General features: G+C 39.6%; 2 protein-coding genes across 9 annotated transcripts; one reads left to right on the top strand and one right to left on the bottom strand.

The window, feature by feature from the left end:
* Nucleotides 1-7,666: 7,666 nt before the first annotated feature.
* On the top strand, nt 7,667-77,220 carry LOC128704148 (NFU1 iron-sulfur cluster scaffold homolog, mitochondrial). Of its 3 annotated transcripts, XM_053799210.2 has the most exons (8): nt 7,667-7,790; nt 10,657-10,843; nt 10,989-11,120; nt 34,225-34,342; nt 36,633-36,769; nt 40,672-40,758; nt 42,405-42,536; nt 76,680-77,220. In XM_053799210.2, the coding sequence occupies exons 1-7, from the start codon at nt 7,735-7,737 to the stop codon at nt 42,507-42,509; spliced, it is 822 nt and encodes a 273-aa protein (XP_053655185.1). In that variant the 5' UTR covers nt 7,667-7,734; the 3' UTR covers nt 42,510-42,536; nt 76,680-77,220. The 3 variants fall into 3 exon arrangements, with proteins under 3 accessions (XP_053655185.1, XP_053655184.1, XP_053655186.1); XM_053799209.2 differs by lacking the exon at nt 76,680-77,220 and having other exon boundaries at nt 42,405-44,425; XM_053799211.2 differs by lacking the exon at nt 76,680-77,220 and having other exon boundaries at nt 7,700-7,763; nt 42,405-44,425.
* On the bottom strand, nt 50,990-103,293 carry mst (misato mitochondrial distribution and morphology regulator). 6 transcript variants are annotated; one of them, XM_053799206.2, is made up of 11 exons: nt 100,071-100,109; nt 99,154-99,234; nt 97,062-97,435; nt 86,216-86,462; nt 83,326-83,600; nt 71,946-72,122; nt 69,765-69,875; nt 68,650-68,781; nt 63,229-63,407; nt 56,008-56,219; nt 50,990-52,992 (listed from the first exon to the last, which is right to left on the bottom strand). In XM_053799206.2, the coding sequence occupies exons 3-11, from the start codon at nt 97,191-97,193 to the stop codon at nt 52,760-52,762; spliced, it is 1,698 nt and encodes a 565-aa protein (XP_053655181.1). In that variant the 5' UTR covers nt 97,194-97,435; nt 99,154-99,234; nt 100,071-100,109; the 3' UTR covers nt 50,990-52,759. The 6 variants fall into 6 exon arrangements, with proteins under 6 accessions (XP_053655181.1, XP_053655183.1, XP_069955121.1 ...); XM_053799208.2 differs by lacking the exon at nt 97,062-97,435 and adding an exon at nt 94,421-94,616 and having other exon boundaries at nt 100,071-100,088; XM_053799207.2 differs by lacking the exon at nt 97,062-97,435 and adding an exon at nt 103,013-103,293 and having other exon boundaries at nt 50,991-52,992; nt 86,216-86,376; nt 100,071-100,228.
* Nucleotides 103,294-110,457: the final 7,164 nt, after the last annotated feature.

Genomic DNA, 110,457 nt, shown 5'->3' with positions numbered 1-110,457 from the left:
GGTTATCTAGGTGGGTGGCGATCTTGCTTCTTAGAACCCTTTCAAAGATTTTTATGATATGGGATGTTAATGCTATCGGTCTGTAGTTCTTTGCAATTGCTTTACTGTCACCTTAGTAGAGTGGGGCTATGTCTGTTGTTTTAGTGAGTGTGGGATAACCTCTCTGTTCATGCTTCCTTTCCATGGAATGCTGAAGGCACGTGACAGGGGCTTCTCGCAGTTCTTGATGAACACGGAGTTCCACGAGTCTGGGCCTGGGGCATCGTGCATGGGCATGTCATTACCTTTTCAAAGTCTTGTGGTGTTAGAATAATATCCGAGATTTTTGGGATGACCAAATTTTGGGTCTCGTTAGTAAAGAATTCATTTGGATTGTCGACCCCCTTAGTCTGGGCAGCGGCTCGCTGAAGACTTAGTCATATTGGGACTTTGGTATCTCACTCAAAATAAAGATATTAAGCTAACTAGGCTTATGAGGCTCTCATATGCTGCAGCAGTTATTTGGTTGATTTGCGCCTCAGGAGATATGCTCGGTAGGATACTCACCCCAAAGGGATCCTCATCCGTCTGATTTCTCCGCATTAGCTTCACATCGTCTGAAAACAAGGATATCTCTGAATCTCTTTTCCGTCATGTCTTTCACATACACCAGAAACAGCACCGGCCCTAGGACTCACCATCGTGGAACCCCTCTCGTCACAGGTACCCACTCTAACAACCTCTTCACGTACCATCACTCGTTGTTTCCTTCCTGTCAGTTATTCTCTGATCCATTGTAGTGCCTTTTCTGTTATTCCTGCCTTGTTCTTTTAGCTTTTGCACTAATCTCTTGTGCAAGACTGTATCAAAAGCCTTCTTACAATACAAGAACATGGAATCTACCCACCCCTCTCCTATCTTATTTCTGTCACCGTATCATACAACTCCATGGGGTTTGTGACACAGTATTTCCCTTCACTGAAACTGTGCTGGTTATCGTATATAAGCTCACTCTTTTCTAGGTAATTCACCACTCTTCTGAAAAGCTTCTCAATGACTTTGCATACTATACATGTCAGTGAAACTGGTCTGTAGTTTCATGGTATCTGTCTGTCTCATTTCTTAAAAATTAGGACTACATTTGCTGCCTTCTACACCTTACCTGGAGTTTACCTGGAGAGAGTTTCGGGGGTCAACGCCCCGCGGCTCGGTCTGAGACCAGGCCTCATGGTGGATCAGGATCTGATCAGCCAGGCTGTTAGTGCCGGCCGCACACAAACTGACGTACGAACCACAGCCCGGTTGGTCAGGTACAGACATTAGGTGCCTGTCCAGTGCCTTCTTGAAGACAGCCAGGGGTCTATTGGCAATCCCCCTTATGTATGCTGGGAGACAGTTGAAGAGACTTGGGCCCCGGACACTTATTGTGTTGTCTCTGAGCACTCGTGGCGCCCCTGCTTTTCATCGGGGGAATGTTGCATCTCCTGCCGATCTTTTGCCTTCATAGGGAGTGATTTTCGTGTGGAGGTTTGGTACCAATCCCTTCAGGAGCTTCCAAGTGTATATTATCATGCATCTCTCTCGCCTGCATTCCAGAGAATACAGATCAAGGACCATCAACCGTTCCTAGTAATTTAGGTGCCTTATCGTACTTACGTGTGCTATGAAAGTTCTTTGTACGCTCCCGAGGTCTGCAATGTCGCCAGCCTTGAAGGGGGCCATTAGTGTACAGCAGTATTCCAGCCTAGAGAGAACAAGCGATTTGAAGAGTGTCATCATGGGCTTGGCGTCCCTAGTTTTGAAGGTTCTCATTATCCATCCTATCATTTTCCTAGCCGATGAGGCAGATACATTGTTGTGGTCTTTGAAGGCAAGATCCTCTGACATTGTCACTCCCAGGTCCTTCACATGGCTTTGTTGCTCTATTGTATAGTTAGAATTTGTCGTATACCTTGATACATTTTTAATTTCCTCAAGTTTTCTATATCTGAGTAGTTCAAATTTCTCCTCGTTGAACTTCATATTGCTTTGAGTGGCCTTTTGAAGATTTGGTTGATGTCCGCTTGGAGTCTTGCAGTGTCTTCAATGGAGGTCACTGCCATGGCAATCTGTGTGTCATCCGCAAAGGAAGACACGGAGCTATGACTGACATCTCTGTCTATGTCAGAAATGAGGATGAGGAATGGAATGAGAGCGAGTACTGTGCCTTGTGGAACCTTAAGTAGTTGCCCTGTTTCAATGAATGAAAACTGTTGTCAGTAGTACACACAGTGCCTCTGCTCCCTCCCTCAGGACTCATAGAGAGATGATGTCCGGTCCCACTATCTTTGAGGTATCTAGTTCACTTAGTAGCCTCTTCACCTCCTCCCCGGTTGTGTGTAGTTTATCCACCACTTGTTGGTATACCTTAGCATTACGGTTTGCTAGTCCTTCCTGTTTCCACTGAAAAAAAAAACTTTCCCAAATCTCGTGTTGAGCTCTTCACATACTTATTGGTCAGTTCTTCTGATCTCCCATCCTTCCTTCATCCTAATTACCTGGTCCTAGACTTGTTTTCCTTTTGATGTAGCTGTACAACAGTTACCTGGAGTTTACCTGGAGAGAGTTCCGGGGGTCAACGCCCCCGCGGCCCGGTCTGTGACCAGGCCTCCTGGTGAATCAGAGCCTGATCAACCAGGCTGCTACTGCTGGCTGCACGCAAACCAACGAACGAGCCACAGCCTGGCTGGTCAGGAACCGACTTCAGGTGCTTGTCCAGTGCCAGCTTGAAGACTGCCAGGGGTCTGTTGGTAATCCCCCTTATGTATGCTGGGAGGCAGTTGAACAGTCTCGGGCCCCTGACACTTATTGTATGGTCTCTTAACGTGCTAGTGACACCCCTGCTTTTCATTGGGGGGATGTTGCATCGTCTGCCAAGTCTTTTGCTTTCATAGTGAGTGATTTTCGTGTGCAAGTTCGGTACTAGTCCCTCTAGGATTTTCCAGGTGTATATAATCATGTATCTCTCCCGCCTGGGTTCCAGGGAACACAGGTTCAGGAACCTCAAGCGCTCCCAGTAATTGAGGTGTTTTATCTCCGTTATGCGTGCCGTGAAGGTTCTCTGTACATTTTCTAGGTCAGCAATTTCACCTGCCTTGAAAGGTGCTGTTAGTGTGCAGCAATATTCCAGCCTAGATAGAATAAGTGACCTGAAGAGTGTCATCATGGGCTTGGCATCCCTAGTTTTGAAGGTTCTCATTATCCATCCTGTCATTTTTCTAGCAGATGCGATTGATACAATGTTATGGTCCTTGAAGGTGAGATCCTCCGACATGATCACTCCCAGGTCTTTGACGTTGGTGTTTCGCTCTATTTTGTGGCCAGAATTTGTTTTGTACTCTGATGAAGATTTAATTTCCTCGTGTTTACCATATCTGAGTAATTGAAATTTCTCATCGTTGAACTTCATATTGTTTTCTGCAGCCCACTGAAAGATTTGGTTGATGTCCGCCTGGAGCCTTGCAGTGTCTGCAATGGAAGACACTGTCATGCAGATTCGGGTGTCGTCTGCAAAGGAAGACACGGGCTGTGGCTGACATCCTTGTCTATGTCAGATATGAGGATGAGGAACAAGATGGGAGCGAGTACTGTGCCTTGTGGAACAGAGCTTTTCACCGTAGCTGCCTCGGACTTTACTCTGTTGACTACTACTCTCTGTGTTCTGTTAGGAAATTATAGATCCATCGACCGACTTTTCCTGTTATTCCTTTAGCACGCATTTTGTGCGCTATTACACCATGGTCACACTTGTCGAAGGCTTTTGCAAAGTCTGTATATATTACATCTGCATTCTTTTTTGTCTTATAGTGCATCTAGGACCTTGTCGTAGTGATCCAATAGTTGAGACAGACAGGAGCGACCTGTTCTAAACCCATGTTGCTCTGGGTTGTGTAATTGATGGGTTTCTAGATGGGTGGTGATCTTGCTTCTTTGGACCCTTTCAAAGATTTTTATGATATGAGATGTTAGTGCTATCGGTCTGTAGTTCTTCGCTATTGCTTTACTGCCCCCTTTGTGGAGTGGGGCTATGTCTGTTGTTTTTAGTAACTGTGGGACGACCCCCGTGTCCATGCTCCCTCTCCATAGGATGGTAAAAGCTCGTGATAGGGGCTTCTTGCATTTCTTGATGAACACGGAGTTCCATGAGTCTGGCCCTGGGGCAGAGTGCATGGGCATGTCATTTATCGCCTGTTCGAAGTCATTTGGCGTCAGGATAACATCAGATAGGCTTGTGTTAACCAAATTCTGTGGCTCTCTCATAAAAAATTCATTTTGATCTTCGACTCTCAGACTGGTTAGTGGCTTGCTAAAAACTGAGTCATATTGGGACTTAAGTAGCTCATTCATTTCCTTGCTGTCATCTGTGTAGGACCCATCTTGTTTAAGTAGGGGCCCAATACTGGACGTTGTTCTCGACTTTGATTTGGCATAGGAGAAGAAATACTTTGGATTTCTTTCGATTTCATTTATGGCTTTTAGTTCTTCCCGCGATTCCTGACTCCTATAAGATTCCTTTAGCTTAAGTTCGATGCTTGCTATTTCTCTGACCAGTGTCTCCCTACGCATTTCAGATATATTGACCTCTTTTAGCTGTTCTGTTATTCTTTTCCGTCGCCTGTAAAGGGAGCGCCTGTCTCTTTCTATTTTACATCTACTCCTTTTTCTTAGAGGAATAAGTCTTGTGCATATATCGAGTGCCACCGAGTTAATCTTTTCTAGGCATAAGTTGGGGTCTGTGTTGCTTAGTATATCTTCCCAGCTTATATCGGTTAGGACTTGGTTTACTTGGTCCCACTTTGTTTTTGTTATTGAAGTCGAGTTTGGTGAATGCTCCCTCGTGACTAATCTCATTATGTCGGTCTGGGGCTCCGCGCATACATGTCTGAACCTCAATTATGTTGTGATCTGAGTATATTGTTTTTGATATGGTGACATTTCGTATCAGATCATCATTGTTAGTGAAGATGAGGTCTAGTGTATTCTCCAGTCTAGTAGGCTCTATTATTTGCTGGTTTAAATTGAATTTTGTGCAGAGATTTAAAAGCTCGTGTGACTGTGAGTTTTCATCAGGGCTGCCTCCTGGTGTTATTACTGCAACAATATTATTTGCTATATTCCTCCATTTTAGGTGCCTTAAGTTGAAATCCCCCAGGAGCAAGATATTGGGTGCAGGAGCTGGAAGATTTTCCAGTCAGTGGTCAATTTTTAACAGCTGCTCCTGGAATTGCTGGGATGTTGCATCTGGAGGCTTGTAGACTACCACAATGACTAGGTTTTGGTTCTCGATCTTTACTGCTAAAACTTCCACTGCATCATTTGAGGCATTTAGCAGTTCTGTGCAAACAAGTGACTCTGCAATGTACAGGCCAACCCCCTCCCCCCCTTTTGCCTGTTCACTCTGTCGCATCTGTATAGGTTGTAACCTGGGATCCATATTTCGTTGTCCAAGTGATCCTTTCTGTGGGTCTCAGTGAAAGCCGCGAACATTGCCTTTGCCTCTGCAAGTAGTCCACGGATGAAAGGTATTTTGTTTGTTGCTGGCTTTAGACCCTGTATATTTGCAAAGAAAAATGTCATCGGACTGGTGGTATTGTTGGTACTGGGGGAGGGGGTGATTTTTTTTCCAGCATTAGTATCTGTATCTGTTGGTTTGGAGTGGAGGCCATCGACTGTGGTTCCACTCCAGGAATGACTGGATTTGGTGTACGATTTCTGCCATTTCCTGCCAGGTTTTTCCTTCCTGACACTAAAAAACCTCTCCCTCTTGAGTGGATGTGGCTACCCAGGTTTTCCCATGGCCTGGATGCTTTGTATCTTTTTGTCCCCTTTAGATGGTGTGCCTGGCAATTTAAGTTATAGCACAGTCTTTCCTGTACTGAAGAGGTACACATTTCAGGGTGAAAAAGCTTACAGGTAGGGAGTTTGCATTTTCCTGTTGTCATATGGGCACGGCATTTTCTAGGGTGGTCATAGTTGCACGTCCCATCTGTTTTTCCAGATTTCCCATGCCTGCAGATACCAAGTGCATAGTATGTGCACAGGCATGGTTTCCGTTTGCCTTGGGTTTCTGTGACTGTATTCCCTGTTGGTGCATGTTTACCTGTCTTATTCCTATCCTCCCTAGCACCAACAATGGAGCTCCCACCAGAAAGCTTTCAATGCTATGTCATTTTCGTATTGACACTGGGCCTTCCTCCTTACCCATGCATATTCATTTCTGCCTATTTGATTAATCAACATATTTTCATGGGTTCTTTGTCTTCTATACTTTTTCCATTCTCTCGTGCACTTAGTTTTGGCCTCTCTACACCTTTGGGTGAACCAAGGACTCACTCTGGCCTTTCTGTTGTTTCTGCTGCCACGGGTGACCCCGTGCACTGGCTGGCATAGCTCTCGCTTCACACATGGAGTTTCCGGGTTCGATTCCCGGTGGGGTAGAAACATTACAACGCATTTCCTTACACCTGTTGTCCTGTTCACCTAGAAGCAAATAGGTACCTGGGTGTTAGTCGACTGGTATGGTTCGCATCTTGAACACTGTGTGCTTAATTGTACACCTATTGAGGAATACAGTATAATAACCTATGTGACATGTCAAGATATCTTATTAATGAAAATAAGATATCAGTTATGCTAAGCAAATTTCCTAAATTTGCTTAACATATTTGCTTGTAACAGTTAAGTGAACTGTAGATATGTAGATAAAAATCCATAAGTACACCTGTTAACCCTTTTGAGGCCTAGTTTCTAGGACTTTTGTGTATCCATATACTCTTGCGCTACCGTCCACAGGATGGATATGGGATGCAAAATAAACTAGCCACTTGGGTGACAAAATCTAAATCCCTGCATTTTGTGGACACGTATTCCATAATTTCATTTACTGTATTTCCTACCAGTTCTCTTTCCCACTGTACCTCCTGTAGGAAATTCCTCATGCCGTGTGATCACTAGCTTAGAAGGAGCTTTCATATGTTGATGCATGAGGTTTTCCGGTAACACCTCAATCATCAGTCCTCCACGTTTCTGGTCCCCCAAGTGGCTCCAGGTTTTCCACAGTCTATCTCCTTGTGGCTGAAATCACCCACAATTAGTAACTTTGCCTTGACCATGTGGTCCCATCTGGTAACCTCAGCTAGTGTATCAAGCATTGCTCTGTTGCTCTCATCGTACTCTTGTCTTGGCTTCCTGCTATTAAGTGGTGGGTTGTACATCACTGCAATCACTTGCTCATGTGTATGTATGTGTGACCTAATTAATATTTGCATTAATAGGCCATTACAGTCGTGGACGTGTGAATTGCTCATTACTTAATAATTTGTTCAAGATTGTAATCATGTATAAACGTGTAGATGATTCATTACCTCTCTAACTTCAGAGTTCATTACCTTTACACCTTGTTCAGCTATAACTTCGGGGCTCAGTCCCTGGACCCATTATGTACCTATGTAATCCTACACAACTATGGGGCTCAGTCCCTGGACCCATTATGTACCTGTGTAATCCTACATAACTTCGGGGCTCAGTCCCTGGACCCATTATGTACCTCTGTAATCCTACATAACTTAGGGCTCAGTCCCTGGACCCATTATGTACCTCATAATCCTTTGACTACCGCCCGCAGGATGGGTATGGGGTGCAACATAAAAATATTAAACTAATGCCTGGACACGTCGTGAGCCGTCAGTGTCCCTGATAAACCTAAACAGTGTCAACATGGCTGGTGTTGTGAGTGTGTCTTGTAGGTCTGTAGCTCGTCTAGCTTGCCTGAGGTAATTAACCTCCATTTTTTCAAGATTACTATTAACCACGTATGTTGAATTACATTTGTAATGCAACTAGACATAGTGACAGTGGTGTTTAGTAGGGCTCAGTGGTAGTACCTTCGGCTAGCAGCCAAGGCACCAGGTTCGAACCTCGGAGGTGCAGTTGCCCTTGATTACCTAGCAGGAAGTAGGTACCTGGGTGTTTGTCACCTTACCCCTGCTAACAGTTAGTAGGTACCTGGGTGTTAGTCGACTAGTGTGGGTGGCATCCTGGGGGACAAGATTGAAGGACCACAATGGTAATAAAACAGTTCCCAATAACACACTGACTTTCCTGGGTGGCTAACCTTCCCCCAGGTTAAAAATCTGAACAAATTTTAATCTTATCCTGGGCTACTACCCCTATTGGCTTTATAATCCAAATAAAGTCTTCGTATTATAAATTATAACATGATTGGGGCTTAAAGTAACTGGTTTATTTGCATTATAAATCTGGACGATTAGTGATCTACAACTGGCTTTTCAGTGTGAAGTTGGAGGTTGAGAAGCACTGTACATCAGCAGTTTTTCCCCACTTTGATGCCTGTTTATCGAACTTAATCCGTTCCAGGAGCTAGTTCTAAATTCAAAAAGTCTGAAAATCGAAGCAGTATTTCTCATAAGAAATAATGGAAATACAATTAATCCATTCCAGAAACCCAAAAATGTTCATAAAAAAATACATTTTATAGAGATTAATTAGTTTTACATACAACAAATACTGTAGTGTTCAATTATGTACATAAATATAAAATAACATTTTTTTACTTACCTTTATTGAAGATTGGTGATGGCATCTGGAAGATAGGGAGGAGGGGAGAGGGAGTTGGGGTTAGTGCTTGGAAGGAGAATCCCCCTCCATGAGGACTTCAGTCAAAGCCCTCTCTGGGGTTACTTCCCTTCTCTGTCTTTTAATGCTACTAGAGCCAGCTTGAGAGTCACTGGACCCCTGTCTCACAAAATAACTGTCCACAGTCCTCTGTTTCTGGTGCCTCTTTAACATTTCCCTAAAATGGAACATGGTCCTATCACTGAACTGATTCCAGGAGTTCTCTGTACCAGATCGACATGCAACTTCCTTTCCTTTTCACAAATAATCATCTCTGAAACACTATCACCTGCCATCTCTTTATCCTTGATCCACACCAGCAACAACTTCTCAACCTCTTCACCAATTTGTGGTCTTTTTTTGGTTAGCACATTAACACCTTTTGCAACATCAGCTTCCTTGATTTGTTCTTTCTTTGCCAGGATAGAACCGATGGTCAGTTTGTTTTTCCCATACATCCTGGTAAGCTCAGCAAATCTCGCACCACTCTTATACTTCTGTATTATTTCCTTCTTCACATCTATGGTGTTTCTCACTTTCTTTACCATAGGAGTACCACTAGCAAGTTCCTTTGGGCCCATGGTAGCTTATTTCACAGTCCCACAAGCACTAAACACAATGAAATAATCATAAAATGTTTGAATGAGAGCGCAGGTTAGTGTTCACTCAAGCATCAACAAAGCCAGACTGGCTCACGGCGCCTGCGCGGGGACGCGGACAGAGCGGGCTGGAGGACAGGTTCGGCACCCGGCGGTCTGAAAATAGGGGCGTGTTCGATAATAGGGACAAAGTTGGTTCGAGAAAAGGGTTCTATTTTTGAAACATTCGATAAGTGATAAGTTCGAAATTTGAGGTTCCACTTTATATATATATATGGGTGTATTATATATATTTATAGATTTATATTTATATATTTATGCATATATTTATATTTATTATGATACATTTTTTTTTTTTTTTGATCAAACTGGCCATATCCCATTTATGGTCCCTTATCTGAAAAGATTCTAGAGCTTAAACTAGACACATGAAATTGTTGAAATTGTTTCAGATCAAGTAACCTATCAGATAGCCCTAACTCCATCCCAAAGGAAGTGAGATGAGATGTGTAGCTGTGTAGTTCCCGACTTAGGAGCAGGTGGTTCCCATTCAGTCATAAGTTGGAATAATAACTATTTGAACTCATATTCAACAATTCATAAGAGTAAAAAGGTCTTAAAATGAGCCAATCTCTAACTTACTAGAAGCACATCCGAATCCTTTGTGTGTGTGTGTGTGTGTGTGTGTGTTTGCTCAATAAAGAATTAAAACAAACCATATTATGTCCATTTCACCAGTGGTATCAAAAAACTGCCAGTAAAACCATGAAAACCACCCTAGAAAACACCCGAAGTTGATATTTTAACCCAAATGCAGGTCCAAGGTTAGCTATTCCCTTCATGCACTGCATATCATTAGCCTAGAATTTTATACTGTTCACATCTACTGCACCAACTCATTTTTACATATCTAGGCCAAAATTTGCTGTTCAGGCCAAGTTTAAGGGCACTATGAATAGATCTACAACACTGACATAGATCAAAGTGATCATCAGTTTACTGGTTCAACATTGCTGCAAAATAAAGATGCTTACAATATTTTAAAGGCTTGATTCAGCATTGCAGTATTTTCATAAATTAATCATTTTGTATACATTATGTACATTACAGTATAAGACTGTAGTATAATGTCTGTGTATTAAATAAATATTGAAGCACATAGTCTTTTTTTTTTTTTTCTTCTAATCATTATTCAGAATAACTCTCATGAATATTACTTTTCATTTGTTCTGTATAACCAAAGAGGATCCCAGAAGGGGTTCGAAATATACAGACCATGTGGGTTATTATTAAACATATACCATAATTTCTGTTTTGCCAAGTATTGTTTTTTGCCAAGTATTATTTTAATAAAAGCACCTGTGATGTGTATCAACTTGCGTGTATTTTTTTTCCTCTGAAACAGCACTCCAGTCCGCCACACTAGCAAAAATATAACACTTATTAGGAAGGCTCTGCTCTTACAATGTGTACCCAGTCACCACCAACTGGAGACCAAAAGGACATTTTTTCAAACTTCTTTATGCTCAATGTTCATCAAAGTTCAAGAAACGCCTAATCCAAATTCTCTCAAGTTTTTGCCAGGAGTCCAGGTCTGTCTGTCCTTTTCATTTTGTCTGAGATATTTACATGAAACACTTCTTTTTTTTATCTTACTGTATTCAGTTACACTTAAGGCTTTGTATTGTACTGCCTTTTATGCCTCTCAGTGCTGACTGATTTATCATAATATTACAGGTCTTGGAGTCAGGTACAGCTAACTTTCCAAACATCACAGCAGCTCAGAAATCCCCATTAGCTAAGCTGCTGTTTAGAGTTGAAGGGATTCGTGGTGTTTTCCTGGCAACTGATTTTATTACAATAACAAAGGTAAGGTTTCCTGGAGGTGGGAAGTACAGTTCCTGCACTGGGATTTGGGATGTTTGCTGTTTGAATGGACATCTAAACCGTTATATCTGCACTCCTCTGGCAAGACTGATAGTGGTTGATGGTAAAAGTGTTTCTTTTTCTGGTCACCCTGCCTCGGTGGGAGACGGCCAGCATGTTTAAAAAAAAAAAAAAAAAAAAAAAAAAATATGTTTCTGTAAGTGCCTTCTTTAAAAATTATTTTTGTTTTTCACATTATTCAGCATTTTTCCAATGCAGAACCTCTTGTTGTGATTGCTGCACACATTAATCCCATGTCATGGGAGCAAGAAGGATTAGGTAGAAATATATGGGAACAAAATTAAAGGTGGAGAAAGTGAATATCACATTTCACACTAGTTTTACAATTTATTAATATTTAGTGTCTTAGTACAATTGATAGAGTTTAATACTTGGTTACTGAGAAATGGATCTGATTCTAGGATACCTAGAAAGATATCATACAAGATAATTGAAATATTCGAGACAGGGGAAAGCAATAAACTGAACCCAATAAATATTTTCTTGCATTACAACACAAATTCTTTGGCTCCACACACAGCTAATAATATACAGAATACAGCTTCATAGAGTCCAACTCCTCCAGGAGAAATGATCCTTTTCATCCATATAGAGCCCTGCTCTGCACCATAGCTTCCCACTCTTGCTTTTACATGAATATACAGTTTTTCCATTGATTTTTCATAACTGACAAGGGCTTCATCTGTAACTGTTTGACTCTATTTATCTGTACTCTTATAAAAATTTTCCCTACCTAATTTGTTTCGTGTTCCTTTCAACATAGCTTCCTATATTATTATTCTTCTTTCAGCCAACTGGCCAAATCCCACCAAGGTAGGATGGCCCAAAAAGAAAAAAGTTTTTTTTAACTTTAGTAATTTATGCAGGAAAAGGGGATACTAGCCCTTTGCTCCCGGCGTTTTAGCTGCCTCTTTCGATGCATGTTACGTAGGAAGAATTCTGTTCAATTTCCCCATGGAGATAAAAGGAAATAAACCAGAACAAGAACTAGTAAGAAAATAGAAGAAAACAGAAGGGTGTGTATACACAGCCTCTCCTCACTTAACGATGGAGTTCTGTTCCTAAGACCACGTCATTAAATGAATTCATTGTTAAGTGAGGAGCATACTATAATGTAGTGAGTTTGTGTCATCCATCTTTGATATTGTTTTATTGTCACCTTTCCACCATTTATAACATTTCTGGTATATTTTTAAATATTTATGCAGTAGTGTACTTATATTGAAATAAACAGAATAGAGGAAATGAGCTCTCATATACATTATTTAGGTATGAATACTAGTCAGAGAGCCCGTTGTAAGTCCGAGGCATCAGTAAACAAGTACAGTGGAACCTCTACTTGCGAGCGCATCCACGTGCGAGTTTTTCCAAATACGAGCAGTCGATGGGTCGATTTTTTGTTTCCATAAGCGAGCAGACCTCAAGGCAGGTTCCTTGACGCTGGCGAGGGGCTCTTGCTCTTGATCTAGTGAATTGTATCTCGTTTGTTGGACTATCTTATTGAAACTTGGGCAATGTATGATGGAAAGGTGCTTCTTAATGTACACCAAAAATGAAAGAAATCTAAGCATCAATAATGGAGTTCACTTCTCAGCAATTAGCCACCCCTTAGCGGTATTTTCGTATGGTTTTTATGGTTGTATTCTCATTTTTTTGGTCTCATTTGATGGAATGGAAGATATGTTACAGAAATAGATGTGATTTTGATTGCTTTCATGACGAAAAGTACCTTGAAATTAAGCTCAACACAGGAGAAATGTTCGATTGTTTTGGGTAAGTTCGAAAGTAAACAAATGACGTCACTGTCCATTTCAGTATGCAGTCGTGAATGGGTTGACGTTATTTATACAATTCTTGCAACAAGGCATAACAGTAAATCTTGTATTTTTTGTGTGAATAAAAATTACAAATTATTTATATTGTAATAATAATAATATGTATAATATGTAAAACCGTGAATGTTTGGTGCCCCAATATATTGTAGGGAAATATATTACAATACTGCTTCCTTAACTTGTTGAACCATGAATAATCATAAAATACATGAAAACGTCGTAAATTGTACTAAATATTTACATGTTATGCTTTAATAATGTATGTTATTTAATAACATGTATGTTATTAAATACCACAGACTCCACCACTGCGAGTCCCTACTACCCTCCCTCCGACCCCCACAACTGGCAGCCAGCCCTCCCACCACTCAGTGTGGTGAGTGTTTTGTTTGCTCATTATTTGCTATTAAACTACGGAATAAATAATGTAAACCCATTCATGACTGTATATTGGAACGGCTATTAGGAAAGGTATTAGACGATGACATCATGTGTTTACTCTTGAACACAGCAAAGAATCGAACATTTCTGCTATTGCTAATAATAACAATAGTAATAATAATAATAATAATAAATATGATATAATTGAAGAAGGAAATTGTACAAAAATACGAGGGAGTGGTTGACACATCGTCAGTGTGGCTTTGTTTATGCTGGAATGAGCATTAGTCTCCCTGCTCTTCCAAACATTTCACAATAATTCATTGTGTTTGGTGCTTGTAGATTGAGTGTGACTGGAGTGGTAGAGGCAGTGATTGAGGCAATGGTATTTAATAACATACATGTTAATAATAATACATGTTATTAATAATATGTACTATTATTATTTATAGCATGTATGTTATTAAATACCACTGCCTCAACCGCTGAATTATTGTGAAATGTTTGGAAGAGCAGGGAGACTAATGTTCACTCCAGCATAAACAAAGCCACACTGATGATGTGTCAACCACTTCCTCGTATTTTTGTACAATTTCCTTCTTCAATTATATCATATTTATTATTATTATTATTATTATTATTATTATTATTATTATTATTATTACTATTGTTATTATTAGCTGTAGCAGAAATGTTTAATTCTTTGCAGTGTTCAAGAGTAAACATATGATGTCACCGTCTAATACCTGTCCGAATAGCCATTCCAATATGCAGTCATGAATGGGTTTACATTATTTATACATGTACTGTAGTTTAATAGCAAATAATGAACAAACGAAACACTCGCCACACTGAGTGGTGGGAGGGCTGGCTGCCAGTTGTGGGGGTCGGTGGGAGGGTAGTAGGGACTCGCAGGTGGCGGGAAACTTGAATATGATTTGGCGGCTGGGAATTTGGTGGCTGGGAATTTGGCGGTTGGGAATTTGGCGGTTGGGAATTCGCGAATGTGTGAAGCCCGTGAAAGTTGAAAACGTGAATGTTGAGGGAGACCTGTATTCTCGTTTTCATGGTCTCAGGTGATAAAATGGAAAACATATTACATAAATAGAGATGATTTTGATTACTTTCACGATGAAAACAACCTTGAAATTGTGCTCAAAGTAGCGGAAATGTTCGATTTTTACTAATGTTCAGGAGTAAGGAAATCACACCACATGTCCAATACACTTCAACTGGGGAGTCTAACAGTCTTTCACTAGTGCACTGATATTATTTATACAATTTTTTCAATAATGAAGTAGTCTGCATGATAGTAAATTTTGTATTTTTTTTTTTTTTTGTATGAATAAAAATTCAAAATAGAAAGCAATAATAATAAAAGAGGGGCCTAGAGACGTGACTAATGAACAGAGGATATGTTATTTTAGTGCCAAGAATGTCTACATTGTTTATTCTGGACCCTATTTTGAAATTGGCATCTTTTTTAATTTGCGTGAAATTGGCCAAATTGCCAATTTCTGACCACTTTATTGGGTAGTTCAAATCGGTAAATGGGCAGTTTCTTGTACTCAACTGATAGAAAACATGGAGTTCTAGAGAAATAGCTATGAGTTTGGTCAACTGGAACAACGGAATTGGCCAAAAACAGGGCTCAAAGTCGGCGAAATCGCCGATGAGTAGATGTCGCCGAGACCAATAACTTCGCGGGAGCGGAATTCCGTGAGTTTTCGACCAAATTTCGTACTTTTGGTGTCATTACCATCGGGAAAAGATTCTCTATCATTTCATAAGGAAAAATAATTTTTTTCTAAAAATTTATCGACATAGAATGACAGTTTCAGATCCCCAGAACTTGGAATGACAGTTTCAGAACACACCATTTGAGCTGGGATGTTAAACCAAGGGTGAGCACCATCAGCTGAGCTGGGGTGTTAAGCCCCGGGTGAGCACCATCAGCAGAGCTGGGGGGGGGATTAAACCCCCTGGGTGAGCACCATCAGCAGAGCTGGGGGGGGGGGTTAAACCCCCTGGGTGAGCACTCCACTATACACTTCATTATCGCCACACCACTCCACTATACACTTCACTATCATCACACCACTCCACTATACACTTCACTATCATCACACCACTCCACTATACACTTCACTATCACCGCACCACTCCACTATACACTTCACTATCACCACACCACTCCACTATACACTTCACTATCACCACTCCACTATACACTTCACTATCATCACACCACTCCACTATACACTTCACTATCACCACACCACTCTACACTTCACTATCACCACACCACTCTACACTTCACTATCACCACACTCCACTATACACTTCACTGTCTCCACTCCACTATACACTTCACTATCACCACACCACTCCACTATACACTTCACTATCACCACACCACTCTACACTTCACTATCACCACACTCCACTATACACTTCACTGTCTCCACTCCACTATACACTTCACTATCACCACACCACTCCACTATACACTTCACTCACCACACCACTCCACTATACACTTCACTATGTCCACACCACTCCACTATACACTTCACTATCTCCACACCACTCCACTATACACTTCACTATCACCACTCCACTATACACTTCACTATCACCACACCACTCCACTATACACTTCACTCACCACACCACTCCACTATACACTTCACTGTCACCACACCACTCCACTATACACTTCACTATCACCACACCACTCCACTATACACTTCACTATCACCACACCACTCCACTATACACTTCACTATACACTTCACTATCACCACTCCACTATACACTTCACTATCTCCACACCACTCCACTATACACTTCACTATCACCACTCCACTATACACTTCACTATCTCCACACCACTCCACTATACACTTCACTATCACCACTCCACTATACACTTCACTATCACCACACCACTCCACTATGCACTTCACTGTCACCTGGGAAGCATTATATTTCCTGCCATCCTTGGAAGCATTATATTTCCTGCCATCCTGGGAAGCATTATATTTCCTGCCATCCTGGGAAGCATTATATTTCCTGCCATCCTGGGAAGCATTATATTTCCTGCCATCCTGGGAAGCATTATATTTCCTGCCATCCTGGGAAGCATTATATTTCCTGCCATCCTTTATATTTCCTGGGGAAGCATTATATTTCCTGCCATCCTGGGAAGCATTATATTTCCTGCCATCCTGGGAAGCATTATATTTCCTGCCATCCTTTATATTTCCTGGGGAAGCATTATATTTCCTGCCATCCTGGGAAGCATTATATTTCCTGCCATCCTGGGAAGCATTATATTTCCTGCCATATTATATGTCCTGCCATCCTGGGAAGCATTGTATTTCCTGCCATCCTGGGAAGCATTATATTTCCTGCCATCCTGGGAAGCATTATATTTCCTGCCATCCTGGGAAGCATTGTATTTCCTGCCATCCTGGGAAGCATTATATTTCCTGCCATCCTGGGAAGCATTATATTTCCTGCCATCCTGGGAAGCATTATATTTCCTGCCATCCTGGGAAGCATTATATTTCCTGCCATCCTGGGAAGCATTATATTTCCTGCCATCCTGGGAAGCATTATATTTCCTGCCATCCTGGGAAGCATTATATTTCCTGCCATCCTGGGAAGCATTATATTTCCTGCCATCCTGGGAAGCATTATATTTCCTGCCATCCTGGGAAGCATTATATTTCCTGCCATCCTGGGAAGCATTATATTTCCTGCCATCCTGGGAAGCATTATATTTCCTGCCATCCTGGAAAGCATTATATTTCCTGCCATCCTGGGAAGCATTATATTTCCTGCCATCCTGGGAAGCATTATATTTCCTGCCATCCTGGGAAGCATTATATTTCCTGCCATCCTGGAAAGCATTATATTTCCTGCCATCCTGGGAAGCATTATATTTCCTGCCATCCTGGGAAGCATTATATTTTCTGCCATCCTGGGAAGCAGGCGATAATTACCCTTCTGTAAATACCTTTCTCGGTCAAAGGAGGCCATTAAAATCACCTTAATAAATAACAAAAAGGCACAATACCGTGACTGGAACGATACACAAATAACCCGCACATAAAAGAGAGAAGCTTACGACGACGTTTCGGTCCGACTTGGACCATTGACAAAGTCACGGTGACTTTGTCAATGGTCCAAGTCGGACCGAAACGTCGTCATAAGCTTCTCTCTTTTATGTGCGGGTTATTTGTGAATCACCTTAATTATCTGCAGCTTTGACCAAGAAGCGTCTCATCTTATCATGGGGAAAAGGTAGAGAAAAATGGCGTCAAGATGGCCAGCTTCTCCTCTTGCGTGTGTGTGTGTGTGTGTGTGTGTGTGTGTGTGTGTGTGTGTGTGTGTGCGCGCGTGTGCACGTGTGTGCGTGTGCGCGTGTGGGCGTGTGGGCGTGTGTGCATGCGTGTGTGCGTGTGTGCGTGTGTGCGCGTGTGTGCGTGTGTGCGTGTGTGCGTGTGTGCGTGTGTGTGTGTGTGTGTGTGTGCGCGCGTGTGCACGTGTGTGCGTGCGCACGTGTGTGTGGGCGTGTGTGCATGCGTGTGTGCGTGTGTGCGTGTGTGCATGCGTGTGTGCGTGTGTGCGTGTGTGCGTGTGTGCGTGTGCGTGTGTGCGTGTGTGTGTGTGTGTGTGTGTGTGTGTGTGTGTGTACTCACCTAATTGTAGTTGCAGGGGTCGAGACTCAGCTCCTGGCCCCGCCTCTTCACTGAACGCTACTAGGTCCTCTTTCCCTGCTCCATGAGCTTTATCATACCTCGTCTTAAAGCTATGTATGGTACCTGCCTCCACTACATCGCTCGCTAGACTGTTCCACTTCCTGATCACTCTATATCTGAAGAACTCCTTCTTAGCTAACATCCCTGTGACTCCTCTGAGTCTTAAGATTCCAAGAGTGGCCCCTTGTTTCTGTGGCCCATCTCTGGAACATCTTGTCTCTGTCCACCTTGTCTATTTCACGCAGTATTTTGTATGTCGTTATCATGCCTCCCCTAACCCTCCTGTCCTCCAGTGTCGTCAGGCTGATTTCCCTTAACCTTTCTTCATAGGACATTCCCCTTAGCTCTGGAACTAACCTTGTTGCAAACCTTTGCACTTTCTCTAATTTCTTAACGTGCTTGACCCGGTGTGGGTTCCAAACTGGTGCTGCATACTCCAGTATGGGCTTGACGTACACGGTGTACAATGTCTTGAATGATTCCTTACTAAGGTATCGGAACGCTATTCTCAGGTTTGCCAGGCGCCCATATGCTGCAGCAGTTATCTGGTTGATGTGTGCTTCCGGAGACGTGTTCGGTGTTATAATCACGCCAAGATCTTTCTCCTTGAGTGACGTTTGCAGTCGTTGGCCACCTAGCCTATACTCCGTCTGCGGTCTTCTTTGCCCTTCTCCAATCTTCATGACTTTGCATTTGGCAGGGTTGAATTCGAGAAGCCAGTTGCTGGACCAGGTTTCCAGTTTGTCCAGGTCTCTTTGAAGGTCTGCCTGAGCCTCATCTGATTTAATTCTCCTCATTAACTTCACATCATCTCTGAGTCTATCCCTTCCATCATGTCATTCACGTATACCAAAAATAGCACTGGTCCTAGGACCGACCCCTGTGGGACCCCGCTTGTCACAGGTGCCCACTGTGATACCCCATCACGTACCATGACTCGTTGTTGCCTCCCTGTCAGGTATTCTCTGATCCACTGAAGTGCCCTTCCTGTTATACGTGCCTGATCCTCTAGTTTCTGCACTAATGTCTTGGGAGGAACTGTGTCGAAGGCCTTCTTGCAATCCAAGAAGATGCAATCAACCCACCCCTCCCTCTCGTCTCTTACTTCTGTTACTTTATCATAAAACTCCAGAAGGTTTGTGACACAGGATTTGCCTTCCATGAAACCGTGCTGGTTGACATTTGTACTTTTGTTCCGTTCCAGGTGCTCTACCACTCTACCCCTGATAATCTTCTCCATGACTTTGCATACTATACACGTCAGTGACACTGGTCTGTAGTTTAGCGCCTCTTTTCACCAGTTACCAGTAACCAGCTACCAGTAGATGACTCGCTACCACCGTCTGTGTGAATCACTGACTGTTATTCACGTTGCTGCTGACCATAGCATGTTTTTGAATGCCGTTCACCCGCTAGGCACTGGTGGGTCAGTCTGAGATAGAGAGCAGAGAGAGGCAGGTCGGCTGGTGGTGCTTCCCGTACTTTCCGTTATAATTATACGTACTAACCAGCCTATGTGAGTATTTTTACCCCATCCACGTTATCGAACCCACATGACAATTTCGATAATGTGGATAGGGTAAAAATACTCACGTAGGCTGGTTAGTACGTATAATTATAACGGAAAGTATGGGAAGCACCATCAACCGACCTGCCTCTCTCTGCTCTCTATCTCAAACTGACCCACCAGTGCCTAGCGGGTGAACGGCATTCAAAAACATGCTACGGTCAGCAACAACGTGAATAACAGTCAGTGATTCACACAGACGGTGGTAGTGAGTCATCTTCTGGTAACTGGTACTACTGAGATGTTTAGCGCCTCTTTTCTGTCTCCTTTTTTAAAAATGGGAACTACATTTGCCGTCTTCCATACCTCAGGTAGTTGTCCAGTTTTAAGGAATGTGTTGAAGATTGTGATTAATGGGACACACAGCATTTCTGGTCTCTCTCTAAGGACCCACAGGGAGATGTTGTCTGGCCCCATTGCCTTTGAGGTATCAAGGTCACTTAGCAGCTTCTTCACCTCCTCCTCAGTAGTGTGTATGTCATCCAGCACGTGTTGGTGTATTCCCTGTTGGTGTCCCCCTCTGTCCTGTCTTCCCAGAGTCCTTCCTGTCTCTACTGTAAATACTTCCTTAAATCTCATGTTGAGCTCCGAATCTGCATGACAGTGTCTTCCATTGCAGACACTGCAAGGCTCCAGGCAGACATCAACCAAATCTTTCAGTGGGCTGCAGAAAACAATATGAAGTTCAACGATGAGAAATTTCAATTACTCAGATATGGTAAACAAGAGGAAATTAAATCTTCATCAGAGTACAAAACAAATTCTGCCCACAAAATAGAGCGAAACACCAACGTCAAAGACCTGGGAGTGATCATGTTGGAAGATCTCACCTTCAAGGACCATAACATTGTATCAATTGCATCTGCTAGAAAAATGACAAGATGGATAATGAGAACCTTCAAAACTAGGGATGCCAAGCCCATGATGACACTTCAGGTCACTTGTTCTATCTAGGCTGTAATATTGCTGCACAGTAACAGCACCTTTCAAGGCAGGTGAAATTGCTGACCTAGAAAATGTACAGAGAACCTTCACGGCGCGCATAACGGAGATAAAACACCTCAATTACTGGGAGCGCTTGAGGTTCCTGAACCTGTATTCCCTGGAATGCAGGCGGGAGAGATACATGATTATATACACCTGGAAAATCCTAGAGGGACTAGTACCGAACTTGCACACGAAAATCACTCACTACGAAAGCAAAAGACTTGGCAGACGATGCAACCCCCCCCCCCAATGAAAAGCAGGGGTGTCACTAGCACGTTAAGAGACCATACAGTAAGTGTCAGGGGCCCGAGACTGTTCAACTGCCTCCCAGCATACATAAGGGGGATTACCAACAGACCCCTGGCAGTCTTCAAGCTGGCACTGGACAAGCACCTAAAGTCGGTTCCTGACCAGCCAGGCTGTGGCTCGTACGTTGGTTTACGTGCAGCCAGCAGTAACAGCCTGGTTGATCAGGCTCTGATCCACCAGGAGGCCTGGTCACAGACCGGGCCACGGGGGCGTTGACCCCCGGAACTCTCTCCAGGTAAACTCCAGGTAATACCTCTTGATCGTTTCTTGTGAGTTCCCCCACCTGTGTGTGTGTCTGTCTGTCTGTCTGTCTGTCTGTCTGTCTGTGTGTGTGTGTCTGTGTCTGTGCGTGTGCGTGTGTGGGAAGCTGCAGTGAAATTTGAGTTATGAGACAGGTGTGTGGGAGATTGTACTACAACCATCACCACTACTAGTACTACAACCATCACCACTACTAGTACTACAACTATCACCACTACTAGTACTACAACTATCACCACTACTAGTACTACAACTATCACCACTACTAGTATTATAACTATCACCACTACTAGTATTATAACTATCACCACTACTAGTATTCAACTATCACCACTACTAGTATTATAACTATCACCACTAGTAGTACTACTGCTAGTTATTATGGGGTACTGTAAAAAATAATATTTACATAAAATAACTCTCCATATATCATGTCATTTTCCGTGTAGTATACGGTAAGTAGACGTGTATTATATCGTGTAAGCGAACGCGTTTTATTGCTGTCAGTCAGGCAGTGGCCAGGACAGTAGCAGATGAGAGGTGTGTTTAGTTCGGTACCAGACGGGTGGTCACGGGAGTGAAGTCATCATGTTTTGGTGGTAGTTTGAGTGGGGAATTTTGGTAAGTTTATTTAGTGTATACTGTTTGTGTTTAAGTGATCTCATGTTTATTTGTAAAGCCCTAGTATTCAGGGGCCTGTGTTTTGGAGAGTATTTAACGTTTCCACTGTAAATTATTATTATTTTTATATTATATATAATTTTGTATAGGTGAGTTTGTGTGTCCTTCCTCATACAACGTTAATTTTTCGCACTCATGCTTAATTTCTATGAGTACATGCTGGCCCAAGGTTCGCTGTGCTTTCAGAGTAATTTTATAACCCCTAGATAGCAGTGTAAGCAGCCTTTAGGAGCCAGGAACATTTTATTTAAATTACGACATCAAAGTCGTAACACTAGTACTACAACTATCATCACTACTAGTACAACTATCATCACTACTAGTACTACAAGTATTATCACTAGTACTACAAGTATCATCACTACTAGTACTACAAGTATTGTCACTACTTGTACTACAAGTATTGTCACTACTAGTACTACAACTATCATCACTACTAGTACTACAACTATCATCACTACTAGTACTACAACTATCATCACTACTAGTACTACAACTATCATCACTACTAGTACTACAAGTATTATCACTACTAGTACTACAACTATCATCACTACTAGTACTACAAGTATTATCACTACTAGTACTACAAGTATTGTCACTACTAGTACTACACTATCATCACTACTAGTACTACAAGTATCATCACTACTAGTACTACAAGTATTATCACTACTAGTACTACAACTATCACTACTAGTACTACAAGTATTATCACTAGTACTACAAGTATTATCACTACTAGTACTACAAGTATTATCACTACTAGTACTACAAGTATTATCACTAGTACTACAAGTATTATCACTACTAGTACTACAACTATCACTACTAGTACTACAAGTATTATCACTACTAGTACTACAAGTATTATCACTACTAGTACTACAAGTATTATCACTACTAGTACTACAAGTATTATCACTACTAGTACTACAAGTATTACCACTACTAGTACTACAAGTATTACCACTACTAGTACTACAAGTATTATCACTACTAGTACAAGTATTATCACTAATAGTACTACAAGTATTATCACTACTAGTACTACAAGTATTATCACTACTAGTACTACAAGTATTATCACTACTAGTACTACAAGTATTATCACTACTAGTACTACAAGTATTATCACTACTTGTACTACAAGTATTATCACTACTTGTACTACAAGTATTATCACTAGTACTACAAGTATTATCACTACTAGTACTACAAGTATCACTACTAGTACTACAAGTATCACTACTAGTACTACAAGTATTATCACTAATAGTACTACAACTATCATCACTACTAGTACTACAACTTTCATCACTACTAGTACTACAACTATCATCACTACTAGTACTACAAGTATTATTACTACTAGTACTACAAGTATTATCACTACTAGTACTACAAGTATTATCACTACTAGTACTACAAGTATCACTACTAGTACTACAAGTATTATCACTAATAGTACTACAACTATCATCACTACTAGTACTACAACTTTCATCACTACTAGTACTACAACTATCATCACTACTAGTACTACAAGTATTATCACTACTACAAGTATTATCACTACTAGTACTACAAGTATTGTCACTACTAGTACTACAAGTATCATCACTACTAGTACTACAAGTATCATCACTACTAGTACTACAACTATCATCACTACTAGTACTACAAGTATTATCACTACTAGTACTACAAGTATTATCACTACTAGTACTACAACTATCATCACTACTAGTACTACAAGTTTTATCACTACTAGTACTACAACTATCATCACTACTAGTACTACAACTATCATCACTACTAGTACTACAAGTATTATGACTAGTACTACAAGTATTATCACTACTAGTACTACAAGTATTATCACTACTAGTACTACAAGTATTTTCACTACTAGTACTACAAGTATTATCACTACTAGTACTACAAGTATCATCACTACTAGTACTACAAGTATCATCACTACTAGTACTACAAGTATTATCACTACTAGTACTACAAGTATTATCACTACTAGTACTACAAGTATTATCACTACTAGTACTACAAGTATTATCACTACTAGTACTACAAGTATTATCACTACTAGTACTACAACTATCATCACTACAAGTATTATCACTACTAGTACTACAACCATCATCACTACTAGTACTACAGTTATCACTACTAACTAATACTGCAACTATCACCAATACTAGTACTACAACTACAACTATCACTACTAGTACTACAACTGTCACCAATACTAGTACAACTATCATCACTACTAGTACTACAACTCACCACTACTAGTACTACAACTATCATTACTAGTACTAAAACTATTACTACTACTAGTATTACAACTATCTCTTCTACTAGTACTACAACTGTCACCACTACTAGTACTACAACTGTACTAGTACTACAACTATCACTACTACTAGTACTACAACTATCACTACTAGTACTACACCCTTTGCTTGCCTCTTGTAGCACTAATACTAACAAAACTACTAACTAGTAATACACGTATCACAACCAGTATTACATGCATCACAACTAGTGTTAAATGTATCACCACAACCAGTGATAAACCTACCAAAAAAAAAATTTCAAGAGCTAAACCCATGTGGGGCATTCAGCACAATACATGGTGGTGGAGGCTCGATCCTCCGTCTCCTGAGCTACAGACACTCCATCTTCTTATTTATACTCACCATAATTACTATTACCACAACTATAAGATAAGCTGACATCAAGTAATAGCTGATAATTCGAATACGTATAACTATTTAAGTCTCGCATATTTTATTTCTCTTACATAATAAGCTAAGCCGACGTTAATAACTAATAATTTGAATATTGTATAAGTCTCATATTTTATTACTGTTACATAATAAGCTAAGCTGACATTAAGTAATAACTAATAATTCGAATATAACTATATAAGTCTCATATATTTTATTACTGTTACATAATAAGCAACTTGTTCATTGGTCTGGTATTCTGAGTTAAATAGCTAGAAGCAGATTATTGATCATAAACGTACACGTTTATATAGTAAATTGACTTGTTTCTCAAAAATGAGTTCTTGGTGGTGTGCTGTGAGGGCTCTCTTTGTTGCTGTAGCAATAGTTTCTTCATGGATGGTAATAAATAGGTGCCTGGGGTACCTGGTGGAGAACCTGGCACTGGAGAACGAGAACCTCCGCCTGGAGGTGTTGCGTGAGACCTAGGGCAGCAAGAGCTGGTGGAACCATCTTCACGACGTCCCATACGTGGGTGTGTTGATGAGTATGGTAGTTGGACCCACATCTGAGAGTAAATCGGAAGTGATCCCGAGGCTTCAGACATCCGAGTGGCCTGTAGTCGGTATTTTCATTGATGCTTATCAAGCCTACAGCGAGATACAAGTTCTCCGGGAAAAGCTGGATTATATGAGAGATTAGAACAGTTCGAATTCATATCTCTCATTGATGGTTCTGCTCGGACTGGCTGTCCTCACTGGTTTAACACTCTTGCTCTTCATGACCTGGTCTAACCCACAGGTCTCTCATGAGGCAGACGTCAAGGTCGGAGAAGACGACCCTGAGATCGGGAAATAAATTTCCTAAGTCGGGAAAAAAGTCCCTGAGGTAGGGGAAGGAGACTACCGAGACCTCATCAAAAACCTCGCCGAAGAGAAGGGCATGAGGGTAATAAATAAGCGTATGGTTGACGATCTACTGAAACAAGGACAGGTGAAGAATCTGAGTGAGGGTGGCTATGGTACATGTTTGAGAGCAATCTGCAAGAAACACGACCTTGTATTAAAGACATTTAAAGGTACTAAGCCATACCGTAACATGCATACCGAACTCCGGGCCCTCTCCCGAGTACAGGGACATCCTGGATTCCAGAAAATTTACGCTATCAACCTAGAACGATGTCTTTTAATTACGAAGTATTCTGGACAGACAATAAAAAGTTTTTTGAAGAAGAGTAAGGAGAAATTGAAAACATTTCTACGGCTTATGAATAGTGTGGCTGATACAGTCCAGTATCTGATGACTTGCCAAATCGCTCACAATGACATTAAGGAAGATAATGTATGTGTGTGTGATACCCTTGAAGGAATTAAATGCGTTGTGATAGATTTAGGAATCGCTACCAACATCAACTCCACTCCCCTGTATATGGAAGCCAAGACACCAGAGGCTAGTACAAGGCTGACATGGATGGCACCAGAGGTCAAGAAGGCTCTTCCGTCCACTTTCACCTCGGATATCTACAGTTTAGCTTTCATGTGTAACGAGCTAGCACTCATGTGCAAAGTTAAGCTTCCTGATGGCATGAGAGAATGGATAAAACAAGGCTTGAGAGAAAATCCCGACCACCGGCCCAAGTTACATTGCTTACATCAAATAATTAAACGTATCCTTCGTAAAATTGGAACTTGAAAACCAAAACAGTGAAGATTACGAAATAATAAATTAATGCGTGAACACATCGGAACTTGATACCTACAGGCAGATAGATCTTCCGGGGTCTTCTCGCACGTTTCCCTCATTTTCCGCCAGAGTTTCTCTCTTAGAGTTAGTACTTTTCGGTTATGGTTCTTCATGAATTTGCTGACCTCACTGAAGAAATGTTTTCAGCACTTCATGACCAGGTCTGACCCACAGGTCCCTGACGAGGCTGAGGTCGAGGTCGGGGAAGAAGACTGAGATGGTGGAAGACCCTGAAGGTGGGGAAGAAGATTGTGGAGATGGAGCCGATCCTGACAGTAGACGAAGAAGACTAAGAGGTCGGAGAAGAAGATCCTGAGATCAAGGAATAAATCCTAGAGGTCGTGAAAGACAATCCTTAGGTCTGAGAAGGTTCTCAGGCGAGGAAGTTCCTGAGGTCGAGGAAATAGAGCCTCAGGAAAGAGGACTCTTAGTTCAAGGAAGAAGACACCGAGTTCGGAAAAGAACCTCGGGTCGGGAAAGAGCTTGAAGTCGGAGAAGACCTGGAAAGAAGGTGGTCTCATTAGCGAACTTGCCGCCATATCAATGTAATATAATCACAGTAACTTCTTAAAATGATGTGAACATGAGACCAAAAATAGACTGACAAGGATTTTGGGAAAATATTTTGAAGAGATGAGAGTAGAGAACAACTTCTGGCAGGTGTTAAGTGACAGTAGACAGAGAATAGTTTCTTTCAGGTGTTGAGTAAATGTAGCTTAGAGTATTTGGCAGGTGTTAAGTGGTAGGTAGACAGAGAACAGTTTCTGGTAGGTTATAGTTAGTGTAGAGTAATACTGGATAGTTTCTGGCATTTTATAATTAGTGTAAAGTAATACTGAATAGTTTCTGGCAGGTTAAAGTTAGTGTAGACTAATACTGGATAGTATCTGGCAGGTTATAGTGGTTTAGACTGATAGTGGATAATCAAAGCTTAGAACCCGGTCATAAATAAAAAATGCCTGAGTATAGTTAGTTGCCTGTCTTGCAATTCAAACCAGTGTTCTAGGAAACTGGTGTTTCCTGTTGAATGTCATGGTTTGAGTGCAGCATTGGATGTGGTGTACCTGGCTGGTATCAGTCATAATACCAGATAATTATTATTATTATTATTATTGTTATTATTTATTTTATTTATTATTATAATTATTATTGATATTATTATTATAATTATTATTGCTATTATTATTATTATTTTTGCTATTATTATTATTATTGCTATTATTATTATTTTTTATTACTTTTTATTATTATTATTATGAAGTGTATAGTGGAGTGGTGTGGTGATAGTGAAGTGTATAGTGGAGTGGTGTGGTGATAGTGAAGTGTATAGTGGATTGGTGTGGTGATAGTGAAGTGTATAGTGGAGTGGTGTGGTGATAGTGAAGTGTATAGTGGAGTGGTGTGGTGATAGTGAAGTGTATAGTGGAGTGGTGTGGTGATAGTGAAGTGTATAGTGGAGTGGTGTGGTGATAGTAAAGTGTATAGTGGAGTGGTGTGGTGATAGTGAAGTGTATAGTGGAGTGGTGTGGTGATAGTGAAGTGTATAGGGGAGTGGTGTGGTGATAGTTTTCTATCAGTTGAGTACAAGAAACTGCCCATTTACCGATTTGAACTACCCAATAAAGTGGTCAGAAATTGGCAATTTGGCCAATTTCACGGAAATTAAAAAAGATGCCAATTTCAAAATAGGGTCCAGAATATACAATGTAGACATTCTTGGCCTGGTGGCTAAAGCTCCCGCTTCACACACGGAGGGCCAGGGTTCGATTCCCGGCGGGTGGAAACATTTCAACACGTTTCCTTACACCTATTGTCATGTTCACCTAGCAGCAAATAGGTACCTGGGTGTTAGTCGACTGGTGTGGGTCGCATCCTGGGGGACAAGATTAAGGACCCAATGGAAATAAGTTAGACAGTCCTCGATGATGCACTGACTTTCTTGGGTTATCCTGGGTGGCTAACCCTCCGGGGTTAAAAATCCGAACGAAATCTTATCTTATCTTATATCCTTTGTTCATTAGTCACGTCTCTAGGCCCCTCTTGTATTACTATTGCATTCTATTTTGAATTTTTATTCATAAAAAAAATACAAATACAGTCATAAAAAAATACAGTCGGCGTTTTAATCCCAAAAAACGGTCGTTTTTTTTTCTCATTATGCACTGCGTGCTGCAGAATTTTTTTATGTGGTGCACACTGATCACACAGACCCATTCTCTCACATGTGGGCCTACCAGCTTTCTCCCGCTTCATTTGAAGCCGCTAGAATTTACACGTATAAATACGTCAAAAACAGTGGCGCGTAAGACGTATATATACGACTGAAACAGTCAAAGGGTTAAATGTTGACGAAGAAAGGGAGGCAGTAATTTCATGCACTGGCCAGGGAGGTATATCATCTTTTAGGAGTGAAGAAGAGCAGGATGTGAGTGTGGGGGAGGTGCGTGAGGCATTACGTAGAATGAAAGGGGGTAAAGCAGCTGGAACTGACGGGATCATGACAGAAATGTTAAAAGCAGGGGGAGACAGTGTTGGAGTGGTTGGTATTTTTGTTTAATAAATGTATGGAAGAGGGGAAGGTACCTAGGGATTGGCGGAGAGCGTGTATTGTCCCTATACCACTCGCTTATTTATCCATACCTCACCTATGCTATTTGTGCTTGGGGATCAACTGCAGCAACACACCTAAAGCCAATAATAACCCAACAAAAAGCTGCAGTAAGAATAATCACTAAATCCCATTCCTGGCAACACCCCCCCCCCCACTCTTCATAGATCTAAACTTACTCCCTGTTCAGTACATCCACACTTACTACTGTGCAATCTACATCTACAGGACCTTAAATTCCAATATTAACATTGACCTAAAATGCTTTCTTGATAGTTGTGACAGAACCCACAGGCATAACACCAGACACAAACATCTCTATGACATTCCCTGTGTCCGACTAAACCTTTACAAAAATTCAATGTACATGTATGTCAAAGGCCCAAAAATCTGGAACACCCTACCTGAAATCTCTAGAACTGCAGACACATTCATCACCTTCAAAACTACCATTAGAAAACATCTTATCTCCCTGATACACCCTGTCAACTAATTACACGAATACCACCTGGTGGTTCACACTTACTCACTCACCCATTTGACCATAAAAAGAAATATCAATCTCAATCTTAAAATAATGAATCCTAACTAGTCATCAGTTGGCCTGTGATACTCCAATACTGAAACTATGTATTGTGCCAAAACAAAAGCATTCACATTGCTAAACTCACAAACTAGTATTTAGTCACTTAGCCATAATACCAACTTACCTCATACTTTGTATTATTTTAAATTTAAGATTTAAACTAAGTCTGCCCGAAATGCCTAGCCATGCTAGGTGTTCTAGTGGTACACTCTGTAATTATTATTTTATTACATGTAAACCACACAATACCCAAATTCTGTAAACTCAGCATTGTAATCCTTATAGAGAATAAACTTTGAATTTGAATTTATATAAAGGGAAGGGGGACAAAAGAGATTGTAAAAATTATAGAGGAGTCTGTGGAGACAAAGAACTTTGTCCTTGGAGGCAAAGAGGGGAATGTATGAGAGTATAGTTTTACCAACGCTCTTATATGGGTGTGAAGCATGGGTGATGAATGTTGCAGCGAGGAGAAGGCTGGAGGCAGTGGAGATGTCATGTCTGAGGGCAATGTGTGGTGTGAATATAATGCAGAGAATTCGTAGTTTGGAAGTTAGGAGGAGGTGCGGGATTACCAAAACTGTTGTCCAGAGGGCTAAGGAAGGGTTGTTGAGGTGGTTCGGACATGTAGAGAGAATGGAGCGAAACAGAATGACTTCAAGAGTGTATCAGTCTGTAGTGGAAGGAAGGCGGGGTAGGGGTCGGCCTAGGAAAGGTTGGAGGGAGGGGGTAAAGGAGGTTTTGTGTGCGAGGGGCTTGGACTTCCAGCAGGCATGCGTGAGCGTGTTTGATAGGAGTGAATGGAGACAAATGGTTTTTAATACTTGACATGCTGTTGGAGTGTGAGCAAAGTAACATTTATGAAGGGGTTCAGGGAAACCGGCAGGCCGGACTTGAGTCCTAGAGATGGGAAGTACAGTGCCTGCACTCTGAAGGAGGGGTGTTAATGTTGCAGTTTAAAAACTGTAGTGTAAAGCACCCTTCTGGCAAGACAGTGATGGAGTGAATGATGGTGAAAGTTTTTCTTTTTCGGGCCACCCTGCCTTGGTGGGAATCGGCCAGTGTGATAATAAAAAAAAATAAAAAGTTTACTGAGTATGACAGGAAAAGTGTACGGTAGGGTTATTATTGAAAGAATTAGAGGTAAGACAGGATGTAGAATTGCGGATGAGCAAGGAGGTTTTAGAGTGGGTAGGGGATGTGTAGATCAAGTGTTTACATTGAAGCATATATGTGAACAGTATTTAGATAAAGGTAGGGAAGTTTTTATTGCATTTATGGATTTAGAAAAGGCATATGATAGAGTGGATAGAGGAGCAATGTGGCAGATGTTGCAAGTGTATGGAATAGGTGGTAGGTTACTAAATGCTGTAAAGAGTTTTTATGAGGATAGTGAGGCTCAGGTTAGGGTGTGTAGAAGAGAGGGAGACTACTTCCCGATAAAAGTAGGTCTTAGACAGGGATGTGTAATGTCACCATGGTTGTTTAATGTATATATTTATAGATGGGGTTGTAAAAGAAGTAAATGCTAGGGTGCTCGGGAGAGGGGTTGGATTAAATTATGGGGAATTGAATACAAAATGGGAAGTGACAGTTACTTTTTGCTGATGATACTGTGCTTATGGGAAATTCTAAAGAAAAATTGCAAAGGTTAATGGACGAATTTGGGAATGTGTTTGAAGGTAAAAAGTTGAAAGTGAACATAGAGAAGAGTAAGGTGATGAGAGTATCAAATGATTTAGATAAAGAAAAATTGGATATCCATAAATATCCATAAATCCATCCGCTGACGTGTCAGCGGATGGATTTATGAAGGATGAGGTTAATCATAGAATTGATGAAGGAAAAAAGGTGAGTGGTGCATTGAGGTATATGTGAAGGCAAAAAATGTTATCTATGGAGTCAAAGAAGGGAATGTATGAAAGTATAGTAGTACAGTGGACCCCCGGTTAACGAACTTTTTTCATTCCAGTAGTATGTTCAGGTGCCAGTACTGACCGAATTTTTTCCCATAAGGAATATTGTGAAGTAGATTAGTCCATTTCAGACCCCCAAACATACACGTACAAACGCACTTACATAAATACACTTACATAATTGGTCGCATTTGGAGGTGATCGTTAAGCGGGGGTCCACTGTATATGGGTGTGAAGCTTGGGTTGTAAATGCTGCAGCAAGGAGGCGGTTGGAGGCAGTGGAGATGCCCTGTCTAAGGGCAATGTGTGGTGTAAATATGCAGAAAATTCAGTGTGTGGAAATTAGGAGAAGGTGTGGAGTTAATAAAAGTATTAGTCAGAGGGCTGAAGAGGGGTTGTTGAGGTGGTTTGGTCATTTAGAGAGAATGGATCAAAGTAGAATGACATGGAGAGCATATAAATCTGTAGGGGAAGGAAGGAGGGGTAGGGGTCGTCCTCGAAAAGGTTGGAGGGAGGGGGTAAAGGAGGTGTTGTGGGCAAGGGGTTTGGACTTCCAGCAAGCGTGCATGGGTGTGTTAAATAGAAGTGAATTGAGACAAATGGTATTTGGGACCTAACGATCTGTTGGAGTGTGAGCAGGTTAATATTTAGTGAAGGGATTCAGGGAAACCGGTTATTTTATATAACCAGACTTGAGTCCTGGAAATGGGAAGTACAATGCCTGCACTCTAAAGGAGGGGTTTGGGATATTGGCGGTTTGGAGAGATATATTGTGTATTTTTATACATATATACTTCTAAACTGTTGTATTCTGGGCACTTCTGCAAAAACAGTGATTATGTGTGAGTGAGGTGAAAGTGTTGAATGATGATGAAAGTATTTTCTTTTTGGGGATTTTCTTTCTCTTTGGGTCACCCTGCCTCGGTGGGAGACGGCCGACTTGTTGAAAAAGAAAAAAATATATAATAATAATACATGTATAATAATAATGTACTACATAATAATAATTATAATACAGTGGACCCCCGCATAACGATCACCTCCGAATGCGACCAATTATGTAAGCGTATTTATGTAAGTGCGTTTGTAATTGTATGTTTGGGGATCTGAAATGGACTAATCTACTTCACAATATTCCTTATGGGAACAAATTCGGTCAGTACTGGCACCTGAACATACTTCTGGAGTGAAAAAATATCGTTAACCGGGGGTCCACTGTAATGGCTTCAAAAGGCCGTCACTAGATGGCAGTGTTTACCACAACATAGAGGGAGCAGTTGTGGCCGCCTCCACCTGTTACATAATGGCATATTTTATTCATTCTAGAGTATATATCAGGTTTCTGTGTTATTTATATTGTTTATTATTTCATATTAGATGAACTGTGATAGACAAATAAGCCGTAGAGTTGATGATAGCGAAATATTCAAGAAATATTTTGTCCTGTCTCCAGACAAACTCTCATGGGCCGCCGCCGCCACATGTATAATGACATATTTTATTCATTCTAGAGTATATACAGTATCAGGTTTCTATGTTATTTATATTGTTTATTATGTCATATTAGATGAACTGTGATAGATAAATAAGCTGATAATATTAATATTAGCTAAATTATTCAAGAAGTATTTTGTCCGGTCTCCAGACAAACTCTTGTCCACCACCGACACCGCCCATACTACAACATGAATTACATATTTTATTCATTTCAGAGTATATATATCAGGTTTCTATGTTATTTATATTGTTTATTATGTCATATTAGATGAAGTTAGATAGATAAATAAGCCATAGAGTTTATATTAGCGAAATTATTGAAGCACAGAATTCTACTGGAACGGATTAATTGAATTTCAATTATGTAATTTAAATGAGGAAAATTAACTCTGCAAACATGTAAATCCAGTTGCGAGCAAGGTCATGGAACGGATTAAACTCGCAAGTAGTGGTTCCACTGTACGTCATTAAGTGAGGAGAGGCCGTATCACAAATACAGACTTGATAAAGCCTGTGGTGTGAGAAATGTGACCAATAAAAGTTTTACAATATTGCACACATATCTGCATAATACATTATAAATTCTACATCTACGTATTAGCAAAATAAATTAAATCTAGAAAATGTTACCACTTTGGATTTCTTTGTAAACAGTTGGAGTAGTATTACACTGTACTACTATACACTGGCATGATGTGTGCTATAGTCAAAGCCCTTGATCAGCTTTACCTGGCCACACTATCATGGATTGAATATCTTGAGCTTAAACTACTGCTCTTTTATTTTATTAACTATGGATTGTATTAAAACACTATAGGAATAATATGTTGTTTAAAAAATATATATACAGCGGACCCCCGGTTTACGATATTATTTCATTCCAGAAGTATATTCAGGTGCCAGTACTGAAGGAATTTGTTCCCATAAGGAATATTGTGAAGTAGATTAGTCCATTTCAGACCCCCAAACATACACGTACAAACGCACTTACATAAATACACTTAAATAATTGGTCGCATTGGGAGCTGATCGTAAAGCGGGGGTCCACTGTATTTTTATACTCAAGATGAGTATTTTTTTTTTTAATTTTGTATTGCTTCCCAATAGCAGGTGAGATATTTTATTTGTCACAACAGGAGGAGGATACAGCAGAATGGCGAACTATTAAGCCAGAGACTTTCGCTGTCATCATGGACTTTTTTGCTTCTGGCTTGCCAGTCATTCATGAAATTGATCAAGCAGAAAGTGAACATGGTAAGTGAGCAAGAGTGCAGTGGTGATCATACTGGACTACTAATCCAAAGGTCCCATTGAAAAATTTCTGAGGGATACAGTGCTTCTAATTAAGTTAAACTGGTTCTTGAAGCTTACAATTAAATGTTTATTTAGGTGTTTATCAGTAGATATCTTCTGATGTCAGGTAAAAGGACATGTGCAACTTACGAGACATTTTACTGTGGCAATGTTTTGCTGTCCAGGAGTTTTGTCAAGCCATAATAATGGCTTGACAAAGCTCCTGGAGAATGTAACGTTGCCACAAAATGTCGCATTAATTGCACTTGTCCTTTTACCTGACATTCTTCTTCCTTCAAAAAACCATCCGTATTCCACCGAGGTAGGTTTTCCCAAAAAAGAAAAAAGGAAGTTTCTCCTTTTAAATTTAGTATGTATACAGGAGAAAGGGTTCCAGCCCCTTGGCCCCGGCATTTTATTTCTCTTATGACACTCATGGCTTACTGAGGAAGAATTCTGTTCGACTTTTTCATGGAGATAAGCAGAAATAGACAAGAACAAGAACTAGTAAGAAAATAGAAGAAAACCCACAAAGGTGTGTATATATGCTTGTACATGCATGTGTAGTGTGATCTAAATGCAAGTAGAAGTAGCAAGACATTCCAGAAACCTTGCATGTTTGAGACAAAAAAGACACCAGCAGTCCTACTATTATGTAAAACAAAGGTTTCTGTTTCACACTCACTTGGCAGGACAGTAGTACCTCCCTGGGCAGTTGCTGTCTACCAACCTACTACCTTCTTTACCTAATATTGTTGATAATTCTACCAATATTACTACAAATACACTTAACTCGCATGCTTAAATATTTTAAGCATACTGTGGCAGCAAATGATAATAGTGGTTGGGGTGTAAGCAAGGTAACATTTATGAAGGAATTCAGAGAAAGCAGTTAGATGGACTTGAGTCCAGCTAACTGTCTCCACTCTGAAGAAGGGGTTGGGAAAGTTATAGTCTGAGGGTAATATCAGTTGTGATGTCAGTACATTTCTTGAAAGAAAGGGATATAATTAATGATGGTGACTTGTGTTTTCTCCCTTGGGTCACCCTTCTTTGGCATGAGATGGCCAGCAAGCATGCTCACGCATGCTTGCTGGAAGTCCAAGCCCCTCACACACACAACTTCCTTCACCCCCTTCCCTCCAACCTTTCCTAGGCCGACCCCCTACTCTGCCTTCCCTTCACTACAGATTTATACACTACAAGTCATTTTATTTTGTTCCATACTCTACATGTCTGAACCACCTCAACAACCCCTCCTCAGCCCTCTGGATAATAGTTTTGGTAATCCTACACCTCCTTCTAATATCCAAACTACGTGTCAGTGTATTTTGCTCATAGGAAGGATACACACACCCCTCTGGGTTTTCTGCTATTTTCTTTCTAGTTCTTGTTCTTGTTTATTTCCTCTTAACTCCATGGGGAAATGAAACAGAACTCTTCCTCCGTAAGCCATGTGTGTTGTAAGAGGCGACTAAAATGCCAGGAGCAAGGGGCTAGTAACCCCTTCTGTATAAATTGCTAAATTTAAAAAAAACTTTTGTTTTTCTTTTTGGGCCACCCTGCCTTGGTGGGATACGGCCGGTTTGTTGAAAGAAGAAAAGGAAGGATCAAGTGGTTATTGGACTTCGCAAGTTCTAATTTGCCAGCTTTATTTAACAGTTAGGGTTTTTGGATTCTTTTTAATAACTAGAGAATGTTTTTTCTGGTTAGCTTTAAACTTTCAACTTAGTGGAAAGTTTGGATTGGTTTTGGGCTGTGTAGGTGCCAATTGTCATTTTTACCGAAGAAATTATAATAACTTTTGACTGCATCTTCTGATTTGTTGCAAATCTTTATTGCCAATATTAAACCACATAACAAATTTGTGCAGCACTCTATGCTGTTCCTTTTGCATGTATTAAGGTACTGAAGACTGGGTTTTTGGGATACGGGGTAGACGTCACTGGGATTGTGCAGTGACTGAATCAAGTTTAGTATACTAGTGTTTGAAGTGATTTGTGTTCTGAAGAAAACTTGTATATATTTTATACATATGAAAAAATGTCAAGCTTAACATTTTCTCAAATCATTAGTCTCCATATTATTCATATGTAATTTTTATTTTACACGAGACTTGCTGATATGGTTATAAACTGGATGTATTTCAAGGAAATTTATATGTAGAAGGTTTTTTTGGATTATGATAAATTTAGAATTTATATGCAGTATTGTATGTTAGGATCTGCTTACAGCAATGTTACATTTACAGCTGGATGTGATGAGGATGATGATGAGACAGTAGCGATGATTAAGGAACTTCTTGACACTCGCATTCGTCCCACAGTACAGGAAGATGGTGGTGATATTCTTTTCCGGGGATTTGATGATGGAATAGTTTATCTTAAGGTAGTACAGAATATATTAGTAACCGGCGAATAAAAAAAAAAAAAGACTTCTTTGTGTTTAGGTCCTCTCCCACCAAGGAAGGGTGAAAAAAATAAGTCAACTTCATTCATTCAATAACCCTGCAGACTGCAACATTTTTATCTCTTCTGAATGCAGGTGCTATAACTTCCCATCTCCAAGACTCAGGTCTGGCTAAATGATTTTATTAAATTCCTTCATGTTAATAATAATAATCTTTACTTCTACAAGTACATTTACAAGGTATACAAGCCTAGCTGACATTAGTGACATATTACTATGTAGAAATCTCCTTGTTATGCAGAGCATTTCAGGCAGATTAGGTCAGTTTTGTCTCCAGGATGTGATGCACACCAGTTGACTACCACGCTTATCTCTACTTACTCGATCTTACAGGCCTGCTGGATGCTCCTTCACACCCTGCCTCCAGCTCTTCCTGAGATGACTTCCTACCCTTTCTTTTACCCTAGATTTGTACCATCTCTTGGTCATCCTGTTCTTTTCAGTAACTAGTCTATATTATCATTAATCTTCTGTTTAGCTTTGGTTCATCTGTACACTTGCTGCCTGCACAGGGCCCAAAACTCCAGTTGATATGCTGTAATCTTATGAGGAACAGCTGATATGGGGAGAATTTTGAAAAGGTGGATGGCTAGAAATCTCTGACAGTCAAAACAGTGACATCTTTATTAAGTGAATAAGAGCACCACTGTAGCAACATTTTCAACATAGATTATGTTTTGTGGTTTAGTATAGCATGAATTTCATCACAAGTATCCCTCACATTAATCATTTCTTGCTAAACTCAGCAGGTAGGGTAATAATTCAAAGTTAACATTAATAAGTGAATTCACAATACTTTGCAACTGCTTAGTGCTCTTTTAACAATACTATATATCCTTACAAAGCAATTATTCACATTAGAGCTAATACAGTGGAGCCTAGGTGTTTAAACTTAATTGGTTACTAGGTGGTGGTCGAACTACGAAAAGTTTGATGTCCGAAACAGTATTTCTCAGGCATAATTATCAGCCTCGCACACTGGAAGATGCTAAAATGACTTTTCCAAAAGTCTCTTGAGAGTTAGGTCAGTGTCAGAAATCTTTCATGTATAGTATTTTACAACTGAATTTTAAACAAGCCAGCATGTTTGGACTCCATAAAAGCATTCAAAGACTGGGTCAGTTTTTTCTGGAAAAAATTGTTCAGACTACGGTTCATTCAAGAGCCAGTATGTTTGAACACTGAGATTCCACTGTATTGGCACCTACCTCTCAGCTTCACTGTCTTCTTTGGCACAGTATGCTGTACTATGTACTGTGAGCCTTAACTGACAGTGAGTATCCATTACACAGTGCTGCACAGTTGTACACATCACTTGCTTTCACTGTACACACACTACTATAAATTACAAGAAGATTGATTGTTATGGTGCATCTCCATGTGCTTTATTACATTACTTCCTGGGGCATCATTATAAGGTCTAAATTAGATTTTCCTGATGCAGTAGTAACAACTGTATCTAGCAGTTTTATATTTCAAATAATTTTTGATATCTAGACAAGAAATAAGTGCCAACATATCTATTACAAATTTGTCAGTTAAAAACAGAGTAGGGGAGTTAGTAGATGGGGAGAGGAAGGTATTAGGTAGATGGCGAGAATATTTTGAGGAACTTTTAAATGTTGAGGAAGAAAGGGAGGCGGAAATTTCATGCACTGGCCAGGGAGGTATACCATCTTTTAGGAGTGAAGAAGAGCAGAATGTAAGTGTGATGGAGGTACGTGAGGCATTACGTAGAACGAAAGGGGGTAAAGCAGCTGGAACTGATGGGATCATGACAGAAATGTTAAAAGCAGGGGGGGGATATAGTGTTGGAGTGGTTGGTACTTTTGTTTAATAAATGTATGAAAGAGGGGAAGGTACCTAGGGATTGGCGGAGAGCATGTATAGTCCCTTTATATAAAGGGAAAGGGGACAAAAGAGATTGTAAAAATTATAGAGGAAAAAGTTTACTGAGTATACCAGGAAAACTATACGGTAGGGTTATAATTGAAAGAATTAGAGGTAAGACAGAATGTAGGATTGCGGATGAGCAGGTAGGCTTCAGAGTGGGTAGGGGATGTGTAGATCAAGTGTTTACATTGAAGCATATATGTGAACAGTATTTAGATAAAGGTAGGGAAGTTTTTATTGTATTTATGGATTTAGAAAAGGCATATGATAGAGTGGATAGAGGAGCAATGTGGCAGATGTTGCAAGTATATGGAATAGGTGGTAAGTTACTAAATGCTGTAAAGAGCTTTTATGAGGATAGTGAGGCTCAGGTTAGGGTATGTAGAAGAGAGGGAGAATACTTCCCGGTAAAAGTAGGTCTTAGACAGGGATGTGTAATGTCACCATGGTTGTTTAATATATTTATAGATGGGGTTGTAAAAGAAGTAAATGCTAGGGTGTTCGGGAGAGGGGTGGGATTAAATTATGGGGAATCAAATTCAAAATGGGAATTGACACAGTTACGTTTTGCTGATGATACTGTGCTGATGGGAGATTCTAAAGAAAAATTGCAAAGGTTAGTGGATGAGTTTGAGAATGTGTTTAAAGGTAGAAAGTTGAAAGTGAACATAGAAAAGAGTAAGGTGATGAGGGTATCAAATGATTTAGATAAAGAAAAATTGGATATCAAATTGGGGAGGAGGAGTATGGAAGAAGTGAATGTTTTCAGATACGTACTTGGGAGTTGACGTGTCGGCGGATGGGTTTATGCAGGAGGAGGTTAATCATAGAATTGATGAGGGAAAAAAGGTGAGTGGTGCGTTGAGGTATATGTGGAGTCAAAAAACGTTATCTATGGAGGCAAAGAAGGGAATGTATGAAAGTATAGTAGTACCAACACTCTTATATGGATGTGAAGCTTGGGTGGTAAATGCAGCAGCGAGGAGACGGTTGGAGGCAGTGGAGATGTCCTGTCTAAGGGCAATGTGTGGTGTAAATATTATGCAGAAAATTCGGAGTGTGGAAATTAGGAGAAGGTGTGGAGCTAATAAAAGCATTAGTCAGAGGGTAGAAGAGGGGTTGTTGAGGTGGTTTGGTCATTTAGAGAGAATGGATCAAAGTAGAATGACATGGAAAGCATATAAATCGATAGGGGAAGGAAGGAGGGGTAGGGGTCGTCCTCGAAAGGGTTTGAAAGAGGGGGTAAAGGAGGTTTTGTGGGCAAGGGGCTTGGAATTCCAGCAAGCGTGCATGAGCGTGTTAGGAGTGAATGGAGACGAATGGTACTTGGGACCTGACGATCTGTTGGAGTGTGAGCAGGGTAATATTTAGTGAAGGGATTCAGGGAAACCGGTTATTTTCATATAGTCGGACTTGAGTCCTGGAAATGGGAAGTACAATGCCTGCACTTTAAAGGAGGGGTTTGGGATATTGGCAGTTTGGAGGGATATGTTGTGTATCTTTATACGTATATGCTTCTAAACTGTTGTATTCTGAGCACCTCTGCAAAAGCAGTGATAATGTGTGAGTGTGGTGAAAGTGTTGAATGATGATGAAAGTATTTTCTTTTTGGGGATTTTCTTTCTTTTTTGGGTCACCCTGCCTCGGTGGGAGACGGCAGACTTGTTGGAAAAAAAAAAAATATCTATTACATGAAGCAAAAGAATAGAGAGAACAGATACAGCAGATGAGGAGGGCAGGAAAGTAAAGCTTTCATATACAGTACTAGTATACAAGAAGAGAGAAGAGACAAACAAATGAAAGAGAAAGGAGGGAGCCCTTGAATATCCTAAGTGAAATGTAAGAAAAGATTTGAAGGGGAAGTAAAGATTATGAGAAATGTATTACCTTTTATCATTGAATTTTATAGCATTAGTGTTTTGTTTCAGATGATGGGTTCATGCACTGGATGTCCTTCCTCTGTTGTTACACTCAAGAATGGTGTTCAGAATATGCTCCAGTTCTACATACCAGAGGTAGTCAGACAATAATTTTATGTTCATTTGCGCTTCGCTTTTGTACTCTAATTGTAATAGCTTTCTTACTTACAGGAGCGCCCCACTTATGCAGCAGGTTAGGTTCCAGTCTAACGCTGTAAACCGAAAATAACTGTAAAGTGAAACATAGCCTTTTCTCGCTTTCAAATGCGTATAAAGGCCTGATAATGTGTTTACACTAGCCAGGAATGTCTGTCTGGTTTATTTTGGGCCCTATTTGGAAATTGGCATCTTTTGAAATTTGTATGAAATTGGCAAAATTACCAATTTCTGACCACTTTATTGGATAGTTGAAATCGGTAAATGGGTGGTTTTTTGAACTCATTTGATAGAAAAAATGGAGTTCTGGCAAAATAATTACTATTTTTTTTCAACTGGAACATTGGAATTGGCCGAAAATAGGGCTCAAAGTGGGCGAAATCGCTGATGCGTAAACATCGTCGAGACCGCTAACTTTGTGAGAGCATAATTCCATAAGTTTTCCATCAAATTTCATACTTTTGGTGTCATTATGGTCAGGAAAAGATTCTCTATCATTTCATAAGAAAAAAAATAATTCATATATTTTTTTGGTTCTTTTATTTTACAGAAAATTTAAATAATTTAATCATGGCCACCTTGCATCCCCAAGAAATAAGTTCTGTGACTGTAAGTGAACTTCAACAGCTTAAATTTTCACAGTTGACTTTCTCATGGAACGTTACAGTTAAGAAAAGAGGCTGTTCAACACCTGATATTCAAATATCTCAGCCATGAATAAGCAACAGCAAGAAGTATATACATAACTTTAATTCATTTAATTCAATGACTAATAATTTTCTGAAGCAGAACCGCCACTAATTTTAGCTGCAAGCCGCCACTGGTGAGGAATGAGGGAACATACACTATGTACTGTGATATAATATTGCTTCTCTTCCTCAGACATAACTACCACCTCTCACTTCTCTGATGAATAATTTATATACAGTGTAAAACTTCTAACTAACAGACCTCCATTTAATGGATTTCAAAAGTTATAGACTAAAATTGGCTGGATAAACATTGAAATCATCAGACAAAATGGTAAAATAAAGTTCATAATTCTAAGTTTTGTCCATAGCAAGTGTGTGTGATTGATTGTCCAGTATAAGCCAGTGGTAGCATCCGTGACCTATCCATTTTCATTGTTTCCTTATCCATAGGCTGCCCGTACCAGTTTGTGTTCACTAATTTATACACTCATCATTCAGTCACCAATTTTCAGTGGATTTACAATGTTTTGTAGGACTATAAACATATTAGTAAATTGCAGTAAATAATGGCTTCTAAGGCAAGTGGTGGTGCCAAGAGGTTGTGTGTGACTCTCAGTATTACAGTATCTTGCCACTTTTTTGTTTCCCAAACTTGTATTCCCATCCTACAGACATTGCTTTGTGCTTTATGCAAATTACCTAAATTCCTTATGGAACTCTTGTCTTTTTACAATGTATATATGCCTTATTTACTTGGGCATTAATACACACTAAGACACCCATTAGTCTCACATTTAACCTGTGCATTTCTAGAGCTTTTGGAAATGTATTATCTTTAATGATTTCTTTTAAATATTAAGTTATTGATAATGTGTCACATAACTTATTCTACAGGTTGTTGAGGTAGTAGAAGCGAAAGATGCAGATGATGAGCTAATTGAAGAGGAATTTAAGAAGTTTGAAAAAGAGCTCGAGTCGAAGCAGACAAAAACAGAATAAGTCAACTGTTATTACCCAAAATTCTAAGTATACAATTGCATTAATATAGTTACTTTAAACCTATTGTGTACATACTATATCTACTTAAATTTGTGGAAAAAGTTAAACTTTTCTTAGAGTTTTGAATATAATGTTCAGATTTCTTCCACTTAGCATAAACAGCGTCTGAAAATGTAAATTTATGTACTCGTATACCTTAATTAACCCTTTCAGGGTCCGTCCCGTAGATCTACGGCTTTACGTTCAGGGTCCAAACCGTAGATCTACGTCATGAGCTCAGCTCACTCTGATAAACTGTGAGTGGTAAATTTGGGCCTAGATATGAGAGAATACATCTATGTGGTATGTGTGCACCACATAAAACAAATCCTGCAGCACACTGTGTATAATGAGAGGAAAAAAACTGAGACCGTGATTTTCGATTAAAACAGCGACTTTGCAGTGTTTTTTCGTATGTTTTTTATAGTTGTATTTGTGATTTCTTGGTCTCATATGATAGAATGGAAGACATATTACAGAAATAGAGATAATTTTGATTGGTTTTAGCACTGGAAATGGCTTGAAACTGAGCTCAAAGTGGCGGAAATGTTAAATTTTTGCCGATGTTCAAGAGTAAACAAACGACCTCACACGTCTAATACATGCCAGCTGGTCGGTCTGATATACATTCATAAATGTGGTGATGATATTTATACAATTATTACAATATTGCATAACAGTAAATCTTCTATTTTTTGGTGTGAATAAAAATTCATTATGTGAATAAAAAATCAAAATGGAATTTATTTGTAAAGCCTCAAAACGTAACTAATGAACAGAGGAAATGTTAGTTTAGTGCCAGGAATACCTACATTGTTTATTCTGGATCCTATTTTGAAATTGGAATATTTTGAACTTTGTGTTAAATTGGCCAAATTACCAATTTCCGGTCACTTTATTTTGTAGTTGAAACAGTTGACTTGGCGATTTCTTGTGCTCAATCGATAGAATAGAAGTAATCCTAGTGAAATAGCTAAGAATTTGGTCGACTGAAATAATGTAATTGGCCTAAAATGGGAGTCAAAGTCGGCAAAATCGCCGATTCATAAATATCGCTGACACATCAAAATTCACGAGAGCATAATTTCGTCAATTTCCCATCAAATTTCGTACTTTTTTTTTTATTACATTCACAAAAAGATTCTCTACCATTTCATAAGAAAAAAATAACAATTTTTTTTTTTTTAAATTCTTGGACACTGGGGCACCACTTCAGATTTTGGCCTTGGACCCTGAAAGGGTTAAGGATCGCTGGATTTCCAGTTATATTTTTTAACATGTTACAGAATGAACTGAAATTTAGCAGTTCTAATTTGTTAAGTCAGTGTTACACAGACCAACAACTGTACAGGAGTTTACTTGAGATATTCCCAATTTAGAATACAGATAATCCCTACAGATTCACAGGGCTTATGTTTTGAGAGGTCCCACTAAATTGGAAACTGCAAATGGTTCCGTTTGCTTACTCTACTTTCAACAAACTGGCCGTATCCCACCAAGGTAGGGTGGCCCAAAAAGAAAAACAAAAGTTTCTTTTTTAGTAATGTATATAGGAGAATGGGTTACTAGCCCCTTGCTTTCAGCATTTTAGTCGCCTCTTACAACACGCATGGCTTACGGAGGAAAAATTCTGTTCCGTTTTCCCATGGGGAGTTTGCTTAATATTGTTTAATATTAATAATCATTAGAATTCATGATCAGAATAGAGATATTTGGGCATGGGAAAGTCAGACAGAAAAAAATGTTGGTTAGTTGAAATCTGCAAAAATGGAAGCCCGTGAATTTGAAGGAATAGTTGCACTTTTAAGCTAACTTATGACAAGGAAATTCTCAAAACTGTATATAATTATTTATACTGAATAAATTATACTGCATACTACAGCTTTTTTATTCTTATTATGTATAAAAATGTATAAAAAGTATGTATATGTGAACAGTATTTAGATGAAGGTAGGGAAGTTTTTATTGCATTTATGGATTTAGAAAAGGCATATGATAGAGTGGATAGAGGAGCAGTGTGGCAGATGTTGCAAGTATATGGAATAGGTGGCAAGTTACTAAATGCTGTAAAGAGTTTTTATGAGGATAGTGAGGCTCAGGTTAGGGTGTGTAGAAGAGAGGGAGACTACTTCCCGGTAAAAGTAGGTCTTAGACAGGGATGTGTAATGTCATCATGGTTGTTTAATATATTTATAGATGGGGTTGTAAAAGAAGTAAATGCTAGGGTGTTCGGGAGAGGGGTGGGATTAAATTATGGGGAATCAAATTCAAAATGGGAATTAACACAGTTACTTTTTGCTGATGATACTGTGCTTATGGGAGATTCTAAAGAAAAATTGCAAAGGTTAGTGGATGAGTTGGGGAATGTGTGTAAAGGTAGAAAGTTGAAAGTGAACATAGAAAAGAGTAAGGTGATGAGGGTATCAAATGATTTAGATAAAGAAAAATTGGAAATCAAATTGGGGAGGAGGAGTATGGAAGAAGTAAATGTTTTCAGATACTTGGGAGTTGACGTGTCGGTGGATGGATTTATGAAGGATGAGGTTAATCATAGAATTGGTGAGGGAAAAAAGGTGAGTGGTGCATTGAGGTATATGTGGAGTCAAAAAACGTTATCTATGGAGGCAAAGAAGGGAATGTATGAAAGTATAGTAGTACCAACACTCTTATATGGGTGTGAAGCTTGGGTGGTAAATGCAGTAGCGAGGAGACGGTTGGAGGCAGTGGAGATGTCCTGTCTAAGGGCAATGTGTGGTGTAAATATTATGCAGAAAATTCGGAGTGTGGAAATTGGGAAAAGATGTGGAGTTAACAAAAGTATTAGTCAGAGGGCAGAAGAGGGGTTGTTGAGGTGGTTTGGTCATTTACAGAGAATGGATCAAAGTAGAATGACATGGAAAGCATATAAATCTATAGGGGAAGGAAGGCGAGGTAGGGTTCGTCCTCGAAAGGGTTGGAGAGGGGGTAAAGGAGGTTTTGTGGACTTCCAGCAAGCGTGCGTGAGCGTGTTAGATAGGAGTGATTGGAGACAAATGGTACTTGGGACCTGACGATCTGTTGGAGTGTGAGCAGGGTAATATTTAGTGAAGGGATTCAGGGGAACCGGTTATTTTCATATAGTCGGACTTGAGTCCTGGAAATGGGAAGTACAATGCCTGCACTTTAAAGGAGGGGTTTGGGATATTGGCAGTTTAGAGGGATATGTTGTGTATCTTTATACGTATATGCTTCTAAACTGTTGTATTCTGAGCACCTCTGCAAACATAGTGATAATGTGCGAGTGTGGTGAAAGTGTTGAATGATGATGAAAGCATTTTCTTTTTGGGGATTTTCTGTCTTTTTTGGGTCAACCTGCCTCGGTGGGAGACGGCTGACTTGTTGAAAAAAAAAAAATGTGTAAAAATATCTTGAATATATTTTATTTAAAGATTCCATTCATAATAGTACAACATAAGCATATATATCAGTGTTTGCAGGTTACAGATAATTACAGACTCCCAGGTGATTGCCCAATTTATCCCCAAACCACCTTCGTCAGACTGTCAAAATAATCACCACCACCACCAGTCCTATGAGTCACCAGTATGACTTAAAAAAATGTCATTAGCTTGGTTTTACTTTACATATGGATAACTAGCAACAGAACAGGTAATAGTTTATTCTAATCTAACAACTTTTTTTTTTTTAATTGTTCAGAGATCAAGTCCCATACCCCAAGGGGGGTATGGATACCCCTGGTTAAAAATAAAAACCTCCATTCTAAACTAACACTTATCTTTCAACATGGGATCAGGAGGTGGCACTGCCAGCTTGAAAGTGACTCAGAGGACCATTAAATATAGAAGCTTCACACACTTTTATTTTTGTAAGATCTGGAGGTCTAAAAAAAAAAGTTTGAAGGGGGAAGCTTGCACCCTGAATTTTTGTTCATATCCAGAAACAAAAAGCGACCGAGCGACTACTCGTATCCTGAAAAACTCGTATGTTGGGGCACTCGTAAGCCGAGGTTCCACTGTAATAATAATACTCTGCCTTAATCTTGAATTAAAGATGTCACCTTTATTGAAAAAAACCTTCTCTGGCTGAAACTAATTTAGTGCAACTATGAATTCGTCCTTTGCCTTTGTGCTCGCCCTTAACCCTTTGAGGGTCGAGACCCCCAATCCTGAACTTGTTCTCAGGGTCGAACAATATTCAAAAAAAAAAAATTATTTTTTCTTAACAAAATTTTAAGAATATTTTTCTAAGTGTTATAGGCCAAAAAAAAAAAAAATTGCTATCAATACTTACTAAGAGGAAGGAGTGAAGTTGACAGAAAATGAACTGCTTATGGCAGCATCACTGACTGCCGGTCACTTGGTAATATATTTACTTTTATTCTATGTTTTTCTTTTATTTTTTTAATATTTTATTTTTTTTCAAGTAACTTTTATGGCCAGTGAGACCAATATAAAGCATAATGTATATATATATTCACTCCTCATATGCTACACAATAACTGCACAAACATTGACAGGTGAGCATTTTCACCTACCTTAGTCACATACTATTGTCTAAAAAACTCGCCCTATGCAATTCATTCGAGACGCGTCCAGTGTGGCCTGAGCGCGCTAGTGTTTACAAGCCAGCCAGTGCAGTCACATCCACGCATACAATCGGAACATTTCATATTATCACAGCATTTTTAGTGATTGTACCTGCAAAATAAGTCACCATGGGCCCCAAGAAAGCTTCTAGTGCCAACCCTGCAGGAAAAAGGGTGAGAATTACTATGGATATGAAGAAAGGGAAAGGGGACAAAACAGATTGTAAAAATTATAGAGGAATAAGTTTATTGAGTATACCAGGAAAAGTGTACGGTAGGGTTATAATCGAAAGAATTAGAGGTAAGACAGAATGTAGAATTGCGGATGAGCAAGGAGGTTTCAGAGTGGGTAGGGGATGTGTAGATCAAGTGTTTACATTGAAGCATATATGTGAACAGTATTTAGATAAAGGTAGGGAAGTTTTTATTGCATTTATGGATTTAGAAAAGGCATATGATAGAGTGGATAGAGGGGCAATGTGGCAGATGTTGCAAGTATATGGAATAGGTGGTAAGTTATTAAATGCTGTAAAGAGTTTTTATGAGGATAGTGAGGCTCAGGTTAGGGTGTGTAGAAGAGAGGGAGACTACTTCCCGGTAAAAGTAGGTCTTAGGCAGGGATGTGTAATGTCACCATGGTTGTTTAATATATTTATAGATGGGGTTGTAAAAGAAGTAAATGCTAGGGTGTTTGGGAGAGGGGTGGGATTAAATTATGGGGAATCAAATTCAAAATGGGAATTAACACAGTTACTTTTTGCTGATGATACTGTGCTTATGGGAGATTCTAAAGAAAAATTGCAAAGGTTAGTGGATGAGTTGGGGAATGTGTGTAAAGGTAGAAAGTTGAAAGTGAACATAGAAAAGAGTAAGGTGATGAGGGTATCAAATGATTTAGATAAAGAAAAATTGGATATCAAATTGGGGAGGAGTATGGAAGAAGTGAATGTTTTCAGATATGTACTTGGGAGTTGACGTGTCGGCGGATGGATTTATGAAGGATGAGGTTAATCATAGAATTGGTGAGGGGAAAAAAGGTGAGTGGTGCATTGAGGTATATGTGGAGTCAAAAAACGTTATCTATGGAGGCAAAGAAGGGAATGTATGAAAGTATAGTAGTACCAACACTCTTATATGGGTGTGAAGCTTGGGTGGTAAATGCAGCAGCGAGGAGATGGTTGGAGGCAGTGGAGATGTCCTGTCTAAGGGCAATGTGTGGTGTAAATATTATGCAGAAAATTCAGAGTGTGGAAATTAGGAGAAGGTGTGGAGTTAATAAAAGTATTAGTCAGAGGGCTGAAGAGGGTTGTTGAGGTGGTTTGGTCATTTAGACAGAATGGATCAAAGTAGAATGACATGGAGAGCATTTAAATCTGTAGAAGGAAGGCGGTGTAGGGGTCGTCCTCGAAAAGGTTGGAAGGAAGGGGTAAGGGAGGTTTTGTGGGCAAGGGGCTTGTACTTCCAGCAGGCGTGCACGAGCGTGTTCGATAGGAGTGAATGGAGACGAATGGTACTTCGGACCTGACGATCTGTTGGAATGTGAGCAGGGTAATATTTAGTGAAGGGATTCAGGGAAACCGGTTATTTTTATATAGCCGGACTTGAGTCCTGGAAATGGGAAGTACAATGCTCGCACTCTAAAGGAGGGGTTTGGGATATTGGCAGTTTGGAGGGATATGTTGTGTATCTTTATATGTATATGCTTCTAAACTGTTGTGTTCTGAGCACCTCTGCAAAAACAGTGTTTATGTGTGAGTGAGGTGAAAGTGTTGAATGATGATGAAAGTATTTTCTTTTTTGAGATTTTCTTAGTTTTTGGGTCACCTTGCCTCGGTGGGAGACAGCAGACTTGTTAAAAAAAAAAAATTATTTGTTTATTTACTTATTCAGTGACAGCAGTTATTTAATTATCTATGTTCACTTTCAACTACGATAAGAATAAGGTGACGAGGGTATCAAACGAGTTAGGCAAAGAAAAACTGGATACATATAACATTGGGGTGACGAAGTATGGAAATAGTGAATGTGTTCAGATATTTGGGAGTAGATTTGTCAGCAGATGGGTTTATGAAGGATGAGGTTAACCATACAGTTGATGAAAGAAAAGAGTGAGTGGTGCACTGAGGTATCTGTGGAGACAAAAAACATTATCTATGGAGGCAAAGAAGGGAATGTACTAGAGTATAGTGGTACCAAGACTTATATGGTTGTGAATGCTGCAGCGAGGAGGAGGCTGGAGGCAGTGGAGATGTCATGGCTAAGAGCAATGTGTGGTGTAAACATTGTGCAGAGAATTCATAGTGTGGAAATTAGGTGGTGGTGGTGTCAAGAAGGCTGAAGAGGGGTTGTTGAGGTGGTATGGTCATTTAGAGGATGAAGCAAAATAGGATGACTTGGAGGGTGTATAAATTTGTAGTGGAGGGGAGGAGGGGTAGGGGTCGTCATAGTAAAGGATGGAGGGAGTAAAAGGTTTTGTGCAAAGGGCCTGGAAATGTAGCAGGCATGTATGAGCGTTAGAGAGGAGTGAATGGTTTCTGGGACCTGACGAGTTGTTGGAGTGTGAGCAGGGTAAACAAACTGTACCACGGGCGGGAATTGAACTCATGGCTAGTGAGTCGTAAAACTTCAGGCCAGCACGTAAGCCACTGGGCCAGCTGGCTACAATAAGATTCATCCAACTAGGTATATTTATACACCACAGAGAGGTTAGCACAGGCCCCACTGTGACCACAAATGCAAGTTTTTACAGATGAATCTGTAATGAATCTGGGGCCTGTGCTAACCTTTCTATGGTGAATAAATATACCTAATTGGATGAATCTTACTGTAGCCAGCTGGCCCAGTGGCTTGCGTGCCAGCCTGGAGTTTTACAACTCGCTCGCCACGAGTTGAATCCCTGTCCCTGGCACGGTTTGTTTGCAATCGTGTCGTTAAAATTTCGTGAGTCGAGCAGAGTAATATTTTGTGAAGGGATTCGGGGAAACCGGTTAGCCAGACTTGAATCCTGGAGGTGGGAAGTACAATGCCTGCACTTTAACCCTTTGAGGGTTTTCGTCGTACTAGTACGTCTTACGCGTAGGGGTTTTTGACGTACTAGTACTCATAAATTCTAGCGGCCTCAAATCTAGTGGGAGAAAGCTGGTAGGCCTTCATATGAAAGAATGGGTCTATGTGGTCAGTGTGCACAGTCTAAAAAAAAATCCTGCAGCACACAGTGCATAATGAGAAAAAAAAAACTTTGACCATTTTTTTTTAATAAATCAGCGACTTTGCAGTGTATTTTCGTATGGTATTTATTGTTGTATTCTAGTTTTCTTGGTCTCATTTTATAGAATGGAAGACATATTACAGAAATTGAGATGATTTTGACTGGTTTTACAAAGAAAAGTGCCTTGAAATTGAGCTCAAAGTAGCAGAAATGTTCGATTTTTACCAAACTTCAAAAGTAAACAAATCGTGCCAAGCGTGCAATACACGTCAACTGGTGAGTCTAATATTCTTTCACAAGTGCACCAATAATATTTATACCATTTTTTACACTAATGCAATAGTCTGCATAACAGTAAATCTTCTATTTTTTGTGAGAATAAAAATTCAAAGTGGAAAGCAAAAGAATATAAGAAACGTGACTAATGACCAGAGGAAATGTCATTTTAGTGCCAGGAATGTCTTTCTTGTTTATTCTGGACCCTATTCGGAAATTGGCATCTTTTGAAATTTGTGTGAAATTGGCAAAATTGCTAAATTCTGACCACTGTACTGGATAGTTGAATTTCATAAATGAGTGGTTTCTTGCACCCATTCGATAGAAAAAATGGAGTTCTAGCGAAATATTCATGTTTTTTGTCGACTAGTACAGTGAAATTGGCCGAAAATGGGGCTCAAAGTGGGCAAAATCGCCGATGCGTAAACATCGCCGAGACCGCTAACTTTGCGAGAGCATAATTCCGTAAGTTTTCTATCAAATTTCAAACTTTTGGTGTCTTTATGATCGGGAAAAGATTCTCTATCTTTTCATAAGAGAAAATAATTTTTTTTTTTTTTAAATTTGGCCGACCCTGAGAACGAGTTTCGGAGAGGGCCTGTCGACCCTCAGAGGGTTAAAGGAGGGGTTTGGAAAATTGGCTGTTTAGAGTGACATCTAAACTTTCATATCTGGGTGCCTCTGCAAAGACAGTGATTGTGTGAATTGATGGTGAAAGTGTTTCTTTTTTGGCGCACCCTGCCTCGGTGGGAGATGGCCAACGTTAAAAAAAAAAAAAAAAAAAAAAAAAAATTTGGCTTGAGATATTTTCAACTTCCGATGGGTTCATCGGAAAATAACCCCATCGTAAGTCAGGGAGCACCTGTACATAGTTTTAAAATATTGGTGGTATTCAGTAAGGTGTAATTAGAGGTGTATTAAGAAAGAAGCTGGTACATGTGATGAATGGATAGTAGACAAGGATAGGGACAATGCAGGTTGAAAGAATTGTTCAGCATAACTGTTGTCTGGATCACATTACAGAAAGGAGGTGTTTTTTTAACAGTAACCTAGAAGCAGCTGGCAGAAAGAGAGACTGGAGTTTTCAGGTAGCATTTCAGATTTTAGTCAGTTTATGAACATTGAGTTCTTTTGCACAGATTAAGCTGGATGTGGGGAATATCATATAGACTTTTGTGTCTGAATCATGTTGCATTTTCTAAGAAAGTATGCACAATAGTGTGAGTGAATTTTTTTTTTATATCTAGTAGGTTTAGGCCTCTGAAGATTGGGGAAATGTGTTGTTTGGCAGTAGACCGAGTGATAATTTATACCACCGCTTTTTGTTGTGTTGTTATTGGCTTAAGGTGATTTGATGTGGTTGATCCCTAAATAAATAAATAAATAGGGTAGTCTATTTTCCCAGGATTTAGAGCATTTTGTGTGATTATTAACATATTAAGCAAAGTGCAGTTTACAGTGGCATGGGTATGTGAGGAATATGGTGCTACAAAACAGTGTCTGATATTTGCAGAACAAAGGGCAAATTTACAGTGTAAAGGATAGTGATGATTCAAAACAGAAGTTAATCCAAGTTACCACTATTGATCACTGCAGTTTATACATCATTTCTCCTTCACAAAAAAAGTAAACAATTATGATAAAATACCGTACCATAGTATTAGAGGTCTTCTACATTAGATGAGGTCTGCTAGTTCAGAAGACAACCAGACGATTGTGAAAAATTAATTTCATAATTTAGAAGTTGCAACAGTCGGCAATGTCATACACCCCTCCCCCCATTAGTCCGTTAACAAGAAGGTTCACTGTATATACAGGTTACCAAAACCAACTTATATAAAAAGTCTCTTGTGGGTTTCATAGGTTTTACTTACAATAAATTACATGTATTTATGTACAGGTTACCAAAGTCAAAGAAGCTATCTTGATGAAATTGTAAAGGGGCTCTAAGTATAGCATACTGATTATACAATAATATATTTCTGCCTTGGTGGGATACGGCCGGTTTGTTGAAAAAAAAAAAATCTGCAAATGAGTAATAAACAAAGAAAAGAAATAGTAACTGACAGCCTGAATAATTCTAGAAGTTAGAAAAACACAAAATAAAAAAATTAGTATTAAGGCTTAAATGCAGCTAAAAACTTAACTATCATCAGAACTGTCAATATCTACATTATTTAAAGAATAATTAAGGGTAATTGTTCGTAGATCCTCCACCACACCAGACCAACCATCCTTGTCAAATCCCTCCTCCAATAATGCAGGCACCTTGGAAATATCAAGTTTTTCTGCCACTGTCAGAAGATCATGGAGTAGAGGAGTCATCCCACCACTCTGGTGCAGACCTGCTTCAGAAGGTGCACTCTTGATTATACCTGGGTAAGAAAAATATCTAACACTATAGATTGTCTAAAAAATGGAAATAATGAGTCCATATGTGTGAGTATGCATGTCTCAGTCAATCTGTCTGTCCAACCTACTGATCAATCTCAGTATTTTTCTCAGCAAGCCGCTTGGTTATTTTTTTGGCCTGCATGAAGTTCAACGAAAACACCACAGCACAGCACAAGTTTCTCAAAGCACTGCCTTGAGAAACTTGTTGGTAATCCCCCTTACATAAGATGAAAGGACATGGAAAAATCTTGGTCCCTTCACACTTATTGAGGTTTCCCTTAGTGTACTTATTGCAACCCTGCTCCCCTCAAGGGAGGTTCCTTGATGCTGGTGAGGGGCTCTTGATCTAGCGAATTGGATCTGTGCTCCAGTTCCCTGAATTGTCTGAATACCTTCCATCCCTACCCCCCCACATGCGCTGTATAATCCTACAGGTTTAACGCGTCCCCATGATTATAATAATGCACCCCTGCTTTCCAGTGGGAGTATTTTGCACTGTCTGCCCTCTTTCTTCTTTTCATAGTTGATCATTTAATATTATTGCTAATCATTCTCTAGCTCTACTACTATAAGAGACACCCAATTTAAACTCATATACTATTTTCCACTGAAATTCTCCCACCCCTCAGAACTTAGTTTTACTTAGAACTAAAACAGTCTTTTCATTCGTAACATTAATAATCAGGGTTTTCTTCTCATTTATATGACACCCACTCACATTCAAACAATACTACTATAAAATTTCCTCCTTTGTCTCTTTTAGTAACTGATAAACAAGACGGGGTTACCAGTTCCCGACATTTAGTCGCTTTCTACGACGTATGTTAGTTATGGAGGAAGAATTCTAATCCACTTCACCATGGAATTAAAAGGAAAGTCTGGAAGAGCAGGAACTATTAAGAAATTAAAAGGAAACTCAGATGGGTACATATTTTTTTTGTAATGTTGGCTGCCTTCCACCGAGGTAGGGTGACCTGTAAAAAAAAAAAACTTTCACCATTATTCACTCCAATCAGTCTTGCCAGAGGAGTGTTGATGCTACAGTTCAGATGCCCCTCCAAACTGCATCTTAAGCATTTGACACAGAAAGAAAAGGGACCAGTAATCTTGTTAGAATGTAAAACAATTAAATAAGCTTTTGTTGCAAGTTGTGTGGCAGGATGATAGTATCTCTGGGAATTGCTGTCTACCAATCACTTAATTTTTGCTACTTATAAGAAAAACAGGGGATAAGTCTGTTGAGTGTACCTGGTAAAGTGTATGGTAGAGTTATAATTGAAAGAATTAAGAGTAAGACGGAGAATAGGATAGCAGATGAACAAGGAGGCTTTAGGAAAGGTAGGGGGTGTGTGGACCAGGTGTTTACAGTGAAACATATAAGTGAACAGTATTTAGATAAGGCTAAAGAGGTCTTTGTGGCATTTATGGATTTGGAAAAGGCGTATGACAGGGTGGATAGGGGGGCAATGTGGCAGATGTTGCAAGTGTATGGTGTAGGAGGTAGGTTACTGAAAGCAGTGAAGAGTTTTTACGAGGATAGTGAGGCTCAAGTTAGAGTATGTAGAAAAGAGGGAAATTTTTTCCCAGTAAAAGTAGGCCTTAGACAAGGATGTGTGATGTCACCGTGGTTGTTTAATATATTTATAGATGGGGTTGTAAGAGAAGTAAATGCGAGGGTCTTGGCAAGAGGCGTGGAGTTAAAAGATAAAGAATCACACACAGGGTGGGAGTTGTCACAGCTGCTCTTTGCTGATGACACTGTGCTCTTGGGAGAAGCTGCAGAGATTGGTGGATGAATTTGGTAGGGTGTGCAAAAGAAGAAAATTAAAGGTGAATACAGGAAAGAGTAAGGTTATGAGGATAACAAAAAGATTAGGTGATGAAAGATTGAATATCAGATTGGAGGGAGAGAGTATGGAGGAGGTGAACGTATTCAGATATTTGGGAGTGGACGTGTCAGCGGATGGGTCTATGAAAGATGAGGTGAATCATAGAATTGATGAGGGAAAAAGAGTGAGTGGTGCACTTAGGAGTCTGTGGAGACAGAGAACTTTGTCCTTGGAGGCAAAGAGGGGAATGTATGAGAGTATAGTTTTACCAACGCTCTTATATGGGTGTGAAGCATGGGTGATGAACGTTGCAGCGAGGAGAAGGCTGGAGGCAGTGGAGATGTCATGTCTGAGGGCAATGTGTGGTGTGAATATAATGCAGAGAATTCGTAGTTTGGAAGTTAGGAGGAGGTGCGGGATTACCAAAACTGTTGTCCAGAGGGCTGAGGAAGGGTTGTTGAGGTGGTTCGGACATGTAGAGAGAATGGAGCGAAACAGAATAACTTCAAGAGTGTATCAGTCTGTAGTGGAAGGAAGGCGGGGTAGGGGTCGGCCTAGGAAGGGTTGGAGGGAGGGGGTAAAGGAGGTTTTGTGTGCGAGGGGCTTGGACTTCCAGCAGGCATGCGTGAGCGTGTTTGATAGGAGTGAATGGAGACAAATGGTTTTTAATACTTGACGTGCTGTTGGAGTGTGAGCAAAGTAACATTTATGAAGGGATTCAGGGAAACCGGCAGGCCGGACTTGAGTCCTGGAGATGGGAAGTACAGTGCCTGCACTCTGAAGGAGGGGTGTTAATGTTGCAGTTTAAAAACTGTAGTGTAAAGCACCCTTCTGGCAAGACAGTGATGGAGTGAATGATGGTGAAAGTTTTTCTTTTTCGGGCCACCCTGCCTTGGTGGGAATCGGCCAGTGTGATAATAAAAAAAAAAAAAGAAAAACAGGGTAGAGTATGTATGAAGGTAGAAGAGTCACTACTCCATGCTGCAATACTATTAACTAAGTAGTAAATGAATAATACTCATTATATTAATACATTAAAAAGTGCAATGCAGAGTGTTGTGAACTGCTTTGAATATTAAGACAAAAAGGGAACAGTCACTGCTGCTTATTTTAACAAAAAAAAAAAAATAAAAAATGTAAAAGCATAAAAGATATACAATAACTCACCAGCTGCAGCAACATTACCAAAAGAATTTGCAAAACCATCTTCTGTGAATGAGCCTGAGATGATAGAAGGGAAGGGTGGAGAGAGCTTCAGAGGATCAGAGACTGAGGTCACCATGCGCTCACTTGGAGGTATGCGACACTCTTGCAGAAAATCACTATAAAGCTGAGAGGCACTGTTATAGTGTACTCCTGGAGGCAGTTTGGTGTCTGCTCTGAAAAAGAAGCATTAGCTATACATCTCTCTGTCATAATGTGGGATACATAGGATAATGCAGTGTTCCCTTGAGTTGTGATAATTTTGAGTTAAGATTTGCCCTCATAAAGGAATTTAGTTTTAAGTTGTGATGAAAAAATTTAGATCCAATGTGAACTAAAATCAGTGTGCATGGGTGGACCTCAGTCTGGAGACAAGACAAGGTGATGAAAAGGTCTTGTATAGACTGAAGGTGGAGGGAGTGTTGTAGGTGAGAGTGAGGGAGGGAGACTGTATGTGTGCCTACATGCCTGCCCTACTTTGCTCTATATGCCCCTGCCTGCTGTGGTCTGCCTGCCCTGCCTTGTCTGTCTTAAATGGAGTGATGAGTAGGGATGTTATGAGGGAGGAAGACTATAAATGTACCAGATGCAGGCAGTGGGAGACTGCAACAACAGAAGTATAAATATTAAGTCTACAGTTATTTACCAATCTCTGCCTGCCCTGCCCTGCCCTGCCTCCTCTGCCCCATCCTGCCTGCCTACCCTATCATGGACATAAGCCTATGAAAGATAGGCTTACTCTGCTGTTGGATGCCAGTGCCGCAGGATATTTCAGGCATTAGCTTATAACAACTCCTGTGTGTTTAAACAAGAAAAAGTATCCAAGAGCATGTAGGGTGTGTTCTGGTATCTTGTTAGGTAAGACACATGCAACGGTTGGATATCTTTATTTCGAAACGTTTCACCTACACAGTAGGCTTCTTCAGTCAAGTACAGAAAAGTTGATAGAAGCCTACTGTGTAGGCGAAACGTTTCGAAATAAAGATACCCAACTGTTGCATATGCGTCTTACCTAACAACCTATGGGTATTTTATACCATTTTTATATTCATTCTGGTATCTTGCAGTGAATTTTGTATTTTGGGGTTTTGAGTTACCATAGTTTTGAGGTATGACACATTTTCTGGAATAGATTAATATCATAACTCAATGGACCATTGTACTTATTAGATACAAGTACAGTAGACCATTTATTTAACGAGAGGGTTACATTACTGCAAATTTATATTCTTAAGTACATAGTGGCATCCTTTGTGGAATATTGTTGACTGAGACATGAACTTCCCTGGTGACAGCCTGCATATGTCCTCAGTTCATGTCAGAACATTCTTAATTTTAAAATTTATGTTTATTGAGCAACTTTGACTAAAAATGTGCTACACCTACACCAAAAGAGCATGTACCAAAGATAAATGCATGTAATAGAGTAACAATCCAGAAAAATAATCAAATGATGTAGAAGGCAGTCAGTTTCAGGGAGGTGTGAGGGCTGCTGACTGGCTTCAGCTAAAGCAGAATTGTCAGACTGCACAGTGCATTGTCCATCACTCAACAACATACCTGAATTGTCCATATAATTGTATTTGATATGACTGCATGCATGAACTGTTGGTCTGCGCTGTATGACCCTTGTAGGTTTACTGATACTTTTTGATAATACTAATAACAGTGAACTGTTGATGATGTCACTTTCAGTGAATGAGTGAGAAAGGTCTTGGTAATACCACGTATTCTGGTACAGTAAGACTGAAGACAATTTTTGAGGGGGTTTGGACATTTAGAGAGGGTGGAGCAAAATAGGATGATTTGGGTGTATAAATTGGTAGTGGAGGGAAGGTGGGGTAGGGGTCACCCTAGGAAAGGTTGGTGGAAGAGAGTAATGGAGGTTGGTGCGAGCTTGTTAGATAAGAGTGAGTAGAGGCAAATGGTTTTTGGGATATGATGAGCTGTTGAAAGTGAGTAATGTAACCATACCACAGGCGGGATTTGAACCCGCGGTCAGAGAGTCTCAAAACTCCAGACCGTCGCATTAGCCACTGGGCCAGCTAGCTTAATAAGCTATTAAGCTTATTGAAGCTATTAAGCTTATTAAGCTAGCTGGCCCAGTGGCTAACGCGACGGTCTGGAGTTTTGAGACTCTCTGACCGCGGGTTCAAATCCCGCCCGTGGTATGGTTTGTTTGCAATCGTGTCATTACGATTTCGTGAGTCAAGTAAGGTAACATTTTGTAAAGGGATTCAAGGAAACCAGTTAGCCAGACTTGTGTCCTGGAGGTGGGAAGTGCAGTGCTTGCAGTTTGGAGGGGTATCTAAACTGTAGCAACTGTGCACCTTTGGCAAGACAGCAATAAAGTGAATGATGGTGAGAGCATTTTAATTTTTAGGTCACCCTGCCTCAGTGGAAGACAGCCAGCGTGTTAAAAAAAATACATTTCAACGTGCCTTAGAGATGATATTTTCAATGTTTTAATTTTTTAGGGCCATTCTGCTGTGACCCCCATCCTTTCTGCTGAAGTCTGCTCAACACCTACAGCTGTCTTTCCACCATCTCTCACCTCAGCTGTGAAGTCGAGGCAATGTGGGGTCACCAAGGGTATAAATGAGTATAAGGGTATAAGCTATAAAGCTGCAATGTTAACACCCCTCCTGCACTCTGAAGGAGGGGTGTTAATGTTTCAGTTTAATAACTGTAGTGTAAGAACACCTCTGGCAAGACAGTAATGGAGTGAATGACAGTTTTTCTTTTTCGGGCCACCCTGCCTTAGTGAGAAACAGCCAATGCATTAATAAAAAAAAAAAAAAAAAAATGTTCAAGTGGCTGTGGAGGAATTGAGGTGGTTTGGGCAGAGAGGATGGAGAGGGATATGATGATGAAGAGGGCATATAAATCTGGGGTAGAAGACAGGATGGGTAGTTGCTTCAGGAATGATGGGAAGGGGCTTTGAGTTCTAGGGGCATGAGCATCTAGCAGGCATGAAAAAGTGTCAGACAGGAGTAGAGACACGTAGTTTTTAATAAACATGCTGTTGTGGTGCGAGTGAAGTAACTTCTATGAAAAGACTCAGGGAAACTAGTTAGCCGGATATGAGTCCTGGAGGTGGGCAGAGCAGCTGTACTCTGAAGGAGGGAGAGGAGCAGTTGGAGGGTAATTTTATTGTGATGTCAGCACATTTCTGCAAAGACAGTCATTGAATGAATGATAGCAAATGTGTTTTCTTCTTTGGGTCACCCTGCTGTTGACAGTCACCAACTTAAAAAAAATAAAAATAATTATAACTATAACTATAATTATAACTATAACTATAATTATAGGCTCCAGGATGTACATGTTTATAGAGGGGCAACTGATATATCGGATCATTATTTAGTTGTAGCTACAGTTAGAGTAAGAGGTAGATGGGAAAAGAGGAAGGTGGCAACAACAAGTAAGAGGGAGGTGAAAGTGTATAAACTAAGGGAGGAGGAAGTTCGGGCGAGATATAAGCGACTATTGGCAGAAAGGTGGGATAGTGCAAAGATGAGTAATGGGGGGGTTGAAGAGGGTTGGAATAGTTTTAAAAATGCAGTATTAGAATGTGGGGCAGAAGTTTGTGGTTATAGGAGGGTGGGTGCAGGAGGAAAGAGGAGTGATTGGTGGAATGATGAAGTAAAGGGTGTGATAAAAGAGAAAAAGGTAGCTTATGAGAGGTTTTTACAAAGCAGAAGTGTTATAAGAAGAGCAGAATATATGGAGAGTAAAAGAAAGGTAAAGAGAGTGGTGAGAGAGTGCAAAAGGAGAGCAGATGATAGAGTGGGAGAGGCACTGTCAAGAAATTTTAATGAAAATAAGAAAAAATTTTGGAGTGAGTTAAACAAGTTAAGAAAGCCAAGGGAAAATATGGATTTGTCAGTTAAAAACAGAGTAGGGGAGTTAGTAGATGGGGAGATGGAGGTATTAGGTAGATGGCGAGAATATTTTGAGGAACTTTTAAATGTTAAGGAAGAAACAGAGGCAGTAATTTCATGCACTGGTCAGGGAGGTATACCATCTTTTAGGAGTGAAGAAGAGCAGAATGTAAGTGTGGGGGAGGTACGTGAGGCATTACGTAAAATGAAAGGGGGTAAAGCAGCTGGTACTGATGGGATCATGACAGAAATGTTAAAAGCAGGGGGGGATATAGTGTTGGAGTGGTTGGTACTTTTGTTCAATAAATGTATGAAAGAGGGGAAGGTACCTAGGGATTGGCGGAGAGCATGTATAGTCCCTTTATATAAAGGGAAAGGGGACAAAAGAGACTGTAAAAATTATAGAGGAATAAGCTTACTGAGTATACCAGGAAAAGTGTACGGTAGGGTTATAATTGAAAGAATTAGAGGTAAGACAGAATGTAGGATTGCGGATGAGCAAGGAGGTTTCAGAGTGGGTAGGGGATGTGTAGATCAAGTGTTTACATTGAAGCATATATGTGAACAGTATTTAGATAAAGGTAGGGAAGTTTTTATTGCATTTATGGATTTAGAAAAGGCATATGATAGAGTGGATAGAGGAGCAATGTGGCAGATGTTGCAAGTATATGGAATAGGTGGTAAGTTATTAAATGCTGTAAAGAGTTTTTATGAAGATAGTGAGGCTCAGGTTAGGGTGTGTAGAAGAGAGGGAGACTATTTCCCGGTAAAAGTAGGTCTTAGACAGGGATGTGTAATGTCACCATGGTTGTTTAATATATTTATAGATGGGGTTGTTAAGGAAGTAAATGCTAGGGTGTTTGGGAGAGGGGTGGGATTAAATTATGGGGAATCAAATTCAAAATGGGAATTGACACAGTTACTTTTTGCTGATGATACTGTGCTTATGGGAGATTCTAAAGAAAAATTGCAAAGGTTAGTGGATGAGTTTGGGAATGTGTGTAAAGGTAGAAAGTTGAAAGTGAACATAGAAAAGAGTAAGGTGATGAGGGTGTCAAATGATTTAGATAAAGAAAAATTGGATATCAAATTGGGGAGGAGGAGTATGGAAGAAGTGAATGTTTTCAGATACTTGGGAGTTGACGTGTCGGCGGATGGATTTATGAAGGATGAGGTTAATCATAGAATTGATGAGGGAAAAAAGGTGAGTGGTGCGTTGAGGTATATGTGGAGTCAAAAAACGTTATCTATGGAGGCAAAGAAGGGAATGTATGAAAGTATAGTAGTACCAACACTCTTATATGGGTGTGAAGCTTGGGTGGTAAATGCAGCAGCGAGGAGACGGTTGGAGGCAGTGGAGATGTCCTGTTTAAGGGCAATGTGTGGTGTAAATATTATGCAGAAAATTCGGAGTGTGGAAATTAGGAGAAGGTGTGGAGTTAATAAAAGTATTAGTCAGAGGGCAGAAGAGGGGTTGTTGAGGTGGTTTGGTCATTTAGAGAGAATGGATCAAAGTAGAATGACATGGAAAGCATATAAATCTATAGGGGAAGGAAGGCGGGGTAGGGGTCGTCCTCGAAAGGGTTGGAGAGAGGGGGTAAAGGAGGTTTTGTGGGTAAGGGGCTTGGACTTCCAGCAAGCGTGCGTGAGCGTGTTAGATAGGAGTGAATGGAGACGAATGGTACTTGGGACCTGACGATCTGTTGGAGTGTGAGCAGGGTAATATTTAGTGAAGGGATTCAGGGAAACCGGTTATTTTCATATAGTCGGACTTGAGTCCTGGAAATGGGAAGTACAATGCCTGCACTTTAAAGGAGGGGTTTGGGATATTGGCAGTTTGGAGGGATATGTTGTGTATCTTTATATGTGTATGCTTCTAGACTGTTGTATTCTGAGCACCTCTGCAAAAACAGTGATAATGTGCGAGTGTGGTGAAAGTGTTGAATGATGATGAAAGTATTTTCTTTTTGGGGATTTTCTTTCTTTTTTGGGTCACCCTGCCTCGGTGGGAGACGGCCGACTTGTTGAAAAAAAAAAAAAAAAAAAAAAAAAAATTATAACTGTAATTATAATAATCATGAAGGGATTCAGGGAAAATGGTTAGCAGGACTTGAGTCCTGGAGCTAAGTAGTAATGCCTACACTAAAGGAGAGACAAGGATGTTGCAGTTTAGAGGGTTATCTGAACTATGATGTCAGTATAACTCTGGCAAGACAACAATTGAACGAACGATGGCGAATACGTTTCCTCCTATTTTTGGGTCACTCTACCTTGGTAGTAGATGGCCAGTGTGTTAAAAAATACACGCCACATAGTACAGTATTTATTTTCAAAGCTCATATTATATGCAGAGTTTTGCGCCAGTCATAACTAATTAAAAAATATACAGCAATTATGATAACATTTTGTTCATATCATAAACATGGATATTAGTAATAGGTTTTGAGTTGAAGACTAATTTGAGTTAGATGAAATAGTAATGCATAAAAACTACAACATAAATGTAATAATGTATAACAGAACAGTTTTTATTGGAGTTAAGTAAAGATAAAGAGGTCTGCAGTTTGGAGTAACCAGTTCTGGCAAGTGGCAAAACTGATTAAAAAAAATCATTAACAGTGATGCATCAAAAATGTGAATGGAAAACCGAAGGACAGCAGCAATCTAGTGTATAAAGTAGATACAAGAGTACAGCCTCTCTTCACTTAACGACGGAATTTCGTTCCTAAGACCACGTCGGTAAACAAATTCATCGCTGAGGAGCGTACTATAATGGTAGTGGGGTTAGTGTCAGCCATCTTTGATATTGTTTTAATGTCACCTTTGCACCATTTATAACATATCTGATATATTTTAAATGTTTATACAGTAGTGTACTGCATATTCTAATAAACAGAATACACTAGCAAGTACTAGCTAGTGTCTACTGCTTGTGGATCTACTTGAAATAAAGAAGGCAGATTCACTTCTCAAGAGCTTCTGCCACTTCCATAGAAGCTTCAAGAGTGTCTTCTTTCAGTGAAGCAATAAAACTCGACAAACTCTGTCATTTGCTGTTTATTTATTTAACACATAGCCTCCCCCCCCCCCCCAAAAAAAAAAAAAAAGACTAGGAAACACATTTGCCATCATTGATTCCACTGCTGTTTTGCCAGACATTACAGTTCATACAAAAATAGTTTGGGATGATTCCCTCTTTAAAATAAAATGCTGTAATTGACAACTGAGAAAATTAGTTACACAAGAATTTTTAGTACACAAATACATGTTAAACAGTTTAGCAAATGTTGTAATAACACACCTGGTTAGTCTAGATGGAGAAATTCCTCTGATAATGAGTAGTTCACTGATGGGTTCAACTGTGAAGTTGCATCCAGCACTCAGAGAAACTAACTGAGGCTTGTATCCTTGCCGCAGCCATTCCAACATTCCCTGGTTAGAGCTAAGTCCTAATGGTAATGCTAAACTTCCTCCTACTACCTGTAGTTTAAGAAAAAATCATAGAAATTTAAGCATCATTAATGGTATATAATATGCACATGTATGTAAGACAGGTGCAAGAGTTGAGCACCCTTCAGCAAAATTCAAGATTAATTAAAGTTAAATAATAATTGCTCTATACATATGCATTAAGAATTAAGAGTAAGACGGAGAATAGGATAGCAGATGAAAAAGGAGGCTTTAGGAAAGGTAGGGGGTGTGTGGACCAGGTGTTTACAGTGAAACATATAAGTGAACAGTATTTAGATAAGGCTAAAGAGGTCTTTGTGGCATTTATGGATTTGGAAAAGGCGCATGCCAGGGTGGATAGGGGGGCAATGTGGCAGATGTTGCAGTTGTATGGTGTATGAGGTAGGTTACTGAAAGCAGTGAAGAGTTTTACGAGGATAGTGAGGCTCAAGTTAGAGTATGTAGGAAAGAGGGAAATTATTTCCCAGTATAAGTAGGCCTTAGACAAGGATGTGTGATGTCACCGTGGTTGTTTAATACATTTATAGATGGGGTTGTAAGAGAAGTAAATGCGAGGGTCTTGGCAAGAGGCGTGAAGTTAAAAGATAAAGAATCACACATAAAGTGGGAGTTGTCACAGTTGCTCTTTGCTGATGACACTGTGCTCTTGAGAGATTCTGAAGAGAAGTTGCAGAGATTGGTGGATGAATTTGGTAGGGTGTGCAAAAGAAGAAAATTATAAGTGAATGCAGGAAAGAGTAAGGTTATGAGGATAACAAAAAGATTAGGTGATGAAAGATTGGATATCAGATTGGAGGGAGAGTATGGAGGAGGTGAATGTATTCAGATATTTGGGAGTGGACGTGTCAGCGGATGGGTCTATGAAAGATGAGGTGAATCATAGAATTGATGAGGGGAAAAGGGTGAGTGGTGCACTTAGGAGTCTGTGGAGACAAAGAACTTTGTCCTTGGAGGCAAAGAGGGGAATGTATGAGAGTATAGTTTTACCAATGCTCTTATATGGGTGTGAAGCATGGGTGATGAATGTTGCAGCGAGGAGAAGGCTGGAGGCAGTGGAGATGTCATGTCTGAGGGCAATGTGTGGTGTGAATATAATGCAGAGAATTCGTAGTTTGGAAGTTAGGAGGAGGTGCGGGATTACCAAAACTGTTGTCCAGAGGGCTGAGGAAGGGTTGAGGTGGTTCGGACATGTAGAGAGAATGGAGCGAAACAGAGTGACTTCAAGAGTGTATCAGTCTGTAGTGGAAGGAAGGCGGGGTAGGGGTCGGCCTAGGAAAGGTTGGAGGGAGGGGGTAAAGGAGGTTTTGTGTGCGAGGGGCTTGGACATCTAGCAGGCATGCGTGAGCGTGTTTGATAGGAGTGAATGGAGACAAATGGTTTTTAATACTTGACGTGCTGTTGGAGTGTGAGCAAAGTAGCATTTATGAAGGGGTTCAGGGAAACCGGCAGGCCGGACTTGAGTCCTGGAGATGGGAAGTACAGTGCCTGCACTCTGAAGGAGGGGTGTTAATGCTGCAGTTTAAAAACTGTAGTGTAAAGCACCCTTCTGGCAAGACAGTGATGGAGTGAATGATGGTGAAAGTTTTTCTTTTTCGGGCCACCCTGCCTTGGTGGGAATCGGCCAGTGTGATAAAAAAAAAAAAAAAATAAGCACGTGTGCTGAAAATTCAAAATAAACAAATGTAATTATTTAATGGAATGATGGGAATTGAACCTGTGATATGTTGGTGCTAAGTGTGTGTGTGTACACAAAACACACAGGGACAAATCGCCAGAACAGGGAGAGGAAGTATTATAGCGACTGAAGAAGTAACAAAACCCCTGAAGGACACACATTGCATTTCACTATTTGAAATGCAATGGGACTGCACAATATCTTTAAAAAAATTATACACAGTCATGACAAGGTGCTCATACCTAAAATAAATTATGGACAAGATGTAAAATTACAAAGCTACAAAATGGCTCCCAGAAATAAAAAAAAAAAAAAAAAAACTGTTACCATTAACAACTGAAAACTATAAAAGTCCTTGCTGGCTAAATGACAAGACATGACAAACAACAGCGATTCACTGAATGATGGTGAGAGTGCTTCCTCTGTTTTTATAATCCTTATAATAATATAATCTTTATTTCTACAAGTTCATGTACAAGGTATACAGGCCTAGCTGACATTAGTGACATACTACTATACAGAAAGTACCTGATTATGCAGAACATTTCAGACAAATTAGGTTAATTTTGTCTCCAGGATGCGACCCACACCAGTCGACTAATACCCAGGAACCTATTTTATTGGTAGGTGAACAGGGACAGCAAATGTCTTAAGGAAACGCATCCCAATGGTGCCACCTATACTGGGGATCGAACCACAGACCTCAATGTGTAAGCTGTGTGTGCTAGTAATCAAGCCATGAGACACCCTAGCTCAGATGAAGACAGCTAGTGTTCTAAAATTATATCCACATATAAAGTCATCAACAGCAAGAACAAAAGACCACATCTGCAAACTAAAGAAAAAGAAATATGACAGGAAAGGTTACTCTGCTGCTGATCTGTTGTTAAACCTCTCCACTAAGTGGCACCAGTCACTGGATGAATCCAAAGTCAGCTGTGTGGTAGCACTGGACATTGCTGGCGCTTTCGACCGGGTGTGGCACCAGGGCCTCTTAGCAAAACTTCAAGCACTGGGAATTGCAGGCTCTACGCTATGTCTCCTCAGTGATTACCTTCATGGTAGATCTCTAAGTGTAGTCCTCAATGGAACGGAATCAGCAAGGCATCCTATTGGGGCAAGCGTTCCACAAGGAAGCGTGCTGGGTCCACTGTTATGGAATGTCTACTTCAACGACCTTCTTCATCTCGTCCCAGAATCACATGCATATGCAGACGACTGTACACTGACATTTACTTATCCAAGAGAAGAAATGCCAGCTGCTCTAAGCTACATCAATCACCAGCTGAGAGCTATATCAGCTTGGGGAAATAGATGGCAAGTAACATTTGCACCTGAGAAAACGCAAATGATGATCGTCTCTAGGCACCATGATGGTAATGCTGGTGCAGTAGTAAGGATGAATGGGAGGATGTTGGCACCTGGAGAAGAAGTTGATATCCTTGGGGTGAAATTTGACTCCAAACTAACCATGAAGAACCATGTTGTAAATCTTGCAAACAAGGCAGCCAGGAAGCTTACAGCACTTCGCCGTATCTCGCATCTGCTTGACAGTAGGGGTTGCAAGATCCTGTACGAGGCACAAGTATGCTCACACCTTGAGTATGCTCCACTTTCTTGGTTTGCCTGCCCCCCCTCTCATCTGCGACTGCTTGACAGAGTAGAGAACAGAGCAAGACGTCTCATCTCTCGCCTGGACCCATCCTGGATAGATCTGTCATTTCAGCAGAGCCTTCAACATAGGAGGGATGTGGGTGGCCTTACTGTTATGTACAAGGCCAATATTGTCAAAATACCACACTTGGATCCACTTCGAGGACAGCGTGAAACAAGCTTTTATGCCACAAGACGGGCAGAAAGCAGCAACTTCACTCTGGCTGTACCCTTCTCCAGAACATCACTCCATCTGAGATCATACATACCCAGGATGACTCGAGTATGGAACACATTCGTACAGCATAATGATGTCAACGAGATAAAGTCAGTTGATCAAATGAAAATGCTGGCCCACAGATGGCTCCAACTTCATCCTGTTCCGTACTTGTATGTCTCATAACAATAAAAATGCTTTCAAATGAGCTGATGTAGGTAACAGCTCTTAGCTTGCCAATAAAGTTAGGAATCCTTAACCTGTAATATAGCTGTCAATAAAGCTAGGGATCCTTAACCTTGTCAAACCCTGTGTAAAAAAAAAAAAAAAAAAAGTTCTTCACAGAGTAGCAGAATAACAGTATGAGTTACAAGAGAAGCTACTGTAGGAAGTTTTACTACCACTAAAATTTTTAATGAATTATATAATAAATGTTGAAAATGGTGTAATAAATGTTGAAAATGGTGTATCAGGACTTTAACTCTACTTCTATAGCTAATAACACATGCATGAATAAAAGGAGAGGTTTATCTATCATCCTACAAATTTTTCATACATCTTTTCTTCTACTAGGTAGTAGGTCGGTAGACAGCAACCACCCAGGGAGGTACTACCGTCCTGCCAAGTGAGTGTACAACGAAAGCCTGTAACTGTTTTACATGATGGTAGGATTGCTGGTGTCTTTTTTTTTCTGTCTCATAAACATGTAAGATTTCAGGTACATCTTGCTACTTCTACTTGCACTTAGGTCACACTGCACTTGGATGTACAAGCATATATATACACACAGCCCTCTGGGCTTTCTTCTATTTTCTTACTAGTTCTTGTTCTTCTTTATTTCTTATCTCCATGGGTGAGTGGAACAGAATTATTCCTCCATAAGCCATGCATGTTGTAAGAGGCAACTAAAATGCCGGGAGCAAGGGGCTAGTAACCCCTTCTCCTGTATACATTACTAAAGTTAACAAGAGAAAATTTTGTTTTTCTTTTTGCACCACCCTGCCTCATTGGGATACGGCCGGTTTGTTGAAAGAAGATCTTTTCTTCTGAGAATTTCTATTGGTGTGGTTACCAACACAATCCCTCACACTGCCACTCTAAACATGCTTTTCCATTGCGAGCCCCAGCCTTTCCAGTGGGGTGCCTTGATAATAGTGAAGGACTCTTGATCCAAGAAATTAGGGCTGGCTTCCCTTACCTTGCATTAGTATTAAGATAAAATAAAGATTTATTAAAAAGTTAACCATTCTTATCTTGTGTAGACTTAAGTAGTTATTATGTACTTCAGTAGTTATTATGTAATTGTAATTACACATTGCAACCTTTGCAAACAAATAAAATCTTATCTTTTAAATCTTTTTAGATAAAACCTGATCATCTTGTGGAAAGACTCTTATGTACAGTTCAGGACATTTATTAGACGAGACATTTTGCCATGAGTGGCTTGTCCTAATTAGGACCGAAGTCACTTGTAGTGAAACATTTCCTTTAATAAATGTCCTGAACTGTACATACGTCTCTCTTTCCACATCTTGTCAGTATTACTATAACATTTCTTGCTGATCACCTTCCATTTCCCAAGTGCTGTATGACCCTTGAGAGTTTGTTTCCCTATGAATATAATAATAACAGCCATATTGTTTCCCTGAGACATTTTCCATGCAAGTTTATTACCAAGAAAAATACACATTGCACATTAGCCTTACATTTCGTCGTGCAGGAGTCAGAAAGTCCACTACACATGAAAGTGACATGGGTGAGACACGGCTGCGATACACTAAACTTGCAGTGTCAATAAATGCTGCCAAAACGCTGCTGGCAATGTAGGCATTATTTTCCTGCAAGAAAAATATGTATACGATAAATCCACCAAAAAAAAAAAAAAAAGGCTCTCATATATAATATAACTATGTAACTTGAAAGTAAAAGTAAACGACACATGCAAAAATCATCCATTAATATTTTGGTTGCTAATCATCTAATTCTTAAAGTGGAGAAGACGGAACACCAAGTATCCCAGTATGCCATTCCCTGCTATATGATAAGGTGTCATAGACCAAATGCAATTGTCATATCCATAGTCTTACATAGAAACCATCTTCGTATGAATATTCTTACACAAGTTATGTATAAACTATATCAAAACTAATTCTTCTGTACCAAACTTATTAAACCATATAGCATGAACTAGTTGAATATTCAATATTCTTGTAATACCTCTAATTAAATTTTCATCAATCAACATTCTCCTAGGCTTATCCTCAGTGTTCTTGTTTACTTCACCACTAGACTCATTTCTGTGTTTCCACATTTATTTCTTAACTCTTTAGTCAATGGTCAGGTACTGAGTGGGATCAGTGCCAGTGCCATAGATATACACATAAACCATAAATTTGGCACAAGTGCCAAATTTTGGCCTACACATGAAAGAATGGGTCTGTTTAGTGATTGTGTGCAGTACAGCCTCTCCTCACTGAATGATGAAGTTCCATTCCTAAGAATATGTCGGTAAACAAATTCCTTGCTAAGTTAGGAGCATACTATAATGGTAGTGGGTTTGTGTCAGCCATCTTTGATATTGTTTTTAATGTCACCTTTGCACCATTTCTGGTATATATTTAAATGTTTATACAATAGTGTACTGTATATTGTAATAAACAGAGTAGAGGAAATCAGCTCTAATACACATTTAGGTATGCATACTGGTCAGAGAGCCCGTCATAAGTCCGAGTTGTCGGTAAACGAGTACATCGCTAAGTGAGGAGAGGCTGTATTGTTGTTATTATTATTATTGCTAATTCTTATATTGTTTGTATCTTACCAAGAGTACTAAGTTTGGAAATGTAACACAAGATGCCTGGAAATCCCAGCAGTGTTTCCGAAGATTGAGAGGTATAAACACACTAGACAGCTTAATTAATTCTGTATACGACTGCAAAGAAAAAATAATAATTAAAGAAGTCTGATACACATATAAGAAAAGTACATTTGGTTAATTTATTCATAAAATAAATATCTATTTTCTCAAAATTAATATTAGAATTTTTTTCTTTTTATATATATAATACCCAACTAACTGTGGCATTTTATTCACAATGCACTGACTGGACCTCCCACATGCAAGATTAAATTTATTTTCAATGCTTATTAATACATCTGTAAATTATGTATAGAGTACATGTACTACATTATGTATATACAGTAGACCATCATTTAACATGGTAGTTACGTTCCTGAAAACGCTGTTTTAGTTAAATTCGTTTTACTGAAGAACTCCCCTCAAGGAAGGTTTCTTGATGTTGGTGAGGGGCTCTTGATTTAGGGAATTGGATCTGTGCTCCAGTTCCCCGAATTAAGCCTGAATGTCTTCCACATCCCCCCAGGCGCTGTATAATCCTCCGGGTTTAGCGCTTCCCCCTTGATTATAATAATAATAATAATAATACTGAAGAACTTATGGGAAAGATGGGGTTACGTTCCTGGGAGCCTCAAAACAGACCTCCAGATCTTACAAAAATAAAAGTGAATATGTAATTGTAGTTCATTGTCGTGATGTATTGCGTTGTTTTTAATGCTTAAGACAAATGCAACAGAAATAATAGTATTTACCTTAAATTGTGGGTACTGGTGTTTGTGGATGATTGTGAAGAGAGTGGAGAGTTATGTTGTGGCTCTACTGGGCTGAGGTGGATGGTAGAGGTATTGGTACTGAAGTCGATGGTTGTACTGGAGTGTGCATAAATTCTGTAATGGATTTCTGTTCTATTTTACCCCGCACTACACTACATCACACAAACTCATATTTACCTCATTCTTTTTGCGTGCGCAAAGAGATGCTTCATTACGGCCACTGGCTATCTCTTGTCTGATATCTCTATTTTCTTCATTAATTCTAAGACTTAAATGCTTAAACCTTTTCTTGCCACTTTTAGCAACACTTGTATGCCTACTGGGTGCCATGATTGCTTGGCAGATTTAAGATATGGCAAGAAAAAGATATAACTCCTAGTTGAGGATGGTATGTACTACACATGTATCAACCGAAGACTAGTAGGGGTTGCAGGGGTGGTGGTAGGTCTCCCCCACTGACTTGGTGGTCTAACCCACAGCCAAGCGCATCGCTCACGGGATACATCCTACGGGCGATGTGCTCAAAATTTTTTCCCCTCCCGCGAATCGTGTTAAGTTAATTTTATGAAGCGTTATACAAAAATGTGCCGCAATTCTTCAATTGTGCTATAACCATAACATGCCAGACAAAATCGTGTTAAACGACAGTCTACTACAGTACTATATTAAGTATGTACACAGAATCTTTCGGTGCTCTTCTGTGATATTTTAATGTTATTCTAATTTTAGGGACACTCGGAGAGGCCCCCCCCTATTAGTCCATTAGATTGAGAGAATTTCAGAGAGATATTTCCAAAACCAAAGTCATAACCCAGGACTAAGCAATTCTGAAGCAGCAAACTAATGTTTGCCATTTTAGACACATCATACAAGTTGTAAAAGTAAGTAGCATTAAAAACTAGATGGACACCATATTTAACATATGTCCATTAAATCATAAAAATGCTAAAATAAGCAAAAATAAACAAGATGGACTATACACCTAAAATAATACCCCACACACAATTTACAGGCCTAGTACGTTAATACGGAGCTCGCTTTGGAGCACTTCACTAATACTGCACTTTACAATTATGTTCATATTTATTATTTTCAGTGCTTGCCTTGCTCTTCAAGTTAGTTTTCAGCAATATAAAAAATATAAAAAAAATTGTATCTTTTTTTTAGGCCTAGTGGTATTGTGCTCTTAATAAATGATAGCATAAACATTTGTTAGGCTTTTATATACACTGGTAAGTAAAAAAAAAAAAAGGATATTTTATCACTATAAATAATGAGTTATTAATAAAATTTTCCCTGAGGATTTTGCCCATGCTCAAAGTCGGTTATAATGAGGTCTGTTATATCAAGGTCCATTGGAAAAGCCACTTACTTGTAAAATATTTGCTTGCATTAGTGTCCTGGCTTGAAGTGTGATGGGAGCTAGATGTGAGGGAGTAGTGGCAAATGTTATGGAGTCCTTGGAGCCATATTCATCTGCTAAGTGTTGCAAAACTCCATAGCAAACTCCACCCATTCCATCATGAACATTACTTAATACCTGGAAACCCTGAAAATAGATTTTTATGACTGATGAATTAGTAAACAGTACTATAAAAGTGGCTCAGTCAGCAACACACTCACCTCACACACTCTGTCCATGGTTCAATTCCTGGCATGGGTGGAAACATTAGGCGTGTTTCCTTACACCTGCTGTCCCTGTTCACCTAGCAGAAAGTTGGTACCTGATGTTAGTTATCTGTTGTGGATTGCATCCTGGGAGAACAAAATTGAAGTACCATAATGTAATGAGGAGGACAGTCCTTAGTGTACACTGACTTATTTGAGTTTTCCTGAGTGGCTAACCTTCCAGGTTAAAAATCCCCCAAAATCTTCTAACTTTATTTGATTGATGATGGGATAATTACGCTAGCTAACAAAATTTGACTACGTATTTTTATTTAGTTCATTTAGTTTTGTCGTTTTAAGCCAATTTTGATGCTTTGATCATGAATCTGAGCTTTTTTTAGTCTCTATGAAGTAAGATTTTTTGAAATCTTATGATTAATATTTCAGTTATGCAAGGTTTAAGAACCACATGATTGGCCGACTTCATGGGACTGAAAAATTACTTGGGTGGGCTAAATTGGGATGTCCTGACTATGGGTCAGGTAGGTGATCTTGGTTGCCAATATGACGTTTTTCAGAGCATAGTTCTAGCTGCCCAGACAACTTTTGTTCCGAGTAGGGAAATTAGATCTAACAAAAATGATCCCAAATGGATGAACAATAGATTAAAACATCTCATTGGTCAAAACAGAGGCATATATAGGCATATCAAAAGAGGGGATGGGCAGTTAAGAAATCAATATATTCAATTAAAGAGAGAAATAAAGAAAGGAATAAGAAAAGCAAAAAGGGATTATGAGGCTAAGGTCACAAGGGACTCGGACTAACCCAAAAGGGTTCTTTCATGTATACAGAAGTAAGATTAGGGACAAGATTGGCCCACTTAAGAGTAACTCTGGTCAGATCACTGACAGTGATAAGGATATGTGTGAAATTCTAAATACCTACTTCCTCTCAGTTTTCACCCAGGAAAATACTAGCGATATTCCTGAAATAATAGATTACGTAGAACAGGATGATAAACTATGTACGATTGCGGTAACTAGTGACATGGTCCTCAGACAAATAGAGAAACTAAAACCTAACAAATCCCCAGGTCATGATGAACTGTTTGCGAGGGTGTTAAAGGAATGTAAAGAGGAACTTAGCATACCTTTGGCTAATCTTTTTAACATATCACTACAAACTGGCATAGTGCCTGATAAGTAGAAAATGGCAAATGTAATACCTATTTACAAGGCAGGTGACAGGTCCTTGACTTCGAACTATAGACCAATAAGCCTTACCTCCATAGTGGGAAAATTTATGGAATCAATAATTGCCGAAGCAATTCGTAGCCATCCTGACAGGCACAGATTGATTAATGATTCTCAACATGGTTTTACAATGGGGCATTCCTGTCTTACGAATTTACTAACTTTTTTCACTAAGGTGTTTGAGGAGGTAGATCATGGTAATGAATATGATATTGTGTACATGGACTTCAGTAAGGCTTTCAATAGAGTTCCACACCTGAGGCTATTGAGGAAATTTAGGGCACACGGAATAGGAGGAGAAATTTTTTCCTGGGTAGAGGCATGGCTGACAAATAGACAGCAGAGAGTTTGCATAAATGGGGAGAAATCCGAATGGGGGCACGTCACAAGCGGTGTTCCTCAGGGGTCAGTGTTGGGCCCGTTGTTGTTCACAATTTACATAAACGACATAGATGAGGGAATAAATAGCGACATAAGCAAATTTGCTGATGACACCAAAATAGGCCGTCCAATTCATTCTAATGAGGACATTAGAGCACTCCAGGATAATTTGAATAGACTGACGCAATGGTCGGAGAAGTGGCAGATGCAGTTTAATATTGACAAATGCAAAGTTCTAAATGTTGGACAGTTAAATAACCATGCCACATATAAACTAAATGTAGATCTTAATACTACTGATTGCGAAAAGGATTTAGGAGTTCTGCTTAGCAGTAACCTAAAACCAAGACAACAGTGCATTAGTGTACGCAATAAAGCTAACAGAATTCTTGGCTTCATATTTAGAAGTATAAATAATAGAAGTCCTCAGGTTGTTCTTCAACTCTATATATCCTTGGTTAGGCCTCATTTAGACTATGCTGCTCAGTTCTGGTCACCGTATTACAGAATGGATATAAATGTCCTGGAAAACGTACAAAGGAGGATGACAAAGATGATCCCATGTATCAGAAATCTTCCCTATGAGGATAGACTGAGGGCCCTGAATCTGCACTCTCTTGAAAGGCATAGAATTAGGGGGGATATGATCGAGGTGTATAAATGGAAAACAGGAATAAATAAAGGGGATGTAAATAGTGTGCTGAAAAATTCCAGCCAAGACAGGACTCGCAGCAATGGTTTCAAGTTGGAAAAATTCAGATTCAGGAAGGATATAGGAAAGCACTGGTTTGGTAATAGAGTTGTGGATGAGTGGAACAAGCACCCGAGTACAGTTATTGAGGCTAAAACGTTGTGTAGTTTTAAAAATAGGTTAGATAAATACATGAGTGGGTGTGGGTGGGTGTGAGTTGGGCCTGACTAGCTTGTGCTGCTAGGTCTGGTACAGTGCTCCATCCTTGAGTGGGGATGACCAGACCGGGTGGGTCATTGGTCTAATCCGGGGGGAGACATGGACCTGTTCCACATGGGTCAGTAGGCCTGTTGCAGTGTTCCTTCTTTCTTATGTTCTTATGTTTGTTCGTTTTTTTTTTAACAAGTCAGCCATCTCCCACCAAGGCAAGGTGACCCAAAAAGAAGGAAAATCCCCAAAAAGAAAATACTTTAATCAACATTCAACACTTTCACCTGACTCTTAACATAATCATTGTCTTTGCAGAGGCACTAAGACACGGCAGTTTAGACGTCCCTCCAAATTGACAATATCCCAAACCGCTCCTTTAAAGTGTAGGCACTGTACTTTCTATTTCCAGGACTCAAGTCTGGCTAACTAGTAATATGTTTATATTGCCTAACAATCATAAGAATTATATATTATGCATAGATATAAAGTGTGATATCACAATGGGGAAGTGGAGAAGAATCCTTCCTCCATAAGCCATGGGTGTCTTAAGAGGTGACTAAAATGCTGGGAGCCAGGGGCTAGTAATCCCCTCTCCTGTATAAATTATTAAATATAAAAAGAAAAACTCGGTGGGAGACAGTCAGTGTGTTAAAAAAAAATACAGTGTGATATCTGCAATGATAAAAACTAATCTTTCATAACACTAATTATATGTATGTATAACAAAAATAAAAGAAATTTCCATTCAAACATATTTACATTATGCATAACAAAAATTTCCATACAGACATTCAAGCATATTTACATCACAGTTGTCAGGCTTTTTCATTTTTGTTCAGTATGGCTCTCCAGCAGTAGTCAGCCATTAACCCCTTGACTGTCGAAACCCCAAATCCTGAGGTGTATTCTGGTGTTGAAAAATTTTTGAAAAAAAAAAAAAGAAGAAATAATAAAGAATCTTTTCCCAATGGTAATGACATCAAAAGAATGAAATTTGATTAAAAACTTACGGAATTACGCTTTCGCAAAGTTAGCAACCTCAGTGATATTTACGAATCGGCAATTTCGCCCACTTTGAGCCCTATTTTTGGGTAATTCCATTGTTCCAGTCAACCAAACTCATAGCTATTTCTTTAGAGCTCCATTTGTTCTATCGACTGAGTACAAGAAACTGCCCATTTACCGATTTCAACTACCCAATAATGTGGTCAGAAATTTGCAATTTGGCCAATTTCATGCAAATAAAAAAAATACGCCAATTTCAAAATAGGGTCCAGAATGAACAATGCATACATTCCTGGCTCTAAAATAACATTTTCTTTGTTCATCAGTCACATCTCCAGGCCCCTCTGATATTACTCTTGCTTTCTAATTTTAATTTTTATTCAAACAAAAAATAGAAGATTTACTGTTATGCAGACTACTGCAATATTGTAATAATTGTATAAATAACATCAACCCATTCATGACTGCATATTAGAATGGCTAGTTGGACATTTATTGGAAAATGACATCATTTGTTAACTTTTGAACATCAGCAAAAATCAAACATTTCCCCTACTTTGAGCTCCATTTCAAGGTTCTTTTTATAGTAAAACCAATCAAAATCATCTCTATTTCTATAATATGTTTTCCATTCTATCAAATGAGACCAAGAAAACAAGAATACAACCATAAACACTATACAAAAATACACCACAAAGTCAGCGTTTTAATAAAAAAAAAAAGTCAGTTTTTTTTCTCATTATGCACTGCATGCTGCAGGATTTTTTTTATATGGTGCACACTGACCACACAGACCCATTCTCTCACATGTGGGCCTACCAGCTTTCTCCTGCTTGATTTGAAGCTGCTAGAATTTTTGAGTATATATACGTATGTCAAACACGGTGGCTCGTAAGACGTATATATATGACGGAAACAGTCAGAGGGTTAAACTCATAAGGGCTCCCTGTTTCAGACCATGGAACTGAACTCTTCTCCAGGCTAAGGGACTGACCACCTCAAAACTTCATCTTCAAGAGTGATTACATCATCTTCACATCTCTGATTACATCACTGATCACATCACATCACTGATTACATCATCTTCACATCTCTTCTGCTTCTACCAAATTTTCTGTACTCGACCGATGAAGCCTACTGTGTAGGCAAAACATTTCGAAATTAAGATATCTAACTGTTGCATATGTCTTGCCTAATAACCTGTCCATATTTTATACCATTTTAATATTCAAGTGGTTGTTATATTCTAGGGTCAGTCTGCCCAAAATGCCCTGGCATGATAGTGGTTTTCTTTGTACTTAGCAACCAAAATGGTAACCTTTACAAAGAAATAAAATATTTATTCTTTAAACAAACGTGAACTCTTCATACATACATAAAATGAACATACACAAAAGTAGAAATTAATTTTGTTAAAAAAAAGAAACTGAGGAAAAAAATGAAAACCACGAGCAGTATACACCTTTATCATCATTCCAAATACACATGCAGCATACACTGCCTTTAACTATAATCGTTGTGTGGAAAGAAAACTAGAATACAACAATAAATACCATACGAAAATACACTGCAAAGTCGCTGATTTATTAAAAAAAAATGGAAAAAGTTTTTTTTTTCTCATTATGCACTGTGTGCTGCAGGAAGACTGTGCACACTGACCACATAGACCCATTCTTTCATATGAAGGCCTACCAGCTTTCTCCCACTAGATTTGAGGTCGCTAGAATTTATGAGTACTAGTACGTCAAAAACCCCTACGCGTAAGACGTACTAGTACGACGAAAACCCTCAAAGGGTTAAACAAACGTGAACTCTTCATACATACATAAAATGAACATACACAAAAGTAGAAATTAATTTTGTTAAAAAAAAGAAACTGAGGAAAAAAATGAAAACCACGAGCAGTATACACCTTTATCATCATTCCAAATACACATGCAGCATACACTGCCTTTAACTATAATCGTTGTGTGGAAGAAGACATGTACATTGCAGGACATTTATTAGAGGAAACACTTCACCATGAATGACTTTCTCAGACTTAGTAAACTAAAGAAGTCACTGCAAAAAAATTTTCTCTAATAAATTTCCTGAACTGTATCACGTCGATATCACCATACCATTTTTCACTATCATAAGTTTATACATGCAACACAATAAACCAGTAATATCACCACTACCTTTTTTTTTTTTTTTAACCAAGGTAAACAAATGATGACCTTAAGAAATAAATAAAAACTTTCCTGGATCTCACAACAACAAAAATACACTTGTCTCTTTTCTCTCTTAGCTCATCCTTTATATATATAACAGGCAAGTGTGAACTTAACAACTGTTACGAGTGGCATGAAGAAGTTTTTGGAGTGTTTTGAGGTTAGGCCGCTGGTTCATATCTGTGGACAAAGCTTGCTGGGCCCAGACCCACACTTCACATTCACAGATAAGGTTCAAATAGGTAATGAGGTAGGCAGTGCTGAAGCCATCAGCTGGAGTAGTTGCAGGCTTGTTGTTGACTACCTCAGGTGGGGTGTGTATGGCCTTAGTGTCACTCACAAAGTTAAGTTTGTAACTGAGAGGAACAGCAAGGCCATAGTCGATGATGGTTACACGGAGTCCCAGAGGTGTGCATTTTACGCAGATGTTCTTAGCGAGGCGAGTCCAGCCACGAGAGTGAATATCAAACGGAATCTTGCACACCTGTGAAAGTACATCCAACTTATTTTCACAACTGAGTGCATGTTTTCCGGTGAGGTTGGCCAGGGTCTCACCAGCATATTATGTCACTATGGACAAATGTTCGGGACAAACTGCTATTATCTTTTGTGCTCCTGGGATGTCCTTAAGGGCCTGAAGGGTGCGCATCTCTTGAACTAAAGATATGAGACTTTTAGATCTATCTTCACAGGATTTTGTTACCCAACATGAAGAGGATATGGCAGCCAGATAACATGAACCATGCGAGGTTAATGCAATCTGCTTACAGCTTTCTTCATTAAACAAAAAGTTGTGCATAAGAGCTCCAAAAAAATTAACCTCGTACTTTCTGCACATATTTCGTACCCATTCTACAGACTCTTTTGAATCTGTTGTGCAAACAGGTGCTCTGGTTCAGATTCCATCTATAGCCATTTTAGGGGATCTTCCAATAACTGTGAGGCACACTTCGTACATACTCGTTTTGAGGGGCTTCTGTGCCACTTGTGCGGGATTTACTCATTTCTGTTTGAGAGTGTCCTTCCAATCCTGGTGTTCTGACTCCCGCACTTGCTTCAAACTTTTTCCTCTGCTGTTGACCAATTATTAATAACCATCTTCATTTAGCTTCAATGAAATGCAGAACTAAAGAGGAACAAAGTACAGTGGACCCCCGATTTGCGATGGCATCGGTATCCAATAAATCTGGTATTCGATACATTTTAACTCGAAAATTTTGCCCTGGTTCCCATTAAAAAACCCACCATACGCGATTCGTCAGAGATGTGTCCACGTATGGCCTGAACTGCCCTGTGTGTGCCAGTGTTTACAAGCTAGCCAGTGTGCTCGCATCTAAGGATACATATGGTACATTCTATATTATCAGTGTTTTTGGTGCTTGTTTCTGCAAAATAAGTCACCATGGTCCCCAAGAAAGCTTCTAGTGCCAACCCAGTGGTAAAAAGGGTGAGAATTAGTATGGAAATTAAGAAAGATTTTGAAGGGTTTGGGGCTAACCCTGAGAAGCCTATGCAAGTTGTGGAATCCATTGTGCCTACTTCAAAAATTAAGGAAATGTGTGCAAAGTGGGTTGAACTGCAAACCTTTATGGATGAAAATCACCTTAACACAGCTATTGAAAGCCGTGCTGGTGACTATTACAATGACAATGTTGTGGCCCATTTTAGACAAATCATAAAGGAACGGGAGGTACAGAGCTCTATGGACAGATTTGTTGTGCGACAGAGGTCCAGTGACTTTCAAGTTGGTCCTAGTGGCATTAAAAGAAGAAAGGAAGTAACCCCAGAAAAGGACTTGCTACCTCAAGTCCTAATGGAAGGGGATTCCCCTTCTAAACAATAAGTTCGACACTCTCCCCTCCTCCCATCCCATCAATCATCACCAGATCTTCATTAAAGGTAAGTGTCATATATTCTATTGTTAGTAGAGTACTACAAACTGTGCATGTCTTCTTCAGTTTGTGTGCATTAAACTTAATATTTCATGTGGTAAATTTTTTTTTTTTTTTCATACTTTTGGGTGTCTTGAATGGATTAATTTGATTTCCATTATTTCTTATGGGGAAAATTGATTCGCTTTTAGATAATTTTGATTTACGATGAGCTCTGAGGAACGGATTAATATCGCAAACCGGGGGTCCACTGTAATAAATTACTAATTAAATATAAGAACAGATGATAAGAAAATGCTGTTTATGACTATGAAGTCAATAACACTCACTGATATCAAGAACTGTCTCCTCCCAAAGTGACTTAACCCTTTCAGGGTTGAGAGGCCCTCTCCTAAATTCGTTTTCAGGGTCGAAAATTTAAAAAAAAAAAAAAATTATTTTTTCTTATGAAATGATAGAGAATCTTTTCCTAATCATAACGACACCAAAAGTATGAAATTTGATGGAAAACTTACAGAATTATGCTCTTGCAAAGTTAGCGGTCTTGTCGAAGTTTATGCATCGGCAATTTCGCCCACTTTGAGCCCTATTTTCGGCCAATTCCAATGTACTAGTTGACAAAAACCATATCTATTTTGCTAGAACTCCATTTTTCCTATCGAATGAGTACAAGAAACCACCCATTTACCGATTTCAACTATCCAATAAAGTGGTCAGAAATTGGCAATTTTGCCAATTTCATACAAATTTCAAAAGATGCCAATTTCCAAATAGGGTCCAGAATAAACTAGACAGACATTCCTGGCACTACAATAACATTTTCTCTGTTCATTAGTCATGTCCCCAGGCCCCTCTTACATCTCTTTTGCTTTCCACTTTGAATTTTTATTCTCACAAAAAATAGAAGATTTACTGTTATGTAGACTACTGCGTTAGTGTAGAAATAGTATAAATAATATCAACACACCTGTGAAAGAATATTAGACTCACCAGTTGACGTGTATTGGACGCCTGGCATGATTTGTTTACTTTTGAACTTTGGTAAAAATCAAACATTTCTGCTACTTTGAGCTCAATTTCAAGGTACTTTTCATTATGAAACCAATCAAAATCATCTCAATTTCTGTAATATGTCTTCAATTCTATAAAATGAGACCAGGAAAACTAAAATACAACCATAAATATCATATGAAAATACACTGCAAATTTGCTGTTTTAAAAAAACACGGTCGGAGTTTTTTTTCTCATTATGCACTGTGTGCTGCAGGATTTTTGTTTATACTGTGCAAACTGACCACATAGACCCATTCTTTCATATGTAGGTCTACCAGCTTTCTGTCACTAGATTTGAAGACGCTAGAATTAAGGCGTACTAGTACGTCAATAACCCTGGTGCATAAGCTGTACTAGTATGTCGGAAACCCTGAAAGGGTTAAGTAGACAACTTAACACTTATTATTGCTACCTTGAAATTATTCCAATTACAGTCATGTATGACCCCTACGTGGTTTGCAGAGTGTAGTGGCGACAATCCAGTGCAGTGTAGTGACGACAGTCCAGTCCAATGTAGTGTAGCAGTGACAGTTTAGTGTAGTGGTGACAGTCCAGTGAAGTGGTGACAGTCCAGTGTAGTGGTGACAGTCCAGTGAAGTGGTGACAGTCCAGTGTAGTGGTGACAATCCAGTGTAGTGCAGTGGTGATAGTTGAGTGTAGTAGCTGACACTACTGGAGTCTCCCAGCTCAGGCTGACAGTACCGAAGTGTCCCGGCTCAGGCTGACAGTACCAGAGCCTCCCGGCTCAGGCTGACAGTACCAGAGCCACCCGGCTCAGGCTGACAGTACCGGAGCCACCCAGCTCAGGCTGACAGTACCGGAGTCTCCCGGCTCAGGCTGACAGTACTAGTCTCCCAGTTCAAACTGACAGTACTGAAGTCTCCCAGCTCAAAGCCTCCCATTCTTCCATGATGAAGAATAAGACACTGCTGCAACATCTAGTTATCTTGTAGATGTTTCACCATCCAGTGACTTTATTTTGTCAGTATTGAATACCACTGATATACAACCATCCTTCCTTGCTGAAATTGTGATCCCCGACGGAACATATTTTAACAGTTTGCTCTCGGCTCGAGCCTTTCCTCCTTCATGAATTTTTTAACTACCAATGTGCCTGTACAAACCTATGGCAACTTTCAGCAGTGTATCTTGCCTTTAATAATTTAATGGGGTTTAAACAGATACCAATTACTATAACTTGGTATAATTGTATTTATTTGTGGTGTTTTTTCGTTGATTTTACTGTTTGTTAATTGAATCCTTGTTTTTATTGTGTATTGTAGATTTTTTATGGCTATGAGTGCTGAGTGACTTACGGGGTGTGGGCTGATAATATGGCCAATTTCACACCAAATTAAAAAATTGGCAGTTTAAAAATAGGGTTCAAAATACACAATGTAAATATTCCTGGCACTAAAACATTTCCTCTGTTCATTAGTTACATCTCCAGGCCACTCCTATATTACACATGCTTTCCAATCTGAATTTTTATCCACAAAAAAATAAAAGATTTACTATTATGCAGACTACTGCATTATTGTAATAATTGTATAAATAATGTCATCGCATTCGCGAACTCGTATTAGACTTACCAGTTGGACATGTATTGGACAAGTGACGTAATTTGTGTCCTCTGGAATATTAGCAAAAGTGGAGCATTTCCACTACTTGAGTTCAATATCAAGCTACAATAGACCATTGTTACACGGTAGTTATTTTCCTGAAAACACTGTCTTAGGTAAATCTGTGTTAGATAAACTGAAGAACTTGCGGGTAAAATAGGACTACGTTCCTGAGAGCCCCAAAAAAGCCAAGCAACTGTGTTTTTATTTTTTTTAGACCTTCAGGTCTTACAAAAATAAGAGTGAATACGTAACTGTAGTTCACTGTCATGATGTATTATTGTTTTTACTGCTTAAGCCTATAAATGCAACAGAAACTTAAGAATACAACCATAAAACCATCCAAAAGTACATTTCAAAGTCACTATTTTTAAACCATATACATACCTGGAGTATACCTGGAGAGGGCTTTGGGGATCAACACCCCCATGACCTGGTCCATGACCAGGCCTCATGGTCACAGTTTTTTCACATCATGCACTCCGTGGGTCAGGATTTTTTTATATAGTGCACATTGATCGCAAAGACCCATACTCTCATATCTAGACCCAAATTTACCTCACTGCTTATCTGAGTGAGCTGAGCTTATCACGTAGTTCTACAGAACCTACCCTGAGCTCAAACCTATAGTACTATGACACAGACTTCGAAAGGGTTAATGTCCATTTAAATATCAACAATGACTGTAATGGCTGATCAGCATTCCTAAGTAACTGACTCTAAAGTATCAGTCTCTCAAATGCAAAACATCACAAGTTAGGGACCTGTTGTTTTGGCATAAGAACAGTAATTAAAAAATGCAAAATAATAAATTCATTTACTTGTAAACTGTTGCAAGACTCTGCCATAAGTCTAATTCGATCAGATACTTCTTCTTCCACTTCATCCCTCTGAAAAAAGGCAGATCCTGATGGAAATCCCCAAATACCTTCATCACTGTTGCTAGTTGCTCTTCCAGTTTTGAATGACGTGTCATTGAGGAGATATATGGAACTGGGATGGAGATGAGGACGCAAAAAATCAGACCAGACACTGACTGATTTTGTCAGGTCATAGATTTTTTGAGTTAATGCAAAAGGGGCCTCAGGAACTTCATCTGCAAAAAGAGACGCCCCAATTAGCTGTTTAAAGAAATCAAATTAATAATAATCCATTGTATATAATATGAGAAATGACATAGAAACAAAAACAGTAAATAATCATCAATAAAAGTATGAAGCATAAAATATTAACAAATATGAACCATGATACCAATTTTACCAAGAACATTTTCTCATATTAATATTGGTAGAATTACTGACAATGTTAAGTAAAAGGACACAAATGCAACTTATGTGACATTTTATTGTGGCAACATTTCACTCTACAGGAGCTTTATCAAGCTGGATTGATATAGCTCCTGGAGAGCAAAACATTGTCACAATAAGATGTCACATTAGTTGCATTTGTGTCCTTTTACTTAACAAGTTTTCTCATAATTAGAGACAAAAACAGTAGTACAAATATTTCATTTGATAACCTCCTCACATAAAAAAGTACATTACTCTCTATAATCTTTTAACACATCAATTGTTTTCTCCAAAGAAAACAGATTTACCATTGCTCATTTTGTTGGTACCTTTCCATAAAAGCCAAGGTACTATGATTTATGTTAGCCCACTAAACAGCAACATGCCCACACCACTTTCAAACATCAGGTGCCAAGCTTTACAAAACCTAGTCGTTCCATGGGTGTTATTAAGTAGGGTGGGGGAGGGAGGGGACATGTCCTCCTCCACTTTTAAGTTGCTTTAAACACACACAATGTTTCCTACAAAACAATTATACCTCGAACTGTTACTAAATGTTTTTAATTATTCAAAGTTTCTTTTATCTTGCATTGCACATGATTATTTAAAATATAAGTTTGAAGAACAAGTCTTTACATTATCAATGACATAAAACATTTTTATTATATAGTGCAAAGTCAAATGTGTGTGGCTCTTTATTTGTGGAAACCCACAGAGATTCAATTTTTTGGAGATTTGTGTGTAGTCAAAATCTGAAGGAAATTAAATTTTTATTTCCTATTTCATCTAATTTATTATATATATGTATGTATATATGGACTTCCAGCAGGCATGCACGAGCGTGTTTGATAGGAGTGAATGGCGACGAATGGTATCTGGGACCTGACGATCTGTTGGAGTGTGAGCAGGGTAATATTTAGTGAAGGGATTCAGGAAAACTGGTTATTTTTATATAGCCAGACTTGAGTCCTGGAAATGGGAAGTACAATGCTTGCACTCCAAAGGAGGGGTTCGGGATATTAGCAGTTTGGAGGGATATGTTGTGTATCTTTATACGTATATGCTTCTAAACTGTTGTGTTCTGAGCACCTCTGCAAAAACAGTGATTATATGTGAGTGAGGTGAAAGTGTTGAATGATGATGAAAGTATTTTCGGGGATTTTCTTTCTTTTTGGGTCACCCTGCCTCGGTGGGAGACAGCTGACTTGTTAAAAAAAAAAAAATATTTTTCATGTTCATTTCATTTAATATTTTAAGAAATATGAATAATGTAAGGCCAAGAGAGGGACATTTTGGGGCGTAAATGATCATGCAACCTCCATGTCTGCATATCACAGCTCTCCAACCTATGCTGTTATGCAGAGCTTACAATATTTTAGGGTACCCTGGTTGCATATGCATGAATCTTCATAGACAAATTTTTGGATTTCAGTGGTCTAGCATTCTTCAGTGTTCCTAAATGTACTATGACTGTTAGTAAGAGAATATGCTAATAACAGAAAGAAGTGATGAAATTAAGTAGGAGAGTGGTTACTAGGTATGATGGCTAAGACTGAGAGAACAACAGATATTTTAGTTAATGAATCTACTGTACTGTGCATAAGGAAAAATTATAAGACATGACATTCTGTTGGAGTGAGAGAAAGATAACAGTTATGCCAAGATTCAGAGAAACCAGTTAGCCAAACCTGAGTCCTGGAGGTGGGAAGTAAGATAAGATGAAATAAGAATTTGTTCGAATTTTTAAGCCCGGAGAGTTAACAACCCAGGATAACCCAAGAAAGTCAGTGCATCATCGAGGACTGTCTGTCTCATTTCCACTGTAATCCTTAAATCTTATCCACCAGGATGTGACCCATACCAGTTGACTAACACCCAGGTACCTACTTGCTGCTAGGTGAATGGGACAATAGATGTAAGAAAACATGCCTAATATTTTCACCCTTGCTGGGGATCAAACCACAGACACTCAGTGTGTGAGGCAAGTTTAACTACCAGGCCATGGGACTGCACTCTGAAGGATAGGTGGGGAATGTCACAGTTCAGAGAGCCATCTGAACAGTGAAGTTAGAAGGTTTATGGCAAGACAGTGAATGAGTGAGTGATGAAAGTTTTTCCTCTTTTTCATCTGACTCTACCTTGGTGGGTGACAGTCAGTGTTAAAAAAAAAAAAGTCCAGTATGGCAACTTGCTCAGCAGGTGCTAGGGTATCACTCCTTGTGAGTGATCCACATATGCTGAAGATGGAGAAAAGACTATATTTGTGAAATGAGGACATGCAGGGCTGTAATTATATCGGTGATGAGTGCTTATACAAGGACAATTAAAGTGGTAAATAATATAACTACACCAATGCTGCATACTTGTACATGGATTACTAAAGTGACAAGTACAATAATTACATCAGTCCTACATAACTAACCAATACATATGTCCTTGTCTTCATCTGCTGCTCTATAAAATCTTGCATCCTCCTGTTCAAGATCCATCAGATATTCATTCTTTACTTCGGGTAATTGTTGTATAAGGTCGACTGGACCATCCCAAGCAGCCTCACTGGTTGAAGGCTCAGGATGTGGTGGACTGTATAGAGAACCACGACTTGAAAGACTACATAAACTTCCCTTTACATCTATGCACAACAGCCTCGGAGTATACGTTTCTTGCCTCTGAAAATTGGGTGTACATACCTGAATAATTTATTGCAACAGAGCAAACATGTATTTTTCCTTTACAATACAAAAAGCATCAGAGTTTAATTTCCCCAATCTAGAAAGTTAGTACAGTACTTATATTTCATTTTATCAAATTTAAAAAAATTCAGTTATTGTTAGAGACACAAATACAGTTATACTGAATCCTTTATTGATGATATCTGATTCAAGCAATGGATTCTATCAAGTTATAGACATATAAACTTGGTAAGAGAAGATGAAGACATGAATAGTGAGCAACACTGAGGTAGAGACCAAGTGACATACACACCAGATCACATTAGTTCCTAAGATAACTTGTAGCAATTGTTGTTCTAGTTGAAACTGCTGGAGACAACAATATGTGCAGATTCAAGGAATCTTCTCTTGGTGTTATTTTCTTTTGTAACAAGTCGTGCACCATTCCGGTTTATCAAGTGGTTGTGGTAATTCTGGTGTATTATGCAGGCGTTGTTGAAGATTCAGTTCAGCTGGCATATTCATATTCTAAGGTGAGTTTGTGAAGTTCTCTGGATGTTTCACTTACATTGATTATGTTGCAGGGATAAGAACATAAGAATGAAGGAACACTGCAGAAGGCCTACTGGCCCATGCCTCTACCTAAAGCTACCCAAGAAATAGCTCCCGTACCCAATGACACCAATCAAACCCAGCCCCTCCCACTCATATATTTGTCCAATCTCTTCTTAAAGCTTCCCAAGGTCCTTGCCTCTATCACCCTACTGGGAAGATTGTTCCACGCATCTGTAACTCTGTTAGAAAACCAGTACTTACCTATGTCCTCTCTAAATCTAAATTTATCCAACTTAAATCCATTATTTCTGGTTCTTACCTGGTTCGACACCCTCAGTACTTTATTAATATCTCCTTTGTTTATGCCTGTCATCCACTTATACACTTCAATGATATCTCCCCTCATTCTACGTCTTTCCAGAGAGTGGAGATTTAAGGCTTTAAGTCTATCTTCATACATGGGATTCCTTACACAGTAAATCATTTTAGTCATTCTTCTCTGTATGTTCTCTAATGAGTCTATATCCATCCTGTAGTAAGGGGGCCAAAACTGAGCAGCATAATCTAAATGAGGCCTCACTAGTGCTGTACAGAGCTGTAAAATAACTTTTGGACTTCTGTTACTTATACTTCTTGAGATAAATCCAAGTAATCTGTTAGCCTTGTTGTGCACACTAAGGCACTGCTGTCTTGGCTTTAGATTTCTGCTTACCATGACTCCCAAGTCTTTTTCACATTCTGTATGATCAAGCTCTACTTCACCTAGCTAATAGATTAGAGGGTTATTTTCATTACCAAGGACTAGTACCTTACACTTATCCACATTGAACTTCATCTGTCATTTTTCAGACCAAGACATTAATTTGTCTAAATCCTCCTGGAGTTCATTGCTATCCTCCTCAGGATGAATTATATTGCCTATCTTTGTATCATCAGCAAATTTACTCAGAGGGCCTAAAACTGATCCTTGTGGAATGCCACTAGTGACTAATCCACATTCAGATTTCACCCCATTAATGGTAACTCTCTGCTTTCTATTGGTAAGCCATGTCCCTATCCATGCTAGAACTTTACCTCCTATACCATGAGCTGCCACTTTACTTAGGAGTCTCTTGTGAGGTACTCTATCGAAGACTTTACTAAAATCCAAATAAACAATATCATATTCTTTATCACTGTCAACTGCCTCAAATGTTCTATTGAAGAACGTCAGTAAATTTGTCAGGCAGGAACGACCTCTCGTGAATCCATGCTGAGATTCATTTATCAAGTTACGCTCTTCAAGGTGACTTCTAATAATTTTTTTTTTTATTATCACACTGGCCGATTCCCACCAAGGCAGGGTGGCCCGAAAAAGAAAAACTTTCACCATCATTCACTCCATCACTGTCTTGCCAGAAGGGTGCTTTACACTACAGTTTTTAAACTGCAACATTAACACCCCTCCTTCAGAGTGCAGGCACTGTACTTCCCATCTCCAGGACTCAAGTCCGGCCTGCCGGTTTCCCTGAATCCCTTCATAAATGTTACTTTGCTCACACTCCAACAGCACGTCAAGTATTAAAAACCATTTGTCTCCATTCACTCCTATCAAACACGCTCACGCATGCCTGCTGGAAGTCCAAGCCCCTCGCACACAAAACCTCCTTTACCCCCTCCCTCCAACCCTTCCTAGGCCGACCCCTACCCCGCCTTCCTTCCACTACAGACTGATACACTCTTGAAGTTATTCTGTTTTGCTCCATTCTCTCTACATGTCCGAACCACCTCAACAACCCTTCCTCAGCCCTCTGGACAACAGTTTTGGTAATCCCGCACCTCCTCCTAACTTCCAAACTACGAATTCTCTGCATTATATTCACACCACACATTGCCCTCAGACATGACATCTCCACTGCCTCCAGCCTTCTCCTCGCTGCAACATTCATCACCCATGCTTCACACCCATATAAGAGCGTTGGTAAAACTATACTCTCATACATTCCCCTCTTTGCCTCCAAGGACAAAGTTCTCTGTCTCCACAGACTCCTAAGTGCACCACTCACTCTTTTTCCCTCATCAATTCTATGATTCACCTCATCTTTCATAGACCCATCCGCTGACACGTCCACTCCCAAATATCTGAATACGTTCACCTCCTCCATACTCTCTCCCTCCAATCTGATATTCAATCTTTCATCACCTAATCTTTTTGTTATCCTCATAACCTTACTCTTTCCTGTATTCACCTTTAATTTTCTTCTTTTGCACACCCTACCAAATTCATCCACCAATCTCTGCAGCTTCTCTTCAGAATCTCCCAAGAGCACAGTGTCATCAGCAAAGAGCAGCTGTGACAACTCCCACCCTGTGTGTGATTCTTTATCTTTTAACTCCACGCCTCTTGCCAAGACCCTAGCATTTACTTCTCTTACAACCCCATCTATAAATATATTAAACAACCACGGTGACATCACACATCCTTGTCTAAGGCCTACTTTTACTGGGAAAAAATTTCCCTCTTTTCTACATACTCTAACTTGAGCCTCACTATCCTCGTAAAAACTCTTCACTGCTTTCAGTAACCTACCTCCTACACCATACACTTGCAACATCTGCCACATTGCCCCCCTATCCACCCTGTCATACGCCTTTTCCAAATCCATAAATGCCACAAAGACCTCTTTAGCCTTATCTAAATACTGTTCACTTATATGTTTCACTGTAAACACCTGGTCCACACACCCCCTACCTTTCCTAAAGCCTCCTTGTTCATCTGCTATCCTATTCTCCGTCTTACTCTTAATTCTTAATAATGTCAGCTATAATTGATTCTAATAACTTGCCCACTATAGATGTCAAGCTTATTGGATGGTAATTTGGAGTGGATTTATCCCTTGATTTGAATATAGGAACCACATTAGCCATCTTCCACAACTCTGGCACAACACCGGTAAGGATGGATGCATTAAACACACTCGTTAATGGCTGACTAAGCTCCATCTTGCATTCCTTAAGTACCCTAGAGAACAGCTCATCGGGTCCCAGGGACTTATTTTGCTTCAGTTTGTCTATCTGTTTAATAACCATGTCCCTCGTGACAGTAATATTAGTTAATTTAAATTCATCAGGAACTAAATACAGTGGACCCCCAAGTTTCGTGATTAATCCATTCCAGAGAGCCTGCCGAAAGTCAAAATTGCCGAATGGCGAAACCATTTTCCCCATAAGAAATAATGGAAATAAAATTAATCCGTTCCAGACACCCAAAAATATTAAAATAAAATATTTTTTTTCAAATTAAATAAAGATTTACATACTGAAAACAATGAGAAATCAAGTACATGCATATAAAAAATAATAATAACATTACACTTACCTTTACTGAAGACTTCTGGGTGGATGGAAGATGGGAGGGGATAGGAGGAAGGTGTACATTATTTTTTGGAAGGAGAATGTCCTTCCATTAGGACTTCAGGTATGAAGCCCTTATCTGGGGTTACTTCCCTTCTTTGTTTTTTAAAGACACTGGCACTGGGGACAACTTGAGAGGCACTGGAACCCTATCGCACAAAATATCTGCCCAGAGAGCTCTGTTTCAGGCGTTTCTTGAAGATTTGTCTGAAGTGGGACACAACACTGTCATTGTACATGTTGCCAATACGGCCTGCAACAGCTTTGTTAGGGTGAAGTTCATCCATAAATGTTTCTCTCTTCCTCCTCCTCCTCTGCAGCAGTTTCCAGAGCTGTGATCTGTTGCTGTTGCAGATGAAGCTCTTGTAGTTCTTCAGTGGTTAGCTCTTCCCTGTGGTCCTCCACCAACTCTTCCACATCCTCACCACTCACCTCCAACCCCAGGGACTTCCCCAATGCCACAATAGATTCCACAACTGGCATAGGCTCCTTAGGGTCAGCCCCAATCCTTTCAAAATCCCTCTTCTACACATTCTGGCCACAATTTTCTCCAAGCAGAGTTCAAAGTCCTGGAAGTCACTCCCTCCCAAGACTTACCTATAAGGTTTATGCAATGGAGGATATTAAAGTGATCTTTCCAGAACTCTCTTAGGGTCAGTTCTGTGTCTGAGGTCACTTCAAAGCACTTTTGAAATACTACTGCTTTTGTGTAGAGTTTTTTGAAGTTTGAAATGACCTGCTGGTCCATGGGCTGGAGGAGAGGAGTTGTATTAGGGGGCAAGAACTTCACCGTGATGAAACTAAACTCCTCCACTATTTGCTCTTCCAAGTCTGGAGGATGAGCAGGAGCATTGTCCATTACCAGGAGACACTTGAGTGGCAGTTTTTCCAGGAGGTATTTCTTCAGACTGGGGCCAAACACTTCATTAAACCAGTCTAGAAAAATATCCCTTGTGACCCATGCCTTACTGTTAGCCTTCCACATCACACACAAATTACTCTTGGCGACACTGTTTTTCTGGAACACACTGGGATTTTCAGATACACCAATAAAGGCTTCACTTGAAAATCCCCACTAGCATTACTACAAAACATGAGAGTAAGCCTATCCTTCATAGGCTTGTGTCCTGGGAGTGCCGTTTCCTCCTGCGTGATGTAGGTCCTCTTTGGCATTTTCTTCCAAAAGAGGCCTGTTTCGTCACAATTAAACACTTGTTGGGGTTTGAATTCTCCAGTGTCTACGCACTCCTTAAACTCCTGTACAAACTTCTCAGCTGCAATTTTGTCAGAAATGGCAGCCTCACCATGCCTTATCACACTGTGAATGCCACTACGCTTTTTAAATCTCTCAAACCAACCTTTGCTGGCCTTAAAATCACAAGCATCACCACTTGTTGCAGGCCTTTTCTTTACGAGATCGTCATGCAACTGCCTTGCCTTTTCACATATTGTCGACCGCGTAACACTATCTCCTTTAACTGTTTTTCGGTAATCCACACCAACAATAACCTCTCCACTTCTTCGAGGATTTGTGATCTCCTTTTTGTCAGCATATCTACCCCTTTTGCAACAACAGCACACTTTATTTCCTTTCCTTTCGCCACGATCGAAGTGATGGTTGAATGGGGTTTGCCATACATCCTGGCAAGCTCTGTAACAAGCACTCCACTCTCATATTTTTCAATGATTTCCTTCTTGAATTCGATCGTGTTCCTCACTTTCTTTACCAAAGGGCTTGTACTAGCTTTCCTTGGGCCCATGATGACTTATTTAGCAGTTGCAATCACAAAAAACAATGGATTATTACGTATGAACCCACAGGGTGATGGTCACGTGTTGGTAAACACAGCGTGAATGGCATGGGAGACTGGCTTTGTGTGCGCAGTGACGGGCAGACAGGTACCGGACGGTCGCCAAATCACAAGTCTAATCACAAACCGTGAGGCCAAATTTTGCCGAAAAAACTTGCCGAAAGTCGGATTTCACGAAAGTCAATGCTGCCGAAACTCGAGGGTCCACTGTAATTGTTAATTACTGGAATCTCATTTACATCTTCCTGTGTAAAAACTGACAAAAAATAGTCATTAAATAAGGAACACATTTCCAGTTTATCCGTCAGCTGTCCATTCCCAGTTTTCAGAGGCCCTACTTTTTCCTTCACCTTCATCCTATACACTTGAAAGAACCCCTTTGGATTAGTCTTTGATTCATTACCAACTCTAATTTCATAGTCACGTTTAGCTTTTCTTATCCCCTTGTCAAAGGGATGTTAGGAAGTACACTATTTCTTGAGTCACAGAGTAGTCAGGAAGTGGAATAGTCTATCAAGTGATGTAGTGGAGGCAGGAACCATACATAGCTTTAAGATGAGGTATGATAATGCTCACGGAGCAGGGAGGGAGAAAGGGCCTAGTAGCGTTCAGTGAAGAGGCGGGGCCAGGAGCTGAGTCCCGACTCCTGCAACCACAATTAGGCAAGTTGTTGCCTAGGGTTATGTATACTCCTACACTAGTGAGTTATGTTAGTTGTGCTTGTGTCTGGTGATATCTTTGTACTAGTGGCAATGGTGGCTACTGTGAGTTTACAATTGGAGATCTTGAAGAGGTGGTTAGCAATCAAGTTGTTGGGGAGAACTATTAATTTTTTTCTGTGATATCAGTTGTGGATGAGTTGGTGATTCTATGAGCATGTTATGTGCAGTCCCTGATGAAATGTTGAGGGTTTCAATTATATTCGTTGTGATTACTTCTGCTTTGAAGACATCCTCTTCCAAGATATCCTTGGATTACCTGTAAGTTCTCCACAAGGCACTGTACTGCTGAATCTCTATAAGGAATAGCTTGAAATTAAACACCTTTTCTCCGTTTTCCTGTCTTCCATTACTTGACTTCAACATGTTCATAATATATTCACTGTTACCTCAAGATTTGATATCTTGACTCTAAGGGAGGAGCCAGAAATAAAGAAAAAAACAAAAAAATTCTCTTCTTGAAAAATAATGCATAAACCTGGCCACACGATGATGCAATCTGCTTGTTTATACCATGTTTTTAAGTGTTTTTCGAAAAATGTAATTTTTTGTTGTAGCTGTCAAGAGGACATGATGCCATGTTGTGGGTTTTTTTTTTTTTTACTCAAAAAATTACTATTTTTCTTTGTTTTTTGGAAATACACAACATGGCATCTTTCCTGACAATACAATACTAGTGTTCAGTGAGAGCTGCTCAGTCGCCCTTGTGCTGCAATTGGATGAGGTTGCTCTCGTTCCCTGTGATCTGCAGCAGGCGAAAGTTTCACAAAAATGATATTTATCCTCCTTTCGATACACATTTTGCATTTACTTGTTGACAGAATGTCATGATTTTTGCATACATTATTGAGGAATGATGGTTTTACACTATTGCAACGGGTATTTGCAATCGCCTTTACCTTTTTTTTTTCTCTCCCAAAATCATTAAAAATGAAGAAACAAACTTCAGCATTTCTTAAAATGCAAGATATTAGCACAGTGGTGAAACTCCATTGCTACACAACTACTGTACCCTTTATCTTGCATGTGAAGCCAACTAGAACACTGTCTATCAACCCAGTTTTGCATTAGGCATATCAAAGTGACACCCCATAAAACAGCCAATAATTATTTTTTTCTCTTTATTTTTAAAGACAATCTTCATAATACCTACAGTGTGCAGGTTTCGAAAGCTGTTTAAATCACAGTAAAAGTTTCATTGAAAATGGATAATTAGAAAAAAATCTGTATTTCTAACTCCCCCATTTTTCCTCCATTATCCTGTCTTCAATATGTGCACAATATACTAACTGTTGCTTCAAGATTTGATATCTTGACTCTAAAAGCAAATCTAACCAGGCTGAACCCCCAATTCTGATTATACTCAGGGAGGCAACCAATGATACTCTCCCTTTCCTTTATGTTTTACTCTGACAATGAACTTTGTTTCCAAGTCTGTAGGAAACCTACAAACCAACAATGTTCCATTTCCACTTACATCATAAATAGATTAAATGTGGTGCTATCATGGATTTTTTTCCAATGAGATCTCCATATCTGCAGTATTGAATTCTTTGAAGATGTGCTCTTTCCCTGAACAAATCTTCTTAAAACTACACTACCATGTCCTTGACATTTCATCAGGGATTGTAGGCATGGTAACAGCATCAACAACTCGCCCAGACTAGACAATACTGAAAAAAGATATGGAGTCCTCTTACAACTCAAATGCCAAACACATCTCCAAGATCTTCTCCAAATGTAAACTCAACATAGCCACCACCACCACCACCACCCACTATTACAATCAAAGATATTTTTTATTATTTTTTTTTCTTTTTATTATCACACTGGCCGATTCCCACCAAGGCAGGGTGGCCCGGAAAAGAAAAACTTTCACCATCATTCACTCCATCACTGTCTTGCCAGAAGGGTGCTTTACACTACAGTTTTTAAACTGCAACATTAACACCCCTCCTTCAGAGTGCAGGCACTGTACTTCCCATCTCCAGGGCTCAAGTCCGGCCTGCCGGTTTCCCTGAACCCCTTCATACATGTTACTTTGCTCACACTCCAACAGCACGTCAAGTATTAAAAACCATTTGTCTCCATTCACTCCTATCAAACACGCTCACACATGCCTGCTGGAAGTCCAAGCCCCTCACACACAAAACCTCCTTTACCCCCTCCCTCCAACCTTTCCTAGGCCGACCCCTACCCCGCCTTCCTTCCACTACAGACTGATACACTCTTGAAGTCATTCTGTTTCGCTCCATTCTCTCTACATGTTCGAACCACCTCAACAACCCTTCCTCAGCCCTCTGGACAACAGTTTTGGTAATCCTGCACCTCCTCCTAACTTCCAGACAGAAACACAACCAACATTGCTCAAGTATACTTAAAGAGTACAATACTTAAAATCCCATGCAACAACTGGAACAAAATCTGTGGAGGTGAGACATCCAGAGAACTCGAGAAATGCACCTCAGAACACCAATATAATATAGTACCAGCATAACAGACAACCTTAATAATGCCTGTGAAATATAATTCAGTAAAATGTAAATGAAAAACATGAACCATAACTGATTTGCACTGAAAATTGATCAGAAAATGCTATGTAATTTACAAACGGCCTTGGCAGGCACATCAGTAGATTTTTCCCTCTTAACCAGCAGGTAAAGCTATTATTTATATGGGAGGCCCAGTATCTCCCTTTGTCAGCCCATCCATGCCACCAACAGCTGCCTTCTAGAAGCATGGTATGACTGACCCAATGTCTTTACTAAACAATTTAGGATATTATCATTTCCCCATCTCATCTTTGGATATTAACCCTGGCACTCAAAAGGAATACTTGTGATGCTGGAGGTGCCAAGAAAATTAAGCATAAAACTCTGACATTTTCTAAGAAAACTGAGATATTGGACATGCCTCAGGCTAAGCTACATGTGATGCACCCAGTAAATCAACCATTAGTACTACTCAAGGCAATGAGAAGAAAATAAGAGCTTGTGCAGTGAGAAATCCAGAGTGTGGCCAGATCAAAAAATGGCATGGGTCAATGCAGTTAAATAAAGTGGCAAAGTTAGTGAATGCATAGACTGGGGAAAAAACAAAAGTGTCACACTTAGTGGTCAGATGATAAGGCAGAATGCCTTACATTATTACAAAATTGTGTAATAAAAATGGAAAATCTCTAGGAGCATGTGCATTTAGTACTGGCTGATTCAATAGATTTAAGACATAGCAGTTTGCTGCACAGCAGAAAACTCTGTAGTGAGAGTCATACAAAATTTGCTTGCCAAGTTTCAGGAAATTATTTCTTAGAAGTGTTCCACTGACAATCATATGTTTAATGCTGACAAGGCAGTGTTCTGTTGGGAGAAAATGTAGTCAAGAAATTGTATTAGCAAGAAACAAAAATTTGCACCTGGGTTGAAGGCATTGAAGGATTGCTTCATATTGCTTGTGTGCATTAATGCATCAGGTGGCTTTAAGTGCAAGTCTATGGAAATTTATAGCTTGCACATTTCCTGTCCTTCAAAAGAATAAGATAAACTCCACTTTGCCTGTTGTTTGGTAATCTAACAAGACAGCATAGATGAGTGAGATCCTATTTGTTGGTTGATTCAAGAATCGTGTTATTCCTGCAGTGAAGATGAACCATACCAAAGAAGAATCTTGCATTCAAGAATCGTGTTATTCCTGCAGTGACGATGTACCAGGCCAAGAAAGAACCTTGCATTTAAGATTCTCCTGACTTAATAATTCCTGTAACCATCTTGTAATTTTGGAGTCTCTGGACCCAAATGTGCAAGTAGTGTTTTTAATACCAAATACAATATCATTAATACAACATCTAGACCATGAAGTTATCAAGAAATTTAAGTAATGCTACACAAGAAGATTCATGCGAAAAAAAACTTCAGTAATGAGTAACTATTCAGATACTGGTGTGCAAGAATTCTGGAGTACTTTTAACATTACTAATTTACTAATACAGGCAAGCCTCACTTTACAGTGCTTCACTTTATGGCATTTTGCTAATGCAGCAGTTTTCAATTATACCCATTCTTCATTTATTCAAACTTCACGACTCACAAAATCGTAATGACACAATTGCAAACAAACCATACCTTTGATATATACCTTTGAAGAGTTTCAAGAGTTAATCTACTTTCCAAGCCCAGCCATGGGCCAGGCTCGTCTGGTGCTTGCCTGGTCAACCAGGCTGTTGCTGCTGGAGGCCTGCTACCCAACATATCCATCACAGCCTGGTTGATCTGGCACCTGGTGAAGATACTTGTCCTCTTGAAGGCTTCTACACTTGGCCCAGCCGTGTTTCTGATATCTTCTGGTAAGATGTTGATTAGTTTGGGACCCCGGATGTTGATACAGTATTCCCTTATTGTCCCCACTGCACCCCTGCTCCTCACTGGGTTTATTTTACCATACCATTGCTAGCGTGTCGGTCTGGAGTTTTATGAGTGACTGCGGGTTCCAACCCCACCTGTGGTATGATTGAAACTTCTACGGTAAATATATTCACTCATTATAAGCTAAGGACACACATTACTAAGTAATGTGTGTTCTGTACATGCATTTTTTAGGTCTAGCTATATTGCTCACTTAATATATAATAGTGTAAACATGTTATCAGGCTTTTATATGCATTGGTATGTGAAAAAAAGACTGTTTGCTTTACAGTAATTTTTGCTTTACAGGAGTAGCCCATAACCTAACCTGCTGTATAAGCAGGGCTCTCTTGTACATGCAAGACTATATTAATGGTATTGTTTACTGATACATTGATGAATAAGACACACATCTGCAAAACAGGTTTCTTCATTCAAAGTCAGAGAATATTTTAATACAGGAAACAAGTAGAAGAATAGAAGAGGTAATCTGGCATCCCTCATCCTTTTAGATGTTCAGTCCCTCATCTTTTTATAAGGAATTTATCCTCTTATCCTGGACTGAAAGTGGTCAATCCCTTATCCTGGATTGAAGGTGATCAGTCCTTTAGCCTAAAGCAGAGGCATGAGAATGGAAACATACTAGAGCAAGAGGTGAGATACAGCAGTTGGAGATGGCATCACAGATGGGTATGGCCCACTAGTAAAAACAAGTAATGCCAAACAATTGCTTAGCAGTAGAGCTGTAGAAGATATCCTCTGTACCAAGATGCATACCTGCTCCATAGTAAATTTTTTTTTGTCTCCCACCGAGGCAGGGTGACCCAAAAAAGAAACACTTTAGCCATCATTTACACATAATCACTGTATTTACAGAGGTGCCCAAATATGAGAGTTTAGACATCACTCCAAAAAGCCAATGTCTCAAACCCCCTCCTTTAAAGTGAAGGCATTGTACTTCTCACCTCCAAGACTCAAGTTTGGCTATAAAGTTTCCCTGAATCCCTCCATAAAATATTACCCTGCTCATGCTCCAACAGCTCGTCAGGTCCCAAAAACCATTCATCTCCATTCATTCTTATCTAACATGCTCACACATACCTGCTGTATGTCCAAATCCCTTGCACACAAAATCTCTTTTATCCTCTCCCTCCATCCTCTCCTTTCCTTCCATGAGTAAAAATACCCAAGTGCCATGCATTTGTCTCAGTCATCAACACACAAGACTGTGATGGAAAGTATTAGTGTCATAAATAACTTCAGTGATTTTTCCCTTGTTAGTGTATCAGGTGCAGGATACTGAGTCTAGCCAGGAAGTGGGAGGTGAGGCCTTTGATGACATGCAGAAAGAAGGCAAAAGAAAGCTGCAGAAGAATTTCCAGAAGACCTAATTTTAGAGGTAAGACAGAGGAAGATAACAAATGAGGATGAGGAAGAAGAAACTAATACAGAAATACAGTGGAACCTCGGTTTTCATCATTAATTCATTCCAGAAAGTCTGACGAAAACCGAATTCGACGAAAACTTAAGCAGTATTTCCCATAAGAAATAATGTAAATCCAATGTCTGGAATAGACACCCAAAAATATTAACAAAAAAATACATTTTATAGAGAATAACTATGGTTTTACATTCAAACTAGGGCATATGAAAACTGAGGTTGCACTGTACTATACATGAAAAGTGTATTGTGGATATATGTTACTGTATCACAACTAGGATGCACCCTACAGCATGATAATGCAAGCAGTTGCAATGAGAATATTAGTGAATGTTAAAATTAAAGGGATCAAAAACTGACTGCCCTACATACTTGAGAAGTGATACCCTCTCTGAAGAGGAAATCATGATTGATGCCTGTATCTGCAGAGGTGCCATACATGAAGCTTGCTTCCTGAAAAATGACACCGCATTAGAAAAGAATTTATAAAACAGGAAAAGGAACTCTAAGAATGAATAGACTTGGATTTGAACTATGGTCCTGAATGGTAGGTGGTCCAGCACTTTACCACTGGGATACAAGGCTTCTAATAATAAAGTTTCACACAGCACTGCTGTGTCATGTCTGTGTCAAAGGCCACCATCTGTGACACAAATGTCCTTTCCCACAGCTCCAGTAGCCCTATAGCAGACCTATTGTCATACCCCTCAAAGGCATATAGTATATGAACTCGAGATAAGTCGTAATAAACAACTGCCAGTGAATAAACAAAAGAATGGATGGGAATTTGAACCATGATCCTGAATGGCAGCAGGTTTAGGGCTTTACCACTAGGCTATGATGCTTTTAATAAGAAAGTTTCACAGATAGTACTGCTGTGTCATGTCTGCACCAGAGGCCACCATCTGTGACAAATAAGGTACAATTTGTTGAAAGAACTTCTAAATCATTCAAAGTTCAAATAGGTTAACTTTCATTTCCTGGTATTTTTCTTGCCAAATATCCCAGTTTGATCTGCCTCCTAACCACTGCATAGTGATGGTTAGGAGTGGAGTCAAACCAGGATATTTACTTAGAATTATAAAAGCAAATGCAAAGGTGCTGCATATATGGAGCTCATTGCCACTTAAGTTTTATTTATTATTTGAAGTTATATGTACATGCCACCAAACCCTGAGCTAATGATGGTATAAAAATAATACTGACCCCTAAAATTTCTAAATGCAGCACATTTAATTACAATATATAATTAATATAAAGTTCAGATTGTATATAGGTCAAATACAAACCTGAAGGTTCCACCAGTGTGTACCAACAAAGTTTGCATAATGTCCAACTTGAAGGGTGATCAGTTCACGAGTAGTCTGTGCCATTCTTGTTATTCTCTTTAAATTCTAGAGGTGAAATCTTTCTTCATTTACACTCACTGAGTCATTCAACACTTAACCTGAAATGCAGTGTTGTTATTAGATAAATATAAATACTTTGCTGCAATGTATTTGTCTAAGGTCTTTTGGTTCTATAAATATTTACTCTAATGTGTAAGCAAACACAAACTGTAATTAGTTTACTGTTACTATATTTTATAGTAAAAATCAAATGATAATTTTTAGTAAGGATACAAATTTAGTATAAATTCATGAAGGTAAAGTATCTTAAAGGCAATAAAATACCAATGTATGTTAAGCACAGTTCCACTGATTATGTAAACACCAAATTAGATTTTCCTATTCAAAATTTGAGAAGAATAATGTTAACTGTTTTCAACTCAATGGCCATCTCCCACCAATGCAGGGAGACCCTAAGAAGAAAACACATTTACTAATATTCACCCAACTGCCATCTTTCCAGAAGTGTGTAGATTACCCCTCTGACTGTAACATCTCTACACCTCCTTCAGAGAACCACCCACTTCCAGGACTTGAGTCCAGCTAACCAGTTTGAATCCCTTCATAAAAGTTACCCTGCTCACACTTCAACAGCACATCTATTAAAAAAAAAATTGTCTCCATTCACTATCTAACATGCTCACACAAGCTATGTTAATATCAAAAATTTGCTTTACCAAAAATAAATAATGAATAAAATCATGAAACGCTGATGATGGTGAAGAGAGAAGTGAAGGTTTTTTCTGTAGTATTGCTTATTTTAATATGAGTAACTTCATCTGAGTAAGAATCGCTGAAAATTATTTTCAAAGCAAAATAAATTATGAATACAGTATATTTACTGTTCATGCAGTAAGTTGAGACAATTGCCAAATTAGTTTGAGTTTTGTCCTGTCAGACACACTCACTAGGATGGAGACAGCAATTATGGTGATTTGGCACCAAAACAGACTTAATAGTTTCTCTCTGATGGATCACAACTGATAACCAAAGATTGATCTATACAGATAGAGAAAAAACATTTTTTTTTTTTTTAACACATTGGCTGTCTCCCACCAAGGCAGGGTGACAAAAAAAAAAAGAAACACTTTCACTCAACACATTCATCGTTATTCACACACAATCAGTGCCTTTGCAGAGGTACCCAGATATGACAGTTTAGATGTCACTCCAAACAGCCAATATCCCATTATATATAGAGTAATGTGGCTTGGCTGATACCTCACTCACTTCATATACTTAGTATCTGTGGTTTGATCCATGGCACAGGTGGAAATGTTGGTCACGTTTTCTTACACCCGCTGTCACTTTTCACCCAGCAGTAAGTAGGTACCTGGTGTTATTCGGCTAGTGTTGGGCAAATATTGTTAGTGGGATGGATTTGTGAAGGACCTGCCTAGTATGGGCCAACAGACATGATGCAGTGTTCCTCCTTTCTTATCTTCTGAATTTCTTGGCTTATCCTGGGTGGCTAACCCTCCCTATACCAGGTTAAAAAATTATTTTATCTACTTGTGATAACTGCACCAGTTGTAGTGTCATTCCTGTGATAACTGTAATGATCTTGTGATAACTGCAATGATTTACTTGTGATAACAAGTAAATCACAGTATGGGTGTGAAGTATGGGTGTGAAGCATGGGTGATGAATGTTGCAGCGAGGAGAAGGCTGGAGGCAGTGGAGATGTTATGTCTGAGGGCAATGTGTGGTGTGAATATAATGCAGAGAATTCGTAGTTTGGAAGTTAGGAGGAGGTGCGGGATTACCAAAACTGTTGTCCAGAGGGCTGAGGAAGGGTTATTGAGGTGGTTCGGACATGTAGAGAGAGTGGAGCAAAACAGAATGACTTCAAGAGTGTATCAGTCTGTAGTGGAAGGAAGGCGGGGTAGGGGTCGGCCTAGGAAAGGTTGGAGGGGGGGGATAAAGGAGATTTTGTGTGCGAGGGGCTTGGACTTCCAGCAGGCATGCGTGAGCGTGTTTGATAGGAGTGAATGGAGACAAATGGTTTTTAATACTTGACGTGCTGTTGGAGTGTGAGCAAAGTAACATTTATGAAGGGGTTCAGGGAAACCGGCAGGCCAGACTTGAGTCCTGGAGATGGGAAGTACAGTGCCTGCACTCTGAAGGAGGGGTGTTAATGTTGCAGTTTAAAAACTGTAGTGTAAAGCACCCTTCTGGCAAGACAGTGATGGAGTGAATGATGGTGAAAGTTTTTCTTTTTCGGGCCACCCTGCCTTGGTGGGAATCGGCCAGAGTGTTAATAAAAATAAAAAAAAACAGCAGTGATCTACCTGTGATAACTGCAGTGATCTACCTGTGATAACTGCAGTGATCTACCTGTGATAACTGCAGTGATCTACCTGTGACAACTGCAGTGATCTACTTGTGGTAACTGGAGTGATCTACCTGTTATAACTGCAGTGATCTACCTGTTATAACTGCAGTGATCTACCTGTTATAACTGCAGTGATCTACCTGTGGTAACTGCAGTGATCTACCTGTGGTAACTGCAGTGATCTACCTGTGGTAACTGCAGTGATCTACCTGTGATAACTGCAGTGATCTACCTGTGACAACTGCAGTGATCTACCTGTGACAACTGCAGTGATCTACCTGTGATAACTGCAGGGATCTACCTGTGATAACTGCAGTGATCTACTTGTGGTAACTGGAGTGATCTACCTGTGATAACTGCAGTGATCTACCCGTGATAACTGCAGTGATCTACTTGTGGTAACTGCAGTGATCTACCTGTGATAACAGCAGTAATCTACCTGTGACAGCTGCAGTGATCTACTTGCGATAACTGCAGTGATCTATTTGTGACAACTGCAGTGATTTACCTGTGATAAGTGCACCAGCTGTAGTGTCACTGGTAATAACTGAAGCAGTTGGGATGATGTTTGACTACTGCAGGTAGACTCATGCCGCCTCCAAGTCAGTATCAACTACGATGACTGTCTGTGGACAATAAGAACTTTTCGGTTAAAATTAGTTTAAAGGAACTTATTTAGAAACATAGATTGGCCATTATATATGTAGATAATTATATATCCTTTGGTTTATATGTGACAGTTAGTGATTAAAATGGCATCCGTGATTGATGCTACATTTCTTCCTTTGTTGGGGTTTCTAGGACCACCACAGCTTTACACCGTAATGAATCCTGTTTTTAGGCCCGTGACTTGGTGGTAAAAGCTCTCAATTCACACGGTGAGGGCAAGGGTTCGATTCCCGGCAAAAGATGGAAACATTGGGAGTGTTTCCATACACTGGTTGTCCATGTTCACCCGTCAGTAATAATGGGTACCTGGGTTAGTCGACTGGTGTGGGTCGCATCCTGGGACAAAACTGATCTAATTTGCCCGAAATGCTCTGCATAACAAGCGGCTTTTTATATAGTATATCATTGATGTCATCTAGGCCTGTATACCTTGTACATATACTTGTAGAAATAAAGATATTATAATGTAAACTATATATTGTATACTACGCAAATAAATAACAATTTTGATTTGAATTTAGTACCACCACAGCTTACACTGTAGTAAACTGTTTCTAGTACCACCAGAGCTCAAGCCGTGGCGAACCCTGTTGGGAATCTTTAAACTGTTAACCCTAACGTTTTTCAGAGAATTTAGGTCATATTATTAATAAAGAGAGGGCTTGAATCGTCATTAAATATAATTAGTAGAATAACGTATATTGCTAGCTTTATTACTTGCCATGTTTTTGAGTGCTTTTATGAGTTGTCGGAGACGGGTATAGGGAGCCTTGGCAGCTGTTTAAAACTTGGGAATTCGCTGGCAAGGTTAGACTCTCTGATCGCGTGTTCTATCCCCATCCATTGTATAGTTTGTTTGCAATCGTGTCATTACGATTTCGTGAGTTAGTTCATATGGTTGAGAAGTCGTTATCATGGCAGTTTTGCGCTAGCCCAAAATTTGTGAGTGTATTCCATTCTTTTTAACATCTCTCTTTAGTTATTTAAACCTGTTTGCATAATACAGTTAAGAATTATATACGTATGGTAAGTGTTAATGAATATTTTTTGCTAGTTCTCTGGAAATTAATCTTTTGGGAATTAAGCACTGAGGGAATATTATTGGAAGCTGGAGGTTACAGGAGGCGAGTCGCTTCCTAAGACCAGATATGAGTGAAGATCGTGTGTCAGTAGCTGAGTACTTGTACTCGATTCACTAAATACATATCTGGCGCTGCATTAAGAGCAGCTGTAGAAGCCTTCAGAGAGCAAAGAGTGTGCCAGGTGTATTCTCGTGGTCAACAGTGCTGGACGCCAGGAATATTATTAAGCCATTTTGACTTCTTTGGGTTTTCATAAGTTTTCTACACATATGCTGCTTTGATGATCTTCGTAACTAATTTGTGTATACCTAAATAAACTTACACCTCTCCACAAACACCACAGCATCTGGACAAATGTAAAGGAAGACACCAATACATAAATGGCGGATCTTAGTCTCATTTTTTAGTCTATTTCTTTCGAGTTGTCCCATCCTTTTGAAAATCTCCTCAGGAAAAACAGGCACTATAGAGTTATTAGAGTGTGGGGACAACTTTCTGCAGTACACCATGCAACTTCAGGGTAAGATAAGATAAGATTTCGTTCGGATTTTTAACCCCGTAGGGTTAGCCACCCAGGATAACCCAAGAAAGTCAGTGCGTCATCGAGGACTGTCTAACTTATTTCCATTGGGGTCCTCAATCTTGTCCCCCAAGATGCGACCCACACCAGTCGACTAACACCCAGGTACCTATTTGCTGCTAGGTGAACAGGACACCAGGTGTAAGGAAAAGTGTCGAAATGTTTCCACCCGCCGGGAATCGAACCCGGGCCCTCCGTGTGTGAAGCGGGAGCTTTAGCCACCAGGCCACCGGGCCTGTATGGTCAAATTTTGCAGCATTATTTCGTGTTAATAACTGCATTAGCAGTTTCCTTAAACCTTATGTCTGAGCATAATAATTTACACCTTTACACTTTGGTCCTCTGACCAAGGCCTTCCACTGGCTTACTATTCCACCACTTTAAAAATTAACATTAATTATCATTACCTAACGTACCAGAAATAAGTCTTCTTGTGGAAAATTGCATTTATCTGTAACTCATTATGTACATAACAGTAAATAACAAAGATAATTATTATTTATCAATGTTAATAGACAAGTAGGAATTTGGGACACCTAGGTCGCAAAAAATGTCCCCCTTCGATACCTACCACTGTCATATCCACAAGTTGTTCTGGACCTATTAATTATTAATGAAATATACATACACCAAGAATGCTGGTAAATATATAAATTTGTGGACTGTATATTAAATTAAAAAATGATTATATATAAATGCACATAACAGAAGGAGAATATCTTAATATCATAACACTCACCAATTTGACTGGAGATGAAGTTGTATCATACTCAGAAAACCTCACTGTCTATACATGAAAATAACAACTGGCCAGTTATAACAAAAGATTTATCTGAGGTTCCTGGAGCTGTCTTGTCCAGTCGCCTGATATCTTGAGTTATGCAGGAATGCACATCCAACAATTTCGCCTCCTATTTGAGAGGTGTCAGCCCAATTTTAACCTCTAGAGCACGAAAATTCCTTCCCATTACACTAACGTTGTATCCAATTCAAATTAACAATGGCGAGTCTCGTCTGCGCAGACGCAGGCTTTCTGTTTTCTATGACATAAATATTATTAAATACAGTATGGCCATCTATTTACATATAAATACTGAATTTCTGGAAAATATATACAGTATTTTCCACACTTCTAACATTTAGAGAATTGGTAAGAATTTTGGGCAAGCTTCAAGGCCACGTTATATGATTGGTCTGATCTTGCCGCTATAAAGAACTCTGCAGAAATAAAAAAAAAATATAAAATAAACCATGCATACGTTACTATGAGTAGTCAGGAAGATAAATTTATCTTCCTGACTACTCATAAACCCTGCTCTAACAGAGATATATTCAATAGTAACCAAAATTCTCTAATACAAGTCAATATTATTTACTTATTATAATTTTTGTAGTGATCAGTTTACGCTATAAAAGAGGTACTGTATTTAAAATATAGAATTAGAGTAACCAGTATTATGTTATAAATTAATACTAAAGTTTAAGTGTTACGTGTTTGTTGACATTTGCTGACAGTTAAGAAGCGGGAACAAGCAAATGATACCCGAGTAACAGTTTCTATAATCTCTCATAATATTAGTCTTAAGTGATGACTCTCTGCTAACATTTGTTTATAATTAAAAATCGAGAGCTAGCAAATAGCACTTAAGCAGTCATTTTTCTATAGTAAGTGATAAAATTCATAAATAATTATAATAAGAATTAGCAGTTTTAAGGGTACAAGTGCTGAGTAAATATTCTTAGCACGAGCGTGAGTAAATCCAAAGCGGCAGGAGCTGAGAGGTTATTGTGAAAAATACTGTATATATTTTCTGGAAATACAGTAGGATAACATCGGATAGGCTTGTGTTATATGTAAATTGATGGCCTATAGTGGGACTTGAGTATTAATATTATTATAATCGTGAAGTAGGGGCCCAATACTGGGCGTTGTTCTCGATTTTGATTTGGCATAGGAAAGAAATACTTTGGGTTTCTTTCGATTTCATTTATAGCTTTTAGTTCTTCCCGCGATTCCTGACTCCTAAAGGATTTGTTGACATAGTCTCATTGTTGTGATCTGTTTTTGATATGGTGACAGTTAAGAAGCGGGAGGAGCAAGATGTTGGGTGCACAAGCAAATGATACCCGAGTAAAGCCGCGAACATTGCCTTTGCCTCTGCAAGCAGTCCACGGATGAAAGGTATTTTGTTGTTTGTTGCTGGCTTTAGTGGTGGTATTGTTCTGGATTTCCTGCCAATGTTTTGTATCTCTCATAATATTAGTCCCATTATTGTAGGTAATGAAAATTAATTTGTAAATAAATAAAGAGACAGCAATGGGTGAGCGTCGCTGGGGGGGAGACGCCATTGTTTTTGAATGTGATACAAGCACGTTAGTGTAATGTGCATAAATTTTCGTCGCTCTAGGAGTTATATTGGGCTTAAAACCTCTCAAATAGGAGCCGAAATTGTTGGAATTGCAGTCCTTCATAACGTGAGAAATCAGGCGACTGGACAGGACTCTGCAATTAGATGGAAACAGGATATAACCCCAGCCAAGTTGTTTATTTGTGTTGAAATTCTGGCCAGTATTTTCTTCGTAAATTTAGGCAGGGGGTTGGTAAGATACACAGTAATCTCCAGACAAATTGGTGAGTGTTATGACTATAAATTCTCCTTGTTTTACACAAATGTGTATATGTAATCATTTATTAATTTTAACAGTCCACATATTTATATTAATGTTTACCATAATTCCTGGTAATGTATATTTCATTTGAAATTAATATAGGTCAAGAGTGACTTGTGGATATGACAGTAGTAGGTATCGAAGGAGGACATTTTTTGTGACCTAGGTGTCCTAAAATCCTACTTGTCTCTGTAACTTTGATAAAAAATAATTATCTTTGTTACCATTTACTGGTATGTATCTTATGAGTTACATCCCCAGGTAAATTTAATTTTCAACAATTATATTAGGCTTGTTGATATATATTATTTTACCCAGCATTTATAGAGTATTATGTTCTGTATGTTGTGAATAAACTCAAATAGTTGTATCTTAGATGCAGTCAATTTTTAAATATTTGAGCAACTAGATATAAAAAAATTTATTTTAAACTTAATAAGCTGAACTTAATAAACTCTAATCATACAACAGAGCGGAAAAGTAATGTGAGGGACCTGGGAGTGGTAATGTCTGCGGATCTCACTTTCAAGGATCACAACAGTGCCATGATCACATCTGCGAAGAAAATGATAGGATGGATAATGAGAACGTTCAAAACAAAGAGATGCCAAACCAGTGATGACCCTTTTTATATCACTTGTTCTCTCTAGGCTGGAATACTACTGCACATTAACATCTCCATTCAAAGCAGGTGAAATTGCAGATCTAGAGAATATACAGAGTACCTTTAAGGCACGTACAAATTCCGTCAATCACCTTAACTACTGGGAATGCTTGGAAGCACCTGACTTGTACTCGCACACGGAAATCACTCCTACGAAAGCAAAAGACTGGGCAGGCGGTGCAAAATACCCCCAATGAAAAGTAAAGGCACCATTGGTACAATGAGAGAAAACACAATAAGTGTCCGGGACCCAAAACTGTTCAACAGCCTCCCACCAGGCATAAAGGAGCTGGACAGATAAAATCGGTGCCGGATCAGCCGGGCTGTGGTTCGTATGTTGGACTGCGTGCGGCCAGCAGTAACTGCCAGAGTTGATCAGGCCCTGATCCACCGGGAGGCCTGGTCGTTGACCGGGCCGCGGGGACGTTGATCCCCGGAATACCCTCCAGGTAGACTCCATGTAGCTACGGTCTCCCAGAATTGTGGGTGTAGCTTATAAACCCTTGGTCTGATCAAATTATTTTCTTTTAATGTTAAATAGACTGGGCGGTTAAAAAAACAAATGATGTGAGATGTAAAATTCTTTATGACGGCTAAAACAGACAGCTGCAATAACAGCAATAGTAGCAGCAGTAACATTAGCAACAGCCGTAGCTGCGGCGGCGGTGGCAACAACAGCAGCAGCAGTAACAGAAGTGACGGCGACAGCAGCAGCAGGGAGGTTGCCTCGGGGCGTGTGAGACAGCCAGTAATGATCATAATATCTGACTTATAGTAGTAAAGCGGAAGAGACTGATACTGCGTTGAATGGAGGTTACAAGCTACGATCTAAATATCCTCCACCTTCCCTCCCAATATTCCTTACCCTCCCTCCCAATATTCCTTACCCTCCCTCCCAATATGCCTTACCCTCCCTTCCAATATTCCTTACCCTCCCTCCCAATATTCCTTACCCTCCCTCCCAATATTCCTTACCCTCCCTTCCAATATTCCTTACCCTCCCTCCCAATATTCCTTACCCTCCCTCCCAATATTTTTTACCCTCCCTCCCAATATTCCTTACCCTCCCTCCCAATATTCCTTACCCTCCCTCCCAATATTCCTTACCCTCCCTCCCAATATTTTTTACCCTCCCTCCCAATATTCCTTACCCTCCCTCCCAATATTCCTTACCCTCCCTCCCAATATTCCTTACCCTCCCTCCCAATATTCCTTACCTTCCCTCCCAATATTCCCTCACACTCCCTCCCAATTTTCCCTCACACTCCCTCCCAGCATTCCCTCACACTTCCTCCCAGTATTCCCTCACACTTCCTCCCAGTATTCCCTCACACTTCCAGTATTCCCTCAAACTTCCTCCCAGTATTCCCTCACACTTCCTCCTAGTATTCCCTCACACTTCCTCCCAGTATTCCCTCACACTTTCTCCCAATATTCCCTCACACTCTCAATATTCCTTACCGTTCCTCTTAATATTCCATACCCTCCCTGCTAAAATACCCCCACATCTCTAGAGCTCCCACCCTCAATATCCTCGACCCTCCCTCCCTCCCTAAAACCCCCTCCCTCTATCATAATATCCCTCTCTATTTTTCATAGTCACGATGCCATCTTTGTCGTATTGTTCACCACATTCCCTTCTCCCGTCCCGCTTCTTCCTTCCCTCCCTTCCCTCCTCCCGTCTCCACTCTCCCTTCCCTTCCCTCCCTTCTCCCTCATTCTCCTACCCTCACTTTCACATTTCCTTCAACTTACATGACCTCCATGATCCTTTTCCATCGCAATACCTTCTCCATCCTGATACTTCCTCAGCCTCCATCCCAATAGTTCCTTCCACATACTTTATCTATTCCAGTACGTCGTTTATCCGCATTTCTCCTCCATCCCAGTATTTCCTTCCCCATACATCTTTCATATCCCTTCTCCATCTCTATGCCTCATCCATTCCCATACCTTCTCCATCCCATTACCTTTTCCATCCTCATACCTACTCCATCACCATTACTACTGCATCACCATTATCTACTTCACCACACCATCTCCATCATACCTACTTTATATAAACAAGTTCTACATTACCATGCTTCCTTTCACTGTACCTCCATCTATGCATGAAACCTGGGCTCTATACTATAAAATTCTGAAGAGACAGAGGAGCTATAGTTCAACCCTCAAGAGAACAAGGGGCTGTGGATGCACACCCTCACTCTTGAAGTTTAAATCAACACAATCAATTGCAGGGAAAATCTATATTTCGACAAAACCTCGTGAAATGTGTCCACACGTTC

Source organism: Cherax quadricarinatus, chromosome 66 (genome assembly GCF_038502225.1).
Source record: "Cherax quadricarinatus isolate ZL_2023a chromosome 66, ASM3850222v1, whole genome shotgun sequence".
Lineage (NCBI taxonomy): Eukaryota > Metazoa > Arthropoda > Malacostraca > Decapoda > Parastacidae > Cherax > Cherax quadricarinatus.
The sequence above is the reverse complement of the archived record's forward strand: the minus strand, read 5'-3'. Positions and strand labels throughout refer to the sequence as shown.

Bases quoted from the DNA above. Each gene is read 5' to 3' on its own strand.
- LOC128704148 (XM_053799210.2), top strand. From the start codon at position 7,735: ATGGCTGGTGTTGTGAGTGTGTCTTGTAGGTCTGTAGCTCGTCTAGCT. The intron at 7,791-10,656 runs GTAATTAACCTC...CCTCTGAAACAG, and splicing joins GCTCGTCTAGCTTGCCTGAG to CACTCCAGTCCGCCACACTA. The intron at 34,343-36,632 runs GTAAGTGAGCAA...TTACATTTACAG, and splicing joins TCAAGCAGAAAGTGAACATG to CTGGATGTGATGAGGATGAT.
- mst (XM_053799205.2), bottom strand. From the start codon at position 100,154: ATGGCACAGACTACTCGTGAACTGATCACCCTTCAAGTTGGACATTAT. The intron at 69,876-71,945 runs GTAAGTGGCTTT...TTTTCTTTGCAG, and splicing joins TGCAAGCAAATATTTTACAA to TCGTATACAGAATTAATTAA. The intron at 56,220-63,228 runs GTGTGTTATTAC...CTTCTTTTTCAG, and splicing joins TCTCCATCTAGACTAACCAG to AGCAGACACCAAACTGCCTC.